The 143,339-nt window shown below is 45.8% G+C and overlaps 1 protein-coding gene across 4 annotated transcripts; it reads left to right on the top strand.

Annotated features, from left to right (window-relative positions):
• The first annotated feature begins 34,253 nt into the window (after positions 1–34,253).
• LOC139324118 (transducin-like enhancer protein 3) lies at positions 34,254–118,728 on the top strand. Of its 4 annotated transcripts, none has more exons than XM_070953788.1 (20): positions 34,254–34,450; positions 34,979–35,079; positions 36,682–36,745; positions 40,691–40,735; positions 76,418–76,480; positions 77,495–77,569; positions 106,203–106,404; positions 106,847–106,863; positions 109,101–109,223; positions 109,460–109,510; positions 109,799–109,945; positions 110,738–110,870; positions 111,305–111,477; positions 112,346–112,410; positions 112,760–113,009; positions 113,771–114,018; positions 115,953–116,100; positions 116,546–116,696; positions 117,055–117,131; positions 117,395–118,728. In XM_070953788.1, exons 1-20 carry the CDS (start codon positions 34,427–34,429, stop codon positions 117,500–117,502), a joined length of 2,265 nt encoding a protein of 754 aa, XP_070809889.1. In that variant the 5' UTR covers positions 34,254–34,426; the 3' UTR covers positions 117,503–118,728. The 4 variants fall into 4 exon arrangements, with proteins under 4 accessions (XP_070809889.1, XP_070809888.1, XP_070809887.1 ...); XM_070953787.1 differs by having other exon boundaries at positions 106,200–106,404; XM_070953786.1 differs by having other exon boundaries at positions 106,200–106,404; positions 111,305–111,492.
• Positions 118,729–143,339: the final 24,611 nt, after the last annotated feature.

The raw sequence follows: 143,339 nt of genomic DNA, 5'->3' as shown, positions 1-143,339 counted from the left end.
CAAAGTTACGTTTTATGTCTGAATTTAGCCCTACTGCCAATTCTGAGATGCACTTTGGTCTAACTCCTCAGGGAAAGCTCGTACTTACAAATTGAATCTGTTTTTCTGCTTTTCAGACCGTGAGGAGCATGAATATGTGTTTCTTCTGCAAATTGAGCTCTGTGTCAAAAGTTATATCTTCTGGCTGAATTGAGCCCTACTGCCAATTCTGAGATGCAGTTTGGTCTAACTCCTCAGGGAAAGCTCGTACTTGAAAATTGAATCTGTTTTTGTTCTTTTCAGACCGTGAGGAGCATGAATATGTGTTTCTTCTGCAAATGTGAGCTCTGGGTCCAAAGATACGTTTTCTGGCTGAATTGAGCCCTACTGCCAATTCTGAGATTCACTTTGGTCTAACTCCTCAGGGAAAGCTCGTACTTAAAAATTGAATCTGTTTTTCTGCTTTTCAGACCGTGAGGAGCATGAATATGTGTTTCTTCTGCAAATGTGAGCTCTGGGTCCAAAGTTACGTTTTCTCGCTGAATTTAGCCCTACTGCCAATTCTGAGATGCACTTTGGTCTAACTCCTCAGGGAAAGCTCGTACTTACAAATTGAATCTGTTTTTTTGCTTTTCAGACCGTGAGGAGCATGAATATGTGTTTCTTCTACAAATGTGAGCTCTGGGTCCAAAGTTACATTTTCTGGCTGAATCGAGCCCTACTGCCAATTCTGAGATGCACTTTGGTCTAACTCCTCAGGGAAAGCTCGTACTTGAAAATTGAATCTGTTTTTGTGCTTTTCAGACAGTGAGGAACATGAATATGTGTTTCTTCTGCAAATTGAGCTCTGTGTCAAAAGTTATATCTTCTGGCTGAATTGAGCCCTCCTGCCAATTCTGAGGTACACTTTGGTTTAACTCCGCAGGGAAAGCTCGTGCTTGAAAATTGAAGGAGTTTTTGTGCTTTTCAGACCGTGAGGAGGATGAATATGTTTTTCTTCTGCAAATCTGAGCTCTGTATCAAAAGTTACGTTTTCTGGCTGAATTGAGCCCTACTGCCAATTCTGAGATGCAGTTTGGTCTAACTCCTCAGGGAAAGCTCATACTTGAAAATTGAATCTGTTTTTGTGCTTTTCAGACCGTGAGGAGCATGAATATGTGTTTCTTCTGCAAATCTGAGCTCTGGGTCAAAAGTTTCCTTTTCTGGCTGAATTGAGCCCTACTGCCAATTCTGAGATGCACTTTGGTCTAACTCCTCAGGGAAAGCTCGTACATGAAAATTGAATCTGTTTTTGTACTTTTCAGACCGTGAGGAGCATGAATATATTTTTCTTCTGCAAATCTGAGCTCTGTATCAAAAGTTACGTTTTCTGGCTGAATTGAGCCCTACTGCCAATTCTGAGATGCACTTTGGTCTAACTCCTCAGGGAAAGCTCGTACTTAAAAATTGAATCTGTTTTTCTGCTTTTCAGACCGTAAGGAGCATGAATATGTGTTTCATCTGCAAATGTGAGCTCTGGGTCCAAAGTTACATTTTCTGGCTGAATTGAGCCCTACTGCCAATTCTGAGATGCACTTTGGTCTAACTCCTCAGGGAAAGCTCGTACTTGAAAATTGAAGGAGTTTTTGTTCTTTTTGGACCGTGAGGAGCATGAATATGTGTTTCTTCTGTAAATGTGAGCTCTGCGTCCAAAGTTACGTTTTCTGTCTGAATTTAGCCCTACTGCCAATTCTGAGATGCACTTTGGTCTAATTCCTCAGGGAAAGCTCGTACTTACAAATTGAATCTGTTTTTCTGCTTTTCAGACCGTGAGGAGCATGAATATGTGTTTCTTCTACAAATCTGAGCCCTGGGTCCAAAGTTTCCTTTTCTGGCTGAATTGAGCCCTACTGCCAATTCTGAGATGCAGTTTGGTCTAACTCCTCAGGGAAAGCTCATACTTGAAAATTGAAGGAGTCTTTGTGCTTTTCAGACCGTGAGGAGCATGAATATGTGTTTCTTCTACAAATCTGAGCTCTGGGTCCAAAGTTACATTTTCTGGCTGAATTGAGCCCCACTGCCAATTCTGAGATGAACTTTGGTCTAACTCCTCACGGAAAACTCGTACTTAAAAATTGAATCTGTTTTTGTGCTTTTCAGAACGTGAGGAGCATGAATATGTTTTTCTTCTGCAAATGTGAGCTCTGTATCAAAAGTTACGTTTCTAGCTGAATTGAGCCCTACTGCCAATTCTGAGATGCACTTAGGTCTAACTCCGCAGGGAAAGCTCGTGCTTGAAAATTGTAGGCGTTTTTGTGCTTTTCAGACCGTGAGGAGCATGAATATGCATTTCTTCTGCAAATCTGATCTCTGGGTCCAAAGTTACGTTTTCTGGCTGAATTGAGCCCAATGCAAAATCTGAGATGCACTTTGGTCTAACTCCTCAGGGAAAGCTCGTACTTGAAAATTGAATATGTTTTTGTGCTTTTCAGACCGTGAGGAGCATGAATATGTGTTTCTTCTACAAATCTGAGCTTTGGGTCAAAAGTTTGCTTTTCTGGCTGAATTGAGCCCCACTGCCAATTCTGAGATGCACTTTGGTCTATCTCCTCAGGGAAAGCTCGTACTTGAAAATTGAACCTCTTTTTGTGCTTTTCAGACCGTGAGGAGCATGAATATGTTTTTCTTCTACAAATCTGAGCTCTGTATCAAAAGTTCCGTTTTCTGGCTGAATTGAGCCCTACTGCCAATTCTGAGATGCACTTTGGTCTAACTCCTCAGGGAAAGCTCGTACTTGAAAATTGAATCTGTTTTTGTGCTTTTCAGACCGTGAGGAGCATGAATATGTGTTTCTTCTACAAATCTGAGCTTTGTGTCAAAAGTTTGCTCTTCTGGCTGAATTGAGCCCCACTGCCAATTCTGAGATGCACTTTGGTCTAAGTCCTCAGGGAAAGCTCGTACTTGAAAATTGAATCTGTTTTTGTGCTTTTAAGACCGTGAGGAGCATGAATATGTGTTTCTTCTACAAATCTGAGCTTTGGGTCAAAAGTTTCCTTTTCTGGCTGAATTGAGCCCCACTGCCAATTCTGAGATGAACTTTGGTCTAACTCCTCAGGGAAAGCTCGTACTTAAAAATTGAATCTGTTTTTCTGCTTTTCAGACCGTGAGGAGCATGAATATGTGTTTCTTCTGCAAATGTGAGCTCTGGGTCCAAAGTTCCATTTTCTGTCTGAATTTAGCCCTACTGCCAATTCTGAGATGCACTTTGGTCTAACTCCTCAGAGAAAGCTCGTATTGAAAATTGAATGTGTTTTTCAACTTTTTCAGACCATGGGGAACATGAATATGTCTGTGTGTTGCAAATCTGAGCTGTGTGTCAAAAGTTAAGTTTTCTGGCTGAATTGAGCCCTACTGCCCATTCTGAGATACACTTTGGTCTATCTCCACAGGGAAAGCTCAGATTTGAAAAAATTGTCTGGTTTTTGGGCTTTTCAGACTGTGGGGTACATGAATATATGTTTGTTTTGCATATGTAAGCTCTGTGTCAAAAGTTATGTTTTCTGATTGAATGCAGTCCTACTGCCTATTCTGAGATACAGCTTTAGTCTGACTCCTCAGGGAAAGCTCAGATTTGAAAATTGTGTGTTTTTGGTGTTTTCATAATTTGCGTAACATGAACATGTGTTTCCTTTGAAAATCTGAGCTTGTGTCAAAAGTTCAGTTTTCTGGCTGAATTGAGTCCTACTGCCAATTCTCAGATAAAGGTTTGGTCTAACTCCTCAGAGAAATCTCGTATTGAAAATTGAATCTGTTTTTGCCCTTTTTCAGACCGTGGGGAACATGAATATGCGTTTCTTCTGCAAATCTGAGCTCTGTGTCAAAAGTTCCATTTCCTGGCTGAATTGAGTCCTACTGCCAATTCTGAGATACAGGTTTGGTCTAACTCCTCAGAGAATTGTATTGAAAATTGAATGCCTTTTTTGGATTTTTTCAGACCATGGGGAACATGAATATGTGTTTCTTTTGCATATCGGAGCTGTGTGTCAAAAATTAAGTTTTGTGGCTGAATTGAGCCCTACTGCCAATTCTGAGATTCACTTTGGTCTAACTCCTCAGGGAAAGCTCGTGCTTGAAAATTGTAGGCGTTTTTGTGCTTTTCAGACTGTGAGGAGCATGAATATGCGTTTCTTCTGCAAATCTGAGCTCTGTGTCAAAAGTTATGTTTTCTGGCTGAATTGAGTCCTACTGCCTATTCTGAGATACAGCTTTGGTGTAACTCCTCAGGGAAAGGTCAGATTTGAAAAGTGTGTGTTTTTGGTATTTTCATACCTTGCGTAAAATGAGGATCTGTTTCTTTTCAAAATCTGAGCTTGTGCAAAAATGATGTTTTCTGGCTGAATTGAGTCCTACTGCCAATTCTGAGATACAGGTTTGGTCCAACTCCTCAGAGAAAGCTCGTATTGAAAATTGAATGTGTTTTTCAACTTTTTCAGACCATGGGGAACATGAATATGTCTGTGTGTTCCAAATCTGAGCTGTGTGTCAAAGGTTAAGTTTTCTGGCTGAATTGAGCCCTACTGCCCATTCTGAGATACACTTTGGTCTATCTCCACAGGGAAAGCTCAGATTTGAAAAAATTGTCTGGTTTTTGGGCTTTTCAGACTGTGGGGTACATGAATATATGTTTGTTTTGCATATCTAAGCTCTGTGTCAAAAGTTATGTTTTCTGGTTGAATGCAGTTCTACTGCCTATTCTGAGATACAGCTTTGGTCTAACTCCTCAGGGAAAGGTCAGATTTGAAAAGTGTGTGTTTTTGGTGTTTTCATAATTTGCGTAACATGAACATGTGTTTCTTTTGAAAATCTGAGCTTGTGTCAAAAGTTAAGTTTTCTGGCTGAATTGAGTCCTACTGCCAATTCTCAGATACAGGTTTGGTCTAACTCCTCAGAGAATGGTCAGATTTTAAAAGTGTGTGTTTTTGGTATTTTCATACCTTGCGTAAAATGAGGATCTGTTTCTTTTCAAAATCTGAGCTTGTGCAAAAATGATGTTTTCTGGCTGAATTGAGTCCTACTGCCAATTCTGAGATACAGGTTTGGTCCAACTCCTCAGAGAAAGCTCGTATTGAAAATTGAATGTGTTTTTCAACTTTTTCAGACCATGGGGAACATGAATATGTCTGTGTGTTGCAAATCTGAGCTGTGTGTCAAAAGTTAAGTTTTCTGGCTGAATTGAGCCCTACTGCCCATTCTGAGATACACTTTGGTCTATCTCCTCAGGGAAAGCTCAGATTTGAAAAAATTGTCTGTTTTTTGGGCTTTTCAGACTGTGGGGTACATGAATATACGTTTGTTTTGCATATCTAAGCTCTGTGTCAAAAGTTATGTTTTCTGGTTGAATGCAGTCCTACTGCCTATTCTGAGATACAGCTTTAGTCTGACTCCTCAGGGAAAGCTCAGATTTGAAAATTGTGTGTTTTTGGTGTTTTCATAATTTGCGTAACATGAACATGTGTTTCCTTTGAAAATCTGAGCTTGTGTCAAAAGTTCAGTTTTCTGGCTGAATTGAGTCCTACTGCCAATTCTCAGATATAGGTTTGCTCTAACTCCTCAGAGAATTGTATTGAAAATTGAATGCCTTTTTTGGCTTTTTTCAGACCATGGGGAACATGAACATGTGTTTCTTCTGCAAACCTGAGCTGTCTGTCAAAAGTTAAGTTTTCTGGCTGAATTGAGCCCTACTGCCAATTCTGAGAGGCACTTTGGTCTATCTCCTCAGGGAAAACTCAGATTTGAAAAAATTATCTGTTTTTTGGGCTTTTCAGACTGTGGGGTACATGAATATATGTTTGTTTTGCATATCGGAGCTGTGTGTCAAAAGTTAAGTTTTGTGGCTGAATTGAGCCCTACTGCCAATTCTGAGATTCACTTTGGTCTAACTCCTCAGGGAAAGCTCGTGCTTGAAAATTGTAGGCGTTTTTGTGCTTTTCAGACTGTGAGGAGCATGAATATGCGTTTCTTCTGCAAATCTGAGCTCTGTGTCAAAAGTTATGTTTTCTGGTTGAATGCAGTCCTACTGCCTATTCTGAGATACAGCTTTGGTGTAACTCCTCAGGGAAAGGTCAGATTTGAAAAGTGTGTGTTTTTGGTATTTTCATACCTTGCGTAAAATGAGTATCTGTTTCTTTTCAAAATCTGAGCTTGTGCAAAAATGATGTTTTCTGGCTGAATTGAGTCCTACTGCCAATTCTGAGATACAGGTTTGGTCCAACTCCTCAGAGAAAGCTCGTATTGAAAATTGAATGTGTTTTTCAACTTTTTCAGACCATGGGGAACATGAACATGTGTTTCTTCTGCAAACCTGAGCTGTCTGTCAAAAGTTAAGTTTTCTGGCTGAATTGAGCCCTACTGCCAATTCTGAGAGGCACTTTGGTCTATCTCCTCAGGGAAAGCTCATATTTGAAAATTGTGTGTTTTTGGTGTTTTCATAATTTGCGTAACATGAACATGTGTTTCCTTTGAAAATCTGAGCTTGTGTCAAAAGCTCAGTTTTCAGGCTGAATTGAGTCCTACTGCCAATTCTCAGATACAGGTTTGGTCTAACTCCTCAGAGAAAGCTTGTATTGAAAATCGAATGGCCCTACTGCCAATTCTGAGAGGCACTTTGGTCTATCTCCACAGGGAAAGCTCAGATTTGAAAAAAATTGTCTGTTTTTTGGGCTTTTCAGACTGTGGGGTACATGAATATATGTTTGTTTTGCATATCTAAGCTCTGTGTCAAAAGTTATGTTTTCTGGCTGAATTGAGTCCTACTGCCTATTCTGAGATACAGCTTTGGTGTAACTCCTCAGGGAAAGGTCAGATTTGAAAAGTGTGTGTTTTTGGTATTTTCATACCTTGCGGAAAATGAGTATCTGTTTCTTTTCAAAATCTGAGCTTGTGCAAAAATGATGTTTTCTGGCTGAATTGAGTCCTACTGCCAATTCTGAGATACAGGTTTGGTCCAACTCCTCAGAGAAAGCTCGTATTGAAAATTGAATGTGTTTTTCAACTTTTTCAGACCATGGGGAACATGAATATGTCTGTATGTTGCAAATCTGAGCTGTGTGTCAAAAGTTAAGTTTTCTGGCTGAATTGAGCCCTACTGCCCATTCTGAGATACACTTTGGTCTATCTCCACAGGGAAAGCTCAGATTTGAAAAAATTGTCTGGTTTTTGGGCTTTTCAGACTGTGGGGTACATGAATATATGTTTGTTTTCCATATCTAAGCTCTGTGTCAAAAGTTATGTTTTCTGGTTGAATGCAGTCCTACTGCCTATTCTGAGATACAGCTTTGGTCTAACTCCTCAGGGAAAGCTCAGATTTGAAAAAATTGTCTGGTTTTTGGGCTTTTCAGACTGTGGGGTACATGAATATATGTTTGTTTTCCATATCTAAGCTCTGTGTCAAAAGTTATGTTTTCTGGTTGAATGCAGTCCTACTGCCTATTCTGAGATACAGCTTTGGTCTAACTCCTCAGGGAAAGCTCAGATTTGAAAAGTGTGTGTTTTTGGTGTTTTCATAATTTGCGTAACATGAACATGTGTTTCCTTTGAAAATCTGAGCTTGTGTCAAAAGCTCAGTTTTCAGGCTGAATTGAGTCCTACTGCCAATTCTGAGATACAGGTTTGGTCCAACTCCTCAGAGAAAGCTCGTATTGAAAATTGAATGTGTTTTTCAACTTTTTCAGACCATGGGGAACATGAATATGTCTGTGTGTTGCAAATCTGAGCTGTGTGTCAAAAGTTAAGTTTTCTGGCTGAATTGAGCCCTACTGCCCATTCTGAGATACACTTTGGTCTATCTCCACAGGGAAAGCTCAGATTTGAAAAAATTGTCTGGTTTTTGGGCTTTTCAGACTGTAGGGTACATGAATATATGTTTGTTTTCCATATCTAAGCTCTGTGTCAAAAGTTATGTTTTCTGGTTGAATGCAGTCAGGTTTCGGTTCTATCTTAAAATAAGTTTCATTTTCAAGCGCAGTCTCTAATGAATCATTTTTTATTAAGATCAGAAATAAGCCGACATCCCTGATTCTAATTGCAGCCAAACTGGCCCCTCCTTCCAACCCCCTCCTCTTCCGCTCTCCAACCCCAATGTCCCATTGGCCAACATGCATATCCATCTCTACATCCCGGCACGTTCTTTTCACAGGAATGTAGCCCCCCCTCCTCGTCTCCCAGGAAACCCTATCTGTACACACACAAAACTAGGTAAAAGTTCATCTCAGCAATAAATCAAGCTCCTGCTTCATCTTGTTATGTCAGCGCTGGAAGAGAGCCTAATTTGGAACGCTGACAACTGCCAATTCTGAGATACAGCTTTGGTCTAAATCCTCAGGGAAAGCTCAGATTTGAAAATTCTGTGTTTTTGGTGTTTTCATACTTTGCGTAACATGAATATGTGTTTCTTTTGAAAATCTGAGCTTGTGTCAAAAGCTCAGTTTTCAGGCTGAATTGAGTCCTACTGCCAATTCTGAGATACAGGTTTGGTCCAACTCCTCAGAGAAAGCTCGTATTGAAAATTGAATGTGTTTTTCAACTTTTTCAGACCATGGGGAACATGAATATGTCTGTGTGTTGCAAATCTGAGCTGTGTGTCAAAAGTTAAGTTTTCTGGCTGAATTGAGCCCTACTGCCCATTCTGAGATACACTTTGGTCTATCTCCACAGGGAAAGCTCAGATTTGAAAAAATTGTCTGGTTTTTGGGCTTTTCAGACTGTGGGGTACATGAATATATGTTTGTTTTCCATATCTAAGCTCTGTGTCAAAAGTTATGTTTTCTGGTTGAATGCAGTCCTACTGCCTATTCTGAGATACAGCTTTGGTCTAACTCCTCAGGGAAAGCTCAGATTTGAAAAGTGTGTGTTTTTGGTGTTTTCATAATTTGCGTAACATGAACATGTGTTTCCTTTGAAAATCTGAGCTTGTGTCAAAAGCTCAGTTTTCAGGCTGAATTGAGTCCTACTGCCAATTCTGAGATACAGGTTTGGTCCAACTCCTCAGAAAAAGCTCGTATTGAAAATTGAATGTGTTTTTCAACTTTTTCAGACCATGGGGAACATGAATATGTCTGTGTGTTGCAAATCTGAGCTGTGTGTCAAAAGTTAAGTTTTCTGGCTGAATTGAGCCCTACTGCCCATTCTGAGATACACTTTGGTCTATCTCCACAGGGAAAGCTCAGATTTGAAAAAATTGTCAGGTTTTTGGGCTTTTCAGACTGTAGGGTACATGAATATATGTTTGTTTTGCATATCTAAGCTCTGTGTCAAAAGTTATGTTTTCTGGTTGAATGCAGTCAGGTTTCGGTTCTATCTTAAAATAAGTTTCATTTTCAAGCGCAGTCTCTAATGAATCATTTTTTATTAAGATCAGAAATAAGCCGACATCCCTGATTCTAATTGCAGCCAAACTGGCCCCTCCTTCCAACCCCCTCCTCTTCCGCTCTCCAACCCCAATGTCCCATTGGCCAACATGCATATCCATCTCTACATCCCGGCACGTTCTTTTCACAGGAATGTAGCCCCCCCTCCTCGTCTCCCAGGAAACCCTATCTGTACACACACAAAACTAGGTAAAAGTTCATCTCAGCAATAAATCAAGCTCCTGCTTCATCTTGTTATGTCAGCGCTGGAAGAGAGCCTAATTTGGAACGCTGACATCCGGCCCCTCTCCCTTCACTTCTGCGACATCACCTATCCCATAGGGAAAACACATTAAGATTAGTCTCATCAGTCCCTCCCTGACTGTGCACCCCCCCTCCCGGCTTTCCCGGGTGGTCTGCATGGAATCTTGCTATAAGGCGATCAGCTTGGATGTTTGCGCTCTTCACCCAGGAAGCCTCGGACAATGGGTAACCCTTCCATTTAATTAAGTACTGAAGGCGCCCCCTGTGCCATCTTGAATCAAGAATCCGCTGCACTTCGTAGTGCGTTTGGCCCCCACAACCAAGGGCCCAGGGGGTTCACGTGGCGTTGGCCTTAAAGTAGACCGCACTACAGGTTTTAGAAGGCTACTGTGAAAAACGGGGTGAATTTTCCCCAAAAGCCGTGGCAACTGCAATTGCACTGTAACGGGGTTGATTATTTTTATTATAGGAAATGGTCCTATAAATTTTGGGCCCAATTTCCTGCTCGGGAGTCTAAGTCTCAAGTACTTGGTGGAGAGGTAAACTTTCTCTCCCAGCTGAAATGGTCTTTGGGGAGTTCGGTGCTTGTCTGCTTGGTCCTTATAAGATTGAGCCGCCTTTGCCAGCGCCCTCTTAACATTTTCCCAAGTTTGTCTCAACATTGCCATCCAGTCGGTCAAACTGACTGAGGAAGGGGGCTCCCTCGGGTATTCTGGCATGGGAACAAAATCCATGCCACTCACTATTTTGAACGGGGTTAGCCCCGTGCTGCTGTGGACAGCATTATTATATGCAACCTCCGCAAAAGATAGGAGGTCTGCCCAATTGGACTGCTGGTAGTCGACGTAGCATCTTAAATACTGTTCTATCATAGCGTTCAGTCTTTCTGCCCCCCCATTGGTGCTCGGGTGAAATGCTGAGCTGAGCCCTTGAGATGAACCTATGGACCGTAGAAACTCCCTCCAGAACTTTGCTGTGAATTGGACCCCTCTGTCGGAAATGATTCTCCTGGGGACTCCATGTAGGCGGTAAATGTGTTTCAGGAACAGTTTGGATAACTGACGGGCTGAAGGCAGTCCACTACAAGGAATGAAGTGTGCCTGTTTGGAGAATAAGTCTATTACAGTCCAGATCACTGTATTTCCACTGCTCCTCGGTAGGTCTACTATAAAGTCCATTGCAATCTCCTCCCATGGTCTTGTTGGCTCAGCTACTGGTTGCAACAATCCAGGCGGGCACCCTGGCCTTGTCTTCATCGTGGCACAAATGGTGCAGCTTTTTACATAACTGTCTACGTCCTTTCTCATATGTGGCCACCAGAACTGCCTTCGTACTAGGTGCAGAGTCTTTAGGAACCCGAAGTGTCCTGCTGGTTTAACATCGTGGCTCCTCTTGAGAATCAGGATGCGTAAACTCTGTGGGACATAGAGCTTTGTCCCCCTCCATGCTAGTTCATCTCTTTTTGTCAAGAGATGTTGATTGTCCCGATACCAGGGGTCTGTCAGCATTTCATTTTTTAATTTCGCAGTTAAGTCACTTGCAAGTTGGCCTTGCTGGTCACGTCATTGCCGTCTGGTTACCACTTGGGCCGCAGCTTGGGTGGAGGGGATGATGGCATTCACTACCTGCTCCCGCTCACTGTTGTATTGGGGCATCCGGGAGAGGGCATCAGCCAGGAAATTTCTCCCACCCGGGATGTGCTTAAGCTTGAAATTGAAACGATTGAAGTATTGTGCCCACCGCACTTGCCTGGGCGACAGTTTTCGTGGGGTTTTTAGGGCCTCTAGGTTTTTATGATCAGTCCAGACTTCAAATGGTTTCTGGCCTCCCTCTAGAAGGTGCCGCCAGGTCAACAAGGCCCACCTTACTGCAAACGCTTCCTTCTCCCACGCCGCCCATCGCCTCTCCGTATCGGTGAGTTTGCGGGAGGTGTAGGCGCAGGGTTGTAGATCACCTTGGTTGTTCTTTTGGAGTAACACGGCTCCTACTGCCACATCACTTGCATCTGCTTGGATGACAAAAGGCTGTTCTGGATCCGGGTGTCTTAAGACAGGTTCTTTTGCGAACAGTCCTTTTAGCGTCTCAAATGCCTGTTGGCAGGTCAGGTCCCACTGTAGGGGTTGTCCCGGGCGAGGTTTCATCGCTGGGCTTCCTGTCTTTAGGAGATCTGTCAAAGGTTTGGCAATCTTCGCGAACGAGGGGATGAATTGTCTAGAAATTCGCAAAGCCTAGAAAACTTTGCAGTTGTCTGCGGGTGCGAGGGGGCTGCCATTGTAGAACTGATTGGACCTTGGCTGGGTCCATCTCTATCCCCTCATTTGATACTCGGTAGCCCAGGTAGTCTAGCCGTGATTGGTGGAAATCGCATTTTGGCAGTTTGACATATAGGTTTGCCCGTAGCAGTTTTTTCAGTACTTGGCGGACGAGGGGTATATGTTCGTCTATGGTCTCCGTGTAGATAAGAATATCGTCCAGGTAGACGAGGACCCCTTTGTAAAGGTGTTCATGTAAGACTTCGTTTATTAACTGCATGAACACTGCCGGGGCTCCTTGCAATCCAAAAGGCATTACTTTAAACTGGAAACTACCCAGGGGGCAGTTGAATGCTGTTTTCCATTCATCTCCTGCCCTTATGCGTACTCGGTAATAAGCTTCTCGAAGGTCTAGTTTGGTGAAAACCTTCCCTTTAGCTAGGTGGGCTAACATGTCTTTCATGAGGGGGAGGGGGTACAAGTTGTGTACGCAAACAGCATTGATACTTCGAAAGTCGACCACCAGTCTCATGGAGCCGTCCTTTTTCTCTTTAAACATGACCGGCGCCGCTACCCTTGGTTTCACTGGCTCAATAAATCCCCTTTGTAAGTTTTTGTCTATGTAGTCCCGCATTTCCTGCATTTCTCGGGGCGTCATAGCATACATTTTAGGTTTGGGTAGTTTCGCTCCTGGGATAATCTCGATGGCACAATCGGTCTCGCGGTGGGGGGGGCAGAATGTCACACTCGGCCTCGCTGAATACCCCTGCAAGGTCTTGGTACTCCCTTGGGATCTGGTTTGCGTTACAAGCGGTGGTGGGTGCGGCTGCCAATTGTTTTGCTGCACCTTCTGGGAGGGGCCCTTGTGTTGGTGGTGTTTTCTTCTGTAGTGGAGGGCTGCTTTGGGGTTTCAGCGTGGGAGGGAATTCTTCTGGTCAGGGCGGCAGGGGTTGGGGCCCCTTTGCTATTCTCAGCCTGCGGGTTCCCTCTTGCCACCAAATGATTGGGCCCCATTTGTCGAGCCATGAGAGTCCCAATATGACTGGTTCTGTCATCTTGGGGGCTATTATGAAGCGGATCGTCTCCCAGTGATCTGCGAGTTCTAGTCTCACGGGTTCAGTCAAATGTGTGGCATATGTTCCTCCCACTAGGGACCCATCAACTTGCTCGAAGCGAATTGGTTGTTTGAGCTGTTTAGCTCGGATTCCCAATTTTAGAACTGTGGGTAGGTTGATTAGGCACCGTGTGCTACCCGAGTCTATTAGGGCTTGGAAAGTCTCTTGGGCCCCTGTTTTGGGGGCTGTTAGGCGTATGGGGAAAAGAAAAGGGTGGACGGGTCCACTCACCATCGGGTCATCCTCGCCTTCGTCTTCCGTGTCATAGGGTTCGGGGAACTGATCTCTCTCATCTGGGATTCCTCTGGTTTTGGTCAGATGAGCGAAGAACTCAGGGATTTGGGGAGCTTCCTGCAGTATGTGGGTGACGCGCTTGGGCCCTCGTTCCGGACGTGCTTTGGGTGGTGGATCGGGTCCCGGTCTAGGCGTTCCACATCTTGCTGCTATGTGGCCGCTTCCCCCACATCTGTAGCATTTCAGTGGGCTCCGTGGGGCAGTTGGTCTGTAGGAGGGCTGTGATGTTGGGGTTTCTCGTCTATTGAGTGACCCCTGGTCTGGTCGGCCTCTCTCCTTTCCCTCTGGTGGTTTTGACATGTCACTCGCCCACAGCCCTCTGCCGACTTTTATCGCTACCCGGAACCATTCAGCGAGTCGGTTTGGGATGTCACGATAGGCAGTCACTTGGGAAATTCTTTTATCTAGGCTTGTTCTAAAAAAATACACTAGCAATCGCTCTGGTAGGGGAGGCAGTGTCCCAATGACTCTCCTGAATTCACGGATATGCTCTCTGATAGGCTTCCCCCTCTGCATTAGGTTTCTGAGCTCGTCTTCCACATAGGGGTCCTCCTCCTCCTCTTCATAATGGGCTCTCAATAGTTGCAAGAACCCATCCGCATCTTGTAGCTGGGGGGCCCTGTATTTGTAGAGTGATGCTGACCACCTCTTTGCTTCTCCCTCCAGCCCTTCCGAGATAGCATTCACTAGGGCTCTGGGGAAAGGGTAGAGGTGTCCGAACCGCTCTATGTATATCTCAGCTGAATCGAGGAATTGGGCGAGGTTGTCTGGGTCACCATCGAACTTCCCTCTGAACTGGGGTGGTTCCTCCCTCTCTGCCCTCTCCTCTCTGTGCTGAGCTCTGGAGGGCCAGCCTTGGAGTTGGTAGTCCTTTGCCTCGTCTCTCATCCTGGGGTGGGGAGGTGCTGCCTTGTCTGGGCTTCGCTGCCATTCCCATCCCCAGCTCGCCCTTCCCAATTCACTTAGGGGTTTTTCTTTATCTTTTACCTTTGTATTTTCCAAGTTGGCTGGAATCACGACCGCTTCTGCTCCTCCCGTTTCTTGAAGCAGGCTTTCCTCCGAGGGCTTGGCTTCAGCCATAGTCCGTCCAACCAGATGTCTGGGAGGGAACGGGATGATTTAAACTCAGCCAGCCTGGATTTGGAGGAGAGTTTGGCTGTCTGTCAGGTTTCGGTTCTATCTTAAAATAAGTTTCATTTTCAAGCGCAGTCTCTAATGAATCATTTCTTATTAAGAACAGAAATAAGCCGACATCCCTGATTCTAATTGCAGCCAAACTGGCCCCTCCTTCCAACCCCCTCCTCTTCCGCTCTCCAACCCCAATGTCCCATTGGCCAACATGCATATCCATCTCTACATCCCGGCACGTTCTTTTCACAGGAATGTAGCCCCCCCTCCTCGTCTCCCAGGAAAGCCTATCTGTACACACACAAAACTAGGTAAAAGTTCATCTCAGCAATAAATCAAGCTCCTGCTTCATCTTGTTATGTCAGCGCTGGAAGAGAGCCTAATTTGGAACGCTGACAACTGCCAATTCTGAGATACAGCTTTGGTCTAAATCCTCAGGGAAAGCTCAGATTTGAAAATTGTGTGTTTTTGGTGTTTTCATACTTTGCGTAACATGAATATGTGTTTCTTTTGAAAATCTGAGCTTGTGTCAAAAGTTAAGTTTTCTGGCTGAATTGAGTCCTACTGCCAATTCTCAGATACAGGTTTGGTCTAACTGATCAGAGAAAGCTTGTATTGAAAATCGAATGGCCCTACTGCCAATTCTGAGATGCACTTTGGTCTATCTCCTCAGTGAAAACTCAGATTTGAAAAAATTGTCTGTTTTTTGGGCTTTTCAGACTGTGGGGTACATGAATATATGTTTGTTTTGCATATCGGAGCTGTGTGTCAAAAGTTAAGTTTTCTGGCTGAATTGAGCCCTACTGCCAATTCTGAGATTCAATTTGGTCTATCTCCTCAGGGAAAGCTCAGATTTGAAAAAATTGTCTGGTTTTTGGGCTTTTCAGACTGTGGGGTACATGAATATATGTTTGTTTTCCATATCTAAGCTCTGTGTCAAAAGTTATGTTTTCTGGTTGAATGCAGTCCTACTGCCTATTCTGAGATACAGCTTTGGTCTAACTCCTCAGGGAAAGCTAAGATTTGAAAATTGTGTGTTTTTGGTGTTTTCATAATTTGCGTAACATGAACATGTGTTACCTTTGAAAATCTGAGCTTGTGTCAAAAGCTCAGTTTTCAGGCTGAATTGAGTCCTACTGCCAATTCTCAGATACAGGTTTGGTCTAACTCCTCAGAGAAAGCTCGTATTGAAAATTGAATGTGTTTTTGCCCTTTTTCAGACCGTGGGGAACATGAATATGTGTTTCTTCTGCAAATCTGAGCTCTGTGTCAAAAGTTCCATTTTCTGGCTGAATTGAGTCCTACTGCCAATTCTGAGATACAGGGTTGGTCTAACTCCTAAGAGAAAGCTCGTATTGAAAATTGAATGCCTTTTTTGGCTTTTTTCAGACTTTGGGGAACATGAATATGTGTTTCTTCTGCAAACTTGAGCTGTCTGTCAAAAGTTAAGTTTTCTGGCTGAATTGAGCCCTACTGCCAATTCTGAGAGGCACTTTGGTCTATCTCCACAGGGAAAGCTCAGATTTGAAAAAAAATTGTCTGTTTTTTGGGCTTTTCAGACTGTGGGGTACATGAATATATGTTTGTTTTGCATATCTAAGCTCTGTGTCAAAAGTTATGTTTTCTGGCTGAATTGAGTCCTACTGCCTATTCTGAGATACAGCTTTGGTGTAACTCCTTAGGGAAAGGTCAGATTTGAAAAGTGTGTGTTTTTGGTATTTTCATACCGTGCTTAAAATGAGTATCTGTTTCTTTTCAAAATCTGAGCTTGTGCAAAAATGATGTTTTCTGGCTGAATTGAGTCCTACTGCCAATTCTGAGATACAGGTTTGGTCCAACTCCTCAGAGAAAGCTCGTATTGAAAATTGAATGTGTTTTTCAACTTTTTCAGACCATGGGGAACATGAATATGTCTGTATGTTGCAAATCTGAGCTGTGTGTCAAAAGTTAAGTTTTCTGGCTGAATTGAGCCCTACTGCCCATTCTGAGATATACTTTGGTCTATCTCCACAGGGAAAGCTCAGATTTGAAAAAATTGTCTGGTTTTTGGGCTTTTCAGACTGTGGGGTACATGAATATATGTTTGTTTTCCATATCTAAGCTCTGTGTCAAAAGTTATGTTTTCTGGTTGAATGCAGTCCTACTGCCTATTCTGAGATACAGCTTTGGTCTAACTCCTCAGGGAAAGGTCAGATTTGAAAATTGTGTGTTTTTGGTGTTTTCATAATTTGCGTAACATGAACATGTGTTTCCTTTGAAAATCTGAGCTTGTGTCAAAAGCTCAGTTTTCAGGCTGAATTGAGTCCTACTGCCAATTCTCAGATACAGGTTTGGTCTAACTCCTCAGAGAAAACTCGTATTGAAAATTGAATGTGTTTTTGCCCTTTTTCAGACCGTGGGGAACATGAATACGTGTTTCTTCTGCAAATCTGAGCTCTGTGTCAAAAGTTCCATTTCCTGGCTGAATTGAGTCCTACTGCCAATTCTGAGATACAGGGTTGGTCTAACTCCTAAGAGAAAGCTCGTATTGAAAATTGAATGCCTTTTTTGGCTTTTTTCAGACCTTGGAGAACATGAATATGTGTTTCTTCTGCAAACTTGAGCTGTCTGTCAAAAGTTAAGTTTTCTGGCTGAATTGAGCCCTACTGCCAATTCTGAGAGGCACTTTGGTCTATCTCCACAGGGAAAGCTCAGATTTGAAAAAAAATTGTCTGTTTTTTGGGCTTTTCAGACTGTGGGGTACATGAATATATGTTTGTTTTGCATATCTAAGCTCTGTGTCAAAAGTTATGTTTTCTGGCTGAATTGAGTCCTACTGCCTATTCTGAGATACAGCTTTGGTGTAACTCCTTAGGGAAAGGTCAGATTTGAAAAGTGTGTGTTTTTGGTATTTTCATACCGTGCTTAAAATGAGTATCTGTTTCTTTTCAAAATCTGAGCTTGTGCAAAAATGATGTTTTCTGGCTGAATTGAGTCCTACTGCCAATTCTGAGATACAGGTTTGGTCCAACTCCTCAGAGAAAGCTCGTATTGAAAATTGAATGTGTTTTTCAACTTTTTCAGACCATGGGGAACATGAATATGTCTGTATGTTGCAAATCTGAGCTGTGTGTCAAAAGTTAAGTTTTCTGGCTGAATTGAGCCCTACTGCCCATTCTGAGATATACTTTGGTCTATCTCCACAGGGAAAGCTCAGATTTGAAAAAATTGTCTGGTTTTTGGGCTTTTCAGACTGTGGGGTACATGAATATATGTTTGTTTTCCATATCTAAGCTCTGTGTCAAAAGTTATGTTTTCTGGTTGAATGCAGTCCTACTGCCTATTCTGAGATACAGCTTTGGTCTAACTCCTCAGGGAAAGCTCAGATTTGAAAATTGTGTGTTTTTGGTGTTTTCATAATTTGCGTAACATGAACATGTGTTTCCTTTGAAAATCTGAGCTTGTGTCAAAAGCTCAGTTTTCAGGCTGAATTGAGTCCTACTGCCAATTCTCAGATACAGGTTTGGTCTAACTCCTCAGAGAAAACTCGTATTGAAAATTGAATGTGTTTTTGCCCTTTTTCAGACCGTGGGGAACATGAATATGTGTTTCTTCTGCAAATCTGAGCTCTGTGTCAAAAGTTCCATTTCCTGGCTGAATTGAGTCCTACTGCCAATTCTGAGATACAGGGTTGGTCTAACTCCTAAGAGAAAGCTCGTATTGAAAATTGAATGCCTTTTTTGGCTTTTTTCAGACCTTGGAGAACATGAATATGTGTTTCTTCTGCAAACTTGAGCTGTCTGTCAAAAGTTAAGTTTTCTGGCTGAATTGAGCCCTACTGCCAATTCTGAGAGGCACTTTGGTCTATCTCCACAGGGAAAGCTCAGATTTGAAAAAAAATTGTCTGTTTTTTGGGCTTTTCAGACTGTGGGGTACATGAATATATGTTTGTTTTGCATATCTAAGCTCTGTGTCAAAAGTTATGTTTTCTGGCTGAATTGAGTCCTACTGCCTATTCTGAGATACAGCTTTGGTGTAACTCCTTAGGGAAAGGTCAGATTTGAAAAGTGTGTGTTTTTGGTATTTTCATACCGTGCTTAAAATGAGTATCTGTTTCTTTTCAAAATCTGAGCTTGTGCAAAAATGATGTTTTCTGGCTGAATTGAGTCCTACTGCCAATTCTGAGATACAGGTTTGGTCCAACTCCTCAGAGAAAGCTCGTATTGAAAATTGAATGTGTTTTTCAACTTTTTCAGACCATGGGGAACATGAATATGTCTGTATGTTGCAAATCTGAGCTGTGTGTCAAAAGTTAAGTTTTCTGGCTGAATTGAGCCCTACTGCCCATTCTGAGATATACTTTGGTCTATGTCCTCAGGGAAAGCTCAGATTTGTAAAGATTGACTGTTTTTTGGGCTTTTCAGACTGTGGGGTACATGAATATGTGTTTGTTTTCCATATCTAAGTTCTGTGTCAAAAGTTATGTTTTCTGGTTGAATGCAGTCCTACTGCCTATTCTGAGATACAGCTTTGGTCTAACTCCTCAGGGAAAGCTCAGATTTGAAAATTGTGTGTTTTTGGTGTTTTCATAATTTGCGTAACATGAACATGTGTTTCTTTTGAAAATCTGAGCTTGTGTCAAAAGTTAGGTTTTCTGGATGAATTGAGTCCTACTGCCAATTCTCAACTACAGGTTTGGTCTAACTCTTCAGAGAAAGCTCGTATTGAAAATTGAATGTGTTTTTGCCCTTTTTCAGACCTTGGGGAACATGAATATATGTTTCTTCTGCAAATCTGAGCTCTGTGTCAAAAGTTCCATTTCCTTGCTGAATTGCGTCCTACTGCCAATTCTGAGATACAGGGTTGCTCTAACTCCTCAGAGAATTGTATTGAAAATTGAATGCCTTTTTTGGATTTTTTCAGACCTTGGGGAACATGAATATGTGTTTCTTCTGCAAACCTGAGCTGTCTGTCAAAAGTTAAGTTTTCTGGCTGAATTGAGCCCTACTGCCAATTCTGAGAGGCACTTTGGTCTATCTCCTCAGGGAAAGCTCAGATTTGAAAAAATTGTCTGTTTTTTGGGCCTTTCAGACTGTGGGGTACATGAATATATGTTTGTTTTGCATATCTAAGCTCTGTGTCAAAAGTTATGTTTTCTGGTTGAATGCAGTCCTACTGCCTATTCTGAGATACAGCTTTGGTCTAAATCCTCAGGGAAAGCTCAGATTTGAAAATTGTGTGTTTTTGGTGTTTTCATACTTTGCGTAACATGAATATGTGTTTCTTTAGAAAATCTGAGCTTGTGTCAAAAGTTAAGTTTTCTGGCTGAATTGAGTCCTACTGCCAATTCTCAGATACAGGTTTGGTCTAACTCCTCAGAGAAAGCTTGTATTGAAAAACGAATGGCCCTACTGCCAATTCTGAGATGCACTTTGGTCTATCTCCTCAGGGAAAACTCAGATTTGAAAAAATTGTCTGTTTTTTGGGCTTTTCAGACTGTGGGGTACATGAATATATGTTTGTTTTGCATATCGGAGCTGTGTGTCAAAAGTTAAGTTTTCTGGCTGAATTGAGCCCTACTGCCAATTCTGAGATTCACTTTGGTCTATCTCCTCAGGGGAAGCTCAGATTTGAAAAAAATTGTCTGTTTTTTGGGCTTTTCAGACTGTGGGGTACATGAATATATGTTTGTTTTGCATATCTAAGCTCTGTGTCAAAAGTTATGTTTTCTGGTTGAATGCAGTCCTACTGCCTATTCTGAGATACAGCTTTGGTGTAACTCCTCAGGGAAAGGGCAGATTTGAAAAGTGTGTGTTTTTGGTATTTTCATACCTTGCGTAAAATGAGTATATGTTTCTTTTCAAAATCTGAGCTTGTGCAAAAAAGATGTTTTCTGGCTAAATTGAGTCCTACTGCCAATTCTGAGATACAGGTTTGGTCCAACTCCTCAGAGAAAGCTTGTATTGAAAATTGAATGTGTTTTTCAACTTTTTCAGACCAAGGGGAACATGAATATGTCTGTGTGTTGCAAATCTGAGCTGTTTGTCAAAAGTTAAGTTTTCTGGCTGAATTGAGCCCTACTGCCCATTCTGAGATACACAGGGAAAGCTCGTATTGAAAATTGAATGTGTTTTTGCCCTTTTTCAGTCCATGGGGAACATGAATATGTGTTTCTTCTGCAAACCTGAGCTGTGTGTCAAAAGTTAAGTTTTCTGGCTGAATTGAGCCCTACTGCCAATTCTGAGAGGGACTTTGGTCTATCTCCACAGGGAAAGCTCAGATTTGAAAAAAATTGTCTGTTTCTTGGGCTTTTCAGACTGTGGGGTACATGAATATATGTTTGTTTTGCATATCTAAGCTCTGTGTCAAAAGTTATGTTTTCTGGCTGAATTGAGTCCTACTGCCTATTCTGAGATACAGCTTTGGTGTAACTCCTCAGGGAAAGCTCAGATTTGAAAATTGAATGTGTTTTTGCCCTTTTTCAGACCGTGGGGAACATGAATATGTGTTTCTTCTGCAAATCTGAGCTCTGTGTCAAAAGTTACGTTTTCTGGCTGAATTGAGCCCTACTGTCAATTCTGAGATGCCCTTTGTTCTAACTCCTCCGGGAAAGCTCGTGCTCGAAAATTGTAGGCGTTTTTGTGCTTTTCAGACTGTGAGGAGCATGAATATGTGTTTCTTCTGCAAATCTGAGCTCTGTGTCAAAAGTTACGTTTTCTGGCTGAATTGAGCCCTACTGCCAATTCTGAGATGCACTTTAGTCTAACTCCTCAGGAAAAGCTCGTACTTGAAAATTGAAGCTGTTTCTGTGCTTTTCAGACCGTGAGGAGCATGAATATGTGTTTCTTCTGCAAATTTGAGCTCTGTGTCAAACGTTACTTTTTCTGGCTGAATTGGGCCCTACTGCCAATTCTGAGGTGCACTTTGGTCTAACTCCGCAGGGAAAGCTCGTACTTGAAAATTGTAGGCGTTTTTGTGCTTTTCAGAGCGTGAGGAGCATGAATATGAGTTTCTTCTGCAAATCTGAGCTCTGTGTCAAAAGTTACGTTTTCTGGCTGAATTGAGCCCTACTGCCAATTCTGAGGTGCACTTTGGTCTAACTCCTCCGGGAAAGCTCGTGCTTGAAAATTGTAGGCGTTTTTGTGCTTTTCAGACTGTGAGGAGCATGAATATGCGTTTCTTCTGCAAATCTGAGCTCTGTGTCAAAAGTTACGTTTTCTGGCTGAATTGAGTCCTACTGCCAATTCTCAGATACAGGTTTGGTCTAACTCCTCAGGGAAACCTCGTACTTGAAAATTGAATGTGATTTGCGCTTTTCAGACCGTGGGAAACATGAATATGTGTTTCCTCTGCAAATCTGAGCTTGTGTCAAAAGTTAACTTTTATGGCTGAATTGAGTCCTACTGCTAATTCCGAGATAATATTTTGGTCTAAATCCTCAGGGAAAGATCGTACTTGAAAATTGAATGTGATTTCGCCCTTTTTTAGAACGTGGGACCATGAATATGTGTTTCTTCTACAAATCTGAGCTCTGTGTCAAAAGTTAAGTTTTCTGGTTGAATTGAGCTTTACTGCCAATTCTGAGATACGCTTTGGTCTAACTTCTCAGGGAAAGCTTGTACCTGAAAATTGAATGTGTTTTGTGCTTTTCAGACAAAATGTGTTTTTGCCCTTTTTCAGACCGTGGGGAACAGGAATATGTGTTTCTTCTGAAAATCTGATTTTGTGTCAAATTGAGCCCTACTGACCCTGACCCTGACCCTGACCCTGAACCGGCCCCGGACTGGAACCCAGACCCGGACCCGGTTCCGGGTCAGTAGGGCTCAATTTGATACAAGATCAGATTTTCAGAAGAGGGCAGGTCAAGTGGGGCTCATCCTGACCTGTTTTTCTCAGGGACTGAGCATATCCTGCTCAGCGAAGATTAGAACCATCCTAAGTTATTGTTATTGTGAGTTGCAGCTCTTAATCAGGTAACAGAACAGATAACAGAATTGGAAGGGATCTTTGAGGTTCTCTAGTCTAACCCGTGCTCAAGCAGGATACCTTAGAATATTTCAGACAAATGGCTGTAGTCTCTTCTACTGGGCCTAGCTTCAGTGAAATCATGCCCTTCTGGAGAGTTGTGAGTCTGGCTTGCCCAGATTCAGGATGCCTTTGGGCTGAGTTCCTGGGCTGATCATGGGGTCCTTTTGTTCATGTTGACAAGGGCTTCCTTGGTGCTTGTGAAGAAGCTGGCCTTAGTGACCTAACCAGTGGAATGGCTTGCCTCCAGAGGTTGTGGGTGATTTTCAAGAAGAGACTACAGCCATTTGTCTGAAATATTCTAAGGTATCCTGCTTGAGCACGGGTTAGACTAGAGGACCTCAAAGATCCCTTCCAATTCTGTTATCTGTTCTGTACTTCTACTTTACTTTTGACTGCAAGTTTACCATTGCCAAAGTAAACCCTGATTCTCTGTGTGTTACTGCTGATTATTTACTATCGCGGTTCTGAACGAACGACAAGCCAAGAGAAAGTCAGCGCTTGGTTCCTTTTTGCAAGAGGTGAGGATTTCCTGTGGCTTTGCAGCAAAGAGGGATATGGCAGAAGGGACGGCCTTGGAAGAGCAGGAGTGCGGTGGAGATGTGGAGGGAAAGACGATGGACTGATGAGGATGAAGGGGATTGGGGGTATCCTGCCTCATCCGGTCCCAGTACTATGGATATGCTGCGTGAGCGTTTTGGGGAATCTGGATTTCGTGACGCCCCATCCTGGCAGCCCTGGGTTGCAGGGCTGGAGCCTCCAGGTTCTTCTTGGCAGGATAAGGGGTGACCGCATCGGAGACCCAATTCCAGCTCACAAGTCCTAAATTGAGGATGGAGCGGACCGCTATACGATCCATGGACCAACCCCCTCCAGAACAAGACCAAGGTGCCTCGTCGGGAGACCTTGGAGCCGGTCCTGAGCCCCAACCAACGCAAATGGCAGGGGGCTTACCTGTTGGGGGTCGCGGGGCATTGAGGGACCGACCTAGGCAGGACAGGAGAGCGACTGGCACAGCAAGGACCCCAGGCCCCATGCCTTGGCCTCCGGGGCCCCCACCGGGGTTGTGGGTCCCTCAGGCCGTTTGGGGACCGCCTGCCCTGCAGGCTTCCTTTGACGGAAGCCCTGAATGAGTGGCTCTTTTCTTAAACCAGGTGATAAGCCATATGGACCAATATGGACAGTGGTATCCCTCCCAGTGGGTTATGGTGGTTGCTGTTATGGGGGTCCTGACGGGAGAAGCGGCTGAGTGGGTGGCAGGCCTCCATGCTAAACATGCAAGAGAACTGGTGGACATGGGACGATTTCTGGAGGCTCTTCATGCCAGATTTGAAGACGAAACAAGCACCCAGGTTGCAGAGGGGGATTTGTTTGCGCTTAAGCAATGGGGCGTACCAGTAAAGGAATATGTACAGGAGTTCCAAAAGATTGCGGCTCGGTTGGTGGGGTGGCCAGAATGTCTTCTGGTGCACCAATTCCATAAAGGACTAGACCGTGATTTACGGCAAGCCTACGTGTACCGGGGCTTGCCCCCCAAGTTGAGTGTGTGGTACAAGGCAGCCATCGAATTGGACGTCGGTCTCCGAGAATTCCGTATACGGGGTGAAGGGGTTGCAAGTCAAGGAAAACGACCAGCAGAACGCACACAAACACCCAAGGAGACTAAACCGAATGCTGGTTCCGGCTTGGGAGAAAGGATCCAGCGGCCTGCGTTTCGTTGCTTCAGATGTAATCGCCTTGGTCATCGAGCAGCCGACTGTCCTCATCCCATGCCCCGCAGCTCGGATCAGAACCCCCCTCCTAGAGCTGCGTTGAGAGGCAGAGGCCGACCAACATCCGAACGGTCCCAAATGACTCGAACATCCTGTACGGAGAGGGATCCCCTAGCTACAGATACTAAGAAAGTGGTGGCGGAAAAATTCCCGATTGTGGCTGGGGATAGTGATGACGACGATGAGGACCCACACGCCCCGATGGTGAGCGACCCCATCTGACTTTTCGTGGTACCAGTCGTACTCCGAAACCCACGGGCAACCACTGGACGCCGATATGAGGCATTGATTGATTCAGGGTGTACTCGTTGTTTAATTCGTAGGGCAATAGTTGACGAACTTGGGCTGCGGGTTGTGCGGTTGAGAACCCCTATTACCTTTGAACAAATGGATGGTTCGTTGCTGGGAGGGGCACCAGTGACTCATATAACAGAAAAGGTGCTCCTCGATATTGGGGAGCACACCGGAACTATTTGGTTTATTATTATTTTATTTTAATTTAATTTATATGCCGCCCTTCTCCGGAGACTCAGGGTGGCTTACAATGTGCTAAGCAATAGCCTTCATCCTTTTGTATATTTATACAAAGTCAGCTTATTGCCCCCACAACTGGGTCCTCAATTTACCTACCTTAGAAAGGATGGAAGGCTGAGTCAACCTTGAGCCTGGCGAGATTCGAACCTGCAGTTGCAGGCAGCTGGTCTTAATAACAGGGTGCTTTAGACCACTGTACTACCAAGGCTCCTTATATAGTGGAGAAAATGTTAGAACCAGTGATTTTAGGATTGGCATGGTTGGACAAGTGGGCTCCTACAATATGGTGGGAAGGGGTTTTTCGCAAACTCCGATTACCGTTGGGACCTCCCCCTACCAATGAGGAAAAGGAGCCAGCAGGGGGAATAGAAGCAGAGAGCCCACCATCAGACACGACGTATCCTAATGTGTATAGGGATCTCGCCAGGGTCTTTAGTGAGGAGGAATGTGAGACCCTGCCCCCTCACCGGCCTACGGATTGCAGTATTGAGTTAATACCCGGGGCGAAGCTACCCAAGCCCTGGATGTATTCAATGGCACAACCCGAACTAAAAGAATTAAGAAAATATATAGACAAGAATTTGGCCCGGGGTTTTATCACACCTAGTCGATCAAAGATGGCTGCCCCTGTCCTGTTTCGGGGGAAGAAAGACGGGGGTTTACACTTATGCATTGACTTCAGGGGTCTCAATGCAGTGTGTGTGGAGCCCCTCTATCCACTTCCCTTAATGAAGGACCTGTTAGCTGCCCTAGCCACCGGTCGAATCTTTACGAAACTTGACCTACGCGAAGCGTATTATAGGATACGAATCAAACCAGGGGATGAGTGGAAAACAACATTCAATTGTCCCTTAGGAAGCTATCAGTTCCAGGTCATGCTGTTCGGACTACAGGGTGCCCCTGCGGTGTTCATGCAGTTCATCAATGAAGTGTTGCATGAACATCTGTACAGGGGTGTCCTTGTATATTTAGATGACATCTTGATTTACACGCAAACTGAAGAGGAACATATATCTCTGGTCCGACAGGTCTTAAGACAAGTTATTAGCTGCTAGGCTGTACGTGAAACTATCCAAATGTGAGTTTCACAAAAAGAGGATAGACTATCTAGGCTATAGAATATCAGAGAGCGGGGTAGAGATGGATCCCAGAAAAGTCCAGGCAGTGCTTGAATGGCAGGCCCCTAGAACTAGAAAGCAATTACAGAGCTTTCTTGGCTTTGCCAACTTCTATCGGCAGTTCATTCCCAGATTTGCTGAAATAGCCCTACCACTAACGGATTTGTTACAGACCAAACTGGCCACGGCTAAACCAAAGCCGGGACAAGCGTTGACGTGGTCGTCAGCGTGTCAAACGGCTTTCGAGCAGTTAAAAACACTCTTTGCTCAAGAACCAGTACTCAAACATCCAGACCCAACGCAGGCATTCGTAGTCCAGGCAGATGCTAGCGACGTGGCTGTAGGAGCAGTACTCCTACAAAGAACACAGCAGGGAGGGTTACAACCTTGTGCCTATACATCTAAAAAGTTAACCACAACAGAGCGGGCATGGGCAATCTGGGAAAAAGAGGCATTCGCGGTCCGTTGGGCGTTGATGACATGGCGACATCTCTTGGAGGGGGCGTCTCATCCTTTTGAGGTATGGACGGACCATAAAAACTTAGAAGCCTTACAAACACTCAGGCGACTATCTCCCAAACAGATAAGGTGGGCACAATATTTCCAGCGTTTCTCTTTCCGGTTGCGGTATGTTCCTGCTGGGAAAAACTTCCTGGCTGATGTGCTGTCCCAGATGCCACAGTATAATAGCAAACGAGAGGAAGTGATAGAACCTCTAATTGCACCTTCCCAAACCCTATTAAGACTTACAGAAGTAGATGGTCACTTACGTACTGAGTTTAAAACAGCTTTACAACAGGATCAATGGGTAATCCAAAACCCCTCTATGGTTAGCTATAATGATGGGATAGCGTGGAGGGAGAATAGAATATATGTTCCGGAACGTTTACGGAATGTGGTGTTATGCAGGTGCCATGATGCCAAATCAGCAGGCCATTTTGGGTACTTAAAAACTCTACACCTTGTGAGGAGGCAATTCTGTTGGCCACGAATGCGTAAGGACATAGAAACATACGTAAAGGTTTGCACAACCTGTGCAACCGCCAAACCCTGGTCTGGACGACCGTTAGGATTATTACAAACAGTCGCGAATCCTAGCAGGCCGTGGGAAGAGATCGCTATGGATTTCATAGTCGATCTCCCCCCTAGCCATGGCCACACTGTAATTTGGACGGTGGTAGATCTGTTTTCGAAACAGGCCCACTTTGTGCCATGTAAAAGCATACCATCCGCGTGACAATTAACCAAACACTTTTTGCAACATATCTATTGTCTCCATGGAGCACCTAAGAGGATTATATCCGACCGCGGTGTTCAATTCACCTCTAAGTTTTGGAGACGATTTGTCCGTTTAATTGGGTCCTCTCAAGGGTTAAGTTCAGCGTTCCACCCGAGCACTAACGGAGCGGCTGAACGGGCCAATGCCATGGTCGAAAGATATATCAGATGCTACGTTTCCTACCAGCAGACGAATTGGTCAGGACTCCTGCCTTTCGCCGAAGTGGCATATAACAACATACCACACCGCAGTACTGGGTTCTCCCCTTTCCAAGTAATATACGGCCGAGAGTTTTCAACCATTCCAGAGTTAGATCCCCCTATGACAGACGGTGACACGCCACGCAGTTGGGCCGATAAAATTAGTCATGTATGGCCAAGTGTAAAAACAGCATTACAAAAGGCAGCAGACGAGTACAAAAAATATGCAGACAAGAAAAGGGCTGATCCAAAACCATTCCGGATAGGAGACAAAGTATACTTGTCTACGAAATACCTTAAACTCCGACTACCCAGTAGAAAATTAGGACCTAAATATATAGGACCATTTCCTATAACACAAGTCATCAATCCCGTAACCGTAGCTCTTAAACTTCCCCCTCTGTTCAGTAGGATACATCCCGTATTCCATAGCAGTTTGGTGAAACCGGTGACGATAGAAAGGCCAGGTACCTCGACTACTCCACCGGGTCCCGTGCATACCAACCAATATGAGATAGACCGAATATTGGACTCCAGGGTTCGTAGGGGGATGTTGCAATATTTTGTGCGGTGGAAAGGATACCCTGTAACACAGGCCTCGTGGGTGGCAGCACCCGACATTCACGCTGCCCGATTGATACAACGGTTCCATCGGAAATACCCAGACAAACCTAATGCAGGATCGTAACAGTAACTAACATTTGTATGCTTTCTATTTATAGGTGAGCTCCTGGTAGTGGGGGGGCGCCTGTCGAGTCCTACCGGAGCTCGCCATCGATGGGGGGTATGGGAGATGAAGGAGCGGAGATAAGCAGCCGCAGCGAACACACAATCAGTTCCTGGATAGCGGCATTCATGGCGATGATTGATGACGTTGCCGGGCTCTCCGATTCTGCTGTCCCTGCTGCTCTGGCGCTCGCAGCTGTTACTGTTAAGGGAGTGGGGAGTGCTTGATTGATAATCACCACAGCTGTTACTGTTAAGGGAGTGGGGGGTGCTTGATTGATAATCACCGGATGTATGTTTAAGGGGCTGAGTTTTGTTAAATAGCGCTGTGGTGTGGTTACACCCAGCGCTGACTTTGAACCAAAACACCGACTTGTACTTTACTTTTGACTGCGAGCTTACCATTGCCAAAGTAAACCTTGATTCTCTGTGTGTTACTGGTGATTATTTACTATCGCGGTTCTGAATGAACGACAAGCCGAGAATGTGTTTCTTCTGCGAATCTGAGCTGTGTCTCAAAAGTTATCTTTTCTGTTTGAATTGAGCCCTACTGCCAATTTTGAAATACACTTTGGTCTAACTCCTCAGGAAAACCTCGTACTTGAAAATTGAATGTGTTTTTGCCCTTTTTCAGACTGTGGGGAACATGAATATGTGTTTCTTCTGAAAATCTGATCTTGTGTCAAATTGAGCCCTACTGACCTGGACCCGGACCCTGACCGGGACCCTGACCCTGAACCGGACCCGGAACTGGACCCTGACCCGGACCTGGACCCTGACCAATTTTCAAATACGAGTGAAAGTGCGTACTTGAAAATTGAATGTGTTTTTGCCCTTTTTTAGACCGTGGGGAACATGAATATGTGTTTCTTCTACAAATCAGAGCTCTGTGTCAAAAGTTATCTTTTCTGTTTGAATTGAGCCCTACTGCCAATTCTGAGATACACTTTGGTCTAACTCCTCAGGGAAAACTCGTACTTGAAGATTGAATGAGTTTTTGCCCTTTTTCAGACCGTGGGGAACATGAATATGTGTTTCTTCTGCAAATGTGAGCTGTGTCTCAAAAGTTAAGTTTTCTGATTGAATTGAGTCCTACTGCTAATTCCGAGATACAGCTTTCATCTAACTCCTCAGGGAAACCTCGTACTTGAAAATTGAATGAGTTTTTTCCCTTTTTCAGACCGTGGGGAACATGAATATGTGTTTCTTCTATGAATGTGAGCTGTGTCTCAAAAGTTAAGTTTTCTGGTTGAATTGAGCCCTACTGCCAATTTTGAGATACACTTTGGTCTAACTCCTCAGGGAAAACTCGTACTTGAAGATTGAATGAGTTTTTGCCCTTTTTCAGACCGTGGGGAACATGAATATGTGTTTCTTCTGCAAATGTGAGCTGTGTCTCAAAAGTTAAGTTTTCTGATTGAATTGAGTCCTACTGCTAATTCCGAGATACAGCTTTCATCTAACTCCTCAGGGAAACCTCGTACTTGAAAATTGAATGAGTTTTTTCCCTTTTTCAGACCGTGGGGAACATGAATATGTGTTTCTTCTATGAATGTGAGCTGTGTCTCAAAAGTTAAGTTTTCTGGTTGAATTGAGCCCTACTGCCAATTTTGAGATACACTTTGGTTTAACTCCTCAGGGAAACCTTGTACTTCAAAATTGAATGTGTTTTGCGCTTTTCAGACCGTGGGGAACATGAATGTGTTTCCTCTGCAAATCTGAGCTTGTGTCAAAAGTTAACTTTTATGGCTGAATTGAGTCCTACTGCTAATTCCGAGATAAAATTTTGGTCTACATCCTCAGGGAAAGATTATACTTGAAAATTGAATGTGTTTTTGCCCTTTTTTAGACCGTAGGGAACAGGAATATGTGTTTCTTGCAAATCTGAGCTGTGTGTCAAATGTTAAGTTTTCTGGCAGAATTGAGTCCCATTGCCAATTCCGAAATACAGCTTTGGTCTAACTCCTCAGGGAAACCTCGTGTTTGAAAATTGAATGTGTTCTTGCCATTTTTCAAACCGTGGGGAACATGAAAATCTTAGCTCTGTGTCAAAAGTTGTTTTCTGTTGAATTGAGCCCTACTGCCAATTCTGATACCCTTTGGTCTAACTCCTCAGGGAAACCTCGTATTTGAAAGTTGAATGAGTTTTTGCCCTTTTTCAGACCGTGGGGATCATGAATATGTGTTTCTTCTGCAAATCTGATTTTGTGTCAAATTGAGCCCTACTGACCCTGACCCAGAACTGGCCCCGGACTGGAACCCAGACCCGGTTCTGGGTCAGTAGGGCTCAATTTGATAAAAGATCAGATTTTCAGAAGAGGGCAGGTCAAGTGGGGCTCATCCTGACCTGTTTTTCTCAGGGACTGAGCATATCCTGCTCAGCGAAGATTAGAACCATCCTAAGTTATTGTTATTGTGAGTTGCAGCTCTTAATCAGGTAACAGAACAGATAACAGAATTGGAAGGGATCTTTGAGGTCCTCTAGTCTAACCCGTGCTCAAGCAGGATACCTTAGAATATTTCAGACAAATGGCTGTAGTCTCTTCTACTGGGCCTAGCTTCAGTGAAATCATGCCCTTCTGGAGAGTTGTGAGTCTGGCTTGCCCAGATTCAGGATGCCTTTGGGCTGAGTCCCTGGGCTGATCATGGGGTCCTTTTGTTCATGTTGACAAGGGCTTCCTTGGTGCTTGTGAAGAAGCTGGCCTTAGTGACCTAACCAGTGGAATGGCTTGCCTCCAGAGGTTGTGGGTGATTTTCAAGAAGAGACTACAGCCATTTGTCTGAAATATTCTAAGGTATCCTGCTTGAGCACGGGTTAGACTAGAGGACCTCAAAGATCCCTTCCAATTCTGTTATCTGTTCTGTTACCTGATTAAGAGCTGCAACTCACAATAACAATAACTTAGGATGGTTCTAATCTTCGCTGAGCAGGATATGCTCAGTCCCTGAGAAAAACAGGTCAGGATGAGCCCCACTTTTCTCTTTGTTCTGGTGCTGCAGGCAGCTGTTATGCTGAGACTTCGTCTTTTGACCTGGGATGTCAAGGACACCCTGCTTCGGCTCCGGGTTCCCGTGGGGTAGAGTTACTCCACCGAGGCCCAGGCCTTTGGCCTCCAGGTACCTGCTGAGGTGCTCAACCACTCCTTTTCCCAAGCTCATACATCCCATAGCCAGCGTTTCCCCAACTATGGCTTCAGTCAGGGCCTCAGCTCCAAGCAGTAGTGGCTTGGAGTTGTCTTGGAGACCTTCCAGCTTGCCGGAATTCATGACAGTGGTCTTCTCTGGCCCGTTGCCGAAAAACTCTACCGGGATTATAGCAGCCCAAAGAACTGGGAACTGGCCACCATGCATGCAGATGCACTCACACCTGCCTGCTGCCATTCCTGAGCAAGCTCTGCACTGGTGGTGCCCCAATCCCGCAGCTGAATCACCTTTAGGAGATGGTCCTGGCTGGTCCTGGCACTTGGACTTTCTTGGGCGCCCTGAAGCCTTCTTCACAACAATTGAACCTCCCTCTCCTTGATGATCCAATATATGGTTGATGTAAGTGCAATCTTAGCAGCAGCAATATCCTTGCCTGTGAATCCCTTTTTGTGCAAAGCAATGACTGCACGTTTCCTTGCAGGTAACCATGGTGAACAGAGGAAGAACAATGACTTCAAGCACCACCCACCCTCTTTGTAAAGCTTCCCTTCTGTTATTCTAACTCAATCAGCATGACAAGAGTGGTCTCCAACCTTGTCCTGGTCAACAGTGATGCCTGTATTAAGGATGGCATCACTGACAGGATGTCAGCTGCTCCTGTTGTGGCAGGGATGAAATGCAGTGGAAATGCTTTGGGGGATTAAATTCATTTTCATGGCAGAGAGGGACTTTGCAATTAGTTGCAAGCGATCTGATCACTCTTCCTAACATCCTGGAGTTAGATGGCACATTGCCATCTTCCACACTGGATCAGCAGACTTTGTGAGAATTGATCTTTGTGTCATTCTCACAACTTTTGGCCAGGACTGTATATTTCCCCACTCCAAATCTGCTTTCCTTTCAGCCAGCTGTAAAGTTGTAATTAATGAACTCTTCTGAGGACTGTCATTCTTTTTCAATGCCAGCAGCGCCATATTGCAATTTCCGACAATATTGGCTCCTTGAAGTATCATTTCTTATATCTGGGTGACGGAATTGCGGGGATCGCGACCCTTCCTCCGCACTTTCCGCAAGAAGCAGCGCTCCCGAGTCTCACTTGGCGGAGCTCACAGTCGGCAGACCCTGTAGCGACCCGTCGCCCGCTGCAGCCCGGTTCAAACAGAGCGCGAACCTGGAAACCCCTCTTCGTGCCGCGCGCACTCGGGCCCTCGGCGGGCTTAGCCGGCCGCCTGGCGGCAGGAGAACTGCTGGATTCCGACAGGCGAGGCGGCCTCTTTGGAAGCCCTGGCAGGTCCGGCGCCCGCAGTCCTTAGCCGCGCTTCCAGCATGGGCGCGGGATGGGCGGGCGAGGCTACCGAGGAGTCTCGCAGGAGTCCTTGCGCTGGACTCCTGCGAGACCCGGTAGCGGCCGAAGCCTTAGCCGCAGGGAGAAGCCGAGCCAATTAAGCGCCTTCCCGAGCAGGAGCCCCGCGCGCAGCCGCAGGAAAGTAGCGCTCGGCTCCGCGGCCCGCGTGGGTTTGACAAAGAGCCGAGTCTGAGAGGCAGCCGGCGGTCAAGCGGGCCAATGGGCGGCCGGGGAGGCGCTTGCCCGGACGCCGATTGGCCATCCTTCCCTAGCGCGCCCATGCTCCACGTGGGGCGCCCGCCTCTCTCGTGACGTCACGCCAGAAGCCATTTTGGCTGAACGGGCGGGGCGGCCGCTTGTCGCGTGAGGCAAGCCCCGACTCCCCGAGGAGGCGGACCGGCCGGCGCTTTGCACGCCCCTAGGAGTCCCGTTGCCTCAGGCACAGCGACCACCCTCGCCCGGGAGGCAGCGCTCGGCACCTTCTCCCACCGGCGCTTCCCAGCCGCGTCGCCGCTGTGGAAATGTCCCGCGGGCGAAGCGCGGCTGCTTCCTCCTCCCGGCGGCTCGACAACCCCCCGCCCCGGGCCCAGCCCTTCGCAAAGGCTGCCGCGACCCCGGCCCTCCGTCAGCAGCCCGCCAGCGCTCCGACCCTGCCCGGCCGGGGTTGGGCGCCGAGAACAGGCCCTCAGCACCGGGAACGGGCGCGCGGAGGCTGCGAGTCCGAGGGAAGCGGGAACGAATCTCTGGCTTGGCGCCTCCCGTGAGCCGCCCCGCGCTTAGCTTGACCGGGGCGGCTACGGCGGACGGGAGCCTCGGTGCGGTGCAGCAGCCGCGGTTAAGGAAGCGGCCTCGCTTTTCCCTTCCCCGCGGGAGGCCTGCCATCTCCCCCGGTTCCCAGCCTTGGACGGCCCCGAAATGCCTCGGCTAGAACGGACGGCAGCGGCCGAACTCCGCCGCCCGCGGAAGCCAAGGGCACGAAGGGAGCCGGGCCGGCGCAGCTGCAGCCGCCGGAGGAGGAGCGCCGGCCAGTCCCCGCTGCGGGCTCCGGGACGCTCCCCGCCCCCTCCGCCCAGGCCCCAATCAGAGCGGGAGCTCCCCACGTGGGATCCCGGCGCGGTGATTGGCGCAGAGCGGCGGGGACGCGCCCCTCCCCTCCTGCTGGCCTCGCTTCCCTCTTTCTTCCTCCGGCCGCCGCTGCTCCCCCCGCGCCCCCCCCCGCGCAGCTGGAGTGGAGGCCGACGGTGCGGGGCGACCTGGGAAACCGGCCAGACCCCTCCCCCCGCGGCGAGAGAGGAGCGGAAGGCAGGGGCTCCTTTCCCCGCGGGGCCCCTGCTTTACCCCTCGAGCCTGGCCGGAGCGGGCGCCTTGGGGCGCGGACCGTGGGAAGTTCGCTCGGGGAGCCTCCGCGGCGGAAGCGCTTCCGCGGCCTCGTTGGATTTCCGCGGAGCGGCAGGAGGGGGAGACGCCTCTCTTGGCCCGCCCGTCCACCCGGGCTTTGTTCGCCTGCCGTTTCCCGGCTACCTGCGGGAAGGAGCGCAGCGCTTCGCCCAGACTTAGTCCGCTTCGGATCCCAGGAAGCGGCCTGGCGAGGCGCGTAGCCGAAGTGCCGGTAGTGCGCGCAGCTCTGCGGCTTGGCTGAGCGGCGCCGGATCGGGCCGGGAAGAATCCTCGCGAGCCTGGGGGGCTAGGATGCCCGGGAGCGGCGGCGCAGGCATCTCGGCCGCCGCCGCTCCACCCGGAGGAGGACGACAACGAGGAGGCGCGCCTGGCTCCCGGGGCCGGCGGCGGTGGTCGGGGGCGGCGGGTGCTGAGCCGCCCGCGCTCGTCTCTTTTGTCCCGGCTTCAAGAGAGACTTGGTACCCGTGGCGGCGGGCCTGCTGGGGCGGGCCATGTATCCGCAGGGGCGGCACCCGGTGAGTGGCGCCGGGCCTCGCCCGGAGAACCTTTTCTTAAGCGGGGCCGCCTCCAAGGTTCAAAGCAGCCCCACCCCCGTCGGGTCGGCTAGCGATGTTTTTCCTTCGGTCCCTCCTTCCGTGCAATCAGTTAAACTGGGTGGGGAAAGATGAAGCAATAGATCCGCCACGACGGCTCATTGAAAGTCGCCGGGGTCCTGGCAAGTTGGTTTACTTGATTTATGAATCGATGTGTGTAAAACCGCATCTCAGGTGTCAGGGAGGGTCTGGAATATTTTTATTAATATCTGTTGTCATTTGCTCATTAAGGGCCCCCTCCAATTTTCACTTCTTTTCAAGGAACCCTTAATTCCCACCCACCCCCCTCTGTTGAGCTCGGCTCTTTTGCGGGGAGAGCCCAGATGGTTCTCCCAGCCTTTCCCCATGATGTTGGGAGGGAAAGGGTCTGAAGTTCCACCCCAGTTGTGCGAGCATGAGGAGGGGTGGCTGTGCTCCCCTTGGCCACCAGTCAACATGTCTCTTCCTCAGGGCCCCCACCAGCCTGGACAGCCTGGCTTTAAATTCACAGTGGCTGAATCCTGTGACAGGATTAAGGACGAGTTCCAGTTTCTGCAGGCGCAGTACCACAGGTGAGCATCCTCCACTTAGTCTGCTGGATCCTTCAGCCAGGCCTTCAGGGGCATGCTTAAATAAGGGGGGCAGGAAGTAGGCGCCCCTTCTCTGTGGAAAGCCCCCCCCTTCAAATGCTGTTTTCTGCTTCCCTTCCTTTTTTTTTTTTTTTTTATTTGATTTATATGCCGCCCTCCTCCGGAGACTCAGGGTGGCTTACAATGTGCTAAGCAATAGCCTTCATCCTTTTTGTATATTTAGACAAAGTCAGCTTCATCGGCTCCCCTGAGAAATGCTTTGAATTCCAAGCTGTGCCCTAAAGCTTCTGGACCTCAGTGCCCCCCATTTGCTTGGGAGTAAAATACCATTACTTCTCCCGTTCCTCGCCCCAGGTTCTCCCCTCCTAGCAGTTCGAAAGCAGGCAAATGCAAGGAGATTAATAGGTACCACTTCGGTAGGAAAGTAACAGGGTTCTGTGCGCTTTTGACATATAAGCATGCTGGCCACATGACCCTGGAAATTGTCTTCAGACAATTCTGGCTCCCTCGCCCAAAAAGCAGAGATGAGCCCTATGGCCCAGAGTCGGACACGACTGACAGGGAAACCTTTACCTTTGGAAATCGTGGTGGTGCCAAGCATTGGCTCTTGAATGCTGCTGTCTCTTTTGCCTTGGCAATACCATCTTCCGGTGTGTTAAGGAAGCCCAAAGCAGCTGGTGGCTTCCTTACCCCTACCCCCACTGGGTTTGCCTGCTGTTTGCTTTAACTGTACAGGTAGTCCTCGATTTACAACAGTTCATTTAGTGACCGTTCAAAGTTACAACGGCACTAAAAAAAGAATAGAATAGAATTTTTTATTGGCCAAGTGTGATTGGATACACAAGGAATTTGTCTTGGTGCATATGTTCTCAGTGTACATCAAGAATCATAATAATCGTTACGACCAGTGCAGCATCCCCATAATCATGATCAAAATTCAGATGATTGGCAACTGATTCATACTTACGACCATTGCTGTGGTCCAAGGTTCAGTGATCACCTTTTGTGACCTTCTGACAAGCAAAGTCAATGGGGAAACCAAATTCACTTATCAACCAGGTTACTAACTTATCAACTGATATGACTCACTTAACAATTGTGGCAAGAAAGGTGATAAAATGGGGCAAAACTCACTTAACAAAGGTCCCACTTAACAACAGAAATGTTGGGCTCCATTGTTGTAAATTGAGGATTACCTGTATGAAAAAAAAAAACTCCAGGAATGGTGGCTCTTTAACTGAAGCCTCCAAGGATTTACTTTTTTTCCAGCCTGAGTATCCTTTCTCTGGATGGATACTTGGCAGGCTGTGATTCAGGGAGTTCAGAAGGACGGTCACTCTGGGTGCTTTAGAGAATGGAGTGTATTTCTCTAGACCTTTGGGCCTCCCGTGCTGAGTGCCAGAGTTCATTTTTGTGAAGGCTTAAACCTTTTTATGAGCACAACTAGTAGACATGTAGGAAGGAAGGGTTTCATGTCAAAATATTGGATTTGTGGGCATCTTTTTTCTTGTTTCCTTCCTTTGTATTTGAAGGAATGATGTTTTGTATGTATGTCATGTCACTTTAAAATTTCCTATTTTTTAGTCTGAAAGTGGAGTATGATAAGCTTGCAAATGAAAAGACGGAAATGCAGCGCCACTATGTCATGGTAAGCTACCTCTTTTCAGGCTCTGCAGGAACAGGACTGGGAGGGATCTGCTTGCTCATCACTTTTGAGTCCCGCTTATTGGGGCTCTGAAAAGTAGCGCCAATGATCATGCTCTGGAGGGGAGAGACAGCTTGGCTGAATTGCAGTCTCCGATCTCCCTAGCTGTGGTGCCTGGGTACTCTTGCATGCACAGCTCTGCACAGAAGACACTGAAAATTCTCTGGTTAACATGGGCCTTTTGCTCAAAAGGTGGCCCGTAATCCTGACTGCCCTGGTTGTGTGACCTGAAAACTGTTTGCTGTATTGTGGATCCTGGTCTGAGGTTCCTGGCATGCATGTTTCTCTTAAGGCTCGTGTGGCAAGGGCTCTGTGTGGTTTGTGGGTTTTGCAGGCCCTGAGCTTCAGGTCCTTCTGCTGCCTCTGAACAGATTGCTGGTGCATGTCAAAGTTCTACTTGAAGAATACGTCAGGAAGGGATGCTCTGCTAAAGTACCAAAATTGTGTTCAGTGTCACTTCTCTTTTTGGGGACTCACCCAGAAGGATTACTGGGCTGGAGGCGGCCTCATAATTGCCCCAGGGGATATATAAGATCAGTGGTGGGTAAATTGAACACTGTGCTATGTAGTCAGCTGCTTTTGCTTCCTGACATCCTTTCCTCACCACATTCACTGCTGCCACAAATCATCCCTACCGTTGTGGCTGTTCAATCATTATTCCAGGCAGACGTCAATAACTTGGGTGGCCTGGCCTATATGATGACGTTTGGGTATGTGGAGCTTGCTGAGATTTTAAGGCAGCTGAAGCTGTCCCAAAACTCCCGATTTGCTCTGGGTAGGAGGCTTCTCTCTCCAGTGGCTTCATCTTGCTGGGGAAACTGAGACAGCCTGACTTCAGAGCAGTGGCTGATTCTTCTGCCAGGCTTCCAAATAGACTGGCATGTTTGTGGCCATTTTCTTGCATGTTGAAAGGGCTTGTAAAGAAAATAGGTTGGTTATGTATTCCTTGAAAGACCATCAACCTGTTTCCTGTTCCTGCTCAGCTCGAGTTGTGAATGGAGTCTTTCTAGGATAACTATTGTCTAAGCCAGTGGTTCTCAACCTTCCTAATGCCGCGACCCTTTAATACAGTTCCTCATGTTGTGGTGACCCCCAAACAGGGGTGGGTTCTAAATTTTTTTACTACCGGTTTTGTGGGCGTGGCTTGTTTTGTGGGCGTGGCTTGGAGGTCATGTGACCGGGTGGCCATGGCTATGTGTATAGGGACTACTCAGAGGGCTGAAAAAGTTATTTTTGACTGGTCCTCACACTTATGACCATCCTCACATTTATGCCCGTGCAGCATTCTTAACAACCATGTTACTCATTTCACAACTGCTTCTTTTCACCATGGTGATAAGATAGGGCAAAAAACGTAAAATGTGAGGACAGTCGTAAATTCGAGAACTGGTCAAAAGTGCAAGGACCAGTCAAAAATAACTTTTTCAGCCCTCTGAGTAGTCCATATGCACAAAAGGACTACCCAGAGGGCTGAAAAAAGTGATTTCTGACAGGTCCTCGCACTTTTGACCAGTCTTCACACTTATGACTGGTCTTCATTTATGCCCATTGTAGCATTCTTAACAACCATGTCACTCATTTCACAACTGCTTCTCTTCACCATGGTGACAAGATAGGGCAAAAACGTAAAATGTGAGGGCAGTCGTAAGTTCGAGGACTGGTCAAAAGTGCAAGGACCAGTCAAAAATAACTTTTCCAGCCCTCTAAGTAGTCCATATGCATAAAAGGATACAGCAATAGAGAGGGATGAAAGAAGGGAAGGGAAATTAGAGTAGGAGAGAGGGTAAGAGAGGGAGGAAAAGAGGAGGAGAAGGAGAAAGGAAGAGGAAGTAGGGAGGAGAAGAAGAGGGGGGAAAGGAAAGAAAAGAGAGAGGTGGTAGGTTTGAGGAGAAAGATTGCTGTACAATAAAAAAGATGAATGGGAAGAAAGCCAACCCCAAACAAATATAAAGATATTAAGATAAAGAATGAATTGTTAAACTTTAAAGAATAAAAAAGAACAAATATGAATAAATAACAATAGTTAGAAACACGCATACAAACATACAATGTATTTTCTTTGAACAGAGTATTTGGCCGGTTCACAAAGTTAAACAGTGTTTAATCATTTCAATTAAATTTACAATTTCTATATTTCCTTTTTGCCATATTTATTCCTCATCTATTTTTTTAAAAAAACCAATATTACCCTTCATCCTCATCTCTAATCTTAATCAAATTCAATTTTTCCCTTCTATATTATACCCCTTCCCATTGTCATCTATTTTTATATCCATCCTCACATTGGTTAATTATGTAATTATGTAATACAGTTGTTTAATACAAATTCAACATTTTAATATAGATAAATTAGTTACATAACTATCTTTTTTGTATATTAATCAATATGAACATGAATATTCCAATTATTTCCATGCAATCCAATTAATTATATTTACCAATAATAATAAACCAAATAATTTCCCCCATATATTTCTCCAAACCACAACTTAACCATTTCTGCTTTCAACACAATACACAATTAATAGTATCTCAATTATTACAATTCCCTAGTTAAATAGAGCTTTTTTCTTTTGTGTTTTAAAATCTTGAACTCTCTTCTTTTGCCCTAAATTTCCCATTGTTTGCACCTACCTTTTTTGGTGAGGAGAAAGAAAAAGAAATCTCTCTCCCTGCCTCATTTTGTCACGTTGCAGCAGAGCCTGCTTTACTTTCAGTTTCCTTTTAGCTAGGGAAAAAAAAAATCTGCTCCAGCACTCTGCAGCAAGCAAAGAGCTTGCAAAACAAGAGCTTGTAAACGAGCCTGCAAAACAGCTGAGAGTGAATCAGCTGAGAGTCGGAGGCCGATCTAATCATGCTAATTAACCTATGCTGAAGCTGAAAGATGCTGTTTTTTTCTTGCTGTTTGCTTGCAAGGAGGTAAGTGCTGCGAGGCACAGGCCAAAGGGGGGGCCACCCTCCTTGCCACTTAGCCCCCCTGTCGCCCCCCTTTGCCTCTAGCGTCCCTCTGCCGCCCCCCTTGCCGCTTACCGCCCCCCTAAGGCATCCCACCGCCCCCCAGGGGGTGGTACCACCCACTTTGGCAACCACTGGCTTAACTACTTAACAACCGGTTCTACCAAAGTAGAATCCCACCACTGGGTCTACCCATTTGTATTTGCAGGCAGCGATCTACTCATTTGTTTTCTTTTAACACTGATCAGCTGTAGGACAGCCCTTTGAAGCCCCTGGCAAGAATTTAAACAGCTTTTTTCCCTCTAGCCATCAGAGGGCCTCCGGAGGCAGCAATAGATTGGGAGTGGGCGGGGTAAACGAATGGCCGGCGATCCAACAGAGCAGAGAGAGAGGGTGAGTGAAGGCGTGGGGGGGCGAGAGAGGGCTTTGGCAACCCCTGTGAAATGGCCGTTCGACCCCCAAAGGGGTCGCGACTCCCAGGTTGAGAACCGCTGGTCTAAGCATTGTATTGTGTCACTCTCTATATAGAAAAGCCTGGCCTAGTTGGCATTGTTTGTAAATTGGGTGGTTGCGGCAGGGAGCTTCTGCTGTCCTGGATCATTATGTTCCTGAGTTGATGGGTGGTGATGGTATCCAACCCCATGGCTTCCTCTACGCTGAGCACCTTATGCCTTACTTTGTAGTGTTGGAGGGAGCCCCAGGGAGGCTTCCCAGAATTGCCTGAGCTGTGCACTTCCTGGAGGCAGCGGGGGCTCAGTTTGTGATGTCAGTCTTTTTCTAGTTTTGCCAGGGTGACCTGTAATAAAACTGAGGTGTTCAAGGTCCTAATAAATCCAGTGTTATCATTTTGATGTTGAATTTTGGGCATGCTTAGTTTCAGCCAAACATTTCTTGCATCGTTAGTAAAAAGCTTGTGCCTCTTTTGTTTTTCAGTACTATGAAATGTCTTACGGGTTGAACATTGAAATGCACAAGCAGGTGAGTGTCTTCCTTGAAAGCCCCTGTCTTTCCCAAGGGAGTCTCAGAATGAACTCTGTAAACCAGGGGTCCTCAAACTTTTTAAACGGGGGGGGGGGGCAATTCACGGTCCCACAGACTGCTGGGGGGCCGGATCGGCTGGGTGGGTGTGGCTAGGTGGTCATGTGACTAGGTGGGAGTGGCCAGGTGGTCATGTGATTAGTTGGGTGTGGCCAATTTGACAGTCCATTGAACAATGCACACAAATTAAACTTTAATTTGTTTTGCTCCTGGGGGTGTTTTAATTGCTTCTGTTTGCACATTGCTCTTTTGGTTGCCTTTTCTTTTTACTAGATCATTTTTTCAGTTGTTTAGGAGTCTAGTGGTCCACTTCAAGAAACTGTTTTGCAGCAATTTTCACCTGTTTTTTTGTCTCCTTTCACACACCCCACCCCACCTCCAGAAGTATTCTGCAGCCCAAAACCAGGCAAAAATGGCTCATTTTTTGGCCAAAATCGGGCAGTTTTCATCCTTTTTTTGCCTCCTTTAACCCCTGCCTGCCCGCAGGCCTCCTCTGCCCACCCGCGCCTTTCGGCCTTACCTTTGCGACAGCAATGTGTGTTGAGCGTTGAACCATTGAAATGACCAGAAGTGGGAAGTGTGGCTGGACAGTGGAAGATAAGGGCGACGGCTGGAGGAGGCCTCCCCAGGCCCCCATCAGCCAGGAAAAGCCAGCTATGCAGGAAGTGGCTGGGAGGAGAGAGGCAAGGGGTGGGGCTTAACCCCACCACTCCGCAGGCTGGATAAATTGGGTCGGTGGGCCACATCCAGCCTGCAGGCCGTAGTTTGAGGATGCCTGCTGTAGACTTTGGGGTGCAATTGTGGGTGGGGCCAAAAAACACGGGGAGTGCTTTTTTCCCTTGGCCTGAATTCAGGATGACTAAAGAATCCATAGAACAATGGGGCTTCCTTGACTTTGCGAGTAAACTTCATTTCAGCTGTTGTAGCTAAATTCTGGCAGTATTTTTTCAACTGTAATATATCTTGGAATTTCAAGAGTGCATTTTACTATATTTATTTCCTTATTGGGAAAATATCCCACCGTTCATTCAGGAGCTCAAGCCAGATCCTAGCATGCTGTCCTCTCATTTCCCCTAATTACAGTTCTGCCAAATTGGTTGGCAAACAGAAGGTGGCCTGCTTGACACCCCTGTGAACCTTTCCCAATTTGAACCCAGATTCCCCTTTCCAGTTCCTTCCCTCGTCCACCATCTGCTGGGCATCTTGCAGTTAGCAGAGATGGCACTCATCTGGCTGATGGCTATGAATTGGTATCACCCATCAGATGCTTCATTAAGGTCACAAAGCATCTGGCTGCTTCTTTTTGCAGGTGCCTTGAAAAGTGGATTTCTGATTAGAATAGAATAGAATAGAATAGAATAGAATAGAATAGAATAGAATAGAATAGAATAGAATAGAATAGAATAGAATAGAATAGAATTTTTTATTGGCCAAGTGTGATTGGACACACAAGGAATTTGTCTTGGTCCATATGCTTTCAGTATACATAAAAGAAAAGATACATTCATCAAGAATCATAAGGTACAACACTTAATGTTAGTCATAGGGTACAAATAAGCAATCAGGAAACAATATCAATATAAATCGTAAGGATACCAGCAACATAGTTACAGTCATACAGTCATAAGTGGGAGGAGATGGGTGATGGGAATGATGAGAAGATTAATAGTAGTGCAGATTTAGTAAATAGTTTGACAGTATTGAGGGAATTATTTGTTTAGCAGAGTGATGGCGTTCGGGAAAAAAATGTTCTTGTGCCTAGTTGTTCTGGTGTGCAGTGCTCTATAGCAGCAGTTCTCAACCTGGGGGTCACGACCCCTTTGGGGGTCAAATGGCCATTTCACAGGGATCGCCAAAGCCGTCTCTCGCCCCCCCCCACGCCTTCACTCACCCTCACTCTCTGCTCTGTTGGCTCGCCGGCCGTTCGCTTACCCTGCCCACTCCCAATCTATTGCTGCTTCCTGAGTCCCAGCTGATGGCTAGAGGAAAAAAAACGGTTTAAATTCTTGCCGCGGGGCTTCAAAGGGCCGCCCTATAGCCGAACCGTTTGTTAAATTGCTGGCTTGCCCTGCCCCTCCGCACCACTATTTATTGCCAATAAGTAGTGGTGGGTGGGGGCGGGCGAGCCAGCAATTTAACAAATGGTTCGGTGTTTTTTTGTAATTTTATTGGCCCATGGAGCTTCAGCATAGGCTAATTAGCCCTTGATTAAATCGGCTCCCGACCCTCAGCTGATTTGCTCTCAGCTGTTTTGCTCAGGGCTCTGCTGCTTGCTTGCAAAGAGTGCTGATTTTTTTCCCCCTAGCTATGCTGAAAAACGAAACTGGAAGTAAAGAGGCTGTTGGCTTTGCTGTTGCTGCAAGTTGGAAAATTAGGTAGGCAGATTTCTTTTTCCTCACCAAAAAAGGTAGGTGCAAACAATGGGAAATTTAGGGAAAAAGAGGAGAGTTCAAGATTTTAAAACACAAAAGAAAAAAAGCTCTATTTAACTAGGGAATTGTAATAATTGAGATACTACTAATTGTATATTGTGTTGAAAGCAGAAATGGTTAAGTTGTGGTTTGGAGGAATATATGGGGGAAATTATTTGGTTTATTATTATTGATAAATATAATTAATTGATTTGTAAGAAATTGGATTGCATGGAAATAATTGGAATATTCATGTTCATATTGATTAATATACAAAAAAGGTAGTTATGTAACTAATTGATCTATATTAAAATGTTGAATTTATATTAAACAACTGTAATATTACATAATTAACCAATGTGAGGATGGATATAAAAATAGATGACAATGGGAAGGGGCATAATATAGAATAGAAGGGAAAACTTGAATTTGATTAAGATTAGAGATGAGGATGAAGGGTAATATTGGTTTTTTACAAAAATAGATGAGGAATAAATATGGCAAAAAGGAAATATAGAAATTGTAAATTTAATTGAAATGACTAAACACTGTTCAAATTTGTGAACCGGCCAAATACTCTGTTCAAGTGTTGGAAGAAATCTCCTTCTAGGTTCTGCTCCAAGTGGGGAAAAAGACACTGGAAACATGGAGACTGCTTGGAAAGATGGTTTAATGGTGGACAGGATCACATGGCTTGAGTTCCTGAACAGAAAAGGGGCAGATACAGTAAATCCTCGGGTTTTTATGCTCTCTCTGGCTCTGCATTTCTTGGGGCCACGAAAGAGTATCCTGATTGTTTGTCAGACTCCCAGGGGGTGGGGGTCTTAACTAGCCTTCTGGCTGATGGTCACATGTGCTTCCCAGGTCACATGTGGTGAGTTTCTGTTGCTTGATGGGTAAAGGGCTAATCCTATCTTTATTGGATCTTGGGCAATTCCTACTATGGCTCTGCCTGAAGGAGGTAGATCTTTGTTATGTAGAATAGACTGGCCCAGGCCTTAATGGCCCATTGACAAAGGGTGGGTGCAGGAAGATGGGGGCTGCTTCAAAACATCCTTATCCCAGGGAAATATAATATTCTGCCTTTTTCATATTTCCTAAAATATTTCACTCTTCCAGGAAAGGGGTGGGTGCTAACTTCCTACAAAAGAAAATACATTGTATGTTTGTATGTGTTTCTAATTATTGTTATTTATTCATATTTATTCTCTTTTATTCCTTAAAGTTTAACAATTCATTCTTTATCTTAATATCTTTATATTTGTTTGGGGTTGGCTTTCTTCCCTTTCATCTTTTTTATTGTACAGCAATCTTTCTCCTCAAACCTACCACCTCTGTCTTTTCTTTCCTTCTTACTTTCTCTTCCTCCTCCTCTTCTTCTCCTCCCTACTTCCTCTTCCTTTCTCCTTCTCCTCCTCTCTTCCTCCCTCTCTTACCCTCACTCCTACTCTAATTTCCCTTCCCTTCCTTCATCCCTCTCTATTGCTGTATCCTTTTATGCATGTGGACTACTCAGAGGGCTGAAAAAGTTATTTCTGACTGGTCCTCGCACTTTTGACCAGTCCTCGAACTTACGACTGTCCTCACATTTTACATTTTTGCCCTATCTTGTCACCATGGTGAAGAGAAGCAGTTGTGACATGGTTGTTAAGAATGCTACAATGGGCATAAATGATGACCAGTCATAAGTGCGAAGACCGGTCAAAAGTGCGAGGACCTGTCAGAAATCAATTTTTCAGCCCTCTGGGTAGTCCTTTTGTGCATATGGACTACTCAGAGGGCTGAAAAAGTTATTTATTTATTTATTTTTTATTGAAAAAGTTTTACAAACATCAATTTTTTCCCCATTTCCCCCCCCATCCCTCCCTAACCCCCCCAAACCCTCCCTCCCCATGACTTCCCCAAGGTGAAATCCATCCACATTATATTATATCATACTTTACCACCCCTCTATTCTCCCCCCTGTGCACTATATAGCAGTAATCTATTTTGCCCCCTATAAACTATACATTTCTACACAACATTTAGCTAAAAGCTATTTGATACTTCCTAGTTTGATATTTATTCTGCACATAATCTATCCATTTCTTCCACTCCCATACATAAGTCTCTTGATTCCGGTCTTTTAAGTATGCTGATATCTTCGCCATTTCTGCAAAACTGGCCATCTTCAAAGTCCATTCTTGAATTGTAGGCACATCAACCCTTTTCCAATATTGACCAATCAATAACCTAGCTGCTGTCACCATATACAATATCAATTTTGTTTCACCCACTGAAAAACCCTTAACTATACCCAGTAAAAACAAATGAGGAGAAAATTGAATTTTTTTCTTTAAAACATTTTGCATAACCCACCAAATTTTTATCCAGAAAGCCTTGGCTTTCTTGCACGTCCACCATATATGTAGCATCTAAGCAGTCACATCTCCAACATTTCGGTTGAACATTAGGATACATGCATGACAATTTCTTAGGATCTAAATGCCACCTATAAAACATTTTATAAAAATTCTCCCTTAAATTCTGCGACTGTGTAAACTTAACTGTTAGGTTCAGCTTGTAGCTTACTCCTAACTTGTTGGTCAGGCAATATATCTGTTTCTTTAAGAAACAACTGAGCCACGTAATCAGGGTTTGCTGAACCCTGTAATTAGGCTACAGTGCATACATAAGCAGCGCAGAGAAGCGTTCTTTGTTCCTGATTGTTCCTGTTCCTGTTGCTTCCTGCGTCTTTCTGCTGATTGGTTATATGGACTGGATTGTTATATGGACTGGATTGTTATATGGTACTGTATACCGAGAGTTACTAAAGTCTGTTTGCTTTGGTAAGGGAAGATACTTACTGGACTGATATTACTGTTTATGACCTTGGACTGTTTTACCTACACCGAGACTGCTTATTATCTTGTATATAAAGTATTTTTCTCACACGAGCTACACGTTTATCTCCTTCCCTGTGTGTTTCTGCTCTGCTCGTTGCACAAGCAACAAATACTTTTTACACACACCGTAACATTAACATTCTGAACCCATATTTTTTCCCAAGTTTCCATCATAACTGATTCTCCAAAATTTTGCGCCCATTTTATCATACAATCTTTAACCAATTCATTTTCTGAATCTCTTTCTAACAAAACATTATAAACCCTCTTAATATGCATTGGGCCTTTCTCTTTTATCTGTCTAACCAATTCTTCATGCAACATTAAACCAGTTTTTTGATCTTCTCTCCATCTCAGTTGAAGTTGATTACACTGTAACCAAGTTAAATTAATCCCTTCTTCCAACAGTGTGCTCAATGTCTTTAGTTGCCATCTGCCCCCATCATTAAAAAGTACTTCTTTATATAACCCCCCTCCGAGTGACTTTAAATTTATATTCCGTATAATGTGACCAAGATCCAACCACAACGGTATTTTATAATCCCATTTGAGTCGGTGCTTCTTCCATACTCTCATCAAGGAGCTTCTAAGTATATGGCTATTGAATACTTTATCCATCTTGTTTTCATAAAATAAATATGCATGCCAACCAAATTCAAGATCATGACTTTCTATATTCAATATTCCAGTCTTTGTCCTTCCAAACCAGTCACTTGCTTGTGTAAACGCTGCAGCTTCATAATACAGTCGCAGGTTTGGAAGTTTAAGACCACCCCTTTCACGAACATCTTGCATAATTTTCAATTTAACTCTTGGCTTTTTCTCATTCCAAACAAACTTATTCACTCCTTTTTGCCATTCCATCAAGTATTTATCACTTTTAAGCACCGGAATCATTTGAAACAAAAATAAAAATCTAGGTAGAACATTCATTTTAACTGCTGCTATTCTTCCAAGTAAAGACAGCTGCAGTTTTTTCCAGGTTTCCATATCCTTTTGTACCTTTCACCACAACACCTCATAGTTATTTTGAAACAGTTTTATATTTGAATCTGCAACTTGAACTCCTAGATATCTCACCTTTCATACCATTTCAAAGCCTGCCTTCCTTTCCAGTTCCTTCTTTTGATCAACTGTCATATTTTTAACTATCATCTTGGTTTTTTTCTGATTCAATCTAAATCCTGATACCATACCATATTCTTCTATAATGTCTTTCATCTGGATTATTGATTCCATCGGCTGTGTTAGGGTAACAACCAGATCATCTGCAAATGCCCTTGTTCTGTAATCCTCTTGCCTTATCACTATTCCCTTCAAAATGCTCGAATCCCGTATTGTATTCAACAAGACTTCTAAAGTTAGAATAAACAACAACGGGGATAGCGGACAACCTTGTCTTGTACCTTTTTCTATACTAAAATTTGTAGTTAAACTTCCATTAATAATAATTTGTGCTGTTTGTTCTTGATAAATTGCTACAACCGCCTGTACAAACTAATCCCCAAAGTCCATCTTTTTTAAAGTCTTTAATAGAAAGTTCCAATTCACTCGATCAAAGGCCTTCTCCGCATCTCAAACGCCAGCACTGCAGAGATCTGTTTATTCTTCTCAAGATATTCCAGTAAGTCTATAATTTGCCTCACATTATCCTTCATATATCTGCCTTCTATAAATCCTGCTTGATCATGATGAATCACCTCTTGAATAACTGGCATTAATCTGTTGGCTAATACTTTCGCAAAAATTTTATAATCCGTATTCAGGAGAGATATTGGTCTAAAATTTTCCAGTTTTGTAGAACCTACCTCCTCTTTCGGTATCAAAGAAACAAAAGCTGCTTTCCATGAAGGGGGTATTTTTCCCCCTTGTTGTATACTACAAAATAAGTCTTTAAGATGTTCAATCATTTCTGCTTGTAAAGTTTTATAATACACTGCAGTTAAACCATCCGTTCCTGGAGCTTTAGCTGTTTTCAGTTGTTTAATAGCAATAATAATCTACTCAGCTGTTATTGGTAAACTCGTTCTTTCCTTTTGATCATTAGAGATTTTTATAACTCTCTTTTCTTCTAGGTATTTATTTATAAATTCATTCTGTATATCATCTTTAGCATATAGCTTGGTATAATAATCTAAAAAGGCTTCTTTAATTAGTCTTTGTTGAAATACTTCCTTTCCTCTATACTCAATACTCCCAATAGTCCGAGTACTCTGCTGTTTCCTCAATGTGTAAGCCAACCACCTGCCCGGTTTATTGGCATTACAAAATGTATTATGTTTCGCAAATTGTAAATTAGTTGCTGCTTGTTCCGCTGTAAGCATATGGAATTGATCTTTCAAAAGTTTTATAACTCCTTGTAATTTTTCATCTGTTGGATTTTTTATAAGCAATTGCTCTTTTTTCTTTATCTCTCCTTCCAATTCTAGTCTTTTTCTTTGTCGATTTGATTTGTGTTTAGAGTTCATATAAATCAGTACCCCCCGCATATACGCCTTACTCGCATCCCAAACAATTTCAATAGGAGTACCCTTATTCAAATTCATTTCAAAAAAAATTTTCATTTGTTTCTTAAGTTCATTTACATTCTTTTCATATCTAAACAAATTTTCATTTACTCTCCAAGATCTTCTCTCATTCTTTCCCATTTCTATTTCTATCCATACCGGGCTGTGGTCTGATAAAGTTCTCGGAAATATCTTTGTTTTCTTTGTTTTTGAGAGTAAATCAACTGTAAGTAAAATAAAATCAATCCTAGAGAAGGATCTGTGTCTATCTGAAAAAAAAAGTAAAGTCCAGTTCTTTTGGGTTATGCACTCTCCAAATATCTTTCAATTCCAAATCTTCTTTCATATCAAAAAAAGCCTGTGGTAGTTTGACACATGATTTTGCCAAGCTCTTCTTATCTATTTTAAGATCTATTACTCCATTCCAATCTCCCATAAGTAAGATAGATCTATAGTCCCATTGTAGTACTTTAGAATGCAATAATTTATAAAAATTTTCTTGTTGCTGATTAGGAGCATAAATTCCAATCACCAAGATTGGGCCATTATCTGTAAGAAGTTCTATTGCTATATATCTTCCACAATCATCTGCTTCTATAATTTTTGTTGGCAGTCTTTTATTTGTATAAATCACTACACCATTCTTTTTCTCTGAATTTGAAGCTATAAACTGTGTTCCTAATCTAGAATTTATCAAATATTTTTGATCTTGTATTCTAATATGAGTTTCCTGTAAGCAAATAACATCATTATTAAATTGTCCCAAATAATGAAATATCTTCCTCCTTTTCTGTGGTGAGTTCAATCCGTTCACATTCCAAGATAAACATGGTTGTTAAGAATGCTACAATGGGCATAAATGATGACCAGTCATAAGTGCGAAGACCGGTCAAAAGTGCGAGGACCTGTCAGAAATCACTTTTTTCAGCCCTCTGGGTAGTCCTGTTGTGCATATGGATTACTCAAAGGGTTGAAAAAGTTATTTTTGACTGGTCCTCGCACTTTTGACCAGATCTCGAATTTACGACTATCCTCACATTTTATGTTTTTTGCCCTATCTTATCACCATGGTGAAAAGAAGCAGTTGTGAAATGAGTGACATGGTTGTTAAGAAAGCTGCACAGGCATAAATGTGAGGATGGTCATAAGTGTGAGGACCAGTCAAAAGTGCGAGGACCTGTCAGAAATGACTTTTTTCAGCCCTCTGAGTAGTCCCTATACACATAGCCATGGCCACCCGGTCACATGACCAGCTAGCCACACCCACCCAGTCATATGACCTCCAAGTCACGCCCACAAAATAAGCCACGCCCACAGAACTGGTAGTAAAAAAAATTAGAACCCACCCCTGTTTGGGGGTCACCACAACATGAGGAACTGTATTAAAGGGTCGCGGCATTAGGAAGGTTGAGAACCACTGCTCTATAGGGTCGTTTTGAGGGTAGGAGTTGAAACAATTTATGTCCAGGATGCAAGGGGTCTGTAAATATTTTCACAGCCCTCTTTTTGACTCGTGCAGTATACAGGTCCTCAATGGAAGGCAGGTTAGTACCAATTGTTTTTTCTGAAGTTCTAATTATCCTCTGAAGTCCGTGTCTATCTTGTTGGGTTGCAGAGCCAAACTAGACAGTTCTAGAGGTGCAGATGACGGACTCAATAATTCCTCTGTAGAACTGTATCAGCAGCTCCTTGGGCAGTTTGAGCTTTCTGAGTTGGTGCAGAAAGAACGTTGTTTTGCTTTTTTGATGATGTTTTTGATGTTAGGTGTCCATTTTAGATCTTGCGATATGGTAGAACCTAGAAATTTGAAGGTCTCTACTGTTGATACTGTGTTGTCTAGTATTATAAGTGGTGGTCATATGGGAGGGTTTCTCCTAAAGTCCACTACCATTTCTACGGTTTTGAGTGTGTTCAGTTCCAGATTGTTCCGGTCGCACCACGAGGCTAGTTGTTCAACCTCCCATCTGTATGCAGATTCATCATCATTATTTTTATTAAGTAGTCAAAAGTGAGGGGCCAATTGCTTGTCATAAGAAAACACTTTTCACTACTATTTGGTTGGAAATAGTGGAAGAGCACTGTGCTATAAGTGGTCAGGAGTAAAGCATGTGTCCTGTATTGGCAAAGAGGATGGCTTTGAAAAGAAACTGGCATGATGTGACATACAGCAAAGGCTGTGAAATTACCCTGTGTTTGAGGAATTAATGAAGTTGCTCATTCTTCCCCAGCCACTTAAGGTGCCTCCAGACTGCCTGACCATTAGGGCAGGCAGGTGAGTTCCCGGAGAGAGATGTACATTGACTTTGTCCCCTCTCCTCTAGAGAGAGAGAAATTTGGGGGGGGGGGGGGAGAGCCCATCCAGCGCCCTTATTTGGCTGCCTTCCCTTGAGCAAAACGAGGGGAGGAGTTTTCTCCCTTGATGAGCCTGAAGTCTCCCTTGTGAAAGTAAAACTTAAAGGAATTGTTATTGAGATCCATTCTGCTGAAATGTGGAGGGAGGGAGGCAGGGCTATGTTTTTTTAATAAACAGTAAAGCCTGGCCTATGGCTCAAGCATGCTAGGACCAGTCTCCAGTCTGCAGCCCTGGGATGAAGCTTGCTCAAAAGAGGGGAGGAGGCATTGGAGGGCACCGTCCTTGCTGAAGGCTTCCCCTGTCACCCCGAGTCAGCTGCTTTCTCTGTAAGGTACATGCAAACTACATTGGCTACTTGTGAAAAATGGAGCTCTTTCCTCCATCATTTCTGGCCTTTCTCCTTCACAATCCAGTCAGATAGATGTCCTTAGTTGCACCTGATGCTTTCTGGTTTTACCTTCAAGTTACCTGATCCTTTTCTCTAAGCTACTATGGATGTAGATAGCTACAGATTAATGTAGCCAGTTTTCCCCAGCTGGATGCCTTCCAGTGATGCCAATTATAATTCTCAGAAGTCCCAACTGGCTCAGGCCTCTGGGAATTACGATTTCATCATATTTCAGGTCCCAGACTGAAGAAGGCTGATTTATTGTCATGAGTACCATAGGTACATAATGGATAGATTTGGGGCAAGGAAATTAGGTTGGGGTTATTTCTGTTGTCCACATTCAATCTGTGGCTTGTTTTGGATGACTGTCTTTTTGATGAGCCATTGGCTCCCTTGTTGATTGTTACAGGTGTATCTGGAGGGCATTTCAATTTTTTAATGGGGAAAGATTGCTGGATGACATCAAATGAGCATCTTTAGTGGTGCTGGCTTTGCTTTTGTCTTTTTCTTCCTGAATGCTATGCTGGACTTTCTTGAACCAGTACACACAGTTCTGTCTTCAGACCCATCCGGTGACTGAGTGGTTTTGACCTTGAGGAACTGAACCTGGAGGCAAATATTGGGACTGAGGAGAGAAGACAGTACAATGTGGCTTCAGAATTTTTTTAAAAACCAGGCATCTTGGCATTGTCTTGCGTAGTGCAGTACCTGTCAGATACAAGAAATTTGTTTAGTTATTGAGGACACTTGAAACCTTTGAAATTCTTCCAAGCTTCCCAAATGAAGCTGTAATCAGATGAATCAGGCATGCACGGCAATTCTGTGCCTACTAGCAAGCCTGGTGAGACTCCAGTGTCCTTCCGAGAAAGTGTCCTTGGGCGTCCCTTGAAGACAGGAGTACCAGGCAACCGTAGTAAGACTTTGAGTAAGACTGTAGAAGAGGCTGATGCTGTTGGGCAGTAGTTGACGTGGAGGTTTGGCAGATTGTGTGCTAGATCTGACAGCAGCATGGTTGCCGTTCCATCCAAGCAAAGGTGGCTGTGGAAGAACCATACGGCTGGGGTACAAGGGTTGTGTGCTTAGACTTCACTCTGTAGCATTCTTAATCAAATGCAGAGCAGAGAAACCTCCGTAGCTGTTAACCATGTAGTTAAAAGAAAACGTTCAGGTTGTGCCTCGGCTGCTGTTGGGAGCAAAAGGGGGTGCATATGGCTAACCATTAAAGGAAACCAGTCTTGAGAGCCTGGCTTATTTCCCATGGCTCTTCTTGACCACATCCTCAAAGAAAAGGTCAGTTACTTAATTTGGTCAGCTATGGATGTTTGGCTGCAAATAGGTTCTGGGGGGGATGAGGAGAGATTTTTGGGAATCGCTAGTATGCATGTGAAATGAACATACGTCATGTTAAAAGCCTTGTGTTGTGGCCTGCCAGCAGCCTGTGCAGATCGTGGCTGATCCCGACGAGGCTGGTGTGGTGTCATGCCAACCGCCTGCACAGCCGGCGCTCGCGTCGGACAGCGAGGAGGCCGAAGAGGATGTGGTGCCAGAGGCAGAGACTCAGCCAGGGCCTTCAGAACCTCCAGAGGCTCCTTCAAGTGGAGAGAGCGAAGTGGAGGAGCCTCTCCTCAGTGCTCGAGCACGCAGGGCTGCCAAAAGGCAGGAGTGGCTACTCAGGAGGAGGAGGTCTCCTCGAGAGTAAGGCTTGAGGATAATTGGCCACTCCCTTAGCCTATTTAAGTCACACACCGTTAGTAAGTTTCTTGCTAGAAACAACTCATATTTATTATCAGAGTATTTTGGTTTATCATATCTTGTTTTCTGGGCTGGTTGCCAACCTTTGCTGATCTTGTTTATTCTTGCTACTTAATAAATTTTATAAGGACCGTTGGTGTGTGTCAATATCCTTGAAAATCCGGAGCTGGGGCAGAACACCTTGAGAATAAGAATAGTGTGAACTAAAATTCTCATTATCTGAGTCGCCTCAAGTGATGTACTGTTCATTTTGTTGCCTCTGCCTGTTAATTGACTGCCTTGAACTACTTGTGATTCTGGGGAAATTGACACAAGCTGGCTGAGGAAACCCAGCCAAGGAGAGTGAAATGAAAGTTAAAGGGCACAGCAGCCTTAATGAAAAGCTGCCTTCTCGTCCTCTCCCAGTTTTTGTCCAGATTTTCAACAAGTAAATCGGCTCCTAATAGGAGTATGAAATTCTGTAGGCCTTTCAGCCAAGTTTTGAATAAACGAGCATCTTCTTAGGTGACCAGCTGCCCTTTCTCTGCACACAATTCCTGGGCATTGAGTCCCAGAATAATTCAGGCAGTTTTATGTGCCCTGCAGACATGCCTACTGGAACCGAGCCCTTCCTGATGGATGGATGGGTATCTGATTGGCTTTGATTCTTTGGAGATGGATGACTAAACAAACTATGCTGGAGCCCCCCCACCCCCACTCCATTGGACATTACATTCAAGAGATTCTTAGAGCACAATTCGAGCACACAATTAGAGCACCCAAGTTTGCTATTTCAGAACCTGGCCACAAGGCCCTGTATAGCACAATTGCCCATTGTTGGAGAGTCCAGTCTAGCCTCTGGGCCTCTGTTCTGCACTATCATTGGGCTACCATGGGGTTGGAGCCCAGTAAATGCCAGCAGAGGAGGGACAATGTGTTGTAACCCTGGGAGTTGTTTCTCTGAAGTTGGTATTTCTGCTTTTGTGTAACAAGCTATGAGAATCACCTTGGGGGAGACGGGAGGAAGAGCCACAACCTACAGCAGCATTTCTCAGGGTGAAAATTGAGGTTGAAGCTCATACAATGGCCAAGATTGAGAAACACTGACTTAGACGATGGCCTGATAAGATAGAGTAGGGGTGGAGAAAGCATCTCAGAAGGGACTCTCCCTAGTTCTATGGGAAGTAAAGGCAGGGGAGGGGAAAAACACTTTCAGACTTGCACAATTCTGTTACAGTAATTCTGTTACTTACCATCAAGACAGTATTAGTATTCATAGTTTTGGCTTCCTATTCAGACTACATTGAAGGCTGACATTTTGTGAGTTCCTCAGGGTTATTGTATATAAGATGGAAGGCCATAATGGTCTCTTACATAAATGTATTACATTTTTTGGCTGCTGGATTCCTGAGCTTTCATTTAATACTGTTCCCTATTGTTGCATTAAATAAGAAAGTGGACCAATTGACAACTCTGGAATGTATGGTGTCATTATTATAAGGTTTGTTTGATCATCTTCCAGAGCAGTATCAACTCCTTCAGGGCATTAGTATCAATCAATCAGTCAGTCAGTCAATCGATCAATCAATCAGAATAGACCTGGAAGGAACCTTGGAAGTCTTCTAGTCCAACCACCTGCTCAAGCAGGAGATGTAAGGACCTGCCCTAGCTGATCCCTCAGGAAAGCAAAACTCTTGACTCCATTGAATCAAAGGAACTTTTACTGAGAGAAAATGGTTGCAGCAAAGTCAGGTGAAAACTGAAGGTCCCGCGCAAAGCACAAAGCAATTCTTCCGTTTCCCCAAATCCCATCCTCCTGACCAGTTCACCAGCAGCCAATGTGATGCCACAAGGTTGCTTTGAGAACTGCAAGGTGCTAGGCAGATAACGGTTCACTATCAAGGCACAATGGCCTTGGAACCAGGCTGGGATGGAGTCTGTTCCATTTCCGCAGACAATCCTCCTCCCTAATTCCCAAACAGTTACAACAAAAGCATGCAAAAAATACCATCAAGCCTTCCTCTCCCCGCCTCTCCTTCCAACAGAATGGCAGGAGATGATGGTAGACCTGACAGGAGACCCTTATACCATGTTTCCCTGAAAATAAGACCAGGTCTTATATTTATTTTTGGTCCAAAAGACCCATTAGGGCTTATTTTGGGAGGGCAAGACTTATTTTTCCATATATGGGAGGCAGTGAGCAAGTGGTGGCTGAAGGTGCCCTTTGTCTGATGCACTCTGGGGCTGCGAAGCCCACACGGTGCAGGTGAGTGGGAGCACTGCTATCGCCAGGCCAGCCCCCATCGGACACGCACGGCCGTCCACCCATTCCTGCCCACTGTCTGCTTGCCCACAGCTGCGATGGGGCAGGTAACTATACAGTGCATCCAGTGGGCCTGTGCCACTGCCACAAGGTGTGGTGAGACAGGGAGCAGGGCAGGGGTAGCACCACGCCATGGCCTGCACACGCTCACTGCCTCCTATAAGACAAAGCAAAAGAGAAAGCAGGTGAGGTGTAGAAAAAGGTCTGTCCAGGAAAAAGAAACGGAAAGGCAGAAAGAGCCAGGTGAAAAATAACACTTTTCTGGTCGCTTCACCCTTCCAGAGAGAAGGCAAAATTTCAATTCCACTTCTGGGGTGGAGTGCAGAGCGGGGCACACAGGCAGCCTGCCCTGTGGAGCGCCGGCCAGTCTTGGCCAGCCTTCCCCACCAGGAAGGAGTTCATTGCCTCCCGAAGGGCCCTTTCCATCCTTCCTGCAGCTGCAGCCGCCCTCGGGCCTACCTCTGCGCAGGCCCCATTTGAACAGGTGGCCAAGGATACTGTTGGGTGGCAGGGCCTGCAGAACCCTGATGCTGGTAGGATGAGGCGGCAGCACAGCAGTGGCAGGAGTCCCAACCACTGCCATGGCAACCAGCGGTGGAACAGGATTGGCAGCAGGAGGCACCCTGCTGGCTACCACTGCTGAGTGAGACGGGGAAGAGGCTGTTCCGGTCACTGTCGCCACTGAAGCCGGCCCTGGTGGGAGGGGCAGTGGCGGCTGGCCTGGCTCCCACGCTGCTCCTGGAGGAGGGTGCCATGATAGTGGACAGGACTCCTGCGACTGCTGTGCCGCTGCCACCTCACCCCACCAGCATCAGGGCTTTGCAGGCCCCACCACCCCAAGAGTATCCTTGGCCACCCATCCGTCCGCTTGGGTATGTACAAATACTTATTTATAATTTATACTATCATTTATTTTAAGTATTAATGTCAATAATATTTCTTTATATTAATATTGTTTTATAATTCAGTATGTCTGTCATGTGTTGCAATGGATCTCGGGCTGAATGATCCTAACAGGCTTATTTTTGGGGTAGGGCTCATGAGCATCCATTATTTTCAGGTTGGGTCTTATTTTTGGGAAAACACTGTACCATTTCATATATATTATATATAATAATATATATAATATGCATTATATGCATATATATTCAGATATATTAGTAATGCTTTGCTAGATGGGATTGAGTGGCAGAGAAATAACAGATATTATGAGAACCCAGATTGTTGGAGGCAATATGCTGACTGTAAAACTGCTAGAGAGGGCTGTAAAGCACTATGAAGTGCTATATAAGTCTTAAGTGCTAGTGCTATTGTTAATATTCAGGCAATCCATTTTCCATTTCTGAGCTTAATTCAAGGATGGTATCTTTATGATTGTATTGGGAGGATTTTTATGTAAAGTGCTGTAAGACCAGAGTAGAACATTGGGGTACGCATCAAAGATGCTTCTTTATTAATAGGATTTTTTGAGCAGTCTAGGAGAGAAAAGGCAAAGCACCATCCATATTGTACGGTGTATGTTACCCAGAGTCATTCTAGGAGATTGGATGGCCGCGTAAATCAAGTCAGCCAATCTCTCTCTATATATATAAAAGCGAAATACCACTCACACATCATCACAAAATGTCCAGAACATTAAAGCCTACCAACTTGAAATTTGCCAGGTATCCTCTTGGCTTCTAGGTGAGCACTAAGAAAGGATTTTTCAAAATGACCATCAGAGCATTACTATTTTCTATATTATTATTAACTCGCTCTAATAAGGAGTTCTACTCTCTCTCCCCACCTGAAAAGAAATCTGTTCCAAATGCAAAACACAAGCAGAGGAGAGGAGTTTAAGTTTCAGTTTTACTTTCACAGCAGCAAGCAGCTTTACTACAGAACAGTTGAGCTAAGCCACGGCCAGGCTCCTTCCTGTCTCCTTCTTGCTCACCCAGCAAATACTGTTTCACTTTCCAAGCAGCCCTCTGATGCTTACAAGTTCTACTTCCCCTCCCCACCTGAAAAGAAATATGTTCCATATGCAAACAAGGAGAGGAGTTTCAGTTTTACTTTCACAGCAGCAAGCAGGGGGTAGGATAGGGGAGGCTTCTGTGGGGCAAGGCTGAGGGAGAGAAGGATAGGATAGAAGAGGCCTCTGTGCAGCAAGCCTGAGGGAGAGGAGAGGAGAGGAGTGGCTTCTGTGGGGCAAGCCTGAGGGAGAGTAGGAGATAGGAGAGGGCTATCCTGGGGTGGGCGTGCGAGGTTCGATGGGGCCAGCCCCCCTTTCCCACTGCCCTGAGCTTAAAGCCACAGCTGTGCACTGTGGGCCGTCCCCTTTTCCGTCATCCCATCCTCCTGGATCCCATTCCCACCCTGCCAGCCCTCGTGCTAGTGAGGCTGGCGTAGATTGCGGCCGGGTCGGCCCAGTGTCTCGGGGTAGAGAGCAGGTTGCACATTTCCCCAAGAGACTGAGGCACGCCCTGCACCAACAAGGGCCGGAAGAAGCACCAGCAAGAGTGAGGCGCTGGAGAATCAGCTCCGGCTGCTTCTCCACCCACCCACCCCCGCCGTCACCCTTACCTTCTCAGGCCAGGCGAGGAGTGACTGGGAGGGGAGGGTGAGGGGTGGGGCCAGCCAGTGATGGGACAGGGAGCCACAGCAGAGAGCCCAAGGAGCCGCATGTAGCTCTAGAGCTGCAGGTTGCTGATACCCGGTCTAGAAGAAAATCAGATTCCTAATCATTTGGTACAGGTATCCTGGTGATCATTTACTGATGAGGCTGATTAAAGTGCTACCTAAGCTAAGGGCTCCGACTGCATAGGAGTGGGGATGTTACATGTATTTTAAATATGAAGGAATCCTTTAACAAAAGTAAACTGCTCCGCCTTAAGGTTCTAAAATTGTGCAAAAGTGCCCTCCCCATATGTGCACTCCATCAGTCATAGCCTCTCGCAATCTGCCCGGGGGTATATCAGATAGCCTTCTTCCTTCCCCGTGTCTGCTCTTAGAAATCTTGTCCTTGCAGATCCATGGCCTCAAGTCATGCTGATCTGGGCTTGGTTTTCTCATTTTTGTTTCCATGTTGGTCCTCTTTTCTCTGCAGTTGGGAACTCCATAACATCTGCTTGTGTCTGCATGCAGATTACTCCCTATGAGTAATTCTCATCAGCAGGGTTCTCCAACCCTACTCATGATGACTTGCAACCACAAATAGCTTTCAAGATGCTGTGGAGCGTCTGACAGGAGAGAGCACTTGAATGTGTGCTAGACAGCTGGAAGTGCCCTTAATTGTCTGCCTGAGTGAGAACTGCCGATGCTCAAGGACTTATTTTCATCTGCTTAGAGAGACAGTATTCTGCTTTCAGCAAATACTGGAGGCACTTGGGTAGATGGCTGCATCTCTCTTAACTCTGAGACTGTTTTAAGACTTGTTGGGAAATAGGCAGTGAACAAAAGCCACAACGAAGGCCTTTGAGGAATATCCAGTATTTCCAGCAGAGGCGAGAAGCTTCAGAATGTGATAGTCAAGTGATGGTCCAGGGACCTTGCGGTCTTCCTTAGCAGCACCTTACCTCTCAGGCCTTTGGTGCAAATAGGGGAAGATTGGTGAGAAATATAGGATGCTAAACTGTACTGGGCCTTGCGGGCTCTAGGACCAGGGAAAGAATAGGCTTGGACGGGGGCTGCAGTGGCTGCTGTGTACAGAAAAGAGGAATTCCTGGTGGGAAAGGGATGCTTAAAACAAAAGAGATGATACATTGGTTGCTTTCAGTCACCAGGCTCCTGCAAGAGAGATCTGTTCTGAGACAAGAACAAATGGATAGTTCAGAGAAGGGCTGCCAAGGCAGTGCGGGTCGTGAAGAACTCTTAAAGTAGCAGGGTATGTTCTGTTGGCTGAAGAAAAGGCTGCCTTCAGATGTTCCCCTTCATTGGAGATCTTCAGGCAGAGACTGAATGGCCATCTATCCCAAATACTTTAACAGATCCTGGACTGTTCCACTCTATCGTTGCGCTGTGTGGTTGATTGTAACTGTTTTCTACTGAATAAAGAGGAATAACGTGAGTCTTTGGACTGGAATTGATCAGGGAATGTAAGGAAACCCACACCTTCCTCTAACTCACAGGTTTGTACTTGGCGTGATGAAAGCCTGAAGCAGCAAATGGCCTCAGTATCACTGATAGAAGGGTAAGGATAGACGAGTTCGAAGAAAGGACATTCTATAGCTGGAATTGGCAGCAGAAGCAATTCTCTGTCAGGAGGCTGCCTAGTAAAGAGTGGGGCAAGGAGGTGATCTCAACAGACACAGAAGAATATCCTGTATGGCTGGAGCTAGAAACAAATGGTTTTCAAGTCCTAAGGGGTAAAACAGGTTTTGTCCAGAAGAACAAGGTTCCTGGGGACAAGAGGTTGCATTGCCTTCCGCCGTGCCCTTAAAACCCACTTTTTCCAGCAAGACGGGCTGGCTTAAGAAGAAATTTTAAATGTTTTAATTGGTTTGTATTTTTAATTTTGGGCCAAATTTATATATATTTTAATTGTTTTTAATATTTGTATTTCATGGTTTTTAATTCTCATGCCCTTGTCACCTCCCGCCTGGACTATTGCAACGCTCTCTACATGGGGCTCCCCTTGAGGAGCACCCGGAGGCTCCAACTGGCACAGAGTGCGGCTGCGCGGGTGGTAATGGGAGCGACATGGCGTTCCCATGTAACACCTCTCCTGCGCGAGCTGCACTGGCTCCCGGTGGTCTTCCGGGTGCGCTTCAAGGTTTTGGTTACCACCTTTAAAGCGCTCCATGGCTTAGGACCCGGGTACTTGCGGGACCGCCTACTACCACCAATAGCCTCCCACCGGCCGGTACGCTCCCATAGAGAGGGGCTCCTCCGGGTGCCGTCAGCCAAACAATGCCGCCTGGCGGCCCCCAGGGGGAGAGCCTTCTCTGTGGGGGCACCTACTATCTGGAACGAGCTCCCCCCAGAGATACGGAGGATCCCGGATCTGCGCACCTTCCGCCGCGCCTTAAAGACCTTACTATTTCACCAGGCCGGCCTGGCCTAATTTTCCCCCTCTTTTATAAAAGATTTTTAAAATTTTAAATATCTTTTAGTATTTATATATTCAATTTTAAATTGGTTTTAAAAGTTTGGGGTTTTAAATTTGTCAGGGCCAAAATTATTTAATTTGATTTTATTCTATTTTTTAAATTTTGTATTGTATGTGTTTTTATTGTTTGGCTGTGCACCGCCCTGAGTCCTTCGGGAGTAGGGCGGTATAGAAATCTAATAAATAAATAAATAATAAATAAATAAATAATTCTGGCTGTACACCGCCCTGAGTCCTCATGGAGAAGGGCGGTATATAAATTGGAAATAAAATAAAAAATAAATTAAAAAATGCTAAAGAGCAGGGAAGGGGCATCTGTGTCCTCGAAGAAAAAGAACCAGCTTTCTTAATGGATGCCTAAGGGATAAAGTTCAGGGGCAAGACAAAATATCACATCAGGTACCGCTTCCTGCTAATTTGCCAAATTATGTTGCAGTGGACAGCTCTGAAACTCAACTTGGTGGATAAAATGTGAAGGAATGAAAACCTGAGTTGGGGACCTCAGATAAAGACAAGGTTCTGTATAAGTCTCTCCACTAACACCAAGAGCAAGGGGCATGAACAAGAGAACAAAATGGCAAATATAATTTTAACAGGCAAAGCGAAGACCTGAGAGGGTGATTCCATGGAATACAGGGAATGAAAGACAGTTGTTCAAAAGGAGCAGAAACACTAGAAATGGTAGATGGAAGTTAACTTCACCCATTCCTGCTGGAAAAGCCATGTGAATGAATTTGGCAGGCATGTAGATTTTCTCTGGGTTGAAATAAGTGAAGGAAGAAACAGGCAACCTTTGTATCTTCTGTCACCTGCCCACATAAGGGGAACACTTCCAGCAGGAAATTGCAGTTCTTTCAGGGGGTATTACAAAGATAAAGAGTCTTTAATTACCTTAATATCTGTTGGGAGACAAACTTGGGCAGGATTGAAGAGTGACATGATCAAGTTACCACTCTTTACTTTGAATTTCAGTTTCTGGGACCAGATGAATTACTTCCTGTAATACTGAAGCAAATAGCTGACCGTTTGGCTGGCTCTTTATGTGTAATCCTTAAACGCTGTGATACCGATGAAGAGCAAACCTTTTCCCCAATATTCTAAAAAGGGAAGAAGGAAGATTCAGCAGACCAATTAGTCTGATGCTGATGCCTTCTGGAACACATTATAAAGACCTGTAAAACAAAAACTGTACTTTTTGGAGTATAAGACACTTCCCCCCCCCCCCCCAAAAGAGGGTGGAAATGTTGGTGCGTCTTATACAGCGGAAACAGCCTTTTTTGGCCTTCTGAAACTCCGCCCCGCGCATCCCATTTTTGCCAAAAACAGGCCCGTGTCTACAGAGGGTTTGGGAGGCCTGCAGAGTGCTTCTGGGGGCTGGGGAGGGCAAAAGTGTGACATGTGGGGGGTTTGGGAGGCCAGAAATGGGCCCTTTTTTTGCAAAAACAGTTTTTTGCGCTCCCAAGCCCCCAGGAGCACTCTACAGGCCTCCCAAACTCTCTACAGGCCCCGTTTTTGGACTTCCAAACCCCCAACACGTCACGTTTTTGCCTTCCCCAGCCCCCAGGAGCACTCTGCAAGCCTCCCAAACCTTCTGCGCATCCTGTTTTTGAGAAAAATGGGCCCATTTTTCGCAAAAACTGGACGTGCAGAGGGTTTGGGAGGCCTGCAGAGTGCTCCTGGAGGCCAGGGAGGGAAAACATTTTTTTTCCTTGTTTACCTCTTCGAAATCCTGGTGCGTCTTATACTTCAGTGCATCTTATAGTCCAAAAATATGGTAATTACCAAAGTCAGCCTGGATTTGTCATAAAGAAATATTGCCAAACTAATCTTGTCTCATATTCTGATCTGGTAACTTCCTTAACTGATGGTGGGAATGGTGTGGATTTCAACAATGTATATACTGTAACAATGTGTGTGTGAGTCTCTGTGGAGATTCTCAGTCATCCAAGTTATTGTCTCAAAGGTGCTTTTCCAAAAGGTAACCGGACTTTCTTGGGGTTTTTTTTTAAACATTTCACTTCTCATCCAAGAAGCTTCTTGAGTTCTAGCTTAGCTCTGAGTTAGAAATGAACAAGTTTCTTGGATGAGAAGTGAAACATTTTCTTCTTCCAGCCGCCCATGTGAAGTTGTCCTGCAGCAACTTGGTGGTGGTGAGTTGGCAGAAGCGACTTGGCAGTGGGAGCTGGCCTCAGTGAGCTAGCTACCTGAAAGAGTGTCACACACAGAAGACCAAGACTGGTCTTACATTCTCTCTGGCAGGACACAACATTACAGCTAAAAATCACAAGAGTGCAGATTCTAACTAAAAAAAACAAACGACATACTTTGACAGATAAGCACAGCCTGAGAGGTGTGGGCTCTCATTCGCTGGGGATGCTTTAGTTTGGATTCCTGAATGAGCAGAAGGTTAGATTTGATGGCCGTCTCCAACTTGACTGTTTTGTAATTCCACATAAGCAGGAGAACAAAGTAATGTATTGCACTCTGTGAGGTACAATATATGTAGTGCTTTGGATTAGGGTTTGCCAAAAGAATTTGGTCACTGGTGTGGTTTAAAAGAATATTTTCTCACGTTTTTTTTTTTTTCCTGGTACTGGGCAAAAATTACAGGTTGCTGTCAACCGTCCAACTAGTGAATCCAAAACAAGGAAACACTCTTCGAAGAAGTAAAACTTCATTGGATACACCATGTTGGTACCAGCTCTGGTTTTCCCATGCAAATGCTTGCCCAGTTAAACCTGGGTGATCACATTATCCAATTATGAAACGTCCTTCTGTTATGGGAACAGTCCATCTCTTTCTCAAGCACCTTCAGCGGTGACCTTGATGCCTTCCATGCTCTCATGATCTCTGCATCCATTCTCCACATTCCATTTTCCCTTCCCTCCCCCCGGTTCATTGGCAAGTTGAAAAGCACTTCAACTTCAAGAAGCAAAGCGATTCAATCTTGACAGTTGCACTGTAATCTTGTGTTTTGTAGCTCTTGTTGTGAAGCTCCTGATCCTTTTGGGGTGGCCCATCCTGCAGGCAAGAGTCATGTATTTGGTCTGAGCCTTTGAAAGAACAACTGGGCGTTAAATTTAACATATTTTGCATTCAATGACAACTGTAAGCAAAGCTGTACTCTTGAGCTGGCAGGGAGCAAGTTGCCCTGGATTTCCAGATTTCTGTTCAGGAGAAGGTGATGAGGCCTTTTCTCATTTCTCTGGGGGTCCTTCCTCCTGGTAACACGGGATTTGGGTGGTGCTATAAGACGTCTCTGCAGAAAGAGCAATTTGGTGTGAGTGTCATTTGAAGAGCTGACTCCCAAGGGAGCAAGAGCCACCTGGCATCAAGCTGCTTGATCTGAGCCACCTTGTTGTGACCCCGACTCCGGAGCCTGTCCTAACAGAGGAAGAGGACTCAGAAGGTGAAGGGGGGGAACTGATAAGACCTCCCTCTCCAGGACCTTCCTCTCTGGCAGTGCCTCAGGTTCCATCCGAAGGCCAAGAGGAACAGCCTGGGATATGCCAGGAGGAAAGCATATCAGAACAACAACAGATAGGGAATGAGGATGATGAATCCTGGCTTGATCCCAGGCAGCGTCGGAGGGAGAAGCGTGCGCAGCAACGAAAGAGGCATGGGAGGGCCAGAGATTGAGCTGAGTCACTGAGCCACACCCCACAAGGAATAAAAGTGGGTGTGATTGCTCTTCAGGCTTTGTGACGGTCAAAGTTAAAAATCTGAGAGTCACATCACGTTACCTGAAATTTGGCTTGGGCATATTTGGATTGGACCTTGGCCAATTCTGGCTTCGTGGATTACTTTTTGCTACTGAACCGGACTGAGGAGAAACTCTCTCTTGCTGACTGTGAGTGAAAACTGACTTGGCAGGCATTTCGCAGTTTACTGCCAAAACTCTTATCTGCAAGGGTTTCTAGTCTGATTGCTTAATAAAATCTTGGTAGGCATGCCTGGTTGTGTGTTTGCCTGTGTGGGGAAGGGGGACAGAACACACCTTTTCCTTCTCCTTGCCTCTTCCCAACCTGACCTCCCAGTGATTGGCAGCCCCAGTGTACATGGCTTAATGAGCTGGTTTAGTCAAGTGATTTTGCTGCAGTCCATCAAAGAGCAATTGGTTATCCTCTGATGGGGATTAGGTGGATGTGGCATGGAAACCAGAGGGTGATGAGTGAAGGTCCATTTGGGATAAGGCTCCTGTTCAAGATGCCTGTTCAGGACTCCTCTGGCTTTGGCACCTGAGTCTCCCTTCAGTCTGAAAGGAGGGGGGGCATTTCCCAAATCTATGGAAAATCACAACCTTTTGGGAAGGAAGCTTCCATAACAGCCACATGAAAGTGTGTCTAAATCCTTCTCAGAAATGAATGGATTTGAGGCCTTTGTGTGCTTCTCTGCAACAGTTTCAGCTTGTGGAGCAAATTGTTTAAGCTTCCTCTAACTGCTTAAAGGTGGAACACTGTTTTTAATGATCGGGCTGCCTTGAGGGCAGATTGAAATGCAAACCTGGTAAAGTCATGACAATGACAAAGAGCCATTTGGGAGCCCCAGCCCTGTGGAATGAACTGCCCCCGGAAATTCGTAAGATATCTGACCTCCGGGTGTTTCGCTGCGCATTGAAGACCCTGTTGTTCCGCCAGGCCGGACTATCAATACAATAGTTTTAAATTGGGGTATTTAAATTTATTGGGGTTTTAAATTTGAGCCATTTATTTAATTATTTTAAATTTTATATCATTGTTTTGTTTGTGTTTTTAAATAGGCTGTACACCGCCCTGAGTCCTTCGGGAGAAGGGCGGTATAGAAATAAAATTATTATTATTATTATTATTATTATTATTATTATTATTATTATTATTATTATTATTATTATTAAAGATGCAAGCCTCTCTGCATCTGGGAATACGCTTCCCTTCCTAATGGCTTTGCAGAGCAATCCATGGACACACAATTGTTTTGCTTTTGGGAAGGAGAGGAAGAGATCAAACTACACAGAATCTGAATCAGTTGAGTTCCCGAGTCTTCCTGGTGAAGATGTCCCAGTCTTGACCGACAGTTAGCTTTTGCGCCTTCTTGTGGCCAGGCAGCTGGCAGAGACTGAGCAGGAGGCAAACATCTTCCACAGGAGCCCTTGGTAGAAAGTGTCAGGCATGAACAACTAGACCCTCATGGTAAAGTCCAAACTAGCTATTCTATTGTACTATGCCTACTTCACAGGAATTTTCCCAGACTGGCAGCTTCTGCCTGGGAAAGACTAAAGATTAGGAAGGGGGGGGTCAGACCTTGCCTTCCTGTCTTTATGTAAGGAGTCCAGATTAATTCCCCGCTTTAGTGGTCCTCCTGAATAGGATGGTCTTTCTCCAACATCAGCCATTCAGATGCAACCGCACTGAAAAAAATGATTGATGACCATTTTCACATTTATTACCACTATAGTATTACCATTGTCATATGACCAGAATTCGGGCACTTGGCCACTGGCATGTATGCATGACAATTGCCCTGTCCCAGGGCCATGTGATCACCAGTTGCAACCTTCCCAGCTGGCTTCCAGCTGACGAAATCAACGGAGGAAGCCAGATTCACTTAACAACTGTACAATTCACTTAAGTGCAGTGATTTGCTTAACAAATGCGGCTAAAGACTTCCGGTGGCACCTCAGGCACCGAGGACGCTCTTTTCTTGAGCGCCAGCCCCGCGATCTCGTAAAGCCACTAGAACAGCGCAAATCAGCTGTCTAGCGGCTTGGAAACTTTCTCCCCGGGAAAAGGGGAGGAAGAGAGCAGACGGGCGTAGGTAGAGCTCCCCAAGGAGCCCCAGGAACAATTCTGGGTGAGAGCTCCCTGGAAGCCCAACAGAGCTCCGGATCCGGGACGTTTCTGCTTTAAGCAGAAGAAGACACTGCGACCACCCCTGCAAACAACGCTTGGAATAAACATCATTCGGAAGCAGGCTGAGCAAACTCAGGAGAGATTAGATCTGCAAGTACTGAACTTTAACTCCAAATGTGTATTACTTCCTTCTGACTTATTAAGGGGAGAAAGTGAAACCAAGATGGCGATTGAGCTTTAATGGGGTGTGAAAGCGAAAGTTAAAAAGGAAGTTTCTTTTAGTGTTGGCAGCCCCTGTTCAAAATTAGAGATTTGTGCTTTAAAAAAAAGGAGAAGATCAAAGATTATAGCAGTGATTTTTAAAAAAAGGATTGATATTATTTAAAGACTGATTTCTGGATTTGGTGGATTTATTGTTCTGGCAGCTGATTAAATTTAAATTGGAAACTAAAAATGGCTTCAAAACAAATTAAAGCTATTGTCCCCAAAAGTGCTGGGACTTCACCAGCTCAAACGTCCAGATTGCAATCTCTCTCTGTTCCAACGGAACCAACAATATTAAGATTTGAAATGTTGCAGGAAGCCCTCAAAACACAAGCCTCTGTTACAGAAAAAAAAATTGCTTCAATGTTTCAGGAGCAAACTCGAGAGGTTGCTGAAGAGATAGCTCAAGTCAAAGAGACTATTCAAAAACGAAACCAAGAAATTAGAGAAGATAATATCATGGTTGGCAGGACATATTGAAGCAATAGATGAAAAAGTGGAAGAAATTAAGCAGTCTAATGAGAACTTGGAAAATAAAATGGGGGAGATCCAGGACAAGATGGAAAGAGCAGAGGCTGATGTGATGATACAATATAGAGACATGGAATTTGCTCTGAGAATAAGAGGCCTCAAGGAAAATAAGCATGAGAATTTGAGAGAGATCTTTTCAGAAGCATTTGCACAGATAATGGGAGATCAAAAAGCAAATTTTGAATGGCAAATTGACAAAATTTATCGTGTCAATTCATGGGTGGCCAGACAGAAACATCTACCAATGTAGTTTATTTTACAACAAGGAGACTACACAATGAAATCCTACAAGTCACTTTTAAAAATAAACTTCAAGTGCAGGGGCAGGAGGTTTTAACATTGAAAGAAATTCCCCCCAAAATGTTGAGAGCCAGAAAAGATTATGCCTTTCTGGTGGAAGAACTGAGAAACCGTCAGATACAGTATAGATGGGACGTTCCAGCTGGTCTAGTGGTGAATTATTCAGGAGAAAGATATCATCTCAATTCCGTGTGGAAGGCAAGAGATTTCTATACCAATGTATTAAAGGCTGGATGCCTGCCCAGGAAGCTAGAAGGAAGATGGAAATAGAGGGGGCAAGAAAGGGGGAGAAAGAAGAATTGTTGGCACAGGCCCAAAAGGGTGATTTGATTATTCAAGAATTAATACAATTTTCGACTACTGTTCAAGCTTTGGAGATAGAAGAACCTAAAGATCAAAGACAGACTCGAGCGGCAGCCAAGCGTCAAGAAGAATTAAGAGTGCAGCAACTTCAAATGATTCAAGATACTACAAAAACAGAAGCAGTGAGAGGAGCAAGGCCAAAAAGTAAAATGCATGGAGATTTCCAGCATATGCTCCAAATGCTTCAGGGGGCCAAGAATGGCAACTAGATTTTTGACCTGGAATGTTAATGGCCTAAATTCACCACAAAAGAGGAGAAAAATATTTCATTATTTGAAACAGTTTAAAAATGATGTAATTTGTTTACAAGAGACTCATATTAGAAGTAAAGATCAAAAGTACTTAATAAATGCAAGGTTAGGTATACATTTTGTTGCATCTGTTCCCGAGAAGAAGAATGGTATAGTTATATACCTAAAAAAGACTTAATTGCCAAATTAATTGAAGCAGATGATCAAGGAAGATTTATAGCAATTGAACTTTTAATAAAAGGAGAAAAAATACTTTTAATTGGAGTCTATGCACCGAACCAACAACAGGAAAAATTTTATAAGCTTTTACATTCCAAGTTACTACAATGGGACTATAAATCGTGTATTTTATTGGGTGATTGGAATGGAGTTTTGGACACTAAAAAAGATAAGAAGGGGCTCTTGCAGAACATTTCAACGCGTGCCAGATTACCAAAATTGTTTTTTGAAATGATGGAGGATATGGAGCTGAGAGATATCTGGCAAGAGAGAAACCCTGAAGAAAAAGACTTTACCTTTTTTTCTGATAGACATCAATCTTTCTCCAGGTTTGTTTTTATATTAATTACAAATGATCTCTTTTCCAGGGTGAAGAAGACAAAGATTTGTCCAAGAGTTTTAACAGATCAGTCCAGTTTGGATGGAATTAGAGTATAGAAGGGGATCTAAGAGGTCTTGGAGGTTAAATGAAAATGTGTTTAGATATGAGGAAAATGTAAAAGAATGTAAAAAATTTATGAAAGAATTTTTTATCATAAATATGTATAAGGGTACATCTATGGAAATGGTTTTGGGATGCAAGTAAAGCATATATGAGAGGCATTTTGATATATTTGAATAATAAATATAGACGCAAACAGGAAAAAAAAGGAAGGATTTAGAAGAGGATTTATCTTATTTATTTATTTATTTATTTGTTTAAATTTCTATACCGCCCTTCTCCAATGTAGGACTCAGGGCGGTGAACAGCCAAAGTAAAAACAAGACATACATACAAAACATACAAAATCTAAAAAAGAACTGTTTAAAATAATTAAATAATTTTGGCCGTAATTAAAACATTCCAATTTAAAATCCGTTTAAAATTTGACTCAAGCCAGCCCAGCTAGTTGAAATAAATGGGTTTTCAGGGCCCGACGAAAAATCCGGAGGTCTGTTATTGTACGTAGCTCTGGGGGGAGGTTGTTCCAGAGGGCGGGCGCCGCCACAGAGAAGGCTCTCCCCCTGGGGGTCGCCAGCCGACATTGTCTGGCGGACGGCACCCTGAGGAGGCCCACTCTGTGGGAGCGTACTGGCCGGTGGGAGGCTATTGGTGGCAGAAGGCGGTCTCGTAGGTACCCCGGCCCTAAGCCATGGAGCGCTTTAAAGGTGGTCACCAACACCTTGAAGTGCACCCGGAAGACCACCGGGAGCCAGTGCAGCTCGCGCAGGAGAGGTGTCACGTGGGAGCGCCTCGTCGCCCCCAAAATCCCCCGCGCGGCCGCGTTCTGGACCAGCTGGAGCCTCCGGGTGCACCCCAGGGGGAGCCCCATGTAGAGAGCGTTGCAGTAGTCCAGGCGGGAAGTGACGAGTGCCTGAGTGACTGTGCGTAGGGAGTCCCGATCTAGGAAGGGGCGCAACTGGCGTATCAGGCGGACCTGATAAAAAGCCCCCCTGGCCACGGCCGCCAAATGATCTTCTAACGACAGCCGTGCGTCCAGGAGGACGCCCAAGTTACGAGCCCTCTCCGTGGGGGCGAGTGATTCGCCCCCAATAGCCAGCGATGGCGTCAGCTGGCTATATCGGGACGCCGGAAGCCACAGCCACTCGGTCTTGGAGGGGTTGAGTTGGAGCCTGTTTCTCCCCATCCAGGCCCGCACGGCCTCCAGGCACTGGGACATCACTTTAAGGGCATCATTGGGGTGGCCTGGGGTGGAGATGTACAGCTGGGTGTCATCAGCGTACTGATGGAACTCCACCCCGAAGCCACGGATGATCTCACCCAGCGGCTTTACATAAATGTTGAACAGAAGGGGCGAGAGGACCGACCCTTGTGGCACCCCACAAGCAAGGTGCCTCGGGGTCGACCGCTGCCCCCCTGTCAACACAGATTGCGACCGGTCAGAGAGGTAGGAGGAGAACCACCGCAAAACGGTGCCTCCCACCCCCAACCCCGCCAACCGGTGCAACATGATACCATGGTCGATGGTATCAAAAGCCGCTGAGAGGTCTAACAGGACCAGGATAGAGGAGCAACCCCTATCCCGGGCCCTCCAGAGATCATCCACCAATGCGACCAATGCCGTTTCCATGCTGTGTCCAGGCCGGAAGCCGGACTGGAGCGGGTCTAGATAGACAGCTTCATCCAGGTACCGGGGAAGCTGTTGCGCCACCACACTCTCAACAACCTTCGCAATGAAGCGAAGGTTGGAGACTGGACGATAGTTAGCCAAAACAGCCGGATCCAGAGAAGGCTTCTTGAGGAGGGGCCTCACCACCGCTTTCAAAGCGGCCGGCAGGACCCCCTCACCCAAAGAAGCGTTAACAATCTTCTGGAGCCAGCCTCGTGTCACCTCCCGGGAAGCCAGTACCAACCAGGAGGGACACGGGTCCAATAAACGTGGTCGCGTTCAGCCGTCCCAGGACCCTGTCCATGTCCTCGGGAGCCACAGGATCAACTCCCCCCAGATAACACTCTCAAGACCTGTCTCAGTCATCCCGTCTGGACATACCCAGTCAGAGGCCAGCCCTTCCCGAATCTCAGCGATTTTGTCATACAGATACTGCACAAAATCCTCAGCTCGACCCTGCAAGGGGTCATCCCGCACTTCCAGATGGAGGAGGGAGCGGGTCACCCTAAACAGGGCGGCTGGGCGATTATCTGATGACGCGATAAGAGCAGCAAAATAGCTAGTTTTCGCCGCTTTTATCGCCACTAGGTAGGTCTTAATATGAGACCTCACCAGTGTTCGGTCAGGTTCGGAGCGGCTGGTCCTCCAACTACTCTCCAGGCGTCTTTTCCGGCGCTTCATCTCCCTAAGCTCCTCGGAAAACCAAGGAGCTAGGTGAGTTCGGTGCCGGGTCAGAGGCCGCAAAGGCACGACTCGGTCCAAGGCCCCGGCAGCCGCACTATCCCAGGCGGCCACCAGGTCTTCAGCCGAGTCATGAGCCAGGATCTCAGGAAATGGCCCAAGCTCCATCTGGAACCTATCAGGGTCCATCAGGCGCCTGGGGCGGAACCACCTGGTCGGTCCCGCCTCCCTGCGGCAGGGTGCAGCGGTTAGAAAGTCCAGTCGAAGGAGCGAGTGGTCAGACCATGACAAGGGTTCGATGGCTATATCCCCTATATCAAGGCCACTCAACCACTGACCAGAGATAAAAACTAAGTCCAGAGTGTGTCCTCCTGTGTGAGTGGGGTCATGAATTAACTGAGTAAGGTCCATGGCCGTCATGGAAGCCATGAACTCTCGAGCCACCTCAGACGTTTCACCGATAGATGGCAGGTTGAAATCCCCCATGATGGCAAGTCTGGGGGTGTCCACCGCCACCTCGGCTATAACGTTAAGGAGCTCGGGCAGGGCCGTTGCCACGTGGCAGGGAGCCAGGTACGTGACCAACAGGCCCATCTGTACTCCACGACCCCACTTCACAAAGAGGGACTCACATCCGGCTATCTGTGGAACAGTGGTCTCCCTTGGATCCAGACCTTCCTTTATAATAACCGCCACCCCCCCGCCCCTGCCCTGAGCCCTCGGCTGATGAAATGCACGGAAGCCTGGTGGGCATATATCCACGAGGGGGACTCCCCCCTCCTGGCCCAACCAGGTCTCCGTAATGCCCGCCAGGTCCGCCTCCCCCTCCTGAATAAGATCGTGGATGAGGGGGGCTTTATTAACAACGGACCTGGCGTTGCACAACATCAGCCGGAGGCTCTGGCCCTGAGAATCTGGACAACCTGGGGAACAAGAAAAGCATTGGGGACCGGAATGCGCAATCGCTCTAAGATAGCGAGTGCGCATTCCCCGCACATGATATGGTCCCCAGCTTCCGCCATATCTGCCCCTCCCACTCACTATGCTGATGGAACAGCCCTCTTCAAATCCAACTCCAACCCCCTCCCCGACCTCCGGTTCTACGTCCCTGATGTCGCAGCCCTTCGCTAAGGCTGGTCTTGAACCCGGTGGATTTCCCCCAGAACCCACCCTAATCCCCCCCGAACCCCTTAAAATTTTTGTTAAAAACTCACTAAAAAACCCACTTAAAAAACCCCTCAAACTCTTCTTAGCCGCATGCCATCTCTCGGGGCTCCAATGCCCGTCATCAAGATAGGCCCTCGATAACGAAGAGGGCCAGACCTGCGAGAGGGGGGAGTCTCGCAGGGCACGAAGGTCATTCACTGAGTACATCAAACATCAAAGGGAGGTGACAGTCCATGGCCAATAACCAGGGGCCAATTTGATGTTATCACAGTCAGAAGGAGTGAAATGCCAGGCTTCAATAGAGTTCCAATGGAGCATGTGAGACCTCAGTGCCCTCTCACGGCAATGGCGGGAGTAAAATGCTGTTTCGGTCCGGCAGAGGGTGACCCAGCCCTCCTCTCACGGGGGCTGGTCAACCACGATCGTCCAAAAAGCCGGAGTTGAGACAGCAGCTATAGACCCACTCCACCAAGACTTGAATCCCCAGATGTAAACCTCCATTCAACGGAGGAGAAGAATGGGGTCAGGTCAGTCCACATAGTCCAGAGAGGCTCAGACAGCGGAGATCATAACCGTCATTACCTCCGGGGAGGTCAAGATGACATCTAGACCCGGAGATGATTGTTCAGCAGGCATACACGGCATGGCATCACCACATTCAGGGGGATGGGGGTGAAAAAGGAGAGCAGAGGCAACAAATGCCATAGGGGGGAAAACCCCTCAGTCATAGTCCAGCTCTCCCCAACCCCTCCCGGATCTTCCTTGGGACCATGCTGCTTGCCTCGTCCAGCCTCGCCCAGCCTCCATAAATCCTCATGGAGGCCTCTGGGACGACCAAGGGGCCAAATAACGCCCCACGGTCGCCCAGGAGATCCAACAAAGCAAGCCAGCAACTGCCAACCTCTCCGACACTCCCACACTCCAAACTGTGGCAGCTTCTTCCTTGACCCGGCAGCCGCCATTTCCACGCCGCCAGCACCGCCGTCGCTGCCGCCGCCAGCCTCCCCGCCCCCCCCTCGCCCCCCCCTCCGCCCCTAGTACATGTCCAGGGCGGATTGGGCTGGCGAGGATCCCGGCGAGGGTGCTGCACCGCCGCCACCGCCGCGGCGCTGACGCCGTCATCCTGGCCCAACTACCTTCGCCAAGAGAGTCTGCTGCCGCCCCTCCTCCTTCGGGCCGCTCTCGCCGTCCTACGGTCACTGCGAGCCTCAAGGACACTCACAGAAGCCGGAGACCCCTCAACGGAGAGCCCCAACACTCCTCCAGCTGGGCCAGGGCTGCAACGATCGAAATTCAGCCCTCCAAAGGCCCCCTGGAGCCATAATCACCCCCCAGGATCACCGGGATCACAGGCAAGTCGCCATCTTGCGCATGCGCAGAAGAGTATCTCTTCAGAAGAGTATCTTGACTTTGGAATTTTTGTTAAATAAGATACGTGGGTTGGACAAAATAAGTGGAATTAAGATTAGGCAGTATGACTACAGAGTACGAGCATTCGCAGACGACTTGGTTGTTACTTTAACCCAACCATTACAGTCGGTTGTTGGTCTAATGGATATAATTAATCAATATGGACAAGTATCTGGATTTAAAATAAATGCAGGGAAAACGAAGATAATTAAAAATATGACTATAAAGCAAAAAAAAGAATTAGAAAGACTAACAGGATTTGAAATTGTAAAAAAAGTTAAGTATTTAGGGGTCTATATTATGACATCAAATGCAAAATTATTTAAGTATAATTATGATCCGTTGTGGCAAAAAATACAGAGAGAGATGGAAAACTGGAAAAAATTACAATTATCCTTGTTAGGAAGAATAGCAGCAGTAAAAATGAATGTTTTGCCTAAGTTTTTGTTTCTTTTTCAAATGATACCAAAACTTTAAAAAGATGAGAATTTGAAGATATGGCAGAAGGGTATTAATAATTTTGTTTGGGCAGGGAAGAGACCGAGAATAAAACAAAAAATAATGCAGGATATAAGTGAAAGAGAAGGTCTCAAAATGCCTAACTTAAGACTATATTATGAGGCACCTGTCCTATCAGCAATGAGTGATTGGATGAATTTAACAGAAGAAAGAATATTAAATATTGAGGGATATGATTTGGTTTACGGGTGGCATGCTTATTTATTATATGATAAGAAAGTGGACAAGACTTTTAAGGAATGCTCTATTGCGTGTCTGGAAAAAGTACAAGTATAAACTAAACGAGAAGTTATCATTGTGGGCAATACCCAGACACGCGATAGAGAATATAAGTGTAGAGCAAAGGCAGGATGTGATTACATATAAAGAGCTTCTTAACAAGGAAAGAGGTATACTACAATTAAAATCTTTGAATCAACTAAGAGAAGAAAGGACAATTTGAACATGGTTTCAATATGTACAGTTGCAAGCTAGATGGAGAGAAGATCAGAAAATTGGTTTTCTGCAAAATGAGAATTTGGTAAAACAGATTAGAGATCAAAGTCAAATGCACACAAAAAGGTTGTATGTATTTATTTATTTATTTATTTATTTCCATTTCTATACCGCCCTTCTCCAATAGGACTCAGGGCGGTGAACAGCCAGAGTAAAAAACAGAACATACAAAATTTAAAAGCAATTTAAAATAATTAAATATTTTGGCCGTAAATTAAAACAACCCAATTTAGAAGCAATTTAAAATTTAACTCAAGCCAGCCCAGCTAGTTGAAATAAATAGGTTTTCAGGGCCCGACGAAAAATCCGGAGGTCTATTATTGTACGTATCTCTGGGGGGAGGTTATTCCAGAGGGTGGGCGCCGCCACAGAGAAGGCTCTCCCCCTGGGGGTCGCCAGCCGACATTGTCTGGCGGACGGCACCCTGAGGAGGCCCACTCTGTGCGAGCGTACTGGCCGGTGGGAGGCTATTGGTGGCAGAAGGCGGTCTCGTAAATATAATGTGTATAATGTGTTGGTAGAAATAGATTCAGAAATGGAGTTAGTTAAGGACTGTATGATAAAGTGGGCACAAAATATTGAGGAATCAATAATGATGGAAACATGGGAAAAAATATGGGTTAGAAATGTGAAGTTCACGCAAGCCCAAAATTTAAGAGAGAATTTTTATAAAATGTTTTATAGATGGCATCTGGATCCTAAAAAGCTAGCCTGTATGTATCCAAGTGTGCAACCTAAGTGTTGGAGATGTGAATGTGATGATGCCACGTATTATCATATATGGTGGGCATGTAAAAAAATTAAGGCATTTTGGATAAAAATATGGTGGATTATTCAAAATATTCTCAAAAAGAACTCCACAGTTCTTTTTGTTAGGCATAATTACAGATTGTACTGTTATAGAGACTAAGTTGATTTTAAATTTAATAACAGCAGCCAGACTCTTAGTGGCACAGTACTTGGGGGGAAAGTTGTAATGATTGTTAAAACTTTTTAAATAAAAATGCGGCTAAAAAAGGTCATAAAATGGGCCAAAAAGTCACTTAATGATTGCCTTGCTTAACAACAGAAGAATTGGTCTCAATTGTGGTCATGTCAAGGACTACCTGTATCTATTTTAAATGCATTTCCATTTTATTCATACTATTTATTTTACCTTTATGGTTATTCTAATTAGAGCAACTTTTACTAATAAAAATAGAGCCACCTTGATTTTTTTAAAATTATGTTATTGTTATTTGTTGGCTGCTTTGTGAGCAGTGGGAGATGAGCCTCTGTTGTTGGGCCTTGTAAGAAGTGACCAATTTGAAACCCAGCAGGCAATCCCAGGAGGAATATGTAGTGTGATGTTATTTATTCCAACGGAGTTCTGCTCCTCCAACATGGCTCCAAGGATGGTGCTTCATCAGAGCTGTAGGCCTTCCACAAATGGCTCCACTTTCTCTAGCTTATGCAGACCTCCTTGGATGAAGGCACCTCCACTTGGCTCATTTCAGAGGAAGGCCTTTGCCTTCACCTGTGCCCAGCAGCAGGGTGGTTGTGACTGAGGGCAGGTGTGTTTAGATGCTTGCACATTTTTAGCTTCTGGAGTCTGCAGCTGGACCTGAGAATGATGCCCCATCCCAGGTTTGACTCGTTGAAGTGTGACTCCATTGTGAGGAAAGAAGCTCTTGTTTTTCAAGTACTTGCAGAGTCTCTATAAATCCTGATTCCAGAAGTTTTTTTCTTCTGAAAAACAAAGTCACCAATGACAGTCAATCGATTCATTCTCTCTTTCCTTTTTCTCTTCACACTTTTAGACAGAGATTGCCAAGAGACTGAACACAATTCTCGCCCAGATCATGCCTTTTCTATCACAAGAGGTAAGACACTCTTTGGAATGCGGGGAGACTTTGCAGGGCGGAAAGTCTAAGCCGGACTTGGGATGCCCCTTTATAGCCCCCACTGTCAAAATCTGCCTCCTGCATCTTTCCTGCCCCCCCCCCGCAACCCAAGGAGCATGGCAAGAGCATGCCTGTGGCAGGAATGCCAGGGGCACAGGTTTGCTTTCACCTGGAGACAAGCGTCTGTCCTCTCCCTTCTGTACCTAAATACTTTGGAATACTTTCCCCTCTTCTAAGGCCACCTGCTTGCAAAGCTGCCTGAGCCTGTCACAGTCCTCGTGGTCTGTTTCCTGTGCCAGGCCAGATGACAGCCTGGTTTCAATATGCCCCTTAATAGCCTGGTTTTCTTGAATGAGGTGCGCATGGGGCAAAGACCCAAAGACCCATCTGCCAGCTTCTTGGCTGCTGATAACCACTTCCTTTTGTGTGGCATTGGTTGCCTCCCTGCCCCTTCCACCCCCTTCCTTTTTGCTCTGGGATAACTTCTTTGCTTAGGCATGTTGGCTGGTGATATTTAAGCTTCCTTTTCCTAAATATTGCTGTTTTAAAGACTTGCCCACTAGATGTGATTGGCTTGAGCCAATTATGGGCCCTAATGCACTAGTTACTTCTTCTCTTGCCAAGTCTAGCTCATTTTTTCCACTCTCTAAGCTAGTAATTGAGCTGCAGTATTGGGAAATCTATAACTGGTTCCCTTCATCCCTCACCCACTGGTCTGCCTGCTGGGGCACAGCATTTCACCATCTAGACAGCCACATATTCTCCCCCCTTCCCTCGCTCCCTCCCTGTCAGTGCCATTTTCTTAATGACCGAGCAAAGACACGCAAGGAGTGTGGCTTGAGAATCTGGTGAGCCTTCTCTTAGGCGTCCCCACCAAGTTGCAAGAGCTCTGGACTTCTCCTGGGGCAATACCTCCAACTGCTGAATTGGCTGACTTCTGAATCATAGGTATGCCCTCAGAAGGCTTCCATCTTTCTGCCTGTCTTTCCACAGCACCAGCAGCAAGTGGCTCAGGCAGTTGAGCGGGCCAAGCAGGTGACCATGACGGAGCTGAATGCCATCATTGGGGTAGGTGGAGTTGTGATCGCCTCTCATTGAGGGCATTCATTCTGCTTCTATTGTGTACCATGAACCAAGGCAGAAGGGCAGCATAAATGACTTAGATGAAGGAATAGAAGGGGAACATCAAATTTGCAGATGACACTAAACTGGCAGGAATAGCTAGTATCCCAGAAGACAAGCTCAGGATCCAAAAAGATTTTGACAGACTTGAACCCTGGGCCCTATCCAACAAAATGAATTTCATTGTGGAGAAAAGCAAAATTTTACATTTAAGACGGGAAAAATCAAAAGGTGTATGTGTAGATTAGGCGAAACCTGGCTCAAAAACAGTAACTGTGAGAGGGACCTTGGAGTCCTAGTGGATGATTATTTGAATATAAGCCAGCAGTGTGCAGCAGCAGCCAAAACAGCTAATACAATCCGGGTTGTATAAAGAGAAGCATAGAATCAAAATCACATGAAATATTAGTACAGCTTTACAAAGCTTTAGTAAGACCACACCTGGAATACTGCAACCAATGTTGGTCACCACACTACAAAAGAAATGTTAAGACTTTGGAAAAAACTAAGATGATCAAAGGCCTGGAGACTAAAACCTATGAAGAACAGTTGCAGTATTTGGGTTTGGGTATTCCAGTATTTGAGGGGCTGCCACAAAGAAGAGAGGGTCAAATTATTCTCCAAAACACCAGACAAGAAACAGTGGTTGGAAACTAAAGAAAAAAGTAACATGGAATTAAGGAGAAACTTCCTAACAGTGAGGACAATTAACCAGTAGAACAGCTTGCCTTCAGAAATCATGGGTGCTTCATCACTGGAGGTTTTTAAGAAGAGACTGGACAGCCATTTTTCTGAAATGGTGTAGGGCCATGATGGCGAACTTATGGCACATGTGCTGGAAGTGGCACGCAGAGTCATCTCTCTCGGCACGCAAATTGTTGCTCTTCCAGGTTCTGGCGCGCTGACCAGCTGGTCTTCATGCATGTGGGAGCACCGGAAACCGGAAGAGCAGCCACCCAGTGCGCATGCGCACGCCAGGAAGATGATCTTCTGGTTTCCAGGTCATGCATACGCACCAGCCACCTGGTCTTTTGGTTTCTGGCATGCATGCGCGTGCGAAGCCAGCTGGCCGGTGCCCATGCACACGCTGAAAACGGGAAGATCATCATCTGGGTGGCTGCTCTTCCGGTTTCTGGTGCGCATGTGTGCACACATGCATTCCCATTTTGGCACTCGGTGCTGAAAAGGTTCACCAACACTGGTGTAGGGTCTCCTGCAAGAGCAGGGGGTTGGACTAAAAGACCTCCAAGGTCCCTTCCAGCTCTATTCTGTTCTATTCTCTCATTCTCTGGGGATAGCATGAGAGAACTGGCTGACTGGCTGGCTTGGGCTGCTGGACTGTGGGCCTCCTACAGGACTCCTAGAAAGGGCATGTGGGGGAAAGAAGATGCATCTGTAGTCAGTGACGGTGATGTGCCAGTCAAAATGTGGGCACCGGGGATTGTGCCACAGCAGGAAGCATCCGCTTTGGGTTACCATTTCTGTGCTGTTGCACAGGCGAAGGGAGTTGCTGCTTGCGGCTTTCGTTCCCTGACTGTCCAACAGTACATCTCGAAAAACTGTCCTCATCTAGCAGTCATGGAGTTAATGGGAATTCCTCCAGAGCCATGTTCAAGCATTGCATTTAGCCTAATATTAAGATTTGCTCAGCAGTTTCAGTACAGATATACAGATTAAGAGAGTTGGAAGGGACCTATGGGCTGTATTATCCCTTAGTCCACCCCACCCCCACCCCCAAGCAGGAGACCCTACACCATTTCTGACAAATGGCAGTCCAGTCTCTTCTTGAAAGCCTCCCACCACTTCTGAAGACAACTTCTGTTCCATGGGCTGACTGTTCTCAGTGTCAGGAAATTTCTCCTTATTTCCGGGTTGAATCTCTCCTTGGTCAGTTTCCATCCATTATTCCAGTAAGGTTCCTATGACTTCCCATTCATCCCCCTGTGGTGATTGTTCTCTTTCTCTAATTAAAAATTGTCCCGAAACCATCAGCCCTTCTGCTTTTATTGGGCTTGGTCTGTCTCTCTTTTCCTGCTCTAGTGAAAATGAGCTTCTCTCAGATGGGGGGCTAAAAGTGAGGCCCCTGCCTTTGTAGGGCTTGGCCAGCCAATCCTGTTGGAGAAAAGACCGCCATTCTTAATGCCACATATGTTAGCTGGAATGTTCGCCTCAGTGCTGGGAAGTTCTGCTTTGGGGTTCTTGTTTGAAGGTCCTTGGTGGGAGCCGGAAGTCAGGAAGGTTCCCCTAGGACTGAAGCAGGGCTCCTTCTCACGTGCCTTGCAAGAGGAACCCCCCCCCCCAACAGAGGCCCCTGCTTGTTTTGTGGAGTAGCCAAGAGCTCATGGAACAGTTGGAGGGGCTCTGCTGCAGTTCTTTATGTTTGGAAAAGTTTACTTGTGAAATCTATGCTGTATTATCCCCTTGTTGCACACACATACACCCAATCTTGCAGGGCTGCCTTTTTTCTTATTTTGCTCCAGTCTGATTCATCGCACATCCCACACTCATAGACAAAAATTGGTCCTTGCCTGTATTCTTGATTTGTTGTGGGTCAGTATCCTCCTTTGGGACAAGTGTGATATATGCTTCCAACCATATTTGGGTATTTCCATCTTTAACATTACTTCATTCATAACTTCTAGCAATGGAAGACTCAGTGATTCCTGTAAAGTCTTATAGTATTCCTCTGGCAATCCGTCTGGGACTGGTGCCTTCCCATTCTTTTGTTTTTTAAGTGCTTCAGTTAATTCTATCATCGTTATGTTTCCTTCTAGCATTATTTCAGTATCCTTAGAAATCTGGGGTAAATTCGCCTTGTGTAGATATCGTTTTAACACTTTCCTCCTCTATATTCTCTTTTTCATATAATTTTTTATAATAATCTTGTATGGCTACCTTCGAGACCGCCTTCTACCGCATAGCTCCCAGCGACCAGTAAGATCCCACAGAGTCGGTCTCCTCCGGGTCCCATCAGCTAAACAATGTCGGCTGGTGGGCCCTTGGGGGAGGGCCTTCTCTGTGGCTGCCCCAGCTCTCTGGAACCAATTACCCCCTGAGGTCCAGACTGCCCTCGCCCTACTGGTCTTCTGGAAAGCGGTGAAGACCTGGCTCTTCCGGCAGGCCTGGGGCCGTTGATCTCACTATGGTGATCTTGCGAGACCCGGCCACGAATTGGAGTGTATGGGTTTTAATGTTTTCTTTTAAACTTTTGTATGGGATATTGTTTGCATTGTTTTATTCTCTGTTGTTAGCCGCCCAGAGTCCCTCGGGAGTTGGGCAGCATAAAAATGCGACAAATAAATAAATAAATAAATAAATAAAACCTTTGGGTGGCCGCATGGCAGGTCAAAGTCCCAAGCAAATATTGGGGACAATTGCTTCCTGGAGGAGTCATGCTGCAGTTCCATGTATCTCCTTGGGAAGCCACTGCAGACAGCCATGCAATGGGAGCTTTACCAAAGCAGATGTATGTGCCTGGTGGCTTCATTTTGACCCGTAGTGTTTGGGATTTGTATCAGCTTGGATGGGAAGAAACCAACTTGGTTGCTTTTGTTTTTTAATTATCCTTAGGTATTATGAGAGGGCAAAAGGCCCATTTTCCTTTTCTTCCTCCGTCACTGCTCCAAAGCCTGAGTCTATGCTTTATGCATATTTTTTCCAATCATTTGTAAGCCCATTTTTACAACCCTAAAACATCAGCTGGGGGGGGGGGGAGATATTCTCAAGCTGAAATTCTCAGGATAGCATTTCTCCTCTTGCCTTGAGAGTAGGGTTACCATTTCTGATTCCTGATAGTTTGAGGATCAGAACTGGAGCCTCCCTTTGACTGTCTTTCCTGCCTGTGCAGAGATATCTAGGACAGATGTCCCCAACCTTTTGGACCTCAGGGACCATCAAGTTCATAATTTTAAATCCCGCAGACCACTAATATGAATCCAACGCGCCGCTTGCTAAAGCACTTGGATTCCCAGTGACAGGATGGGGTCCTTCAGGCACTCTCCCTCCTCTCTCTTTCTCTCTCCCCCCTGTCTCCCCCCCCCCATTCTGATTCTCTCTCTCTCTGATTCTCTCTTTCATTCTGTCTCTCATTCTCTCTCTCTGATTCTCTGTCTCTTTCTCTCTCTCCCTCCCTCTCATTCTCCCTCTTTCATTCTCTCTTTCTCTTTCATTCTCTGTCTCTTTCTGTCTCATTCTGATTCTGTCTCTCATTCTCTCTCTCTGTCTCTCTCTGATTCTCTCTCTCATCTCATGGGCCAGCCAGTGTCTTGGGGCTGAGAGGAAGTGAAGCATCTCCCTGAGAGACCGAGGTGTGCGGAGCACCAACAAGGGCCGGAAGAAATGCGGGAGCAAAGCACTACTTGAACTTGCACGGCATCAGCGTTTGTCTTGGTATATTTGCGCCAGCCGGTGGCACAAAGCAGCCCTCATCTCCTGCTGCTTAGGACTCGGAGCGGTAAATGGTGACTTTACTCTCTGAAAGGGCGCGGGAAACTTTGGTCGGGCTCCATGAGAGAAGAGAGCTTGCAGGGGACCGATCTGGCGTCCGCAGTGGAGATCAAAATCCGGCTGCTTCCCGGATGGACCAGACGCTGTTTACGGCTCCAAGTCCCTTGATAGTACAGTGGTTTAGTGCACCCTGTCATTAACACAGCTGCCTGCAATTTCTGCTGGTTCGAATCTCTCCAAGGCTCAAGGTTGACTCAGCCTTCCATCCTTTCTAAGGTAGGTGAAATGAGGACCCAGTTTGTGGGGGCAATAAGCTGACTTTGTCTAAAATATACAAAAGAATGAAGGCTATTGCTTAACGCATTGTAAGCCGCCCTGAGTCTCCGGAGAAGGGCGGCATATAAATCAAATTAAAAAAAAAAAAAAAAAGTCCCAAGCGGCAGGAAACGAGGGCTGCCTTGAGCTGCAAATATACCAAGGCGGAATCCTGATGCCTCACTACAGTAGAGATAAGAAGCTGGATTTCGCACTGTACTGCGACGAATGGGCCGCGGCGAAGGGATTGGGATGGAGGGACCGTGGCCCAAAGTGCCAAGGCGTAATAACATGGAGGCGAAACCCTGGTGGAGAAACAGGCAGCATCAAGAGTTTGAGCCGAAAAGTCCTAGATCTCTCTCTGGGAGCTTCAGTCAGAGGTTCACCTGGACTGTCTTCAGGTCAGGAGTTGGCTTAGCTTGGGGTTCTCTGCTTTGGAAGCCTCTGCAAGGGAATCTGAATGCCGCCTGCATGGAAGGAAAACCTTGGGAAAGCATCGTCTTCCTTCTGGTCTTGCAGGAAGCAGAGGGAAGGCAGATGGGAGAAGAAGCTCCACAGCTCTATCTGGCACATTAGAGAGTAGTTGAGTTACTAGTTTGTCTTTTAAGATGCCACAAGGTGCTTACATTTTCCCCTTCTTTGAAAACTTTCCAAATAGGAATAGGGTAGAAATCCTATTGTGGGAGCTTAAAATGCAGATGAAGATGCAGTCCCTCCCAGAACGTTTCCCTCCCACTTAGTGGGGGTCTCTTGGTCTGGGCATTCTCTTGAACCCAGGTCCCCTAGTTAGCACTAACCTCCTGGCATGCAAGGAGCCCAAAGCCGGAAGGAAGCAGAACAAAGTGATGGGGGAGGAGGGGCCGCCCCAGACCAGCCTTTCTTCATGACCCTAACTGGACTTTCCTCCCTCCCTCCCCTGCCCACTTTGCTTCAGGCCTTTGAAAGTGAGCCCTGGTTCACTTTGTGGCTGTGGAAATGATTAGAAGGCTTGAGCAAATTTAATGAAAGTGATGAACCATTAAATCAGTAACAAAGCCATGAAGCAGGATATGCATAATCCAATTAAAACTGCTCAACATCCCAAGATGTTCCACTGCCAGATTTCCTTACACATTCTTGTTGCCGTTTTGCCGTATGCAGTGTGTCTTTGAAGTGAACAATAGGTGTGTTGATTGCTAGTTTTCCCTCCAGTGGGAAGTGGCTCCAAGGCCAAAGTAGAGCTAGAGATATGGGGTGGGGGGGGCGAGGATTGGAGCTCAGTAGTTGTCCAGCTATGCAGATCCATCCTTTGGCACTGATATAAGAAGGAACACAACATGGTACAGCTGACCAGGGCTGGGCATGATGTTTGAGGAACGAGAGGGTTGCAGAGTCCTGCCAGGGAGAACTGGAAGAACTGGGAAGGGATTCTAGTTCAGGGGTCCCCAACCTTTTGGATCTCAGGGACCACCAAGTTCATAATTTTAAATTTCGTGGACCACTAATACGAATCCAGCGCGCTGCTTGCTGAAGTGACGGGATGGGATCCTTCAGACACTCTCCCTCCTCTCTCTCTCTCTCTCTCTCTCTCTCTCTCTCTCTCTCTCTCTCTCTCTCTCTCTCTCTCCCTCCCTCCCCCCCACTCTCTCTCTCATTCTCTCTTTCTCTCCCACTCTTTCTCTCATTCCCTCTTTCTCTCTCTCTCCCCTCTCTTTCTCATTCTCTCCCTCCCACTTTTTCTCTCTCATTCTCTCCCTCCTCTTTCTCTCTCTCTCCTCCACTCTCTTTCTCTCTCCCCCTTTCTCTCCCCCTCTCTTTCTCCCCCTTTTTTCTCTCTCTCCCCCTTTTTCTCTCTTTCTCCCCCTCTCTCATTCTGATTCTCTCTCTCTCTCTGATTCTTTCATTTTCTCTCTCTTTCATTCTCTCTCTGATTCTCTCTTTCTCTGTCTTATTCTCTCTCACTCTCTCTTTCATTCTGTCGCTTTCTCCCTCTCATTCTCTCTCTTTCATTCTGTCTTTCTCTTTCATTCTTTGACTCTTTCTCTCTCTGTCTCATTCTGATTCTCTCTCTCTCTCTCTCTCTCTCTCTCTCTCTCTCTCTCTCTCTCTCTCTCTCTTATCTCATGGGCCAGCCAGTGTCTTGGAGCTGAGAGGAAGTCAAGCATCTCCCTGAGAGACCGAGGTGCGCGGAGCACCAACAAGGGCATGAAGAAGAGTGGGAGCGAAGCACTACTTGAACTTGCGCGGCTGTCAGCATTCCAGAAAAACCCCAACTCCAAATAAAGATGCAGAAGCAAGCATTTTCCAAAGTTCTCTTTACTAGAATAGGCAAACTGGCACATCTGGGAAATCCCGAATCTGAAAAGCCCGGGTTTTCCTTCAGTAAGTCAAAGCTCCCAAAACCATCCCCTTTCTCCCCAGTCGATCACATGTTCCATTCAAAGTCTGTTCCATCTCGACCCAGCCCCCCAACCACTCCTCCTCCAAATGCTGGATCACCCTGACCTTGACCGATAGGAAGAATGCTATTATGTCTACTAACCCCCTCTCCTAAATCCCCCCTCCTACTTTCCCACACATGAGGAGGTGGCAGCATTGAAGTTTCTGGCCTAACATGGCTTCCAAAGCTGACAGGCGTTCCCCCCCCTGCAGAAAGAACCACATCCTGAAAAATAAAGCAGACAAAACACAAAAGAAAGGGTTAACACCTAGCGCAAAGCCCCTTAACCCCCCCTCCCCTCCCCCAGGGGGACCTTGCGGCTTCTCAGGAAATTTATCGTGAAACTGTTTAATGAGTGCATCAGCATTTACATCCCAACTCTTAACCCAAGTAGCTTCAGCTAACGGGTAGCCTTTCCAATGTACCAAATATTGTAATCGATCCCTGTAGAGTCTAGAGTCCAGGATTTTCTTCACCTCATAATGAGTCTCCCCTTGCACTACTAAAGGAGGGGGTGGAGCAACCGGCAAGGGTCTTAGGTTAAATTCTCTGACCGGTTTTAATAAGCTGTTGTGGAAAACGGGGTGTACTTTCCCTAATATGCAAGGGAGCCTAAGTTGGACTGTCACTGGGTTAATGATTTTCACTATAGGGAGGGGACCTATGAATTTGGGTCCAAACTTCTTGCTGGGTACCCTTAATCTTAGGTACTTGGTTGACAAATACACCTTATCACCGATTCAGAACAGTGGTTGGGGGGGACCCGCGTTTGTCGGCTTGGGCCTTATATTGTTCCTTTGATTCCGCTAAAGCTTTTTTTGTGTTCTCCCAACCCCTTTTCAACGAGGTCATCCATTCCGTTAGGGGCATAGAAGTAGGCGGTTCTCTAGGAAACTCAGGCATTGGCACAAAATCCATGCCTGTTGTCAGGTATGCTTCCTTCAGTATCCAGGAAAGAAAACCCCAAACTCAAACATTTTGAAGAATTTGGTACTTTTACTGAATATGAAAAGATTAACATCCCAGTGAAAAGCTGGAAGTGACCAAAACGCGCGAAATGCATCTACTAAGCTTCTTCCCCCCCTCGTGTTTATATTTTCTCAGCCAATCTAAAGGTCTTCCAAAGGTCAGGTGGCAACACGTCTGGCAGCGTCATCCATCAGGAATGTCGAGACAGTTGGTCGGCCATCCCCTTCTGAAATCCAGTTTCGATTCCCACGAAGTCCCCTCCTACAAAGACAAACCCCCTCCTGCTCTCTTCCCCCCCTTTGCTCCATACCTATCCCTCCCCGTTTCTTATGGCAGCTAAAGCAGGAAAGCTGATGCTGACATTCGGCCCCTCTTGCAGAAGAGACGTTAGTCCTAATTAAAAGGAAAAGAGAAAGAGAAACAGAATATATACAATGATCAAGGTTTGTCAGGGTATTTGGCATAGAACTGTTGTACTTTCTTGGGAGCTCGGACATCCCGTTTATTTACCCATTCAGCCTGAGATAGTGGAAAATGTTTCCAGGCAATCAGATATTGGACTTTACCATGGTGTTTTCTAGAGTCCAAGAGTTCCTTAACCTCAAAATGTTGCTCCCCTTCTATGAGGATGAGAATTGGAGGGTTGCTATGATCAACCCTTAGGGGAGATGAGTGTTCAGGTTTCAATAAACTAACATGAAATACAGGATGTATCCGTCTCAAGGTTTTTGGTAATTCTAATTCAACTGTCACTGGATTTATCAGTCTAATCACACGGAATGGTCCTACATACTTAGGCCCCAGCTTTTTAGACTTCTGGGTGGTTTGTAAGTATTTGGTAGACAAATAGACTTTATCCCCCACTTTGTAAATGTGAGCTGGGGACCTTTTCTTATCGGCTTGTGCCTTATGAGCTCGGTGTGCCTCATCTAATGCCTTCCGAGTCACTGTCCAAGTGCTCCTTAATTGTTCCATCCAATCTATCAAAGAGGGATTTTGGGGATCATCTTGAGGTAACTCTGGAATGGGTACAAAATCCTGGCCCGATGCAACCTTAAAAGGGGTGAATCCGGTGCTACTATGCACAGAATTGTTATACGCCACTTCTGCAAATGGTAACAAGTCTACCCAATTGTCCTGTTGGTAATTCACGTAACACCTAAGGTATTGTTCGAGCATCCCATTGGTTCTTTCACAAGCACCATTTGTCTGAGGGTGGTGACTGGAACTCAACCCCTGTGTGGAGCCTATCAATCTTAAAAATTCTCTCCAGAAACTGGAAGTAAATTGCACATCCCTATCAGAAATTATTCTTTTCGGAGACCCATGTAGTCGGTAAATCTGCCGAATAAATAATTTTGCGAGGGTTTTTGCTGAAGGGATCTTTGAGCAAGGTATGAAATGTGCTTGTTTGGAAAACAAATCAGTTACTACCCAAATGACAGTGCAGCCCTCACTGTCGGGCAAGTCCACAACAAAATCCATAGATATTTCCTTCCATGGGGCGTTCGGTCTAGCCACACTTTGCAGTAATCCAGGGGATTTTCCTGGAGGTCTTTTAGCCGAGGCACATACTGGACAGCTAGCCACATATGCCTGTATGTCCTTTTTTAGTGCAGGCCACCAAAACTGTCTCTTAACAAGATGTAAAGTTTTGACAAACGCAAAGTGTCCTGCGGCTTTGGCATCATGCGCATATTTCAATACGGTTGGTCTTAATGTGGTCGGAACATACAATTTTGATCCAACCCAAGCTAGTCCGTCGCGAAGTGTGCATTCATTCGAGTGGATTTTAAACCACTCGTCAGCTTTTAGCGCTTCTCGTAACTTTTCGAGTAAATCCCCTGAGATTTCTGGATCGGTTTTACTCTGCGCTCTGGTAGTGACAGGTGTTGCCAATTGCGTTAAGGGGATCTTTGGTTGAACCAGTTCCTTCTTTATGCTGTTGTACTGTGGTAATCTGGAAAGTGCGTCCGCCATGAAATTTTCCCCCCCAGGAAGGTAACGTAAAGTGAAATTGAAACGCTTGAAATGTTGGGCCCAGCGTGCCTGTTTGGGTGACAATTTGCGTGGTGTTTTTAATGCTTCTAGATTCTTATGGTCAGTCCACACCTCAAAAGGATGTTTTGCCCCTTCTAAAAATTGTCTCCATGTTAACAGCGCCCATCTAACTGCAAACGCTTCCCTCTCCCATATGGCCCATCTCATTTCTGTCTCAGATAGTTTACGGGATGTGTAAGCACAGGGTTGTAATATTCCATTCTCATTCTTTTGCAAGAGTATCGCTCCTACGGCAACGTCGCTAGCATCCACTTGTACTACAAAAGGTTGTTCTATGTCGGGGTGTTTGAGCACAGGTTCAGCTGCAAACAACCGTTTCAGTTTTTCGAAAGCGGCCTGACAGTCCATAGTCCATTCTAGTGGTTTCGAGGGTTTGGGTTTTATTTCCCCTTTGGTTTTGAGCAAGTTTGTAATTGGCAGTGCGATTTTTGCGAAAGGGGGGATAAATTGTCTATAAAAGTTAGCAAACCCTAAGAAACTCTGTAACTGTTTACGGGTGCGTGGTGCGGCCCATTCCATTACTGCCCGGTCCATCTCTATTCCCTCATGCGATATACGATATCCAAGATAGTCGATTTTGTCTTGATGGAATTCACATTTAGAAAGTTTGGCATAGAGTTCAGCTGCTCTGAGTTTATTCAAGACCGCTCGAACCAATCTTATATGGTCGGCCATGTTGTCAGAATAAATTAGAATATCGTCCAAATAGACCAACACCCCCTTATATAGATGCTCATGCAACACTTCGTTGATCAACTGCATGAATACGGCCGGGGCCCCCTGTAGTCCAAAAGGGAGTACTCTAAATTGGAAACACCCCAGTGGGCAATTAAATGCTGTCTTCCATTCATCTCCCTCTTTTATTCTCCCTCGGTAGTATGCCTCTCTTAAATCAAGTTTGGTAAAAAATTTTCCCTTTCCTAAATGGGCCAACATGTCCTTCATAAGTGGGAGTGGATAGACATTTTCCACGCAAATGGCGTTCATGTTTCTATAATCAACAACTAATCTGAAGGATCCATCTTTCTTTTCGCGGAACATTACTGGCGCTGCTACCTTGGGTTTGGCTCGTTTGATAAATCCCCGTTCTAAGTTTTTGTCAATAAAATTCCGCAATTCCTCCAATTCTCGAGGTGTCATGGGGTATATTTTTGGTTTGGGAAGCTTCACCCCTGGGAGTATTTCAATGGTGCAGTCAGTGGCCCTGTGGGGAGGCAGAGTATCAGACGCTTTTTCACTAAACACTTCCTTGAGGTCCCAATATTCCTTCGGAATTTTCTCTTCTCCCTCAATATAGTTAATGGCTACTGCGGCCCCTTCTGGTCTTATGTCGTCCCTTAGGGAGGGGCCTTCCTTTTCCGGAGGTGGTTCTGCCGTACGGATGCGCAGGACCCCCGTTTTCCAATTTACTCGTTGGTTCCATTTACGAAGCCAGGGCAGTCCTAGAATTAGGGGCCTTTCCATGCCAGGTGCTACGATAAAGCTGAGCTTTTCTATATGATTCCCCAACTGTAGTTCAAGGGGTTCGGTCATAAAACTAGCTGGGCCCCCTCCTGCAATCGACCCATCTAATTGACAAAATGCAATGGGTCTTTTTAAAGTTTTCAGTCTCAGTCCCATTTCCTCCACTACTTTGGGGCTAATTATGCACCTAGTGCACCCCGAGTCCAACAGGGCTAACAATTGCACATGAGTTCCTGTGGAGGGCACCCTTACTTCTACGGGTTCTTCCGTGTGACTCACCCGTTCATCGGTGTCCGAGTCGGAGTCCGTCTCGCTGTCGTCATCGTTGGTCGGAGTTCCCAACTCACGCTGGTTCCGGGGAGTGAACTCAATGACTTCTCCTTTCAGGGCGGTGCCGCGGGTTTTGGCGGGTATTTTATCGCTTTTCTTTTGGCTGGCCCCGGTGGCTTTTGGCGGTGGTTTGGAGAAACATTCGGCCGCCCGGTGACCCTCCTTCCCACATTTGAAACAGGTGAAGGGCTTTGACTTGGGTTTGAATTCGGTCTTCCCGCCAGTCATCTTGGCCGCCCCCTTACGGTAGAAAGAGGATGACTGGTCCCCCATCCGCCTTCCTCGGAGTTCGCTCCGTTTCAGCTCGATCTCCACATCCTCAGCTACTATGTACCATCTATCCAAATCATCGGGGACCCCCATGCTCCTGCAATCTCGATATATCTCATCATTCAATCCATCCTTGAAACTCTCCAAAAGCGCCATTTCTGACCAGCCTGTCATATAAGGTGCCAGTTCACGAAACTCTTGGATATACTCTGCCACCGGCCTCCGACCCTGCTGAATGCTCTTCATTCTGAGTCTCGCCTTTCGTTCAGCTAAATGGTCTTCAAAACGCCTTCTAAGGGCCCTCATGAACTGGTTGTAATTTCTCAGCAGGAGGGAGTTGTTATTGTGGAGAACTACCATCCACTCAGCCGCCACTCCCTCTAGGGCATTCGCAACGCTTCTGACTTTAGCCGCATCCGTTTCGTAGTCCTCCCCCCAATCCTGCATGTGGTTCCACACTTGGGTCAGGAAAAATCCCAAGGTTTTAGGATTTCCATCAAACTTCCCAGGAAGGGGGGGGATTTTTGGCTTTTTACGTCTGCGGGGGGGGGGGGCCTGCAGGGCTGGGGTTCTCTGGCCGGCTGCATCTCTTCCTCGAGCTGCCGAAGCCTGGGATGTTCCCTCCTCTAGCTCTTCCTCTCCCCCGCAGGCTGTCTCTTCGGCCTCCCCCCTGGGGTCTGCTTCCCCCTTCTCCACAGGAGTTTCAAAAGACTCACGGGTTTTTCTGCTTTCTTCCACATCACGGATAAGCTGCAAGGCTTGATCTATCATGAGACGTTCCTTCTGCTGTTGCATCCACACTGCCTCCCTTTTTCGGGGTCTGGAAGTCGTCACTCCCCGGGGATTCTCCCCCCAGTCTGGCAGTCTCCCCACTCCTTTGGACCATCTAGCTTCCTCCGGTTCCAAACGGAGTTTTTCCAGCCATTCTGCCGTTTCTCTTTCCGACTGGAGGGCGGTTGAACTCGCTGCCCCCATCTTCCCTTCTTCATCACTCCCTCGATCTGACATACTTTGGATTTTCAGTCCCCTCAGGTTTTGTCCGGGATGACTGAGATGACTTCCAGCTTAATGTCAGGTATGCTTCCTTCAGTATCCAGGAAAGAAAATCCCAAACTAAAACATTTTGAAGAATTTGGTACTTTTACTGAATATGAAAAGATTAACATCCCAGTGAAAAGCTGGAAGTGACCAAAACACGCGAAATGCATCTACTAAGCTTCTTCCCCCCCTCGTGTTTATATTTTCTCAGCCAATCTAAAGGTCTTCCAAAGGTCAGGTGGCAACACGTCTGGCAGCGTCATCCATCAGGAATGTCGAGACAGTTGGTCGGCCATCCCCTTCTGAAATCCAGTTTCGATTCCCACGAAGTCCCCTCCTACAAAGACAAACCCCCTCCTGCTCTCTTCCCCCCCTTTGCTCCATACCTATCCCTCCCCGTTTCTTATGGCAGCTAAAGCAGGAAAGCTGATGCTGACACCCGTAGTTATCTGAAAAGGAGTCAACCCAGTACTGGTGTGTACTGCATTATTATAAGCCACTTCTGCGAATGGTCCACCCAGTTCTCCTGTTGATAATTTACATAACACCTAATGTATTGCTCAACCATTGAGTTCAATTTTTCAGCCGATCTGTGAAAAGCTGAGCTAAGTCCCTGGGACGACCCAATGGATCACAGAAACTCCCTTCAGAACTTAGTGGTAAACTGGACGCCACGGTCCGATATTATTAACTCTTAGGGACTCCATGTAGCCTGTAGATGTGTTTCACAAACAGCTTTGCCAGTTTCTTGGCCAATGGTAGTCCGCTGCAGGCAGTGAAGTGTATTTGCTTAGAGAATAAATCAATGACAGTCCAAATAACACGGTTACCCCCGCTGTCGGGGAGCTCAACTATGAAGTCCATCACAATCTCTTCCCATGGCTTGGTGGGTTCGGCCACAGCCTGGAGAAGTCCAAGGGCTTCCCCGGTCGAGACTTCATGGTGGCGCAGCTCCTCACATAGTCTTCCACATCAGCTTTCATCTTTGGCCACCAGAATTGTCTCCTAGTCAAATGGAGGGTTTTTAAAAACCCAAAGTGGCCCCCTAATCGAGAATCATGACTTCTGTTCAGCACCAGGAGCCGCAGGCTGCGGGGCACGTAAAGTTTACTCCCCTTCCATGCCAACCCGTCCCTTAGGGTTAGGTCCGCCTGGTTTTCCTGAACCAGGAATCAGTGGACAGCGCCGCTTTTACCTCCCCTGTCAACTTGTCTTCGGGGAGGTTGGAACCTTGGCGCTTTTGTGCTCTGGTGCGGGCTTGGGCAGCTGGCTGAGTTTCCGAGATCATGGGGTGAACTATCTCTTCCCGTCGGCTGTCAAACTCGGGTTTATGGGAGAAAGCATCAGCCAGAAGGTTTTTACCCCCTGGGATGTATTTCAGGTTAAAGTTAAAGAGTTTGAAATATTGAGCCCAACAAACCTGCTTGGGAGAAAGTTTCCTCGGGGTCTTCAGCGCCTCAAGATTCTTGTGGTCAGTCCAAACTTCAAAAGGTTCCTCAACCCCCTCCAGGAAGTGTCTCCAGGATAGGAGAGCCCATTGTACCACAAATGTCTCTTTCTCCCACACCGCCCATCTGCGCTCAGTGTCCGTTAATTTCCTTGATACATAAGCACACGGCATTAGATTGTTTTGGGAGTCTCTTTGCAGTAGAACAGCAGCCACTGCCACGTCACTTGCGTCCACCTGAATCACGAAGGGCTTATTTGGGTCAGGATGCTGTAGGATTGGCTCCATCGCAAATAGGCGTTTTAACTGTTCAAAGGATTTTTGGCAGTCCATTGTCCAAGCTAAGGGCTGGCTGGGTTATGGCTTGGTGGAAGACGAGCCGGTTTTTAGCAGTTCTGTCAAAGGGAGTGCGACCTCAGCAAAGGAAGGGATGAATTGTCTGTAGAAGTTTGCAAATCCCAAGAAGCTCTGGAGTTGCTTACGAGTGCATGGGGCCTGCCAGTCCAGCACTGCCCTCACCTTCCTTGGGTCCATTTCGATCCCCTGACTCGACACCCTGTATCCCAGGTAGTCCAAGGCCTCCTTATGGAACTCGCATTTGGACAATTTTGCATAAAGTTTGGCCGCTAGGAGATTTTCAGAACTTGTCTGACTAATTTGACATGGTCTTCCATGTTTTTGCTGAATATAAGAATGTCATCAAGATAAACGAGAACCCCCTGATATAAATGCTCATGCAAAATTTCATTGATCAGTTGCATGAAGACCGCTGGGGCCCCCTGGAGTCCAAAAGGCATGACCTTTTGGACATGGAGTCCAAAAGGAAGCTGCCCAAGGGGCAGTCAAAAGCAGTCTTCCATTCGTCTCCCTCCTTTATGTGAACTCTTAGATCTAGTTTGGTGAAGATTTTTCCTTTCAATAGGTGGTTCAGCAAGTCCTTCATCAGTGGGAGGGGTAGGTATTTTGTATGCAAATGGCGTTGACAAATCTAAAATCAACACATAATCTCAAGGTACCATCTTTTTTTTTTCTTTAAACAGTACTGGGACGGCCATGCTGGATTTTGCAGGCTCAATGAATCCTCTGGCTAGGTTGGTGTCAATGTATTTCCTCAACTCAGTCATTTCAGCAGGTGTCATGGAGTACATTCTAGGTTTTGGCAATTTTGCCCCTGGTTGTAATTCGATGGCACAGTCTGTGGGCCGATGAGGGGGGAGGAGGTTACATTCTTCCTCACTGAAAGCTTCAGCTAAGTCTGCATAAACTTTAGGGATTTGGTGTTCGCCTGGAGGCCCGTCTGAACAAGCTGCTGCTGTCTCTAGCCCCTGGCCATTATGGGTAGGTTGCTGTTTGGGGGCGGGGTAGGGGGTGATGGGCCAACTGCTATTTTGATTTTTCGGTATCCATCGTCCCATGTGATGGTGGAGCCCCATTTGTCCAGCCAAGCCAGGCCTAGTATGATAGATTCTGACATTTTTGGGGTTACTATAAATCGTATAAATTCATGATGTTTCCCCATCTCTAATTTAATCAGTTCAGTAATATGGGTGGCAGGGACTCCCCCAATTAACGTTCCTTCCACCTGGTGAAATTTAATTGGGTGCTTTAAGGGTGTTGTCCTGATCCCCAATTGTTCTACAACTTTAAGGCCGATTAGACATCTGGTGCAGCCGGTATCTATTATTGCTGGGAGTTCTGCTGCCTGTCTCTGGCAGCACCAGTTTTACTTTAATTGAGAAGGGGGGGATGGGTGCAGTCACCATCGGGTCTTCATCTCCGCTAGTCATGCCGGAAGGGGCTTCTTTTGCCAGAGGGTCCTCGCTTTCTTCTGTGGGAAGGGGAATTTCAACGGCTTGACTGGCAAAACGGCTGGTGTCTGGGGCCTTCTTTGGAGCCCTCCTGCCTCGGGCAGCTGTGACGGGGCGTTGTTGTGGAACTGGGGCAGGGGCCAGGCACTCAGAAGCTCAATGTCTTCTTTGTCCACACCGGTAGCACTTATTTTCATTTTTTTTTTCATTTTATTAAATTTGTATACCGCCCTACTCCCGAAGGACTCAGGGCGGTGAACAGGCACAAAATAAAACACATAATACAAAAGTTAAAAAACATAATTAAAACCAAATTAAATAATTTTTGCCTGAGACAATTAAAATTCCCAATAATTTAAAACAATTTAAAATTTCAATTTAAAAATTTAAAAGAAGGGGAGAAAATTAGGCCAGGCCGGCCTGCTGGAATAGGAGTGTCTTCAAAGCACGGCGGAAAGTGCGCAGATCCGGGATCCTCTGTATCTCCGGGGGGAGCTCGTTCCAGATAGTAGGTGCCCCCACAGAGAAGGCCCTCCCCCTAGGGGCCGCCAGTCGACATTGTTTGACTGACAGCACCTGGAGGAGCCCCTCTCTATGAGAGCGTACCGGCCGGTGGGAGGCTGTTTGTGGTAGTAGGCGGTCCCATAAGTAGCCAGGTCCTAAGCCATGGAGCGCTCTAAAGGTGGTAACCAAAACCTTGAAGCGCACCCGGAAGACCACCAGGAGCCAGTGCAGCTCGCGCAGGAGAGGTGTCACACGGGAGCGCCATGTTGCTTAATTGCCCCCCTCCCGGTTGAGGGGGTGAAATTTGTAGTCTTTGAAATGGGCCTTCTAGATAACGCTCTGCGAGGCGCCTGCTCTGCTGGGATTTTGCTGAGGGGGTGGACTTCTCTGTCTAGAGCAATGGACATGGTATACCAGTCATGGAGACGCTCAGGCAACCCCCGGATCCCACAGGCTTTTCTGACTTCTGGGTCAATAGCTTCTTTAAAGTAGTGTAGGAGTATGCGGTCAGGCCCAGATTCCCTGCGACTCATCTAAAGTCCCATACAAAGTCTTTTATAGGTCGATTACCTTGCTTCATGATCTTTAGCGTGGCTTCGCTTTCATTTACGCGGTCTGGGTCGTCAAATCAGGAATGGAGCAGTGTGATAAATCCATCGGCATCATTCAGTTGTGGAGCTGGGCTACCTCATTCATCCCATTTGAGATTGCCGACACTAAGTCCCGTTCTGATTCATATAGGTCCCCATACTGATCCACGTGAGCCCAGACCCTGCTGAGGAAGTAAGCTAGCTTGGCTGGCGTTCTGTCAAAGGTTGCTCTGAAACGGGGTGGTGTTGGCCTCGTGGATGAAGGGGCTCCGGCCGCGGGTGGTTGGGCTGGAACTTCCTGTGGGGCCGCTCCTGATTGCTGCATTCCAACAGGCTGCTGTAAGAATTGCTGGGCTGGAAAGTGGGGGTTAGCGTCGTTGGCTGCTGGGGGAGGGAGCCCAGCTGCTGAGATGCCTTTTGCGCTGGAGGGGGGGTAGTCAAACCGGCTGCTGGATTAGCCCCCCCGTGGTGCCAGGATCGTTGAGGCATAGGAGGGGGGCCAGGGGGATCCCTGGAAGTTTGAAACAGATGGCGCAGGATACCACTGGCACTGGACCCATCCCTGGCCTGGATAAAACCCCCATCTGGCCGTATGCTCTACTCAGGAGGTAGCGAGAAGGCAGGCTGACAAGGGGCCCCAAGCTGGCGTTTTGCATACCGTATGCCAGCTGGGCCTGGTGATCCACTGCTGCCGGATGGCCATGCTGCGCCGATCCTCCCGTTGCGCTTCTGGCCGGGGGGCTACTAAACGCCCCTCCATGTCCGGGACCAGGGAAAGTGTATGTAGGTTGCGCTAGCTGCCATCTCACCTCAAGGAATTGGGAAGAGGGTACGTAACTCCCCACTTCCATCTGCTCAAACCACTCAGGAAGTCCAGTTAATGATTGGCTGTGCCCTGGGTGCGGCCAGTCCCAATCCCGGGAGTCGCTGGATCCCACACTAGTTCCCATTCTCCAGTCTTGCTCACGGGGCAACTTCAATTAGATGGATCCGCCCCAGGCGCCTGATGGATCCTGAGAGGTTCCAGATGGAGCTTGGGCCATTTCCTGAGGTTCTAGCACATGACTCGGCCGAGGACCTGGTAGCTGCCTGGGATCGGGGGGCTGGTGGGGCCTTGGACCGAGTCGTGCCTTTGCGGCCTCTGACCCGGTGCCGATCCTGTGCGGCTCCTTGGTTCACCGAGGAGCTGAGGGAAATGAAGCGCCGGAAAAGACGCCTGGAGAGCGGTTGGAGGGCCAGTCTCGCTGAATCTGATCGAACACTGGTAAGGTCGCATATTAAGACCTACCTAGTGGCGATAAAGACGGCAAAGTTTAATTACTTTTCCGCCTCTATTGCGTCATCAGGGAATCGTCCAGCCGCCCTGTTTAGGGTGACCCGCTCCCTGCTCCATCCGGGAGTGCGGGAGGATCCCTTGGAAGGCAGGGCGGAGAATTTTGGACAATACCTGTATGACAAAATCGCTCAGATCCGGGGGGATTTGGACTCTGACTGGGTAGATCAGGGCAGAGTGACGAGGAATAGTCTTGAGAATGTTATCTGGGAGGAGTTTGATGCTGTGACTCCCGATGATGTGGACAGGATTTTGGGGAGACTTAGTGCGGCCACATGTTTACTGGACCTGTGTCCCTCCTGGTTGGTACTGGCTTCCCAGGAGGTTGCACGAGGCTGGCTCCAGGGTGTTATCAACGCTTCGCTGAGTGAGGGCCACTTCCCCGCTGCCTTGAAGGAGGCGGTGGTGAGGCCTCTCCTCAAGAAGCCGTCCCTGGATCCGGAAATATTGGCCAACTACCGTCCTGTCTCCAACCTTCGCTTCATGGCGAAGGTTGTGGAGAGTGTGGTCGCGCGACAGTTCCCACAATTCCTGGAGGAAACATCTTATCTAGATCCGTTCCAGTCAGGTTTCAGGTCTGGGCACAGCACGGAAACGGCATTGGTCGCGTTGGTTGATGATCTCTGGAGGGCTCGGGACAGGGGTTGCTCCTCTGTTCTGGTCCTGTTAGATCTCTCAGCGGCTTTTGATACCATCGACCATGGTGTCATGCTGCACCGGCTGGAAGAGTTGGGGGTGGGAGGCACCGTGTTGCGGTGGTTCTCCTCCTTTCTCTCCGACCGGTCGCAGTTTGTGTTGGCAGGGGGGCAGAGGTCGACCTCGAGGCCTCTCATCTGTGGAGTGCTGCAGGGATCGGTCCTCTCGCCCCTTCTGTTCAACATTTATGTAAAGCCGCTGAGCGAGATCATCCGTGGCTTCGGGGTGAGATACCACCAGTAAGCTGATGACACCCAGCTGTACATCTCCACCCCAGGCCACCCCAATGATGCCCTTGAAGTGATGTCCCAGTGCCTGGAGGCTGTGCGGATCTGGATGGGGAGGAACAGGCTCAAGCTCAACCCTTCCAAGACTGAGTGGCTGTGGCTCCCAGCATCCCGATATAGTCAGTTGACTCCATCACTGACTATTGGGGGCGAGTCTTTGGCCCCCACAGAAAGGGCTCGCAATCTGGGAGTCCTCCTGGATATGCAGCTGTCCTTGGAGGAACATCTGACGGCTGTAACCAGGGGGACCTTTTGTCAGGTTCGCCTGATCCGCCAGTTGTGGCCCTTTCTTGATCGGGATTCCCTGTGCACAGTCACTCATGCCCTCGTCACCTCTCGCCTTGACTACTGCAATGCTCTCTACATGGGGCTCCCCTTGAAGAGCACCCGGAGGCTCCAACTGGTCCAGAATGCAGCAGCGCGGGTAGTGACGGGAGCAGCATGGCGCTCCCATGTAACACCGCTCCTGCGCGAGCTGCACTGGCTCCCAGTGGTCTTCCGGGTGCGCTTCAAGGTGCTGGTTATCACCTTTAAAGCGCTCCATGGCATCGGGCCTAGCTATCTTCGAGACCGCCTGCTGCTACCGACGACCTCCCATCGTCCCGTGCGCTCCCACAGAGAGGGCCTCCTCAGGGTGCCATCAGCCAATCAATTACTGCTGTCACCTGTGCAATATCCGATTGGGCACTTATGTCCTTAAATCTCTGAGCAATCCAATTCCGGATCTGCCTATAGTCATACTGCTGCCAATTTAAAGGGATACCAGAGCTAGATACCTGCTTCAGAACTCTTGATAACCAGTTATTTTTATTACTTGAGATAATCTGCTCCATTAGCGCTAATTTTGGTAACCTCCCTTCCTCCATCTCGATTATTCTCAACCAATAATAAACAGTCTTCAACAAGGCCCTAGTGCCAGTCGCATGGACTCCTGTTTCTGCCCTTACTACACATGCTGGGGTTCCGGGGGACACTGCCAAAATTCTCCTCAGGAACTTATTTTGAGGGGTTTCCAGCCCAGGCAGCTTAACTGACCCCCATATTTCTGCCCCATTGGTAAGTACTGGTTCGATTTTCGCCTGGAAGACCTTTAGCACTGGGATTAAGGAAGATGGAGTTTTCTCTAAAATAAGTTTGTTTAATTGAGCCATCCGAGCCATGGCCTTCCGAGCTCCGGCTTTTACCTGCTTATTCCATTTGCCATTTGTCTGAAATACTAGCCCTAAATAGGTAAATGACTGAACTTGTTCTATTCTTCTGTCATTTAAAACCCATCTCCTTATATTTTGTTGACTGCTAAATATCATTACCTTTGATTTCTCTATATTAATTGTCAGGCGATTTTTTATACAATATGCTGCCAACCTCCCAAGTGACCTTCGTAGCCCCACCTGTGAGGCCGACAACAAAATTATATCATCGGCATATAACAAGCAATTGACCTGTCTTGTTCCTATACTAGGCCCATGGAGTGATGTATCTTCCAGACATTTTGGGAGGTCATTTAAATATAAGTTAAAAAGTGTTGGGGCTAAAATGCAACCTTGTCTGACGCCCTTTTTTAATGGGATTGCATTTGTTACCGATCCTGACCTATTCACTCGAACTCTTACTTGGGTTTCTGTGTATAACAGTCGAATTAAATATAACAATTTCTTTTCTATTTCCATAAAATTTAATTTAATTTATCCCATAAAATTTTTCTATCAATTGTATCAAAGGCTGCCTTCAAATCTATGAATGCCACATACAGAGGTTTTTTCCAAGACTTAAACTTTGTTATTAGATGGTCCAGCACAAAACAATTATCCATAGTAGATCTTCCGCTCCTGAAACCTGACTGCTCTTCAGCTAAGATGTTATTTCTCATTATCCAGTCCTCTAATTTATGAAGCAAGTGCTTAGCATAAATTTTTGCTGAAATATCGATTAGACTAATTAATCAAAAATTATCTGGGTTATCTCTAGAGCCTTTTTTATGTAAGGGGATAATTATTGCTGAACGCCAACTGGCAGGAATTTGCCCTGTTCTATTGATAAAAGTAAAGAGACCCGCCAGGACGGGCACCCACCGGGCTATGTTATCTTTAAATAACGATGCCGGGAGCGCATCCTGTCCTGAAGCTTTGTTTGCCTTCAGGGAGGAGATTACTCCTCACCTCTGTGATTGACACTTCTTCCCACTGGGGTAAGGCTTCATATTCCTGTATCAAGCTCGGAGAGGATATAAGCTCATCAGAGCTTTCCACTGCTGCTGGCGTGGCCAAATGCTTCTCCCATCTTTCTGCACTAATGTTTGGGTCACTTATTGGTTTTCTATCTCTAATAATTTTTGAGACCTCCAACCAGAATAGTGTGGGTGAGGCCAGCTTTGCTGCCTGTTCTAGACCAGCCCATAAGTTGTCAATATAGGAGGCCTTTTTTCTCTTCAGTAGCTGCTTATATTTCTGCCTTATGGTAATATACTCCTTCTGTAGTTCCATGTTTGGGCTGCTTAAGTATCTCCTAAGTGATTTCCTAAGCTGTTTTTTCTTTTCCTTACAGTCATTGTCAAACCATGTTGAGTAACTAGAATCAGACTGGCCCATTGGCTTGGTAGTCATGGAAAAATGCTTCAATTTATGGCATATTTCTGCAAAACAAACTATAGGCTCTTGTTCACCCGTACTGTTTGCCATATATGCGCTAAGGCTTCCATATATGGTGAAATCATGAATTCAGTCACTGCTTTGCTATCAACCCTCTTCCATGTTAATCTTCTCTCTTGGGCTATTTCTAAGTTGAGGCCTATTTGTTGGATTGTTTGATTCCTTTTCCTTAAATCTGAAGGGATTGCCAGGGACGTCGCAATCGGAAGGTGATCACTTTCTGGCCTTGGTAACGTCAAGACCGAAGTTGCCCCTGCTACTAGGCTGTGAGAGACACAAAAATAATCAATAGAACTACATGCCTTGGGGCCAAAAAAAGTTATGGGGTACCTTCTGAGCTCCAAGTACTGGCCTACAATTTGGAGGTTACAGTTGTATACCATAGTTAGAAATTTCCCCCCATCTTTGTTCTTTTTCCTGTCTTGGGAGACCCATGATTGTTGGTTACGTAAATATCCCTCTGGAATTGTACCGTTTTCAATAAAAGGTTCCAACGAGGGACCCACACGCGCATTAAAGTCTCCTGCCAAAATTAGAGGTGTTTTTGTGAATTTTTTCCGTATATCTAATATTTTTACCTCTAGAGCCTCCCACAAATCCCCCATTGCTGGGTTGACGTACACATTTGCAAATATCATTGACTTCCCTTCATATGCCAAATGGATTGCTTGAAAAAATAGAGGGCCATCCTCCAAACATATCTCATTTCCCTTCCATCCTAGTTCGGCTTTTACCAAGATGCCCAATCCTCCAGAGGCTCTTCCTTTTTTAGCTACTCTCTTTGCTGGCAGTTGCCAAATATTAAACCTGGGGAGCTCAATTGGGGTCTCATCGCTGCTAACCCATGTCTCCTGCAAGGCAATTACATGTACCTATTTAAAAATTTAATACAGTCATCTGTGCACCAACTTCCTCTCCATCCTGCCACATTCCAAGAGAGGAAGTGCACTCTTGAAGGACGTGGTTGCTCGTTATTTCCTAGTCAGGCTTCTTGGATAATCTCCTACCCCTCCTCCCTCATTTACACACACACACCCACTTAATCGCCTGAGTTCAATAGAAGTCTGTTTGGGCATCATTGCACTGCCTGTTACTTTCGGACTTGCAGGTCCATGGGCTCTATTAATCTGTGCCTCCACGGTAAATGATTTTGCATGAGACACCGTGTTTGTGTCGTTTCTTGGTATCATCTTTGCCACTAAGGGGGATTGGGGGATTCCTTCCTGGGTGCCTTCCATCTCCGATGTTTGTCCCACAACACTTTGTGTTATCAAATCTACTGTCTCTGGTACCTTGTGCTGTATAGACGTGGGCATCAGGCTTCCTGGGTTTATAGGCTGCTGACTCTCCGGAGCTGCATCATGCCTTGAAGGGGGTAGAGCTATCGACGCTAAAGGAGCGGCAGAGGAAATAGTCTGCTTCAGCAGCTTCCTCGTCTCTTTAAGTTTTTTAAGTACTTCTTGCTGCTCCATTTGTGAAAGTGAGGAAAAAGTTTCCAAACAGGCAGAATCGAATGTCTCATCTTGTACCAAGCCAATTGAAGGAAGTTTCACTTCAGCTGGGTCCAAAACCCTAACCGACATTTCCTCTGTAACGCTAAATCTCCTCCCTACCTCGGCCAGCCTGCTTTCCCTATTCAGTCCACTTTCCCAAACAGCTGTCCCATGCACTGCCACACTCCCTAGGGGCTCTCTGAATTAGCGGGATGACCTCACCACTAGAAAAAACTCGGGTAGGTAAAATTTGATAATAAGCCAAAAATCCTCTCATTCGCATAAGCAGGCTTGGGAAGAGCTGTTGTTTGAACTTAAAAAGAATTCTGAAATAATTATCACGTTGTGGAAGATGTTCATATGCTGCCAAATCTAGTGCCCCCTTGTCACACCGAGTAAGCTGTGACAAAGAGGTCACTATCTGTCTTTTTGAAGACCATCTACCCACATTTATCTCAGAATTATATATATTCAATACAATCTGCTCCTTCAATAATCGCCTGTTTCCCCCCCCCCCCACTCCTGTACCGTGGGATTTCAGGTCCAACCAGCTCACCATCTCTTGCTTTTTTTCCATGCTTACAGTCAATATATTGTCCGCTTGTTTTTTCCCTCGGTTGCACCATCTGGACGGGTCATTCTGTCTGACAGCCAGTTGAACATACCTGCGGCTTTTTCGTCTGTGCCGCAGCAATAAAATTGATCACAGAGTCCAACTTTAAACGCACCTCTGCAAATTGTTCAAAAATGGCCAAGACTGTCTGAGAAGTGAGCATACTGTGTCGGCTAATGAAATCCCTTATACTAACATTTAGCTGGTTTTCAAGTCCTAAAGCTAATTCACTATGGTTGTAAAACTCCGACTCTAAGCCCTTGTCCCAGCCTGGAGCCGATTCACCCAAAGTTGCTAAGTCATTTGTCATCAAATTACGCAGAGGGGTTCGCAAGCTTCCCAGCTGACTTCCTGATTGATTCTCCTCTTCCCTACTAAGCTGGTTTGCTTAGTAGGGAAGACTTACTTCCTCTCATTCACTAAATGCTTCACCAGCTGGAGTAAAAGCTGAGGTAAAAAGCCGGGATAAAAAGTGAACCTTTCGAATACTAAAATTGATAGCTAAAAGTTAAAAAGTTAAAAATTAAAATTAAAATTGAGAGTTAAAAATTAAAAATAAAAATAGAGAATAAAAAGTAAAAAGGGGAAATAAAGGTTAAAATTGATTTAAAAGTTAAAAGAGTATTTTAAAAGGATTTAAAAGGGATAAAAATAGAGAGTAAAAAGGAGAGCAGGCACAAAGCTGCTACTCACTCCCCAACTTCGACTGCAGCCAATCGTAATCTTTCAAAGTTCCTGTAACCCAGGGGAAATCCCAGAGGACTAGAAAAGAGGTGTGTGATTCCAGTCTACAAAAAGGAGGGGGGAGTGGATCCAGGAACTTCTAAGCCAATCATCTTGACATCAATAGCTGGGAAAGATAATTGAGTGGTGGATTTGTGAGCACTTAGAAACAAACATGGCTATTACTATAAGCCAGCATAGGTTTGTTATAAATGGATCGTGCCATAGAAGTGGATCAGAGAAATGCTGGGGACATAGTGCATTTGGACTTCAGTGAAGCATTTGACAAAGGGGGCAAAATTCACTTAACAGCTGAATTCTAGCAACAGAAATTTGGGGCTTAGTTGTGATTGTAAATCGAGGTAAAATTGTATTATGATATAGGACAGGGGTGGGCTGTCTCAGGAATTCTGGGAGTTGAAGTCCACAGGTTGTAAAAGGGCCACAGTTGCCCACCCCTTATATAGGATACCTGTGGAGATTCTCCGTCATCCAGGTCATGGTTGTTCCAAAGGTGCTTTTTCAGGGGCAACTGGACTTTCTGGTTTTTCTTTGAAAAAATTTCGCTTCTCATCCAAAAGTTTCTTCAGCTCTGGCTGGATGGTGGAGAATGGAAGGATTTATACTCAAGAATACACTAAGGCAGAAGCTTGTCCACCCAAGGATAAAACACCCAAACACAAACTGAGCAATGTGGTACATGCAGTACAATGCAGTGAGCCATGTGCAGATCTATACATTGGGGAAACAAAACAATCACTTCATAAACACATGGCACAACATAGAACAAACGCATCAGAACTAGATTCAGCAGTCCATCTGCATTTAAAAGACAAAGGCCACTCTTTTGAAGACAACAAAATCCACATTTTGGACAGAGGGCCCCTGGTTTGAAAGAGGGGTCAAAGAGGCCATCTATGTATAGAGAGGGGCTCCTCCGGGTGCTGTCAGCCAAACAATGCCGACTGGCGGCCCACAGGGGGAGAGCCTTCTCTGTGGGGGCACCTACTATCTGGAACGAGCTCCCCCCAGAGATACGGAGGATCCCGGATCTGCGCACCTTCCGCCGCGCTTTAAAGACCTTACTATTTCACCAGGCCGGCCTGGCCTAATTTTCCCCCTCTTTTATAAAAGATTTTTAATTTTTAAATATCTTTTAGTATTTTATACATTCAATTTTAAATTGGTTTTAAAAGTTTGGGGTTTTAAATTTGTCGGGGCCAAAATTATTTAATTTGATTTTATTCTACTTTTAAATTTTGTATGTATGTGTTTTTATTGTTTGGCTGTGCACCGCCCTGAGTCCTTCGGGAGTAGGGCGGTATAGAAATCAAATCAAATCAAATCAAATAATAAATAAATAAATAAATAAATAAATAAATAAATAAGTCAAAATGAACAGCCCTGTCTTAACAGAGGGGGAGGGATACAACAACATCTATCGCCAGTCTACAACACAGTCCTTCCAACAGTTCTAAGAAGGCGCCACACTCTTTTGCACCACTCAGGTGACCCTGATGACAACAGATAAACCTTCAGGTGACCTTAATGGCTCACTAAGAGACTCATTTGCACCAGGCAGACTGTTGTCTGCAAGGAGTATAAATCCTTTCATTCTCCTCCATCCAGCTAGAGCTGAAGAAGCTTCTTGGATGAGAAGGCAAACATCTTCAATGGTTTAAATGATTTTATTAGTTTATAATATAGCATACAAAGAAAATACAAAAGTAAATAGTAGGGAAATTAGGGAAGAGAAAAGGGAAGGGAAGAGTGGGGGAAAGCAAGGAGAAAAAAGAAAAAGGCATTGATTTCCGACTCCCTTTTTGTGCAGTAGAATAAGGCATTAACATCAAACCTCAACTTTTTACTTTTAAATAATAGTATAAACTAGCCATTCCTATAACAAATTTAATAGGTAAAACCTAAAAACAAAGTTTCATTTTTTCCACCTCAAGCACAAAGTCCAGAAGAGGTTTCCAAGTAGAAATAAAGGTATTTGTATTTTTTTTCTTTAATCAAAACAGTCAATTTAGCTATCTCTGCTAAGTCCATCAGTTTTTGCAGCCATTCGTCCATTGTGGGGATTGAGGTGACCTTCCATTTCTGTGCATAAAGTGTCTTGTGCCGTCAACAAATAAAACATCAAGGTTCTGAATTTTTTTCCAGGTCTTTTTCCAATAAACCCAAAAGAAATGTCTCTGGTTTTCTTTTTATATTCACTTAAAAATATTTCTGTATTAAAATATGAATCCTACTCAAAAATTTATTTGCTTTACATATCCACCATAAATAATAAAAAGTCCTTCTTTACATTTACATTTCCAACATTCATTTGAAATACCGTTTGCATTCTTGACAACTTATCTGCAGTTAAATACCAAAGATGCATCATCTTATAGAAATTTTCTTTTAAGTTATAGTTTAATGTAAACTTTAAACCTTTATTCCACATAATCTCCCATTGTTCAAGCATTACATTATATCCAGAGTTCCTTGCCCATATACAATACTTTCCTTGCTCATTTTCCAGATTTAAATTCAATAACATTTTATAGACTTTAGCAATAATATGTTCATCACTACCACACAATAAGATTTCCAGAACGTCTTCAAAGAAAAAACAGGAAGTCCAGTTGCCTCTTGAAAAAGCACCTTTGGGATACGGGATAGCGTTCAGCCTTCGGATGTTTGACAAACAGACTCCAGCCTCTTGCTCATGCTGTAATGTCTAGCTCTTCCCAATAGTCTTTTTCCCAGCCCCTCTTTAATGCTGTCTTGGATAGAAATCCAGATTTTCTGTTGAATTAAGGACTATTTTACTAATGCTGAAACAAACCCCTACTCTGCAATTGAATGAACACACCGGAACTGATTTGCATGTTTTCTAAGACCTTTTGCTGAAGCTCCAGGAAATCCTAAATCCTAAACTTAAAAGTGGTCACTCTCCTAAAGTGCTCTCAATTCATTTGAATTCCTCTTCCTTCAGTGGTTTTGCAGGAGGGTGTTCTGGGAGGGGTGTGAACTATTTCTTCCCCCCTCCCCTCCCCCGTCCCTCTGGTCAAGCAAAGGGGTCTGTGCAATATTTGGACTTCCTGCTGTTTCTCACTCTGGGTTTTTCGCAGCAGCAGCAGCTCCAGGCCCAGCACCTCTCCCACGCCTCTCACGGGCCCCAAGTACAGCTGCCGCCTCACCAGTCAGGCCTGCCGCCCCCAGGGATGCCCCCTGTCACAGGGAGCAGTTCGGGGCTCTTGGCCCTTGGGGCCCTCAGCAGCCAAGCACACTTGGCTGTGAAAGACGAGAAGCATCAGCACGACCTGGACCCTCGAGGTGAGGACATGCAAGCTGGCTTCTTCCTTGAGGTTTCGGCCTGCCAGCCTCTTGCTTTAGTGTCTCTGGAGGCTCTTGAGTACTTGGGGAGGGAGGGAGGGAGGGCCTAAGGGTCAGCCAGTTCCCTCTTCCCCAGAGTTCTTCCCAGACTAGTGGGACTCTACCCACCAGGAGTGTGAATGTTGCACTGCCTTCTCCCACTTCTTCCAGGTGTGTGCAAAGCTGTTGCATTGCTGCCTGCCTTCCTCTTGGTGTTCCTCTCCACTACTTTGTCTGGGCCCTGGTTGCTTCTTCAGAACAAAAGCCAAAATGGAACTTTTATTGAGCCAAACCAGAAAGGCCCTCTTTGCAAGACTGATGTTCTGTTTTATGTTTGTTTCTCTCCTGCCCCCTTTCTTGTCTTTTCTTTCCATTGCTGTGACTTGGGCTGCATTCTGGAAAGACCGTGACTCTAGTGCGGTAAGTCTCTTTTGTTTTGCCACCTCCATTTTTTGACCCTCGATTGCTTTATTAGTTGTCTGTCTTCTGAATCTGGCTGCCTGTCCCATTCCCCCCCCACACACACACACACATCTAGGTAAAATCCAAATTTTTGGTTATTGAAACGATTCATTCCTGGGGAGAGTGCATGCCCTTCTCTGCTCTCTGTTCATTCTATTGATTTGGAGAGTCTTCCTGGCTGTTGAAGTTTTGGGCAGGATCCATAATTAAGAACATACCCCATTGGCTCCTCTTTTTCCTTGGGTCCTTTTCCCTCCATTTCCTACAATTTTGGCTGGCTCAAGGGGAAGCACGTTGTGGCCATTGGGTTGTTTCTATGTTAAATTGATCAACTGTCTTTCTTCTTTTCTTTATTGAATTTCTATACCGCCCTACTCCCAAAGGACTCAGGGCGGTGCACAGCCATGAAATAAAACACATAGATATACAAAATTTAAAATCGAATAAAATGAATTAAATAAATTTGGCTGAATTAATACCCATAATTTAAAATACCCATATTTTAAAATACATTAAAAATTTAAAATTTACACTTAGAAGGGAGAAGATTTAGGCGAGGCCAGCTTGATGAAATAAAAGCGTCTTCAGCTCGCGGCGGAAGGTGCGCAGATCCGGAATCCTCCGTATCTCTGGGGGGAGCTCATTCCAGATCGTCGGTGCCCCCACAGAGAAGGCTCTCCCCCTAGGGGCCGACAGCCGACATTGTTTGGCCGACGGCACCTGGAGGAGCCCCTCTCTGTGGGAGCGTACTGGTCGGTGGGAGGCTGTTGATGGTAGTAGGCGGTCCCGTAAGTAACCAGGTCCTAAGCCATGGAGCGCTTTAAAGGTGGTAACCAGAACCTTGAAGCGCACCCGGAAGACCACCGGGAGCCAGTGCAGCTCGCGCAGGAGAGGTGTTACATGGGAGCTCCATGTTGCTCCCATAACCACCCGCGCGGGCCGCACTCTGCGCCAGTTGGAGCCTCCGGGTGCACCTCAAGGGGAGCCCCATGTAGAGAGCATTACAATTATCCAGACGAGAGGTGACGAGGGCATGAGTGACTGTGCGTAACGAGTCCCGATCTAGAAAGGGACGCAACTGGCGAATCAGGCGAACCTGATGAAAAATCCTCCCGGTCACGGCCGTCAAGTGCTCATTCAAGTGCTCGAGGTGGCGTGCAGAACATTATATGTTGTTAGTGGCTTGGACTGAGACTGAATGGCTGGCCTGCCCATAATCCCCTAGCAAGTTTCTAGAGCTGAGGGTGGAGTGGAACCCAGGTTTCCCCTGTGCCAGTCCTCTGTCATAGAATGGAAGTTGAAGTTACCCGGAGTCTTTTCTGCCTGGATCCAGAAAGGATGCTTCTTTTGTAAAATTTAAAAAAAAAAAATGTTTTAATTGTTCTCCATGTTGAAGATTAGTGTCCATGAGGTCTCTTCCCAAGCAAGAAATCTCTCAGGCGGTAAAGGGAGACCTTTCACAGCAAGAAGGGTTGCCTTTTCCAAGCATTGCATAAAATTCAAAGACCTCTTTCTTGGGGGCTGGGAAGCCCCTCGCTTTGCCTCCTTCCCAGTGTTTGGTCAGCAGACTCTCTTGAGGGATTTGTTCTCATGATGCTTTGTGCTGATTCCTACCTCAGAATTTAAATATTGGTTATCACCCCTTCTTACCGTGGCCAGGAGACTCTGCCCAGAAATGATTTTGATTTGGCCTAAAGCTTAGCAGGAGGCTGACCATTCCATGCATAACCTAACATTTTTCCCAATTCTGCCATTGCAGTGTCAGCTCAGTGCTCGTTCTTGCAGGTTATAGGTAAAAACACAAGAGCCACAGTGATATTTTCAAAATGTAGTGAATTACTTCTGCTTGAAGGAAAGTTTGATTTATGTGTGTGTTTATGTGTGCATGCGTGCTTGCATACCTACATTTTAGTCCTATTATTTGGCTCACATAAACACCATTGCTAAGATCCACAGTGCCCCAAGCACTTCACAGAATAGACAGGCAATTTTCTAAAAGCTTCCTGGGAGAGACTGGCATTGGATAGGGGAGGCAGCACCCTTGTGCCTCAGAGGGGTTCTCTCTCCCTCCCTCTCCCTCTCTCTCTTTCTCTCTCTCCCCCTCCCTCCTGACACTGATATCCGTATTCCTGATGGGAAAACATTTCTGGATCTGGGATCTGATTTATCACTGGCATTTTCTCTTGCTTCCCCAGAACACCTCCATCTCCCTATCAGAGGGCCTGCGTGCCAGCGAGAAGCACAGGGGCTGCTCAGACTATGGTGGCATTGAGCCCAAGAAGCGGAAGATGGAGGAGAAGGAGGGCTTGAGCCGCTACGTGAGTATTCTGCTCCAGTTGTCTTTTTGGGTCACTATCAGCCAGTTGGCAGCAGCCACCAGTTGCTCTTGTCAAGGAGGGCTCCAAATTCTAGTCAAGGAATCTTCCCATTTCCCATTTGGGAGATGAATGGCTGTGGCAGGGGGAGGTGCAGCCAGAGCAGTTAGAGGAGCTGCCCTGGGAGCTGGTTCTGGGCCTGGCTTCGTTTTACAGCCCTCAACGGTTTCCTGTTTCAGGATAGTGATGGCGACAAGAGTGATGACCTGGTGGTTGATGTCTCCAATGAGGTAGGCCTGGAGTGGCCCTCTCTTGCCCCTGGCACTGCACCCCATTCCTCAGAAGAGCAGTGGCGGCATCTGCAGAGGGTGGGCAATGCCAGGGAACCAGGGCAGGGTATGCACCACATGGAGACTGCTGTGGAGAAGCAGGCCTACCTAGTTTCTTCCCTTGCAATTTCTCTTGCATTGTCTGTGCAGAACAGTTTAGCTGGGTCTGGACCTGCACTCGCAACCTCTCCAGTTAGGGGAAGGGGCCCTGGAGGGCTGCTTGTGGTGAGCACTTGCTTTTGTTGCCAGGATCCAGCAACCCCCCGGGTGAGCCCTGCCCACTCGCCTCCGGAGAATGGGCTGGATAAGGCCCGTGGACTGAAGAAGGATGCCCCAAACAGCCCGGCCTCTGTTGCCTCTTCCAGCAGCACCCCCTCTTCCAAGACTAAAGACCACGTAAGCCACAGCATGAACAGCCACGTGCTTTGTGTGGGACTCCATCCCGCAAGTGTGGTGGGTGGTCTCCGGGAACACTGGCCAGGTCCTCTGCATTGAGTGGTCCCTTGGGCATGACCTACAAGGGTCCCATGACAGGGAGGTGGGATGTTCTTGCCCAACAAACCTAAGGCTGCTGAAGCTTACCTCATGCCAAGCCAGTCGCATCCTGCTGCTCCAGTTGTTTTCCCACTTATTAGACACAAAGGGGCAGCCCCAGAAATTCCAAGGGAAAGGGTTAACTCTGTTTTGGGCTAACTCTGATCTGCTCAATTTTGTGATTATTTATTTATTGAAATTTATTAAAAGTTTACGCTGCCCGTCTCCCCTCCAAGGAGAGCTAGGCATGTGAAAAAGCTGCAATGAACCAACTGTCAAAATGAAGCTTGCTTTCTCTACATCTAGTGACTAATGAACATACTATAAAGTATCTTCATTAGGCACTCGAATGGGAAACTCCAACTACTTTGAAGTAATTTTGGGGAATTAATCCCATCTCCAATCTTCATTTATGGTTCAGAGGATGCAGAGAAATCTTAGTTCTGATTCCTTTTGACTCAGGATGGTGTAATGAAAAATCTTTAGCAAAATGTAAGATGTTTACAAGGTTTGCATCCTGTTTAAAGAAAGTGAATTTTAGAATTGATTTTGAGATTGAAAGGCAACCGTGTATTTTGTCCCTACTTAAAAACAAAAAATATTTAAAGGCAGCAGGAATAGTCAAACTTTCCTTCCAATCTTGTTTTGACTCAGAATGATAAATCTTCTACGCCTGGTTTAAAGTCCAACACTCCCACGCCAAGGAGTGATATACCAATGCCTGGGACAAGCAGCACTCCGGGCCTCCGATCAGCGCCACGGAAGTCCCCTGGAATGGATCCCTTGGGTAGGTTGTGTTTCTCCTTGATCCACGTTGGGGGGAGGGCTGCTTGTACCAAAAGACGGAGGGAGGGGTTTGGATTTTGAGGGCAGTTCATAAACTCACAAAATGCTGGACAAGAAGAGATCATCCAGGCCCAGTACAAGAACCAGCTATCACAGCCCCTCCCAGTCTCTCTTTAAAAGCCTCCAGTGCTCCATCAACTCCTGTCTCAGCTGGTCTGGGACTCAACAGCTCTTGCTGCTCAGAATTTTTTCTTGCACCCCTGCCAAAATTGGCTTCCCTGCAATTTAGACCTGCAGTTTCTGGTCTTCTCCTCAGGGACCTTCCCCTAGGGCTTTGGACAAACCACCGTACCAGCCTTGTTTCTTTTGCTCAGTTTGATTGCGCAATCTTGCGTTTTGTTTTTGATTGTTTGCTTATTGTTTGACTCTTTCTAGCATCTGCCTTAAGGACTCCCATCTCCCTCGCTAGCTCTTATCCGGCCCCCTTTGCCATGATGGGGCATCACGAGATGAATGGCTCCCTTGCCACCCCTGGGGCCTATGCAGGATTGCACAACATCCCCCCTCAAATGACAGCTGCCGCCGTAGCCTACGGGCGGTCACCCATGGTGAGCTTTGGAGCTGTACGTAGACCTTTAAGCTCCTATCTATAGGGGGCGGGGGGGAGCACCCCTGCAGGAAAGGAGCATGCTCATTTCTTTTTTTCCCCCAATATTTTTTTATTTTTTAAATTTTTGTTAAAACACAAATTTCAAAAGCAGGGGGGAGGGGAAGAAAACACAAAACAAAGCAAAACTAGATAGGACCAAAAAAGAAATGTGCATAAAAAGAAAAAAATCATGCCTGAATTGTTCCCCCAGTGGAATATCGATAATACATTTCAAGAATAATAGTCCCCCCCACCCACTTACAAAACAGGCGCACAGTTTATGAATTTCTACAGGCTCTGTTTACCCTGAGAAGTGGGCTGAGGGCTCCAGAAGGGACTGGTGGCTGTGGCTTACCTCCAGAGCCAGAGCCGCTCAAGGAGGAGGGGCTCACTAGGCCCCAGTCAGGGTATCTTAGGTCACTGGGTCTGAGCTACTGCCAGTCTCTCACCTGAGGAGAAACCTAGTTTTAGGATCAAGGGATCTGGCTGAAGGCTTTCTTTGTGGATGTCCAGATGTTCTGCAATTAAAACAACATCATGCAGGTAACCTAGCGGGGAATTGGCATCCGTACCATGTAGTTTCCAAGTGGCATTTTAGGAGCCTTTGAGTTGGAGGACTTGCACTGCAGATCTCTTAGTTGGGATAGTTCTTCTCTGTCCTTCTGCCTCTGTGGCCTCTGATCACTTGTGCTGAAATGCCAGGGGTTGAGGGGAAGACATTTGTGTCCCTAGGATCAGAAATTGGGGCTGTCTCTAAATCCTTTCCTGGAGGTGAGATCAGGACTTCTTTCCTTTTATTGAGTGTCTTTCAAAAATCTAATTTCTAGGTTGGATTTGACCCCCATCCACCAATGAGGACTCCTGTCCTGCCCTCCATTCCTGGTGGCAAACCGTAAGTTGCTCTAAGCCTTTGTCCCCAAGTTCAAACTTCAAACTTTTTTAGTCTTGAATCCTGTTCTGTAGAAAGACAGCTACTTAATAAGGATGCATGGGTGGGGTGGGGGGTTCCTTGGCTTCCAAAATGTGGCAAGTGCCACAAAGAAAGCTTGTAGGTGAGAATGATCTGTGGGTCTTTCAACACGAACCAGCAGAGTCTTGAGGATGGAGCATAAGGCAACCCTCGGTTTGTGGGTCAAGGTTAATTTGGTTGTTGAAAAAGCTTTGGCTGAGCAGGACTCGGCTCTGAATAACAAGAACTACCCTTGTCTCTCCCATGCCCCCCCCCCGGGTCCTCTCCCTAGGGCTTACTCATTTCACGTCAGCACAGATGGGCAGATGCAGCCAGTTCCGTTTCCTCATGATGCCCTTGCTGGCCCTGGCATCCCCCGCCACGCCCGTCAGATCAATACCCTGAGCCATGGTGAAGTGGTGTGTGCCGTGACTATCAGCAACCCAACCAGGCATGTGTACACAGGGGGAAAGGGCTGTGTGAAGATTTGGGATATCAGCCAGCCGGGCACCAAGAACCCCATCTCCCAGCTAGATTGCTTGGTAAGTGGCAGGGCTGGCAGTTGTCTGAACCTTGATTAGAACTTGCATCAAGGTCTGTGGAATGAAGTCAGGGTGCACCTACTGAACTGTCAACCAGGCTATTTGTGAGGCTACCCACCTCCAATTACTTCTGCTTGTCCCATGAGATCCAGCAGAGGAGATGTCCTTTGCTCCCTTCTTTTAACTGTGACATCTTATGGGAAAGGAAGGATGGAATACCCCACCTCACAAGGTTCGGATGTCCTGACTTTGCTGGCCTTCCTGAAGGTGCTAAATACACAGTGATTCCTTTGAGCCCTGGACCAGGCTGTGGGGTGAGCCTTGATGTGATGATTCCAAGTTTTGGCGACTACTCCATAAATAGTGTTGATTGGTTTCTTATCAGTTTTGTGGTAGTGGTTGCTGACAGCCCAAAGATGAGTGTGGCTGGGAGGCCATAAGGAAAAAAGCCTTTCACTCACTGTTCCTACAGCAGCAGGATGGGTAGGGTGGCCTTTTGTGGGGAGAACATAGATTCTGAAGGTCAGAAAAGATGTAACTGGAGATGAGATCACTAATTAGGGCGAGCCAATGTCATTGCTCTTTTGGGGGAAAGAGATAGTTGTTTTTTAAAAAAATAACCACGCTAAATTTGGCACCCTTAGCCTTGCAGATATTTAATACTTCTCTTCCTTTTTCCACAAAGTGTTATCCCAATATAATTGAAACAGGTGGATCTTTAGGCCTTTGTAAGGGGTCCTGTCCTCGCTTTCTCTCTCCAGAACAGGGATAACTACATCCGTTCCTGCAAACTCCTTCCAGATGGGCGCACACTTATTGTGGGGGGAGAGGCCAGCACCCTCACCATTTGGGATCTGGCTTCCCCCACCCCCAGAATCAAGGCAGAACTGACTTCCTCTGCCCCTGCCTGCTATGCCTTGGCCATCAGCCCAGATGCCAAAGTGTGCTTCTCCTGCTGCAGTGATGGAAACATTGCCGTCTGGGATCTCCACAACCAGACATTGGTTAGGTGAGCTTCCCCAAATCTGAGTGATTGCTGGCATGAGGGGTTTGCAGGTTGCTTCCACGTTCTTTTCTATAGAGTAGAGTAGAGTAGAGTAGAGTAGAGTACAGTACAGTACAGTACAGTACAGTACAGTACAGTACAGTACAGTAGAATAGAGTAGAGTAGAGTAGAGTAGAGTAGAGTAGAGTAGAGTAGAGTAGAGCAGAGCCTGGTGGCTCAGCAGACTGATAGCATTGTGATTAACACCAGCTGTCTGCAATTACTGTAAGTTCGAATCTCACCAGGCTCAAGGTTGACTCAGCCTTCCATCCTTTCTAAGGTAGGTAAATTGAGGACCCAGTTTGTGGAGGCATTAAGCTGACTTTGTATAAATATACAAAAGTATGAAGGCTATTGCTTAACGCATTGTAAGCGGCCCTGAGTCTCCGGAGAAGGGCGGCATATAAATCAAATTTTTTAAAAAAATAGAGTAGAGTAGAGTAGAGTAGAGTAGAGTAGAGTAGAGTAGAGTAGAATTTTTTATTGGCCAAGTGTGATTGGAGAAGAAGGCTTCTCACTGTCTGGCATAACAAAATTATGTCCACTGGGAAATAAAAGAGCAGAAGCCAAATAAGGACAAGAAGAGCCACTTATTCAAAGCTCTTCTTTGTTTGTCAGCATTCATCCTGACTGAGAGCACCAAGCTCTCATCTCCAGGATGCATTATTTACATTGCTTGGCTCTCCAGTCTTCCAGGCTGATACCTGAGAATTCCTTCAGGATGTCGGCCAAATGCTTCTCATCCTTGCAAGGGAAGAAATTTGGGCTCGTGAATTTCCAGATTCTGCTTGAGGAGGAAGAAAACCTTTGCCCAGGTTCATCTGGTCTGCCAATTGTGTCCTCATCTGGACCAGGGTTCCTTTCTCGTAGCCACTCGGGTATGGAGTGTTGCATTGTGCTCTCCTGGGGCTGCTCCTGAAGACCACTCAGAAGCTGGAAGTGATCCAGAATGCAGCCATATGGGTGTTTACAAGCAGTCACAATATCAGAGTTGGGCTAGTTACCAGTGAGCATCTGGGTACAATTAAAGCCATGGGGTTTGGTTATCCCAGGACTGCCTTTCTTCCTTTGTGTCTGCCCAGGGTCCCGTCCTTAAAACAGGGTCATCTAATGAGTCCTAGGAAGTGTACCATCTCAGTGGTGTCACTTCCTCTCTGGAGCAATATCCCCCAAGGAGTTTGTGTTGCCTGACTTTGTGGTCCTTGAAGTGAAAGCCCGTCCCTTCCCCAGGCGCTGAGATGCCCTTTCTGTGGGAATTTTGATTGATTATATTCAAAACAAATATCGAACTAAAAAGTATCAAATAGCTTATGAATGAATAGAAAAGTTAAGAGTATGTATATTTAGTTAAGTAAAAGGCGAGTTAAAGTGTCGAGAGGGGGATAGGAATCTGTAGTTAGTTAACTTAGCTTAGCATATGATTGTTAATTGTTTTACCCTGTATTTTGTTCTGGGAAGTCCGGAGTGGGGGGAAGGAAGGGGGGGGGGGAAGGGGAAATATTTGAATTTTTTTTTCTTTTTTGTAAAACTTCAATTAAAAAAAAAACAGGGTCATCTAATGAGTCCTAGGAAGTGTACCATCTCAGTGGTGTCACTTCCCCTCTGGAGCAATATCCCCCAAGGAGTTTGTGTTGCCTGACCTTGTGGTCCTTGAAGTGAAAGCCCGTCCCTTCCCTAGGTGCTGAGATGCCCTTTCTGTGGGAATTTTGATTATGATTAGGCTTCATTACTTGTTTTATTAGTTTTATTGCCCACCATCTTATGTGAGGGTGGTTATTGAGTTTTTATTGTAAACTGGCCAGAATGAATTGAGTGACTCTGTAAATTTCATAAGATAACTAACAAGAAATAAGAGAAGATTCAGAAACCCTCTTTCCTTGTCTTGGTTCCCTTCTCAGGCAGTTCCAGGGTCACACGGATGGCGCCAGCTGCATTGACATCTCCCATGACGGCACTAAACTCTGGACGGGGGGCTTGGACAACACTGTGCGCTCCTGGGACCTTCGGGAAGGCAGGCAGCTACAGCAACATGACTTCACCTCCCAGGTGAGTTTTGCCTTGACCCCAGAGGCCCAACCTCTCTGAGCCTGGCAGGGAGGAAGAACTAAAAGGACCATCCAAGAAGCACTGGGTTGATGGAAGTGGATTCTAGGACCAAAAGGAGCCTGGTGGAGGCAGGGGGTTATTTGTGGCCCATCACAGCTACCAAACTTGCTCCTGGAATCCCAGCTTGACTTGGATTTAAAATTCATGAAACCCAACAAGGGGCTTTAGTTTGCAAGGCAAAGCCAGTCTGAAATAAGAAATAATCTGATTCTGAAAAAGAGGGGTGTCCTGGGGACATTTCCTTTTGCAGGACAGGCGGCCTGGCGGCAGAACCAGCCTCCCCTCCTCTTTCTCCTCCTTGCTTTGGGAGCAGTTCATTTTAACCTTAGGTGTTGGATTGAGCTGAGACACAGCTCCGAACAGCTGCTCCCTGTCTTCTTTGTAGATCTTCTCGCTCGGCTACTGCCCAACAGGCGAGTGGCTTGCAGTGGGATTGGAGAGCAGCAATGTGGAAGTGCTGCATCACACCAAACCTGACAAATATCAGCTTCACCTGCACGAAAGCTGTGTCCTCTCCCTGAAGTTTGCCTATTGTGGTGAGTGTCTCTTGGGGCGAGGGTGCAATTCAGTGTCAGGGATTGAACCTTGCAAGTTGGTGGTCCCGGAGGTAGGAAAAGGCTACTTGAGAGCTGGGAGGAACCAGGCATTTCCTGAAGCTGTAACTAAGCATCAGCAGCTGGCTTTTTACCCCTGCAGCAGTAAGGGGAGGCAGGTGCCCAGTACATGTCCTGCCCATTTTGAGAAAAGGTGCGAATAGGAGTAGGGAAGAGGCCAGGTCACCTGTAGCAATGGCTTCCTGGCAGGAATTTAAAAAGTTCTTTGGATTAATGGTGCTATCCGCATTCCAGCCTTGTTTTCTTGTTGGGAAAGCTAATGCCCGGTTTCTGTCTGTAGGAAAGTGGTTTGTGAGCACTGGTAAAGACAATCTTCTCAATGCCTGGAGGACCCCGTATGGAGCCAGCATCTTCCAGGTGAGAGCCTTCCCCTGGGTTGGGGGAAGGGGAAGATTGATGGGGGGAGCAGGTGTGGCTCCTCTGAGTCTTGAGCAGTCTGCAACTTGCCCCATGTTCTGTGCAAAGAGAGCCACCTGCGTGTTTGTTCTCCATTTTCTTGCTGCCTACACACAGTTGCAGAGGCATGTGCATGCAAGCATCAGCAAGACACTTGCCGATATTACTGTTTGATCCTGTGAAAACTAAAAGGATTGTTTCTTCTTTTTATTTTCTCCATCAAGTCAAAAGAATCTTCTTCCGTTTTAAGCTGTGATATTTCAGCAGATGACAAATACATTGTCACAGGTTCGGGTGACAAGAAGGCCACAGTTTACGAAGTAATCTACTGAGTAGCTATGACTTGGCTAATGACTCTGGCAGAAGAACACAAAAGGAGAGCAGCTGAAGGGTCCTTCAATGCCCCCTGGAGGGCTTTATGACCTGGGTGGATCTTCTGTGACGACCTTGGAATAACTCTGGAAGGAACTTTGAAGCTCAGTCCAGCTGATCAGGGCAACGCCTTGGTCCATGCTGGTTTGTGTTTTTCTCTTGGTTCTTAGGCCTCACACCTGTGATCAGAAGGCAGCTAACACCCTGGATTTGCATTCAGGAGGGGCCCAGGGGTCTCCTTTCCCCATCAGACTTGTAGGAACTGTAGATAACAGAGGAGCTTCACGCTGAGGCTTCCTTGGTCTGCTAGCCAGCAGCACGTTGTTGCCCTCTTTGTTTTTTACTGCTGCTGCCGCCGCTGCTTCCTTGGCCTGCTCTCGCTGTGAACTGCTTCAGTTTTGCTTCCATTCCGGTGGTAGCCACCATCATTTTCCTCCCAACCCTGCCCTCCCCTCCCATTGAAAATGTGCTTGGAAATATTCTTACCAGCCTTGTCACCAGCCTAAGCAAAGGTTTTCTCTCTTGGATGTGTGAACTGGTTCTTCTGGCGTTGAGTCTTCTCTGGGCCGAGTTTGAGCCTCCGGCTGGACCCTTCTCTCCTGATTCTGATGGCAGCGGAGAAGTCGCTGTTTTCAAAGCACTTGTCAGTCGGGGCAACAGGATGCCTTGCCCATCCCAGCCTTCATACCCAAACACTGAGAGGACGCAACAGTTAACTAATATGCTCAGGGAGCCAAGAAAACAAGAATAGCGACTTGTGGTTGGATTTTTTTTTTACTCCAATGAAAGTAAAGTAATAGATAATAATGTTTAAATGCAGGTTGTTTTTTAAGTTTACTAATGAAGATGGAGAGTGGGATTTCTGTGGCTTTTGGCAATCCGTATTTCAGCCTGTTGGCATGAGCAAAAGGTGTATGTGGGGAAGGAAGCAGGGAGGGAGACCCGTTTCTGGCATTTTTGTACTAAAGGAGTAAATAAAATTAAACACAGGAAATTACGTATTTGTGTAGCAGAAGATCTTGCCTTGTAATGCATATGTAATGCATATGAAAAAGAATTTTTATACCACATTTTATGGATTATTTTTTAATTGTTGATTTTGATCTGGTTTTTAAAAAGGTAACTATAGCTTAATGGTGAAAAAACTACCTGTTTCTATTAAAGGCCATGCTGATACACAAAGGAAGATGGAGTGGAAGGTTCTTTGTCTGGGATGCCAAATCCTTGGGTTGGGCGTGCTTTTCCTTCCACTGAAAAGAACCAGCAGACCGAAGGGGCTTAAACTAGATTGTATGTGGCTGGGTTGGGTCGTGAAGATGCCATGTGCATTTCTGCATGTGAACCAAGATAAACCAGAGCATTCATGTATGTAGTCACGGGTTAGTTACCCCCCCCCCTCCAATGGAGGGGAGAATTGTTACAAATCATGATTCTGCTTTGTCCTGGTCTACATATTTATGTTAATTAAACTTTGCAAATGAGCAGGTTTCCAATATCTTGAGGTGTGAAGCAGTGGTGAAATCCAAAAATGTTCCCTACCAGTTCTGTGGGCGTGGCTTGGTGGTCATGTGACTGGGTGGGCGTGACCAACTTGATGTCACTCACTGTTAGAGCCAGGAGATGTCATGGATTGAGTAAAATGTGGTGAAACTCACTTAACGCTCTTGCTTAGCAACCAAAATTATGGGCTCAATTGTGGTCATAGCTGTAATTGTACTTGTTATCTTTATTGGAAGGGGAAAGGAGACTACCCAGCCCCACTTCTTTGGGGGCAGGCATTGTGCTGTGTGAGGACAGGATTCCTGCTGCCAGAGGGCATTTGGATAGCTCAGATGATGGCTCATGGCCAGGAGGCGCATTGTGCACATGGGAATGGAATTTAGAATTTAGGCAGTCTTAGCAGGATATTTTTCTTTCCTGCTACACCTTTTCTAAGCAAATTTGTACAGATGAAGTGGCAAATTATTTTTACACTCTGGGCAATAAGATGCCAGCCATTTGGTCCAAATTACAAAAAAAGGAATTCTGGCTAATAGTGAAGGAGGGTTTTCTGATGGCATATGAAGTCAGCTTTGGCTTTGGAAATGAATGGATTCTCCTTCAGGGAGACTGAATATTTAAGCCATTGGAGATGTTGGATGATTTTTGAAATGCCTCTGGTTTCACTGAGATTTATTCTCAACTAGACAGAAAACGTCAATGTCGGAGTCACTGACACCTATTGCTTGGATAGGACTGGAACTTAATTCTGCCATTTTCCAACCTTGCTCTGTTCCGACCATCTGTGAAATACATAAGCTTCATATTCTATGGGGCATCTCTGGTGGCCCCATTGAGGCAGTCCTTGGTGCCCTGAAGACTTGTTGCTCTTTTTATCTTGTTGAGATAAATGGATGATTCAGCCCATTTTGCATAAGCTGGTGTGATACAAAACCTAATACCTACAGTCAGGTCCATAAATATTGGGACATCGACACAATTCTAACATCTTTGGCTCTATACACCACCACAATGGAGTTGGAATGAAACAAACACAATGTGCGTTAACTGCAGACTGTCAGCTTTAATTTGAGGGTTTGTACATCCAACTCAGGTGAACGGTGTAGGACTTACAGCAGTTTGTATATGTGCCTCCCACTTGTTAAGGGACCAAAAGTAATGGGACAATTGGCTTCTCAGCTGTTCCATGGCCAGGTGTGTGATATTCCCTCATTACCCCAATTACAATGTGCAGATAAAAGGCCCAAAGTTCATTTCAAGTGTGCTATTTGCATTTGGAATCTGTTGCTGTCAACTCTCAAGATGAGATCCAAAGAGCTGTCACTATCAGTGAAGCAAGCCATCATTAGGCTGAAGAAACAAAACAAACCCATCAGAGAGATAGCAAGAACATTAGGCGTGGCCAAAACAACTGTTTGAAACATTCTCAAAAAGAAGGAATGCACCGGTGAGCTCAGCAACACCAAAAGACCTGGGAGACCATGGAAAACAAGTGTGGTGGATGACCGAAGAATTCTTTCCCTGGTGAAGAAAACACCCTTCACAACAGTTGGCCAGATCAAGAACACTCTCCAGGAGGTAGGTGTACGTGTGTCAAAGTCAACAGTCAAGAGAAGACTTCACCAGAGTGAATACAGAGGGTTCACCACAAGATGTAAACCATTGGTGAGCCTCAAAAACAGGAAGGCCAGATTAGAGTTTGCCAAACAACATCTAACAAAGCCTTCACAGTTCTGGAACAAGATCCTATGGACAGATGAGACCAAGATCAACTTGTACCAGAGTAATGGGAAGAGAAGAGGATGGAGAAGGAAAGGAACTGCTCATGATTCTAAGCATACCATCTCATCAGTGAAGCATGGTGGTGGTAGTGTCACGGCGTGGGCATGTATGGCTGCCAATGGAACTGGTTCTCTTGTATTTATTGATGATGTGACTGCTGACAAAAGCAGCAGGATGAATTCTGAAGTGTTTTGGGCAATATTATCTGCTCACATTCAGCCAAATGCTGCAGAACTCATTGGATGGCGCTTCACAGTGCAGATGGACAATGACCCAAAGCATACTGCAAAAGCAACCAAAGAGTTTTTGAAGGGACAGAAGTGGAATGTTATGCAATGGCCAAGTCAATCACCTGACCTGAATCCCATTGAGCATGCATTTCACTTGCTGAAGACAAAACTGAAGGGAAAATGCCCCAAGAACAAGCAGGAACTGAAGACAGTTGCAGTAGAGGCCTGGCAGAGCATCACCAGGGATGAAACCCAGCGTCTGGTGATGTCTATGTGTTCCAGACTTCAGGCTGTGATTGACTGCAAAGGATTTGCAACCAAGTATTAAGAAGGGAAAGTTTGATTTATGATTATTATTCTGTCCCATTACTTTTGGTCCCTTAACAAGTGGGAGGCACATATGCAAACTGCTGTAAGTCGTACACCATTCACCTGAGTTGGATGTACATACCCTCAAATTAAAGCTGACAGTCTGCAGTTAACGCACATTGTGTTTGTTTCATTCCAACTCCATTGTGGTGGTGTATAGAGCCAAAGATGTTAGAATTGTGTCGATGTCCCAATATTTATGGACCTGACTGTATATATAACAGAGAGTGTGACTGAGGCGTAGAGTTTTATGTATTATTGGGCTCTCGGTCTGGCTAGGACTCTTCCATTCCTCGGGAGTGGGGGGTTCATCAGCCATCCCCCTGTAGCTTTGGAATCTGTTTGGGCTCCTCAGGTTCCCATCCTGAGCCTGTGATAACCCGGGGCACGGCACGAAGGCAACACAGCCAGAGAACCGGTATGAGTCCCTTTACTGGCACCAACTTTGCCCCCAATATCCCGTTCATTCTCCGGCCTGGAGAAAAACTCTCCCACAAACCTGCAGCAGCTTCTGTCCACAGATACTCCAGTCCAAATGCTGTAAGCAGAATGACTGCAAATCAATCACTCAAGCAGGGCAAGATAATGAATCCCAAAAGCGAAGAATTGACAGCAATAATTCCAGCAAGCCAAGAAGAACACAGAAGCACGACTATAATTCAAACAGCCAGGAGGAATGCCAGGAATGCAGGCCTCACTCTCAACACTAGATGAATTCAGCATTTGTTCCTGACAAACGCCCCTCCCAACTGCCTCTCCTTTAAACTCCATTCCCAGGTGTGCCTTGCAAAGGAAATCAGGTCCCTTTCCTTCCTTGTAAGCTATGCAACCCATGTTGCTCTCTTCTGTGTTCTTCCCTGCTCACCCTAGGATGAGACAGTTGTGGGTCTTGGTCTTCATCTGAACCCCCTCTCCCTTCTTCTACCTCTCCCCTGCTCTGCCCTTCCCCAATTTCCTCCACAGCCAACAAAGCCACTCTCTCCCGCTCTCTGTCAGCTATTGGTCTTCCATCTCAGATTCAGACTCTGACAGGGGCATGACAGATTCCCCCCCCCCCCCCGTCACAGCATCCGCCTTACTCCAGGTGTTCCCCTTCTCTGTGCCTTTCCCAGGGAAAGACATTGTTTCACAGTTCCTCAATGGTTGGTGGTCCCAGGTATACTGCTATGTGCAAATTTGGCTTGATGTCAGCTGTCTCAACCTGGTCCTTTTAAATTTATAGCAGTAACAGAGTTGGAAGGGACCTTGGAGGTCATCTAGTCCAATCCCCTGCTCACGCGGAGACCTAGGGATTAGAACTGCTGAATTGCCAAGCTTTCTGATCGACAAGCTCAGTGTCTTAGCCACTGAGCCACCTAGCCAGGCAATAGAAAAAGAATGACTTCTAGGCTCATAGCTAAAGAAAGTATAATTTACTAAAACCAAGTGATTACAGAGTAGCAAAGCCAAATCTGGCATTTCGCATGCAAATCAAGCAGTTAACTTTCCCCCTTGGGTCCCATCCCGCCATAATTATCAGTGAGTGTCTAATCCCATTCAAAATACTTGTAGTACAAAGTAATTATTTTGGTAACAGTCCCCAGCTGCATGGCTTAGAGGTGTTGGATCCCATTGGGTTACCTTGGAACAGTCCACTGCTCTCACAGGATTATATAAATCTTTCAGTTTCTTTTCCCCCCTTTGTCCCACCCAGCAGCTCCTCCCCCACCCCCGTTACTCATGACAGCCTGGCATCTGGCTAAGCAGGGCTGGTGCAGCAGGATGGCAGGTCTGACAAGCTCCATCTCTGTGCATTTCATTTTCAATTTCATTTGGATGGTGGATTCCAGGGTTGCACTCCCTAATAATGTATTGGATATAAAAACCCTTCTTCTCTAGCTCCCATGCATGGGAAAAGGGAGTCCTTAGGGAGTCTGGGAGATGTTGTAAGCAAACAGATTGGTCGGTGGCAGCTGAAGGAGCTTTTGCCTGGTCTACAAAACCAGCCGGTCAACTGTTGGCCTTGTGGCTCAGCCTGAATGGCAAACAAATGGTGAGCAAACTCTCTTGTGAACTCTTCCCAAAGGCAAAGCTCAGATGCAAATGGAAGAAGAATGGGAAGATGATAGGCGTGACAGAGCCACTACAAATAGAATTAAAGCTTTGCTGCTTTCTTTGCTTTCTATTTTCCTCCATTCATGTTAAGTCTTCTTCCTTGCAGCCTCTCTCCAGGGAGGAAAAGGCACAGATGGTCTCCTCTGATCTGTTATTCATTTCAGCAAAAGCTTAAGTCAGCTCAATGTGCTGGAGCCATTCATAGAAGGGGGCTGTTTGTTTTTGCTTAAACGGATTGTTAATTTGCCCAGCAATCTCATTAGGCCTAAACTGCCAGTTAATTTTGTTTGTGCTCATTAAATGGCTGATTCCTAAACCTTTCTCGGCTGACAGTAAAGGCCTGGCCTAGAGCTCAAATTCATCCAGCCCTTGCCCAGAGCTTTCTAGAGAAGTGGGGTTGCTTCTCCCAGCTTTGCAGTGATGGCTAGGAAGGCAGGCAGGGTGAGACCATTAGCTGATGCCTCTAGAGTTTTCAAAAGGCTCCTTTCAAGGAAATATTCCATTAGAATGGAATAAAACAGAATCATTCCACCTCCTGATTGCACTGTTGCAGAGTGCTTTACAAGAGGTGTCCTTGAAGAATATTCAGAGATTTAAACTGGTGCAAAATGTGGCAGTGATGAGGATGTGTTGCTGTGCTCATAGAAAAACCTCTGCTCCACGAGCTGCCCTGGCTCCCAATCTGCTTCCAGGTGCAATTCAAGATGCTGGCGGATACCTTTAAAGCCCTTTGTGGCTTGGGGATGGATTACTTACTGGACTGTCTCTCCCCAGTGGTGTCTACCTGTTCTGTTTGATCAAGTAGAAGTTGGTCCCATCTGCAAGAGGGTCTCATCTGTTGAGAGCTGGAACATAATTTCCCTAGAAATTAGATTTGCCCCAACTCTGCCAGTCTTTTATAAGTCACTGAAAACCGGGCTTGCCATAGAACCCAGGGCCCTGATGGCATGGGCGAGTCCACGTTGTCACTTGTTTGAATCTTCAAGTCTTCTCAGATGCTCTTTTTATGTTTTATGTTATGGATTGGTAAGGGGAACATTTGGGGCTCGGCAGGTCCACTTTTTACCTACCTAGGTCCCCAGGGGATGCCAGATGAGCTGGAGCTGCCTCCCCATGAGGCGACCCATGGGGTCTTCGCCCGAGTCAGCTGCAGTGTGGCGGCGGTGGGGCGCGGTAGGGTAGAGCCCCCCCATGGACCCAAATTCCATCGGACCCAGATGGTGGTTTCCTCGCCGCGGTCTTTGCCCAAGTCAGATGGGCGGCACTGTGGCATGGCGGCGGTGGGGCGCGGTGAGGTAGAGCGCCTCCCCCATAGACTCCAATTCCATCGGAGTCTAGCGATGGCCAGAAGACCGCTCGGCGACAGCCTCCCTGGAGTCAGCTGGCACCCGCCGAAGGTGAAGGAGTTGTTGGCGGTGTGCGTGGAGGGCTGGTCAGCAGCGGAGCACCCCGTCCCAGATGCGGCTTGGTGGAGGAGAGGCCAAGCCGAGGGAGACGAGGAAGGCGGCGCACCGAGATCAGGCTCCACCTGCCTGCAGTTGGGGGGGGTCTTCTCCCCCCTTCCCCCCTCGCCAGGGTACCACAGCGTTTTTGGGGCCGGTGGAGGCACGAATCCGGAATTACTGGTCCCCCTGTGGAGGGAAGGTGTCTTGGAGGCCTGTCTGCACTGTCCAAGCAGGTTGGGCCGAGCAGGGGCTCTCAGGCCTTGCCTGGATGTTCCATTTCTGCTGCTTTGACCCCTACTGCCAATTCTGAGATACACTTTGGTCTAACTCCTCAGGGAAAGCTCGTGCTTGAAAAATGAATGCGTTTTTTGCGCTTTTCAGACCATGGGAAACAGGAATATGTGTTTCTTCTGCAAATCTGAGCTCTGTGTCAAAAGTTACGTTTTCTGGCTGAATTGAGCCCTACTGCCAATTCTGAGATGCACTTTGGTCTAACTCCTCAGGGAAAGCATGTGCTTGAAAATTGAATGTGTTTTTGCGCTTTTCAGACCGTGGGGAACAGGAATATGTGTTTCTTCTGCAAATCTGAGCTCTGTGTCAAAAGTTACGTTTTCTGTGTTAATTGAGCCCTACTCCCAATTCTGAGATTTGGTCTAACTCCTCAGGCAAAGCTCATGCTTGAAAATGTGGACATCCTCAGCTACTACGTACCAACTCTGCAAGTCTTCGGGGACCCCCCGTGCTCTACAGTCTTTGAATATGTCTTCATTCAGTCCGTCCTTGAAACTCTCCACTAGGGCCGCTTCTGACCACCCTGTCATGTAGGGTGCCAGTTTGCAAAATTCTTGGGTGTATTCTGCCACCGATCTCCGGCCCTGCTGGATACCCTTCATTCTGAGTCTCGCTTTCCGCTCAGCTAGGTGGTGTTCAGACCGCCTCCTAAGAGCCCCCATGAACAGGTTGTAATTCCTCAGCAAGGGGGAGTTATTATTGTGGAGGGCCACCATCCATTCAGCTGCTACTCCCTTTAAGACATTCGTGATGCATCTCACTCGTGCCGCATCTGATAAGTAATCCTCCCCCCAGTCCTGCATGTGGTTCCACACTTGGGTCAAGAAAAGCCCCAAGGTCATCGGGTTCCCATCATATTTTCCAGTTGGGGGGGAATTTTTGGCTTTTTGCATCTGCGGGGTGGGGCCTGCAAGGCTGGGGGTCCCTGGGCTGCTGCATCCCTCACTTGAGCTCCAGTAGCCTGAGATGCTTCTTCCCCAGCTTCCTCTTCCTCTCCCCCACAGGCTGTCTCTTCTGGATCCAGTCTGCGGTAATCTCCTCCCTTCCCCATAGGGAATACATAAGACTCACAGTTTTTCCGGCTTTCCTCGGCATTGCGGAGGAGTTGCATCACCTGAGCAATCATGAGGCTCTCATTTTGCTCTTGCAGCCACACCGCCTCTCCCTTACGAGGTGTGGAGCTGGTTACTCCTTGGTGGGTCCTCCCCAGGTCCGACAACCTTCTTACTCCCCTCGACCATCTAGCTTCCTCTGGCTCCTCTCTCAGCCGAATTTTTTCCATCCATTCTGCAGCTTCCTTCTCCGCTTGAAGTAAAGTTATAGTAGAGCCAGAAGCTCCCATCTGGTCTCCTTTACTCTCTTGGTCAAATATATCTTGGGTTCAGCCCTCTCGGTGTTTATCCGGGATGGCTGGAGATGAGATTCTGCTTAATGTCAGGTGTGCTTCCTTCAAAGTCCAGGAAAGAATGACCCAAACTCCATTGTTTATATTTATATTGTACTTTTACTAGAAGATGAAGTGAATGCAACCAAAGGAAAGCAGAATCTAAGGCAATACGCACGAAAATTGCATATAAAAAGCATCCCCTCCCACTGTCCACCATAAATCATCCAATCCAAAGATCTCCCAGGGGTCAGGTGGAAGCACACATCTGGCAGTGTCATCAATCAGGAATGCCATGACCGTTGGCCCAACGGCAGCTTCAAAGATACAGTCCGGTGGCTTAACTATCAGTTTCGTTTTCCTCCAGCACGCTTCCCCCCATGCTACCTAGCTCTCCCCCCTCCCGTTACTATGGCAGCCAAAGCAGTAAAGACGGAGGCTGACATTGATTCAGGAGAGGAATTAGGGAGGCGCGTTTTTTAAAAAAAAGCATAGCAATTAAAGTATTGAAGTGGACAGGGGACGATGAATAGATGATTTTTCTTCTCTGTTGTTTTGATTTGCTTTCCCTTTTCTCTCTCTTTATTTTCTTTTTTTTTAGGTAGGTGACATGTTTAGAAGTTAGGTAGGATAAAAAGAAAATGTTTTTTAGTAAAAGGCAATATGATTAAAAGTTAGAATAAGAGAAAGAAATAAAAGAAGGGGGAATGTTAGTTTATACTCTTTTATACAATAAAACAAAAACAATAAGAGAAAACATGGAATAATTGAATAATGACAGATTGCAACTTATTATAACTGTGTTTCATTATTAGAAATATATGTTGATTGAATTATGATTAATTTTACTAGTTTTATTTGTATTGAAATATTGGACACTCAGGTGCTACACTGTTCATGCATTGACTTGATATGTTTGTAAAAAATAAAAAAAAACTTTTTTTAAAAAAGAAAGAAACTAGGACTGAGGAATTTAAGGCAGCCCATAGGGTTCTCCCAGTTAAATTCTTCCCTTTACAAGAGGGGCACCAGCAACTTGCCTAACGAAGCCAGTGAGCCTCAGACCTGGGACCCACAAAAAGACTATCCATTTTATTGTGGCTCCTAGAATGACTGAGACCATGTTTCTAGGATTAGCCTGGTTGAAAAAGTGGAATCCATTAGTAGACTGGGACAGCAACAAATGGTGGGGCTGATGACACACCTGGGTGCAGTCTAAGAGGGCTAGCTCTCAGCTCCGTCTGTCATCCAGACAGACATCCACAAGAATCACCAGATGCAATGCCCATCAACAATCGTTTATTCGGGATTAGCAGCAACACAGCAGGAAGAACAAAACGAACCGGAACACAGAGTTTAAGTCAGCGCTGCACGCAACCGCCGTGCAGTGCATTTTATATTCTCCCCGGCTCCCAAACCACCATCCGGCAAACTACTTTCAAAATTCCCCCCCTCCCACATCAGCTGCTGAGCACCGTGACGCCCCAACGTCGCAGTTCTGACATCACAGGACAGCGCCAGTAGTTCTCGGCTGGCCGCATTGCCCCGGTGCTCAGCTGCTGCACGGAGCTGATACCGCTGTCCTGGGTGGTCAGGTAGGCGCTCCGTCCAGTCCCAGACATCCCAGAGTCCCGGAGATGGCGAGTCCCGGCCAGGGCTCGACACTAGCATCTTCCCCTGGGCACCCGATGAAGGCATCCTTAGTTCTACTGGGATGGTCATGGGGTCCCCACGCTGACTTACCAAGCGGTCATAATTGGAGTCAGTTTTGGTATCACTGTCATCTGCGGTGATTGGAGTTCCCAACTCCCCCAGGCCTGGAGAAGTGAACTCAGCGACTTCCACCCCCTTCAGGGCTGTCTTGCAATTCTTTGCTAGAGGCTTGTCAGCTTTCTTCCCACCAGTAGGGGTTGGCTTGGAGCCAAGTTTGGAGAAACAATCAGCAGCCTGGTGGCCCTCCTTCCCAAATCAGAAGCACGCTGTGGATTTTGGCTTCATTGCTGACCCCTCTTTGGATGCTCTAGGGCAGTGATGGCTAACCTTTTTGCCATCGCGTGCCAGGAGAGGGGGGCAGGGGGAGGGTCATGCATGCATGTGCCCATGCGCATGCGCACGCAACCCCACCTATCCCCGCTCCTGGCACATGATGGCCTGGTAGGCCCATTTTTCTTTCTTACCTGATTCCAGATCCTTTCTATGCATCTGGGAAGGTCGAAAACAGCCTTTCCCACTCCCTTGGAGGCCCTACGGAGGCTGAAAGGGCCCATTTCCCAACTCTCGGTGGGACAGGAAATGACATTTTTTGCTGTCCCCAGCCTCCAGAACCTCTCTAGGATTCTCTAGGAGCCTCTCTAGGAGTCTCTGGAGGCTGGAGACAGGAAAAACGTCACTTCCTGTCCCACCGGGAGTCGGGAAATGGGCCCTTTCAGCCTCCGAGGGAGTGGGAAAGGCTGTTTTCGCCCTTCCCAGATCCATAGAAAGGATCTGGAGCCAGATAAGAAAGAAAAACGGGCTTTCCCCACCCCCCACCAGGCCCTCCAGAGGCAGGAAACAGCCTGTTTCCCTACTTCTGGTGGGCCCAGAAGGCCCGAAAATCAGCTGTCCGGCGCACGCATGCGTCCCAGAGCTGAGCTGGCGTGCCCACTAATATGGCTCCGCGTGCCATAAGTTCACCATCACGGCTCTAGGGCCTTCTTTCTGTGGGGCAAGGGAAGGCTTGATCCAAAGTTGGCCCCCATGGAAGCGATCCCTGATCAGGTCAATTTCCACGTCGGCTGTCATCACATATCAGTGTTGCAGTTCTTGAGGGCCCCCAAGGGAGCAGCAACCCTTGTAAACATCTTCATTGAGGCCATCCTTATCACATTCCATCAGGGCCTCCTGGGACCACCCCCTCATGTGGCGCACCAGCTCGCAAAACTCCTGGGTGTATTCAGCCACCGAACTCTGCCCTTGATTTATAGGCTTCATCCTGATTCTGGCCTTCTGCTCAGCTAGGGGGTCCTCGAAGCTCCCTCTGAGTTCCACCATGAACTGGTCATAATTCCTCAGCAGAGGTGAATTCTCTTCATGGAGGCCCATCCCCCAGTCAGCAGTGTCCCTTCCAGGGCCATAGTGACACATCTCACACGGGTAGCTTCTGATGGGAAATCCTCTCCACACTCCTCCATGTGATTCCACACTTGGGATAGGAAGAATCCCAAACCCTTGGGGTCTCCTCTGTATTTTATGTTAAGCGGAGGAACCTTTGGAATTCGATGCCTCCTGGTTCCTGCCCTAGTCACAGGGGAGCCCTGGGCTGCAGCCACAGCTTGAGCCGCAGCAGCTTTTTCTCTCTCTGGCTGAACCCTGGGAATCTCTTCTGCGCTCACTGAAGCCTCTGTTTCCCACTCCCTGGGCATTCAGTCTTCCTCCAGGCTGGCAATGCATACCTTTCACGAGCTTTCCGACTCTCAAAAGCCTCTTTCAGGAGTTGCATGGCTTGAGTCAGCAGGAGATCTTCACTGTCCTCTTCCTGCCAAGTTGCCTCTCCCCGCCTGTGTCTGGTAACTGTCACCCCTGAGTGGATTTCCTCCCCACGGCCAGTGCCCACTTAGCTCTGGCTGGCTTTTTTTTTTTATTGGAAAAGTTTTACAATTACATTTTCTCCCCATTTCCCCCCCCCCCCATCCCTCCCTAGCCTCCCTAACCCTCCCCAACCCCCCCTAACCCTCCCTAACCCACCCCTCCCCCCCGGACTTCCACAGAATATAATCCAAATCAAAATCCCCTTTTTATAAAACTTGAACCCCTCCACCCCCATATATTTTTTCATCTTCACAAAATTCAAATATTTCTATCTTTATATAATACTTTCAATTAAAAGCTATTTGATACTTCCTAGTTTGATATTTGTTCTGCACATAATCTATCCACTTTTTCCACTCCCATACATAAGTCTCTTGTGAGCGATCTTTTAGATATGCTGAAATCTTCGCCATCTCTGCAAAGCTGGCCATCTTCAAAGTCCATTCCTCAATAGTGAGCATAGCTTCATTTTTCCAGTAGTGACCTATCAGTAATCTCACTGCTGTTATCATATACAATATCAACTTTATTTCACCCAATGTAAAACCCTTAACTATACCCAATAAAAACAATTGTGGAGAAAACTGAATTTTTTTCTTCAAAACATTCTGCATAACCCACCAAATTTTTATCCAAAAAGCCTTCACTTTCTTACAAGTCCACCACACATGATAATATGTGGCATCTAAGCAATCACATCTCCAGCATTTTGGTTGAACATTAGGGTACATGCACGACAATTTCTTAGGATCTAAATGCCACCTATAAAACATTTTATAAAAATTTTCCCTCAAATTCTGTGACTGTGTAAATTTAACATTCTGAACCCATATTTTTTCCCATGTTTCCAACATCACTGGTTCTGCAAAATTTTGTGCCCACTTAATCATGCAATCTTTAACCAATTCAGTTTCTGAATCCCTTTCTAACAAAACATTATAAAGCCTTTTAATATGCATTGGACCTTTCTCTTTTATATGTCTAACCAATTCTTCCTCATGCATCATTATACCAATTTTTTGGTCCTCTTTCCACCTCAGTTGAAGTTGATTATACTGTAACCAAGTTAGATTAATCCCTTCATCCAACAGTGTTTCTAATGTCTTCAGTTGCCATCTGCCCGCATCTGTAAAAAGAACTTCTTTATATAAAAAAACCCCGAGTGACATTATATTTGTATTCCACATAATATGACCAAGATCCAGCCATAGCGGTATTTTGTAATCCCATTTAAGTTGGTGCTTCTTCCAAACTCTCATCAAAGAATCTCTGAGTATATGACTTTTAAATACTTTATCCACTTTGTTTTCATAAAATAAGTAAGCATGCCAACCAAATTCAAGATCGAAGCTTTCTATATTCAATATTCCGGTCTTTTTCCTTCTAAACCAATCGCTTGCTTGAGTCAAAGCCGCTGCTTCATAATATAACTGTAGGTTTGGAAGTTTAAGACCTCCCCTTTCTGGAACATCTTGCATAATTTTCAATTTCACTCTCGGTTTTTTCTCGTTCCAGACAAACTTGTTCAATCCACTTTGCCATTCTTTCAATTGTTTATCACTTTTAAGCACTGGAATCATTTGAAACAAAAAAAGAAATCTTGGCAAAATGTTCATCTTAACTGCTGCTATTCTTCCAAGTAAAGACAGCTGCAGTTTTTTCCAAGTCTGCATATCTTTCTGTACATCACGCCACAGCACCTCATAATTATTTTGAAACAATTTCATATTTGATTCTGCAACCTGAACTCCTAGATATTTAACCTTTGGTACAATCTCAAAACCTGCCCTCCTTTCAAGTTCGTGTTTACGAACTTGTGTCATATTTTTAACTATCATCTTAGTTTTTTTCTGGTTTAGTCTAAATCCTGATACTGTACCATAGTATTTTATAATGTCTTTCATCTGGATTATTGATTCCAACGGCTGTGTTAGGGTAACAACCAGATCATCTGCGAATGCCCTTATTCTGTAATCCTCTTGCCTTATCACTATTCCTTTCAAGATACTCGAGTCCCGTATTGTATTCAACAAGACTTCAAGTGTTAAAATAAATAACAATGGGGATAACGGACAACCTTGTCTTGTTCCTTTCTCAATATTAAAATCTGTTGTTAAACTTCCATTAATAATAATCTGTGCCTTTTGTTCTTGATAAATTGCTGAAACCGCCTGTATAAATTGATCCCCAAAGTCCTTTTTTTTTAAAGTTTTTAAGAGAAAATTCCAATCCACTCTATCAAAGGCCTTCTCCGCATCCAGGAAAACCAGCACTGCAGGGATCTGCTTATTCTTCTCAAGATATTCCAATAAATCTATGACTTGCCTTACATTGTCCTTCATATATCTGCCTTCTATAAATCCCGCTTGGTCACCATGAATCACCTCTTGGATAACTGGCATCAACCTGTTGACTAATACTTTTGCATATATTTTATAGTCATTGTTCAGAAGAGATATTGGTCTAAAATTCTCAGGTTTTTTAGGACCTGTTTGCTCTTTTGGTATCAAAGAAATGTAAGCTGTTTTCCATGATGGGGGTATTTTACCCCCTTGTTGTATGTTACAAAATAAATCTCTAAGATGTTCAACCATTTCTGCTTGCAAAGTTTTGTAGTACACCGCAGTTAAACCATCCGTTCCAGGAGCTTTAGCTGTTTTAAATTGTTTAATTGCGGCAATAATCTCCTCAGCTGTTTTAGGATAATTCATTCTCTCCTTTTGTTGATTAGTAATTTTTGTAACTCTTTTATTTTCTAAATATTTTTCTATAAATCCATTCTGCATGTCATCTTTAGCATATAATTTAGTGTAATAATCTACAAAAACTTCTTTAATTAATTTTTGTTGAAAAATTTCCTTCCCTCCAATATCAATACTATCAATAGTCTGTATACTCTGCTTCTTCCTTAATGTATAAGCCAACCATCTGCCCGGTTTGTTAGCATTACAAAATGTATTATGTCTCGCATATTGTAAATTTGTTGCTGTTTGTTCCGCCATAAGCATTTGAAATTGATCTTTCAGAAGTTTTATAGCACCACGTATTCTTTCATCTGTTGGGTTTTTAATAAGTAACTGTTCTTTGTTCTTTATTTCTACTTCCATTTCGGATCTTTTCTTTTGGCGATTCAATTTATGTTTAGAGTTCATATGAATGAGTACCCCTCTCATATACGCTTTACTCGCATCCCACACAATTTCAATCGGGGTACCCTTATTCAAATTCATTTCAAAAAGTTCTTTCATCTGCTTTTTAAGTTCTGTTATATTTTTTTCATATCTAAACAAATTCTCATTTAATCTCCATGATCTTCTCTCAACCTTTCCCATCTCAATTTCTATCCATACTGGGCTGTGGTCGGTTAGAGTTCTTGGAAAAATCTTTGTTCTTTTTGTCTTAACAAGTAGATAGTCTGATAATAAAATAAAGTCAATCCTAGAAAAAGATCTATGTCTATCAGAGAAGAAAAGTAAAGTCCAATTCTTTTGGATTATGTATTCTCCAAATGTCCTTTAATTCCAAATCTTCTTTCATATCAAAAAAAAGTCTGTGGTAATCTAATCCTTGACTTCGCCAAACTCTTTTTATCTATTTTAGTGTCAATTACTCCATTCCAATCTCCCATGATTAAAATAGATCTGTAATCCTATTGCAGTATTTTGGTGTGCAAAGTTTTGTAAAAATGATCCTGTTGTTGATTAGGAGCATAAATTCCAATCATTAGAATTTGGCCATTTACTGTGTGCAGTTCAATTGCTATGAACCTGCCTCCTTCATCTGCTTCTATAATTTTAGCTGACAGTCTTTTATTTATATAAATAACCACACCATTCTTTTTTTCCAAATTTGAGGCTATGAAGTGTGTTCCTAGTTTTGAATTTATCAAGTATTTTTGATCTTGTGTTCTAACATGAGTTTCTTGTAGGCAAATTATATCATTATTAAATTGTCTCAAATATGTAAATAATTTCTTCCTTTTCTGTGGTGAATTTAGTCCATTCACATTCCAAGATAGAAACTTAATCGTCATGTAGACTTTTTTGAAGCGACGAGCAGAATTGCCGAATATCTTCCGAAGTCTTCGGCTTTGCTCCCCCCATGGCTTCACATTCTTGTGTAGTACTCTTGACTCCCTTCTTATATTGTTGTGCCTTAGGTCTTTCCTGTTGTTGTTTTTCTTTAAGTTGCTTAGAAATTGCTCGAGTTACACGCTGGTCTTTAGCTTCAGCCATCCGGACTAGGTCCAAAGCCACATCTCTTGTAGTCAAAATCGGAGAAGGCTCTAACATGGGCTCCTCCAGAAAACCTCCTACAGCACCCTGTATTTCCGCTGCCTCTGGTTCCACCTGCTTAAGCTGCTCTTCCATCTCTTGCTGAAGTTGCTTCTCCTTGTCACTCTCCTTTATCTCCAACACGGTGGATGTATGTGAAGATGGTGATCTCTCTTTAAAAACAGTAAAGTAGAATTGTTCCGCCTTCTCAACAGTGTTTAATCGATGTCTTTCTCCATTGTACCTCAAGATTATGCCAGTTGGGGCATCCCACCAGAATGGAATTTGTTGTTTTTTTAATTCATTCACTAAAAATCCAAAATCTTTTCTATCTTTTAACATCTTGGGTGGTAGTTCTTTATAGACTCCAATCTGAGCTCCATCCACTTGCACAGCAGAGAGAAAAGACTTTTGCAGAATATCATTTCTCATTCTTCTGTCTGTAAAGTATATCACCACATCTCTAGGCAATTGTCTTTGTCTGGCCACCCACGAATTCACTCTGTAAATTTTGTCTATTTTATAAAAAATCTCCTCAGAAGTAATTTTTAACAGCACAGCCAGAGCATCAGCACAAATCTGTCTCAAGTCTTGTCTATCATTCTCTTTAATTCCTCTAAGCCTTATGGCAAATTCCATGGACCTGAACTGCATCATCATAATTTCGTTCTCAACTCTCTGCATTTTATTATCAGCATCAGAAATTTTATAATCAGTATCCTTCATTTTGACATTCATTTCTGATTTAAATTCTTCTAACTTAGAATCCGTTCGGATAATTGCTTCTGATAGACCAGACACCACAGTCATTAATTTATTAGTCACCTTGTCATATTTCTCTTGCACCACCTTTTTAATTTCATTAATTTCCTGCTTAATTTCCTGTTGTGACTTTTGAAATTTATCATCCAGAGCCTGAGTAATAAAATCTTTTAAACTTTCAACATCAAAATCTTTTTTCTGACTCTGCTGGCTGGGAGGCTGCTGCTGCTCAGGTTTACGTGTGGGGGATTCCCCCCCCGCTGCCTTTCCTTCCTGTTTAGGCTTGGAAGCCATTCTGCCACGTAGACTGGCTTTTCTGAAAAAGGAGATCCTTTTTCCTTTTCCACCACCACAAAGTCCTCTAAAAAATCCCCCAGGTTTAATCAAGTTGGGGATAGAATTTAAATTGAAGCAAGCTCAGGCTTATTTTTTTTTTAAAAAAATTTTCTCTTTTCTTTTTCCTCCTTGTTACAGACAGCGCAACTTTGTAGCTAGTTAAAGTAACATTAGAAGTCCACTCTCACTTTCAGCTTGTAACGCTGAAGCCGGGCGCCATTTTTCAAGCCGCTTCCGCTCAGTCACGCTTATACTTTGAGTCAAAAAGTCACAGAAATAATAATACTTGCAGTTTTGAGGTTTAGAGGTTCAAGTTATTATCTCCCGATGGTGATTGGAGTTAATTTCATTTAAATTGAAAGGTTGCTGCAGTCGACTTGCTCTGCGCTGGGCAGAGTCGTCCCACGCCGTCCGGAGTCTCAGCAAGTTGAAAGGGAGCCGCGCCTGTTTCCTCCCCAGTAGCGACTTTCTGGGGGCTCACAGGGGCTCAACCTGCTCCTTGCCCACTCTCTTCCTCAAATCCTCCAGATTTGGGAATTTTCAAGCCGCTTCTTTAAATCGAAGTGGCTCTACAGACAGCGGGGCTGGCGGTCCAAAAACGGGACCGTCTTTCGGCGGCGGCAGACAAACCGGAAGTCCAGCTCTGGCTGGCTTTTCTTCAAGCTGTAACTCTGACATCCAGTCCGAAACCTCCCCCCCCCCTGTAAGAGAGGGGTGGACCCAGCACCTCCCATGTCCTCTTGGTCACTGTCTTGATCAGACATTCCTGGCTCAGTTCCCATGGTAGAGTTTTCTCCAGGATGGCTGTTAAAAGCAGAGTTTGCTTAATGTCAGGCTTGCCTCCATTCAAAGCTCAAGAAAGAAAAACCCTGACTCCATGTTTGTAGAGAAAGGTACTTTTACTGAGTATGAACTGAATGCAGTGAAATAAAAGCAAAGTCTGAGGCGATATGCATGAAAATTACATATTGAAAGCATCCCCAAAATCCCTCCCCCCCACAGTCCCAGGTTGAATGTCCAATCCACATCTCCCCAAGGTGTCATGTGGGGTACTTCTTTAGACGGTCCCATCTATCTGGTATGCCGGGACGGTTGACCTTGACAGTTATCAGCTCTCTCCGCAGCTGCTAAAAAAACAGTGAGAAATTTTCTCCCTTTTCTGAGACATCTCACTTCCCACCCTCCAAATACCTACAATACCTCCCCCCTCCCATTACAATGGCAGCCGAAAGCAAACAAGCAAGCATCATGAGGCTGACAAAAGGTGGCACAGCTTTTCATGTAGTCCTCCATATCAGCTTTCATTTTTGGCCACCAAAACTGCCTCCTGGCCAAATGCAGGGTTTTTAAGAATCCGAAATGGCCAGCCAATCTGGAATTGTGGTTGTGCTATAGTACTTCCAGTCTCAAGTTGGTTGGGACATATAATTTCGAACCCTTCCAAGCCAGTCCATCTCTCATGGTCAGGATATCCCTATTATTTATGAACATGGATCGACTGGGAGCACTGCTTTCAGTGCCACCATCAGCTTGTCCTGGCTGGGATCAGGTTGTTGTCTGGTTTGGCCCCTGGTGATGACTTCTGTGGCTGATTGCGAGGGGGGAATGATGGCATGGACAACTTCTTCCCTGTGGCTATCGAATTGGGGTTTTCTTGATAGGACATCAGCTAGTAGATTCTTTCCTGCTGGGATGTATTTCAGCTCAAATTTAAACCGCCTGAAGTACTGTGCCCAGCGGATTTGTTTGGGAGATAGTTTCCTTGGGGGTTTTAGAACCTTGAGGTTTTTATGATCAGTCCAGATGTCAAAGGGCACTTTACTCCCTCCTAGAAAATGCCTCCAGGAGAGGAGAACCTAGCGGACTGCATAGGCTTCTTTTTCCCAAGCAGCCCACCTCCTTTTAGTCTTGGTAAGTTTCTTCAACATAGTGTAGGAGCTGTCCTTGTGGGTCCTTCTGTAGGTGCACAGCTGCCATGGCTATGTCGCTGGCATTTGCTTGGATGACGGACTGTCATTCTGGGTCCAGGTGTTGGAGATCGGCTCCTCACCAAAGAGCGTTATAATTTTTCAAAGGCTCTTTGACAGTCCATTGACCAGGCAAATGGTTGGCTCAGCCATGGTGCTGCAGGAGGAGGCCCCATTTTTAATAGTTCTGTTAGGGGCAGGGCGATTTCTGCAAAGGCTGGGATAAATTGTCTGTAGACGTTTGTGAACCCCAGGAAGCTTTGAAGCTGTTTGCGAGTGCATGGAGGCTGCCAATCTAGCACTGCTTTCACTTTTCCTGGGTCCATCTCCACCCCTCCGCTGGATATTTGGTAACCTAGATAATCTAGGGAGGTCTGATGGAATTCACATTTTGACAGCTTCGCATAGAGTTTTGCAGCGAGGAGTTTTTTCAGCACTTGCCTAAGGTCTGGGTCAAGGGCAGGGGTGAAATCCAACTTTTTTCCCTACTGGTTCTGTGGGCATGACTTGGTGGCGTGGCAGGGGAAGAATACTGCAAAATCTCCATTCCTTCCCCTCCTGGGGGAAAGATATTGCAAAATCTCCATTCCCACCCCACTCTGGGGCCAGTCAGAGATGGTATTTGCCGGTTCTCTGAACTACTCAAAATTTCCGCTACCGGTTCTCCAGAACCTATTAGAACCTGCTGGATTTCACCCCTGGTCGAGGGCCTCCTTGAAGTGATGAACAAGGAGGCGCTCCAGCCAGTCTCTCAGTTTCCCAGCCAGCCTTCAAAGCTCCCAAACTAGCTCTATGGGAGGCCAGCAGGCTTGCTTCAGCATCTTAATTTGAGCCTCCGCTTCTAATCTCTGGGCCATGTCCTCGAACCAGCCTCAGAGCAGTTGGACAACCTCGTCAGCATCTTCCAGCTTGGGAGCTTTCTCATAATGAAGTTCCACTATCCACTCCACTGCTTCTCCCTTGTTCATGTCATCTGCAATAGCTGAAATCAATTCCCAATCCGATGGGTATTGATTCCCATATTGGTTGATATAAGCCCAGATTCAATTGAGGAAGTAAGCTAGTCTTCCTCAAATGTCGCTCTGAATTGGGGAGGGGGAGCGGCTAGTGGGCCATTGGGCTGGGACTGGCTGCTAGGCTGGAACCTGCTATGGGACCACGACTGGTTGCTAGAGCTGCAGTAGTGGCTGGCCGGTACCGGCTGCTGGGCCATGACTGGTGGCTGGAAGTGTGCTGGTTGATGGGTGGCCATGGGCTAGGCATCCACTGATATTGCACCCACCCCTGACCAGGGTAAAATTCCCACCCTGGAGGGATCTGGTCTGCTGGAGATAGCCTGAAGACTGGTTGCTGGGATGGAGTACTTGGTCCCCTTAGTCCTGGTTGCAGCCCCTGTAGCACCGGGCCAGGTTGGTTCAGTGGGCTTTGTTGCTGTGCCATGCCCATTCCCACAGTGGCATTCCCAGTAGACTGGGCCTGATGTGTGAGGCTATGGAATGACCCGCTCCGTGGTGAGTGAAAGGAGGTCGGCATCCCACTCAGTGGTGCTGCAGCTTCCTGGCTCTGGAAGGTGAATGTAGGTTGAGCCATAGCCCATCTGGGCTGTTCAGTCCCAAGGGGTTCAGCAGCACTGCCCATGCTGAGTTGGCCGAACTGCTCTGGGAGGCCAGCTAGCGACTGGCTGCATGTCGGTGGCAAGAACCCCCATTCCCAGGAGTGCTTGTGGCACAATTGCCCTGGCAACTTCCACTCGAGGGTTGGGATCTGTTCTGCCCTGCCTCCACTCAATCGCAATTCTGACAACATTGCCCTTGTCATCATCTCCTGCAGCTTCACCCCACAGGGTTAGATCCACTTGCATGGCTTGCTCAGCTGCTGGCTCTTTGGCCCGGGCACCCAGCTGGCGTTCCCTTTCTGCGGCCTCCTCCCCTTCCACCATGGCTTTGGAAGGGAAGTAGATGGTTTTGACATTGCCCACTGAACCAACCACTCCCTCTGTGGCTGCCTTGTTTTCCTCCATCTTCCCTGAGTCTTCATGCAGCCTGATTTTGGGTCAACATTTGGAGCATCCCGGAGCCCGGGGAGCTGGTTGGACTTTTTAAGGCAGATTCAGGTTAATGTCATGGTTCCAAGTAACACCCCCAACGAAAAAAGACTCCAAGGCTTGAAGTTCCTCAAAGTTCCATTTTATTAGAGATGTCATATTGGCACATCTGGGAAAACCAGAATCTGAAAGCTTCCAAGTTTTCCCCACCCAAAGGAAAGTCCAAGTCCCTGCCCAGCATCTACATGTCTATCACATGGTCCAATCAAAGCACCGTCCCAACTGGAGATGCTTTCCAGTTCTAGCCCTCCAGGTGCAGGGCAAGATGTCCTTGACTCTCTGAGAAAGGAATCTTATTATGACTATATATCACCCATGCTCCATACAATCCCTCATCCCAGTTTCCCACAGTAGTAAATATGGCAGGCCTGAAGGCCCAGTGCAAAAGATGGCTTCCAGGGCTGACAATGTAAAGTTATCTAAAGTGACTTCCTGTGACGTGTTTCCAAGGATCTTACCCAATAACTCCAACACGAAATGTTCTTGAATCAAAGTTCTTTATTGATCAGTTATTTCTATTACAGGTGAACGTTTGGAAGTGCATCTGGATCTCTGGACCACACCTTATATACCAGGGAAGTGGAGCTAAGATAAGGAGGGATCAGGGGAATGGGGTTAACCCTTGCTCTGCCATGGGGAAGCAATGTTAGGTATTTATATGTAACAAAACCCCCTCTAAATGCCTAACAGTTGGAGCTGTGTGTCTAATCTTGAAGTTAAGTAGGCGTGCTGTTTGTTCTGTAAGGGTTTGGTCAGGATGTCAGCAATTTGTTCGGTAGTCTCGCAGTGTATGGATTTGATAAAGCCAATGTTTGTTAACTGTCTGACGTGTTTATGTTTGATGTCTAGGTGCCTTGATCTCTGGCCTACAGCGTCTGCCACTTTGTCCCAATGGGTACCTTGTTGTCTGGTATCTTGGATGGAGTATACACATTTAGCTCTCTCAGGCTAGCCATCTCTTTCTCCATGGCCTCTTCCCATCTAATCCTTTCTTCCCGTGGCAACCTAAGTATGTCTTCATAAGAGTTGGGTGTCGTGATGTTTGTGTGTATTGATAGTATGTAATCTTCAAACCTTTTTGGCATTTTGTTGCTGTTATGTCTATGGCTGCCTTGTTATCCTCATGTATTATTATCGGGTAGGCTGGTTCAGTCCAGATGTTGGAGAGCAGATCATCGAACCATGTCAGGTTGTTGGCTGCCTTCGAGAGGCAGATGTATTCTGCTTCTGCTGTAGATGTGGCCACTAGGTTCTGTTTCCCAGTGTACCAATGCACTGGGCAACTGTTGATGAGGAATACATAGCCAGATGTGCTTTTCCTGCTCTTTGTGTCACCAGCCCAGTCAGCATCAGCATAACAGGTTAATATGGGCTCTTTGGAGTTCACTGGCTCTAGACGTAGGCAGGCATCTACTTTAGGTATCTGAGCACGCGTTTTACATCTTCCCAGTGGTACACTTTTGGTTTGCTGATGTGTCTAGACAAGAGGTTGACTGCTAGGATGATATCTGGCCTAGTCCAGTTGGCTATATATAGTAGTGACCCAACGACAGACCTATAAAGGGTATTGTCCTTAAAAGTTTCATCTTCTTCGTTCATATGTTTTAGAAAGTCAATTTGCATGGGTGTTTCACATGGCTTGGCATCCTTCATGTTGCACTTGTGTAGCAGCTCCAATATCTTCTCCTTTTGGGAGATTCTGAATCCTTTCTGTGTTCTGTCGATCTGGACATCCAAGTACTTGTTTACCTTTTCCAAAGTTTTTAGTGCGAAGTGCTTCCCCAACTTATCAGTGAAATCATCACATTTCTATTTGTGCTGGCCACAGTATAAAATATTGTCCACATAAACAAGCACGTATTCAATAGATGTGCCCTCCTTTTTGATGAAGAAGCATAGGTCGGCAGAGGTGGCTGTGAATCCCATATTCCTGAGAATTTTCGCTAGGCACTCATACTACCTCTTACCGAATTGCTTCAGCCCATACAAACTCTTGTTTAACAACCAGGTATCTCCATTTTATGTGTTTCTTCTGGGGGGTGCTCTGACAAAGATCTCTTTGTCTAGTTCCGCGTGGAGATAAGCTGTCTGCACATCAAATTGGTAAACTTCTAGGCTTAGAATTGTTGCTATCACCAGGGCGCTTTTGACATTTTCGGCCCTGACCATGGGTGAATCATCAGTGTAGTCCTCCAGGTATTTCTGCGCAAACCCCTGCGCTACTAACCTAGCCTTGTACAGCATCTTATTGTCCTCAAGCTCCTTGATTTTAAAAACCCACTTTGTCCCAATGGGTACTTTGTTGTCTGGTATCTTGGATGGAGTATACACATTTAGCTCTCTCAGGCTGGCCATCTCTTTCTCCATGGCCTCTTCCCATCTAATCCTTTCTTCCCGTGGCAACCTAAGTATGTCTTCATAAGAGCTGGGTGTCATGATGTTTGTGTGTATTGATAGTACGTAATCTTCAAACCTTTTTGGCATTTTGTTGCTGTTATGTCTAACGGGCCTGTTGGGTTGTGTTTCTGTGTCATGCATGTACTTGGCTTCCCTTTCTGTAAGTGCATCTATCTTTATGATAGGGTGGTCTTCTTTCCATCCCTTGGTGGTTACCCCTTGGTGTCTAAGTTTGTGTTTCTCGTGTGCCTCCGTTTCAGATGTGTCTAGTCTACTTGTGACCCTTGCACTGTCTGTGACTTCCTGCCTGGGGAACACTTCGTTGAGGTGTATTTTAGACCAATTTGTGTTTTCATGGAATACTGCTGTTCTGGATATGATAAATTTATTGTCCTTGTCAATAAATCTGTACCCTTTTATCCCGGACTCGTATCCCATAAATCTTAGTCTCCTTGATACCTTGTCCCCCTTAAGCCTTAATTGTTTTGGTATATGCACATCCGCTGTGACCCCGAATATGTGTAGGTGAGCTATTTGGGTTTCCTGTTGTACATAACCTCATAAGGAGTTTTGCCTACCACGCTGGACCATAGTCTGTTCAGGGTGTAGTTCGAGTATGTGAGTGTCTCTGCCCAGAAGTGTTGCACCAGCCCTGCGTCTTCTAATACGTATCTTACCATGGTTTGTAATACACCATTCCTTCGTTCTGACACTCTGTTCTGGAATGCGGAGAACGGCGAAGAAGCAAAATGTAATATTCCATGTTTCTTTATCCAATTGGAGAAGTCCCTTGATAGGAACTCTAACCCTCTATCCGTCATTATTTGTTTTATTTTGGTGTTGTATTGTGTTTCTACCCTCCTGTAAAATTCTTTGAACTTTTGAAACACCTCACTTTTGTGATTGAGTGTATATACGAACCCATAATGACTGAAGTCGTCAACTATAGTTAGAAAGAACCTCTTTTTATACTTTATAGAGGGTTTCATGGGGCCTACCAAATCCATGTGTACTAACTGGAAGGTCGAATTGGTGGTGCAAGAGGCCTTTTTTGGTTTAGGTTTAGTTTTGAGTTTAGAACATTTGCACGTGGAACACTCTAAGTAATTGTTACAGTTTTTTACTTGCAAACCGTTTGAACATTCAGTCATTTTTTGTACAATTGGGAAACTGGCGTGGCCCAACTTCCTATGAAGCAGGTGGGCGCAGTCATTATGGATGGGTTTGCCAATAGAGGGCTTCCCCTTGTGTGCTATGTCAGAAGTGGGTTTGTCTTCAGTGGTGTGTTCAACCAT

Source organism: Pituophis catenifer, unplaced genomic scaffold (assembly GCF_029215685.1).
Source record: "Pituophis catenifer annectens isolate HBS135680 unplaced genomic scaffold, rPitCat1.0.hap2 SCAF_14, whole genome shotgun sequence".
Classification (NCBI taxonomy): domain Eukaryota; kingdom Metazoa; phylum Chordata; class Lepidosauria; order Squamata; family Colubridae; genus Pituophis; species Pituophis catenifer.
This window is presented reverse-complemented; position numbering and strand designations above follow the sequence as displayed.

Bases quoted from the DNA above. Each gene is read 5' to 3' on its own strand.
- LOC139324118 (XM_070953784.1), top strand. From the start codon at position 34,874: ATGATGTTGGGAGGGAAAGGGTCTGAAGTTCCACCCCAGTTGTGCGAG. The intron at 40,736-76,417 runs GTGAGTGTCTTC...TCACACTTTTAG, and splicing joins ACATTGAAATGCACAAGCAG to ACAGAGATTGCCAAGAGACT. The intron at 116,697-117,054 runs GTGAGTGTCTCT...TTCTGTCTGTAG, and splicing joins CCTGAAGTTTGCCTATTGTG to GAAAGTGGTTTGTGAGCACT.